This window comes from Bubalus kerabau, chromosome 13 (assembly GCF_029407905.1).
Source record: "Bubalus kerabau isolate K-KA32 ecotype Philippines breed swamp buffalo chromosome 13, PCC_UOA_SB_1v2, whole genome shotgun sequence".
Taxonomy (NCBI): Eukaryota; Metazoa; Chordata; class Mammalia; order Artiodactyla; family Bovidae; genus Bubalus; species Bubalus kerabau.
Genome location: NC_073636.1, coordinates 61722384 through 61834270, shown reverse-complemented (window position 1 = coordinate 61834270; position 111887 = coordinate 61722384). Strand labels below are relative to the sequence as shown.

General features: G+C 50.2%; 3 protein-coding genes and 2 long non-coding RNA genes across 14 annotated transcripts; 1 reads left to right on the top strand and 4 right to left on the bottom strand.

Annotated features, from left to right (window-relative positions):
* Window positions 1-13958: 13958 nt before the first annotated feature.
* On the bottom strand, window positions 13959-19728 carry LOC129625822 (cytochrome c oxidase subunit 4 isoform 2, mitochondrial). 2 transcript variants are annotated; one of them, XM_055544694.1, is made up of 6 exons: window positions 19572-19728; window positions 19357-19392; window positions 18180-18261; window positions 16397-16561; window positions 15441-15572; window positions 13959-14194 (listed from the first exon to the last, which is right to left on the bottom strand). In XM_055544694.1, exons 3-6 carry the CDS (start codon window positions 18259-18261, stop codon window positions 14058-14060), a joined length of 516 nt encoding a protein of 171 aa, XP_055400669.1. In that variant the 5' UTR covers window positions 19357-19392; window positions 19572-19728; the 3' UTR covers window positions 13959-14057. The 2 variants fall into 2 exon arrangements, with proteins under 2 accessions (XP_055400669.1, XP_055400670.1); XM_055544695.1 differs by lacking the exon at window positions 19572-19728 and having other exon boundaries at window positions 15441-15470; window positions 19357-19456.
* An 8703-nt stretch (window positions 19729-28431) lies between these two features.
* LOC129625056 (uncharacterized) lies at window positions 28432-30114 on the top strand. The gene is made up of 3 exons (XR_008701243.1): window positions 28432-28629; window positions 28813-28951; window positions 29413-30114. It is a non-coding gene; the product is annotated as an uncharacterized LOC129625056 (long non-coding RNA).
* A 7479-nt stretch (window positions 30115-37593) lies between these two features.
* ID1 (inhibitor of DNA binding 1) lies at window positions 37594-38771 on the bottom strand. Its single transcript, XM_055543212.1, has 2 exons — window positions 38253-38771; window positions 37594-38072 (listed from the first exon to the last, which is right to left on the bottom strand). The coding sequence occupies exons 1-2, from the start codon at window positions 38673-38675 to the stop codon at window positions 38031-38033; spliced, it is 465 nt and encodes a 154-aa protein (XP_055399187.1). The 5' UTR covers window positions 38676-38771; the 3' UTR covers window positions 37594-38030.
* A 23690-nt stretch (window positions 38772-62461) lies between these two features.
* LOC129625053 (uncharacterized) lies at window positions 62462-69690 on the bottom strand. The gene is made up of 3 exons (XR_008701242.1): window positions 69554-69690; window positions 66536-66596; window positions 62462-63484 (listed from the first exon to the last, which is right to left on the bottom strand). It is a non-coding gene; the product is annotated as an uncharacterized LOC129625053 (long non-coding RNA).
* A 3014-nt stretch (window positions 69691-72704) lies between these two features.
* Window positions 72705-111606, bottom strand: HM13 (histocompatibility minor 13). 9 transcript variants are annotated; one of them, XR_008701621.1, is made up of 13 exons: window positions 111257-111601; window positions 103077-103175; window positions 98054-98136; window positions 91704-91792; window positions 89825-89964; window positions 89602-89727; window positions 88848-88905; window positions 85894-85977; window positions 82929-82965; window positions 80566-80668; window positions 76419-76504; window positions 74004-74206; window positions 72705-73149 (listed from the first exon to the last, which is right to left on the bottom strand). XR_008701621.1 is itself a non-coding variant. In XM_055544688.1 (13 exons), exons 1-13 carry the CDS (start codon window positions 111437-111439, stop codon window positions 73050-73052), a joined length of 1335 nt encoding a protein of 444 aa, XP_055400663.1. In that variant the 5' UTR covers window positions 111440-111601; the 3' UTR covers window positions 72705-73049. The 9 variants fall into 9 exon arrangements, 7 of the variants coding, with proteins under 7 accessions (XP_055400663.1, XP_055400665.1, XP_055400666.1 ...); XR_008701622.1 differs by having other exon boundaries at window positions 89825-89910; window positions 111257-111598; XM_055544688.1 differs by having other exon boundaries at window positions 74060-74206.
* Between the last annotated feature and the right edge of the window lie 281 nt (window positions 111607-111887).

Genomic DNA, 111887 nt, shown 5'->3' with positions numbered 1-111887 from the left:
CTCTCTGGTCCTGAATTTCTCCACCTGTGCACTGGGTTTTTTTGAGCACCTGCTATGTGCTGGGCACTGACTATGTGTGAACATGACAGACACAGTTCCTGCCCTCAAGAGTTGATATTCTAGTGAGAGGAACAGTCAAGTGGCCACCTGGCAAGTGTTTACTGGGCCCTGCTCTGTGTAGGCACAGTCCTGAACGAAAGTGAAAGTGTTAGTCTCACTCAGTTTTGTCCAACTCTTTACAACTTCATGGACTGTAGACTGCCAGGCTTCTTGTCCATGGAATTCTTCAGGCAAGAATACTGGAGTGGGTTGCCATTCTCTTCTCCAGGGGATCTTCCTGACCCAGGGATTGAACCCAGGTCTCCTGCATTGTAGGCAGATTCTCTGTCTCAGGCACCAGGCAATCCCAGCCCTGCTGCTGCTGCTGCTTCTGCTGCTAAGTCGCGTCAGTCGTGTCCAACTCTGTGCGACCCCATAGATGGCAGCCCACCAGGCTCCTCTGTCCCTGGGATTCTCCAGGCAAGAATACTGGAGTGGGTTGCCATTTCCTTCTCCAATGCATGAAAGAGAAAAGTGAAAGTGAAGTTGCTCAGTCGTGCCCGACTCTTAGCGACCCCATGGCTGCAGCCTACCAGGCTCGTCCGTCCATGGGATTCTCCAGGCGAGAGTACTGGAGTGGGGTGCCATCGCCTTCTCCGATCCCAGCCCTAGGCACCGGGAATTCTGCAGAGAAGCCTTTTCCTTTATGGACCTTCCATTCTGGTCTGAGAGACAGGGAGATGCATATAAGGATGGCTCTGACTGTTGCAGGGCAAAGGTGGAAACAGAATGACTCTGAGGAAGCATGGCAAGACATGAAAGACCTAGTCGGGAAGGAGATAAGAAGGGGTCGGATAACATTTTAAAGATAATCCCAGAAGATCAGCCGATGGATTGGAGAGAGCTCTAGAGAGAAAGAGGAACCATGGGTGATTCAAGGTTTTGAAATAGTGACACCATTATAATCCCAAAGTGAAGCACCCATCTGAGGCCAAGAAGTTCACAGTGAATGCTCTAACAGCATGTAATGTGGAACCTGAGCTTGTCTGGGAGTCAGGGAGGGCTCCCTGGAGGAAATGATAACAGAACCAGAGCCTTCAAGTCTGTAAGAGTTCTCCAAAAGAAATGGGGAGGCAGGAAGAATGGTCCTGCTGAAGAAGCAAATGCAAGGACAAACAAGAATTCTCTTCAGGCTGAAGGAAAGTTGGTGTGTCTGGGGGCTTCTGGGTCAATATGACGCTAGAGAGGTGGGATGGGGGTACTGGATTTGATCCTGAGGGCAGTGAGAGCCAGAGGAAGGTTGTTAGGGGGTGATATACCACTTAGACCCCAAAGCGCCCTCTGGCTGCTATGTGAAGAAGGCTCTGGAGGGAGAGCAGAGTGGAGAAACCATGGCTCAGTTAACGCTCCAGTTCTGAGGGTGGTCAGCCAGGTGTGTATCCTGGGTTGCCATTCCTGGTCTTTCGTCAAGTAACCTAGCCTATGTCCTAGCTTTCCCATCTGTGAAATGGGTAGGATTGCAGTACCCATCTCAAGCGATAGTGGTCAAAAGTGAATGAGAGAGGACCCAACAAAGCTTGGGTGAACTGGAAGTTGAGGGGGTATGCAGCGATGACCCTGCCATCAGGAAGACCCTCAAAAGGAAGAAGGAGGTTCTCCTCAGGGTGTTCAACTGGCTGTGGCCGGAGATCCCGGAAGGGTCTGAGAAAAGGAGCAGGACTCCAGAGGCAGGCCCTCCAGATAGGGAGGCAGGCTCTCCAGCTGGGGGGTGGGGGGGCGCTCCTCCCCGTCTGCTTTCAGGAGCGAGCTTGACTGCCCCCTGGTGGCCAGGGGTTTCCACCTGACAGCCACTCCCACCCCAGATGCCTCCCAGTGCTTCAGAGGATCTGTCATCTGACTGGCCAGCTTTCCACTGTGTCCCCATCTTCTGCCCTGTTCACCAGAAGGATGTCTACACTTCCAGCCTTTAGGTACCGAATTCATAGCTTTTCACGGCTCCTGGCTCAGTGTCACCATTCTCCAAAGCCTCCAGGCTTCTATATCTTTAGGCCCAGGATATGCCCGTGGCCGGTAACCTAACCACTCAAGTCCCCTCTCCAGATTCTTGAGATTCTTCCAGAAACTTCTTTTTACATAATTTTGTTGTAAAGCTGCTAAGTCGTATTCAACTCTTTGCAACTCCAGGAACTGTAACATGCCAGGGTCCTCTGTCCTCCACTATCTCCCAGAGTTTGCTCAAATTCATGCCCCTTGAGTCAGTGATGCTATCTAACCATCTCATCCTCTGCTGCCCTCTTCTCGTTTTGCCTTCAATCTTCCCCAGCATCTTTTCCAGTGAGTCACCTCTTCACATCAGGTGGCCAAAATATTGGAGCTTCAGCTTCAGCAACAGTCCTTCCGATGAATATTCAGGGTTGATTTCCTTTAGGATTGACTGATCTCCTTGCAGTCCTAGGGACTCTCAAAAGAGCCTTCTCCAGCACCACAATTTGAAAGCATCACTTCTTTCACATAATACATAACTATATTCTGATCTGTTTTTTTACACAAAGAGTAACAGACACACTGTGCCTGTTTTTTTTCTGCCTACATAGTTTATCTTATAGAAGTTTCCATGTTCATACATGAATCCCTGATTGTTATACAGCTTCATCAATTAACTCATGGCAGATTAATTCTTTTTTTTAGCTGTATAATATTCTACAAATGTTTTAACCAGACCCTGAACTCAGTGATTCCAACCTTAAACATGGCGTGAAAAGTGAAAGTGAAGTCACTCAGTCCTATCTGACTCTTTGCGACCCTATGGACTGTAGCCCGCCAGGCTCCTTGGTCCATGGAATTTTCCAGGCAAGAATTACTGGAGTGGGTTGCCATTTTCTTCTCCAGGGGGTCTTCCTGACCCAGGGATCGAATTCAGGTCTCCTGCATTTCAGGCAGACTCTTTACCCTCTGAGCCACCAGGGAATCCCAAACATGGCATGGCACACACATAAAATATTGGAATTGCACACTGAGGAAAAGCTGGAAGGGATTTTGGACGTCTATGTGGGTCCTGGGGAAAAATTCATTTCCATATATTTTTATGATGAGAAAAATATAGCAATATGACATGTCCTAGGATATGAAAAATTAATTTTGACTACTAATCTAAATATATTATTTAAAATATATTCCTTAAAAAACTTGATCTTATTCCTGTGAATACAACTTTTTTTTTGTCTAATTCATTTTTTTAAATTTTTTGCAACTTTTATATACAAGAGGTTTTATGATCAAAATGGTTTACACAATTCCTGATCAAGATTAATGATAATCTCTTCAAATTCTTGTTAGTCAGCACTACCAGACTTTGTCACCTCTGGTAAGTGATAAAAGAAAATGTTAAACTATTCCAGAACAATTGAAATTATGTTTTTAATGTTCCAATTGTTCTTCCCTTTTTAAAATTGACAAATACAATGTTGTAATCAAGTGAATTTCAAATCCAAATGAACTTTTTCATTCTGGGTATTTAAGAAAATAACTGCGTTCTAGAACACAGGAAATGACCTAAAGCTTTCAAGGTCTTTTTTTTTAATTATATAACTTATTAAAACTGAGCAAGGCTGTACAGCACAAAGGAAGAGAAGGAAGAAAGGGAAAGAAGGAAAGGAAAGCAAATTCTAAACCAATTCACTCATGAACATGCAAGCCAAAGGTCTAAGTATAATATTAACAAATGGAATCCAAAAAAATATAAAAAGAATACCTCATGACCTACTAGGGTTTATTCCAGGTAAATAAGATTGCCTCAGTATAAGAAATCTTTCAGTGTAATTGTACTGAAGCATTAATAAAGAAAATCGTTATGGTATTTCAGAAGATATCAAAATAGTATTTTGTAAAATTCAGCACCTATTTATTGCTTTAAAAAATCTTTTATCAAGCTAAGAGTTGAAAGTTAGCTTTCACTTTTTTATACCCTTCTGAATTTCTTAAAGTTTAAGATAATGATTGTGTGCTTTGCTTGTGTAATTCTTTAAAGTTAACAAATCTTAGAAAAATCATCAACTTATGATCAAATTCATTACATAATATCCAGCTCTCCATTTTTCTGTCTCCACCATCACAGCCTTTGTCATGAATCAGGGGGGGGGAAAAACCAAGAATTTTTTCTTAATCTATAATAAATAATAGAAATGAACATATATGATCCCTACTAATTTGTCTTCTTTGATTTTTAATAGATATCCATGTACTAATGTTAGAATTCAGGGCATATGGAGTATTAATTTCCTCCTAAATTATTTAAAGCATCCCATTTCAGTAGGTTCACACATGAATAATTAACTTAGTAATTTCATGATAAAGAGTCTTGTGAATTCTTATCAACTTAAATGGTCTTATCACAGACTTTTAACAACTCCGTCTTGAAGTTGGAGGGAGTCAATCTTGAAACACTAAGGTACCGAGAATACGGACATAAAGTTAAGAAAACAGTCTTCTATGAGTAAAATTTTAAAGTATAACAATGTAGTGGCCTAGTCCACCACATTTGTCTTACATGTTTTTCATGGTTTGTAAATTTGATGCCGAGTGGGAAATGACCAGTGCCCATATCAGCTTGGCTTAAATTGTGCTGATGTGAAAATGCTGCCCTCAAACTTCAACCCCTGCACTCACTGAAGGAAAAGAAAACAGCTGTGCCCCCATCCAGTTGCACTGTAAAAATAATAACAATAAACAACAACAATAATAAGGCCCTTATCTGCAAACCATTGATAAAGTGGAACATTCCCCTACAGCTAGCTGGCCATCACTTTTATGAACAACAATCTCCCCCAGGCTTCATGCCAAGTTCCCTGCGCACCTGGAAAGCAAACTCCTCCAGTGGCTCCATGACCTTTGTGAAGGGTCCTTGTGGAGGTTAGGCGGTCCTCCCAGATGGGTGGTTGTGTGCTGTGCAGGTGACCACTGCAGTCAGATGTCCAAGAAAGAAGAGCCCAACCTTGGCCAGGCTCATCTCATTCTGGTGGAGCAGCAGGGGCCGGAGGAGAGACAGGCTGTATAGCAGTATACAGCAGCAAGACTATAGGAGAAGGCAGTGGCACCCCACTCCAGTACTCTTGCCTGGAAAATCCCATGGATGGAGGAGCCTGGTAGGCTGCAGTCCATGGGGTCGCTAAGAGTCAGACACGACTGAGCGACTTCACTTTCACTTTTCACTTTCATGCATTGGAGAAGGAAATGGCAACCCACTCCAGTGTTCTTGCCTGGAGAATCCCAGGGATGGAGGAGCCTGGTGGGCTGCCGTCTATGGGGTCGCACAGAGTCGGACATGACCAAAGCAACTTAGCAGCAGCAGCAGCAAGACTATAAAACCAGACTGCCAGGGCTAGCTGGGAGCCCTGGGACAAGTGACTTAACCTCTCTGTGCCTGAGTTTCCTCATCTGTAAAATTATAATTATACCTATCTGATGGGTAGTTATGCAGATTTCATGCAAATTTTTATGCTTGTAAAGTGCTTAAGAAGGGTTTCTGGCACCGTAAATATTATATAAACTTTATCAGGCTATGTTGTCAGACCTCCCACCCCTTACCACCAGTGCTCTAGGGACTGGTGAGAGGACTAGTTTTGGGGCTAAGCTCTAACCTTATCATGGATACCTCCCAAAGGCAAAGCCTAAAATAAGGATTCAGATAGGCTTGGTGGTAAAGGCTCCGCCTGCCAGTACAGGAGGCAAAAGAGGCATGGGTTCGATCCCTGGGTCAGGAAATCCCCTGAAGTAGGAAATGGCAACCCACTTCAATATTCTTGCCGAGATAATCTCGTGGACTTTTAGTCCATGGGATCGCAAAAAGTCGGACATGACTGAGCATGCAGACTAAGTTAAGTCTAAGTGGTTTAAATGGTGATCCCAGGGCAGTGGGGACAGTGAATCAGGGGTTGATCAGGGAGGGACTTTGGAAATGAACAGAAGATGCAATGATGAGTAACCTGCCACTTCAGGCAATGGGGCTCCTTCTCAGAGGATCCACTGATAGACCCATGGAGCATTCTAGAGGCAAGAACACAAGGTATTTATACACTAACTCCCATCCCTCATCTGCCTAGGGCAGCTCCTAGGTCATTTCTCCTCGGTACTTGGCACTTCCTACCTGTCAAGCATACACCTATGATCAAGAAGACCCAGGTACCTGTTTCTTAAATGAAAACTGTCCACCAAAGCTGCACATGACCTTTCAGGCTGGTCTGAAGACACATGGTGGGACACCATCACATCTACCACAACTTATGAAAAACTTGGTAGCACGTCAATTGGAAAATTCAGCTTGAGGGAGGCACCACTGGTGCTTCTCCACTTTTGCTAATCCAAACCATACTGCAGTGAACAACGGGTCCATCATTTTATACATGTACATGCCCAGTAGTAGTAGTAGTAGTAGCTAGTCACTCAGTTGTGTCTGACTCTTTGTGACCCCATGGACTGTAGCCCCCCAGGCTCCTCTGTCCATGGGATTCTCCAGGCAAGAATACTGGAGTGGGTTGCCATGCCCTCCTCCAGGGAATATTCCTGACCCAGGGATCGAATTCAGGTCTCCTGCATTGCAGGCAGATTCTTTACTGTCTGAGCTACCTCACGGATCCATCGTTTTGCACACATGCATGTGTATCCACAGGCTATTTATAGAAGTGGTATTACCAGGCCTTTTGTCACTTTGATGGAGACACCCAAAACGCATCCTGTGACTGCCTGTCTTCTGAACCCTTGCCAGTATCCTTGTTAACACTCCTTGATCTTTGTCAATCTGGCCGATGGAAAAATAGTATCCCATACTTTAAAATTTCATTTTCAAGCCTCTAATTGAGGTTGACATCTTTTGATAATGTGGAAGCCATCTGTACCCCTAATGAGTTAATGAATCTACACAATGACCAATGAAGGCTGCAAATGGCACACAAAGACGGCAAGGCATCTTGTGCCTCCTGGCAAAAGAACATTCACGGAATACTCTTGCCAAAAAGTTAAATCTGAATCTGGCCAAAGCCTCTAATTGTGACCACCCCTGAATGGAAGATATAGGGGACAGAGGAGCACAGTGAGTGATACATGGGCGAGCAATCAGTACAATGCAACCTGGAGGACACTCCTCAGGACAGACAACGTCTCTTCTGTACTTCCACTTCCAGGAAGATGGAGAGGCTGTGCTTCCCTCTATTTCTCCTGAGAAGTAAAACTAAAATCCCTGGAAGTTGTATATGCAACAAGCATAAGAAAGCCCTGAAAGGTAAAAAGAAGGCAGGTTGGATGGGGAACAACACAGTGGTGAGTTCTCTGGGTTTTCTGTCTCAGAGATCCCAGACTTAGGGTTGAAGAAGTTGTAGCAGGCTACTCAAAAAAGCCAGTGGGCACAGAAAAGAAAAAACAGCCCCAACTGCAGCCAGCTCGGTCTATTCAAAGGATTAGGAGAGGAACATCCTAGCAAGATAGATGTTTTAGATGATTGCAGCTCTACTCCAGCCAAATACCACTGGGAAAAGAAAAAAACTATGAAAATTATGGCCAACTAGATCAACAAAGGGTGAGTGGGGACCCTAGGCTTCCTCCCTGATTCAAGGTGCCCCGACTACCCACTATCAATGTGGGGTGTTATGAGATAAGGCCAAGGGAGCAGGACTTTTCATCTCTGCTGGCCAGTTAATGAGCCCTCTCCTACCACCCCTTCTCCCCGCAGTGTCAGTGGAGACCACATTGGGAGCCTGGAATTCCACACCTACCTGGCAATAAGGAAAGTTTTGCAACCCCATGGACTGTAGCCTGCCAGTCTCTCTGTTCATGGGATTCTCCAAGCAAGTATACTAGAGTGAGTTGCCATGCCCTCCTCCAAGGGATCTTCCCAACCCAGGGATCAAACCTGTGTCTCCTGTATTGCAGGATTTTTTACCCACTGAGCCACCTGGGAAGCCCAGTTTCCAGTGTGCCCTGCCTAAACTCCTAACCTACAGAATTGGTGAGCCTAAGGAAATGGTTGTTTCATGCTTTTGAGTTTTAAGGGGGTTTGGAATGTAGCAGTTGTAACAGATGCACCACAGGACTTGCTTTAGCCACTGGAATTCGGTGCTCGCTCTTTGTGTGTGGTTCTGAGCCTGGGCTTTCAGAGTACCATGAGTCCCCACTGTATCTCTGCCCCCTCAGGAGTCTCTGAGTTCTGTCATGAGAAGAACACGTGCTGGGAGCCTGCTGGTGTCAGAACAATAAGACACATGAAAAACGCTAAACCTAAGTGTTATGGGCTGGCTTGTGTTTCCTGCAAATTCATATGTCAAAGCTCTAACTCCCAATACATCCAATGTAGCAGTATTGAGATGAAAGTGAAAGTCGCTCAGTCATGTCCGACTCTTTGCAATCCCACGAACCGTACAGTCCATGGAATTCTCCAAGCCAGAATACTAGAATGGGTAGCCTTTCCCTTCTCTAGGGGATCTTCCCAACCCAGGGATTGAACCCAGGTCCCCTGCATTGCAGGCAGATTCTTTACCAGCTGAGCCTTTAAAAAGGTGATAAACTTAAATGATGTCATTGGGGAAGGCCTTCAACTGATCTCCCTGGTGTCCTTATAAGAAAAGGAAATCTGGGGACTTCCCTAGTGGTCTGCTGGCTCAGGCTCTGCAATCCCAATGCAGGGGGCTCAGGTTTGATCCGTGGTCAGGAAACTAGATCCCACATGCCTCAGCTAAGAGTTTGCATGCTACAACTAAAAGGTCCCACGTGCAACAATGAAGATCAAAGATCCTACATGCTGCAACTAACACCTGGTGCAGCCAAATAAGTAAATAGTTTCAAAAGAAGGAGAGGAAACCTGGACACACGTGGAGACGCCATGGATATGCACACAGAGGAATGACCACGTGAGGACACCATGAGAAGGAACCCATCTGCACGCCAAGAAGTCAGTTCAGTTTGGTCGCTCAGTTGTGTCCCATTCTTTGAGACCCCATGAACCACAGCACGCCAGGCCTCCCTGTCCATCACCAACTCCTGGAGTTTACCCAAACTCATGTCCATTGAGTTGGTGATGCCATCCACCCATCTCATCCTCTGTCATCCCTTTCCCCTCCTGCCCTCAATCTTTTCCAGCATCAGGGTCTTTTCAAACAAGTCAGCTCTTCGCATCAGGTGGCCAAAGTATTGGAGTTTCAGCTTCAACGTCAGTCCTTCCAATGAACACCCAGGACTGATCTCCTTTAGAATGGACTGGTTGGATCTCCTTGCAGTCCAAGGGACTCTCAAGAGTCTTCTCCAACACCACAGTTCAAAAGCATCAATTCTTCTGCGTTCAGCTTTCTTTATAGTCCAACTCTCACATCCAACATGACTACTGGAAAAACCAAGGAGAGAGGCATCCAAAGAAGCCAGTCCTACCAACGCTTCAATCTTGGACTTCTTTTCCTTTTTATTTATTTTCATTTTTGACCACCCTGCGTGGCATGTAGGATCTTAGTTCCCCAACCAGGGATTGAACCTGCGTGCCCTGTGTTGCGGTCTTAACCACTGGACCACCAGAGAATTCCTCAGTCTTGGACTTCTGTCCTCCAGAATCATGAGAAAGTACACTTTTGTTGCTTAAGCCACCCAGTCTGTGGTTGTGTTATGGCAGCCCTAGGAAGCTAAAATACCAACGGAGAGCCTGGAACTAAACCTGGCAGATCCCAGCAGAGCTTCTGCCAACCCACAAGCCCAGGAAAGACAGAAATAAATGCTCAAAGTTATAAGCCACCAAGTTTTGGGGGTGTTTGTTACACAGTATTATTGTAGAGGAAAAATGACTAGGAAAAAAAATTAAAATTTTCCCCTAGGCCCATTTTGACAATTTTATTTATTACCCATGACATAATTCCTTAGCAATTTATTAATCTAAACAAAGTTTACCACCTGCCTAGTTCAACACCTTCAGTTATGTCCAAACCACTCCTGCTGCTAGCAAAAGGACAAAACAATGGGTTCAAAACATTCCATCAGAAATTCCTATAGCTCTTATTCCCTTAGTCTCTGATTGGCCAAGTTTATGCCAGTCCTGCCCACAGGCCAGGAGACCAGAAGGCCAGGGCTCCTGTCTGCTCCATGTCTGCATCCCCAGCATCTTTCATGATAAGTGACTAAAAGATGAATCCCTCATGCCAGACAGAAACTGGTGGGAAGGCAGATGCCTTTCTCAGATAAAAATTTAATGGATGGGGACTTTCCTGGTGGTTCAGTAGCTAGGACTCTAGTGTTCCCAATGTGAGGGGTGGCGGGGCTGGGGAGAGCATTCAATCCCTGGTCAGGAACTAGATCCCACATGCTGCAGCTGAAGATCCCACATGTTGCAGTAAAGACTGGCACAGTCAAATAGAATAAATAAATAAAAATAAATATCAAAAAAATCATATGGTACTTCCCTGGTGGTTCAGTGGCAAAGAATCTGCCTGCCAATGCAGGAGACATGGGATCGAGCCCTGATCAGAAAGATCCCACATGCCGAGGAGCAACAAAGCCTGTGCATGACAACTACTGAGCCTGTGCTCTAGAGCTCAGGAGCCGAAACTACTGAAGCCCACACACCTTAGAGCCTGTGCTCTGCAACAAGAGAAGCCGCCAACAGTGAGAAACCCACTCACTGCAACTAGAAAGTAGCCCCCGCTTGCCGCAACTAGAGAGAAGCTCCCGTAGCAACTAAGACCCAACACAGTCAAAAATAAATAAATAAGATCATTTTAAAAGATAGATGTTCAAGGCTCCCCATACTCTAGCCCCTTCCTGCTTTCCCCCAGATTTGTCTCTTCAGAAGAGGAAGCAGAGACTCCAGGGCTCCAGGTGAGTCTTCTCCTTCCCTGTCTCCCCTTGTCCATCTCTTCCTTCTCTTCCAACTGGCTTCTTTTATTTCTTCTTCCAAGCCGTGGTCCTCACTAGCACAGGGCATTTGCACATGCTTTTCTCTGCCTAAAATGCTGATCCACCACCCCTTTCACCTAGTTTATACCTAGTCATCTTTCATATTGTAACCAAACAGGATCCCATGAGGCCCTCCCAGAACAGACGCCTGCCTGTGTCCTCCACCTGCCTTTTTTCTGTGGAAAAACTTTAGTCAAAGAATAAATTTAATCAGAGAAGTGAGAAAATGCAGAAAGAAAAGTCAAGCAAGACAAAATAATAATACTTTATCCATTAAACAAAGTCAAGGACTTTTAGTCCTTCCTCAAGGACTTTAGGGAGAAGGCAATGGCACCCCACTCCAGTACTCTTGCCTGGAAAATCCCATGGATGGAGGAGCCTGGTAGGCTGTAGTCCATTGGGTCACTAAGAGTCGGACACGACTGAGCGACTTCCCTTTCACTTTTCACTTTCATGCATTGGAAAAGGAAATGGCAACCCACTCCAGTGTTCTTGCCTGGAGAATCCCAGGGACGGGGGAGCCTGGTGGGCTGCCGTCTATGGGGTCGCACAGAGTTGGACACGACTGAAGCGATTTAGCAGCAGCAGCAGCAAGGACTTTAGGTAATATTCTGATCCATGTCCTTTGAGCTGTTTTGCAGACACTGAACCACCCATCAGGTGGAAGAAGTTAACTCTGTGCTATGCATAAGCATGTAGACCCCAGACGGGTTGGCACTGGAAGGTTGATGATGCTGCCTCCCAATTACCTCACCACCAACCAATCAGAACAATGTCCACGAGCACTCCTCACCATCCCCTTCAGGGCAGGTCACAGTCTTGAGAGCATTAGTCCACTGTGGCCCCCCTTTGCCTGGAAAAGCAATAAAGCTATTTCTTCCTACTTCTCTCAAAACTCTGTCTCTGAGGCTTAATCCGGCACCAGTGTACAGGGGCTGAATTTTGGCAACAATATCTCAACATGAAGACATTTCTTCAGGGACGCCCACCCTGACTTCTGTAGATTAGGTCAGTCCAAGTATCAGTACCACATACCTCCCCTCTTAGCATTCATTTGTTCTGTAATTGATTAGGGTGACAATTACAGACTTCCAGATTCATGAGGACCGGAACTCATAACACTGGAATGAGGTCTCATTCACTCAGTCCCCCAGAGTCTGCATGTGGTGGATGCACAGTAAGTATTCGTTGATTGAATGAATATTGTCCCAGCTGCTCTGCTGAGTCCCTCCATCCACATCCAGGGTGTCCGCGGAGGTGTGCTGCTCAGATGTCTCTCAAGAGAACCTGCTGTGAGGAGGGTAGGTGTATGACCATCTCTGGCTGCTACCCTTTCAGAGCTCCTGAGTGTTCCTGCCAAGCCGGAGTCCCCTGGGCTGCTCCTAGCCAAAGACTGAGCACAAGGGGGCTCTAGGGATGGGTCCATTTTTCCCAATACAAGACTCCTCCTTTTTTGGTCTAAAGCTCCCTAATGGCCTGGTCAAGACTTTCTCAAAGATGCTGTGCCAGTTATCAATGTATTGTCTCTCCACCCCAAACTCACCCCTCAGTGCCTGCTCTAAGACAATGCGCCCGACTCAGCGTTGTCCCCTGTACAGTGAGATGCTGAACTTTGCCAGCAGAGGGTGCTGGAGGGGACAAACCAAGAAGAAAGGAGTCTTCTTGGTTCTGGGAGGGGGTGTGTGTGTGTGTGTGTGTGTGTATTCCTATATAATCTGCTTTTTGCCCCAAGACCAGCCCTCTCCCTCAGCACACACCTTCTTGCTGCTGCTGCTGCTGCTGCTGCTAAGTTGCTTCAGTCGTGTCCGACTCTGTGCGACCCTATAGACAGCAGCCCACCAGGCTCCCCCGTCCCTGGGATTCTCCAGGCAAGAACACTGGAGTGGGTTGCCATTTCCTTCTCCAATGCATGAAAGTGAAAAGTGAAAGTGAAGTCGCTCAGTCGTGTCTGACTCTTAGCGACCTCATGGACTGCAGCCCACCAGGCTCCTCCATCCATGGGATTTTCCAGGCAAGAGTACTGGAGTGGGGTGCCATTGCCTTCTCCGACACACCTTCTTACAATATTCCAAATCATTCCGCTCCAATCACTGTGGCCTCCTTGATGTTCCGCAGACAAACTAAAATCCTATCTCAAGATCTTTTCACTTGCTGTTTTGTTTTCTCATTTGCCACCTCGTCTAAGAAGCTTCACCTGCTGCTGCTAAGTCACTTCAGTCATGTCCGACTCTGTGCGACCCCATAGACAGAAGCCCACCAGGCTCCCCCATCCCTGGGATTCTCCAGGCAAGAACACTGGAGTGGGTTGCCATTTCCTTCTCCAGTGCATGAAAGTGAAAAGTGAAAGGGAAGTCGCTCAGTCATGTCCGACTCTTAGTGACCCAATGGACTACAGCCTACCAGGCTCCTCCATCCATGGGATTTTCCAGGCAAGAGTACTGGAGTGGGGTGCCATTGCCTTCTCCGAGAAGCTTCACCTACCACCCTCCAAACCCTTTTTTAGCTCTGTCCTTTATCCTGCTGTTTTGTTCCTTCATAGCACTGCCTATAGTGTAACACGCTGTGTACTGTAATGACTTATTCCCTTTTCTGTCTCCCCCACCACGCACGTGCACACACACACACACACACACACATAAAGAAACGCCTCCTCCAGGAGGCCAGACACTGTGATGTGTTCACTGCTGCATCCCCAGGGCCTGGATTAGTACCTGGGACACAGCAGATACCCAGTAAGTATTTGCTAATTGACAGAATAAAGGAATGTCTTTACCTCTGCTCAAGCCATTCCCTCCACCTGGAATGCCTTCCCTCTCCCTCCTGCCATTCCGAATCCCACCTATCACTAAAGGCTCAACCCCAACCCCTTCTCCTCCAGGAAGCCCTCATTGATAAGTGGGGTCCTGGCAAGTGGCTTATTGCCCCTCACTTACTGTTCTGCCTAATCTTAGGTATAATGTAGGCTTTATGGCAGGTAGAGACTGTGGTGGAGACTAAAGGCAGATGAGAGCCACCAGCTTTATTGGGGTTAAGGGAGGGGAGGGGCCTCCACAGGCTCTGGACGAAGGTGGAGCTGCAGGGGGAGCCACCGGGATTCCATGTCACTTCTTCCACTGCTTCCTCTCATAGTCCCACCGGGAGGCCAGGCCTTGCACGGGGTTGCCCTTCATGTCCAGGATGCGCTGGAGCTGCTGGGCCTTCCACTCATCCGTCAGGGTGATGGGCTTCTTACGGAACACTGCAGGGAAGGAACCAGGTAGGACCCAGGGCATATGGGACCCTGCCAACCCCCTTCCACTGAGTCAGGGTGTCCAGGCATGGGGTCGAGATGCCCTGCACTGAGGACCCCTCTCCACTCTCTCCATCCCCCACTAGACTCCCCACTAAAGCTGCACTCCAGGTTCTGTCCCAAGCTTTGCCTTGGACTCACTGGGGGAACTGGGCGATGTCCTTCCTCTTTCTCAGGTTCAGTTTCCTCATCTACTCTGGGACCCAAGGATAGGAGGAGCACTGGCTTGAAGTCTTTTTGGGTCCAAATCTCAGTTCCACCATTCCCTTGCTGCGTTACCTTGAATAAGTCACTTCATCTCTGAGCCCCAGTTTCCTAACCTGTCAAAAACAAATCCTGTCCACTAGGCTTGTGGAGACTGAATTTGTTAATATTTATAATGCAATTAGCAGAATGCGGGACAGATATTAAGCTCCTAATACATGATAGCTACCATAGCTTCCCTGGTAGCTCAGTTGGTAAAGAATCTGCCTGTAGTGCAGGAGACCTGGGTTCGATCCCTGGGTCATGAAGATCTCCTGGAGAAGGAAATGGCAACCCACTCCAGTATTCTTGCCTGGAGAATCCCACGGACAGAGGAACCTGGCAGGCTACAGTCCATGGGGTCGCAAGAATCTGACACAACATAGCGACTAAACCACCACCACCGTAGTTATAATTACTGAGTTTGTTCCAACTTATTGGGAAGCGTCCAGCATGAAATAGTTTCTTATGCTTCCTCTCAGGAAGAAGAAGATGAGAGCGGCCAGTTTTATTGGGGTTAAGTAAGAGGGAAGCATAAGAAACCATCTTCTATATTGTTTAAGCTCTTGAATATTGGAGACTCTTTGTTACAGCAGCTGAAACAATATGTTGAAAAGTTCATGACTAATAACAACAATTAGTAACAACACCATTCATAACTGTGTGCCTGGCACTAGCCAACAGCTCTCTCATTAAATCCTCACAAGAACCCTGAGATGTAGGCACTATTATTCCCATTTTATGGATGAGGGAGTTAAGACCCAGAGAGGCAGAGTCCCTACATTCCAACCCAGGCAGCCATGCTCTGCCCTTCACCCTACATCACTCTGGAGGACTTTTCAAAAACTCTTCAGATGAGTACTAGCTTAGTTCACTTATCAAAACTTGGCTGATAGCTATGACCACAAGGGCATGGCTGAAGACTGTGGCTGGGTGAGGCACTGCCACTCACCGTAGACCCGCTGCCACCAAATCAGTAGACCTGTGAATCCACAGAAGAAAAAGACACAGCCCATCACTGTCTTCCACTCGTTGGAGCGTCTGTTCATCTCCGCGAAGGTCTCATGGAACTGGAGCCGGTACACTGGAGGCAGGTGGGCCGGGGGTGGGGGGAGGGGGAGTGGGGGCGGCGCCTCAGATACATCCAATTCTTGGGCCAACTCTTGGCCTCGGGGACCTCCAGCCACCCTCTCCCTGCAGCAGAAGCTATCCATTCAGCAAATTCCTACTGAGCATCTACTGTGTGCAAAGCATGGCTAGGAGCTGATGATGAGGCTTGAGGCTCCCGGGGGCACTTCTGGTGGGCAGCACTTGGTGTCACACATCTTTCCTGCTTCTGAAAGCCAGACCCCTGCTCTTCCATCCAATTCACCTGCCTCTTTCTGCTCCATACCCCGACACCACTCAGTGAAGCCCAGGACTCCCCATGCTCTCCAGCTCCCATATCCTTCCCCATGCTGTTTCCACTGCCTAGCAGCCCCTCCCCCTCACCATCCAAGGCCAGCTGGAACAACCCTTCTTGGGCAAGCCTACCAGGATGCATCTCACTCTCTCCTTTGGGTTCTCACAGCCCCATGAACACACCTCACCCAGCAGCATATCCTCTATTACAGCTTTCTAGGTTTGCATTGGTTCCCCCACTGGACCGGGAGCACCCTAGGGGCAGGAACCCTCCCCGTGATTCACTTCTGTGTCCCCAGCATCACCTAGCATCAGGCTGTGCTCAAACAGTTGTGTGAATTAAAAAATGAATGAACAAAAGAATGAATTTCACCACTCAGGTATGCATTTGAGTATTTGGGTGAGTGGGTTCTAGCTGTCTTGGCCAGGGTTTCTCCCTGCTGGCTGCTCCCTAACAGGCCAGGCCCTTCTTTGCAAAATCACCCCCATCCCCACCCTGAGACCTACAGGCCACCTTCTCGGCGTGGCTCAGCTGGGTCCAGCTGCCCTTCTCCTTCTCCTTGAGGGCCCGCTGCTCAGCGTTGAGTTCCATGCAGAAGGGCTCCTCGGGCATGGGGTAGGAGCGCTGGGCATGGTAGTTAGTGTAGGGGGGCATCTTCTCCTTGCCGTGGGCTGTGGGCACAGGGAGGAGCTGAGATGAGGCTGCCCCTGAGACATCCCAGCACCAACCATAAGATTAACAAAGAGGGTAGCACTTATTGCCAGAGAAGGCAATGGCAACCCACTCCAGTACTCTTGCCTGGAAAATCCCATGGGCTGAGGAGCCTGGTGGGCTGCAGTCCATGGGGTCGTTGAGGGTCAGACATGACTGAGCGACTTCACTTTCACTTTTCACTTTCATGCATTGGAGAAGGAAATGGCAACCCACTCCAGTGTTCTTGCCTGGAGAATCCCAGGGACGGGGGAGCCTGGGGGGCTGCCATCTATAGGGTCACACAGAGTCGGACACGACTGAAGTGACTTAGCAGCAGCAGCACTTATTGATCACTTAAACTGTGTGCCAGGAACCATGCTAAGGCCTTTGGGCGGGTTGACTCATTGGCTTGGCATGGCTCTGAGACAGTGATATTAGTCTCATCTTACAGAGGAAGAAACTGAGTAGCTAAGGGACTTACTGAAGTTCGCAGAGCAAGAGGGAGCTTGGCCAGGGCGGCAGTTCAGCCCCTCTGGCTCCAGACCCTGTGTCCTCTGGGAAGATCTGGGGTGGGGATGGCACATCAGGCGAAGGCAATGGGCGGGGAAAGGCTTGAAGAGATGAACCTGGGATGGCAGTTGGGAAACTGCTCCACAAACTGGAAAGCACTAGACCTGTGCCCTTAATGAGTGGTCACGGGCATGGCTTTGGAGTCGTGAGACCCCAGGTCCAGCCCGCCCCAGCTCCGACAAGCCCTCTTTACCTCACTGTGTTCCACGTCCTCACTTGGAAAGTGGGGATAGTAAGTAATCCTATCTCACACTGTTGTGGAAGCTTCAAGATCATGCCCGGGGCCCGACACACATAAGTTACACAGATAGAGGTTGGTTTCACGTCTCACTTCCGTGCCTGGAAGCTCTCCCTGATAGCCTAGCCCTCAAGGGCTCCGTGTGAGTGTCCAGAACAAGGCTGGGCCTAGAAGAGTCTAGTAAAGCTTCTTCTGTTTACTGTCACCTGGGATGCCCTCCAGGAGGGCACTGGAACCACCTTGCCCGGAGAGCGTGGGAACTGCTTTGGGAAAAAGAGTCCCGGCTCTGGGACCATTTGTTCATCTGAGAAAGGGAGATAATGGCACAGTGTCCACTTCACGTGGCTGCTATGAAATCCAAATGTGTTAATCTGTGCAAAACATCGATCCCAGCTCAGGGCACACAGTAAGGGCTCAATAAATGTTATCTGTTATTCTCCAGAGGATCAAGAAGGCCCGTCTATCTGGCTCAAGTCTCCCCTTCTTTAGGCCTCTTTCTTCCAACTGGCTTGGACACAAAGGTCTGGAAGGTTCTGTCAGCACCCTCTGCCTCTGGACACAAAGGCCTTAGGAACCTGAGGTACAGGCGTCAGGCCCTGAGAACACTTCGGGGGAGGGGGCTGCTGTCTATTTCCTGGATGAATGTGGCCCCCCACCAAGGACCAGGATCATGGGAAATGGTTCAGGACAGGCCCAGAGCAGCATGGAAGGGAGCGGGAGCAGCATGCAGACAGGACCCCTGCCCCAAGCCTCGGAGCTGGGCAAGGGAGGGCATGTCCACGTCTTACCGGTGCTTCCTGGGCTGTGGATCCCTCGAGTTCCAAGGCCCCCTTGCCTCAGGGTCAAGCTCCAGGCAGCTCTGAAGGTCATCTGGGGCATGGTTTGGGGTGAGTCTTGCCCTCACATTGCCCTCTGCCCTTCCCCTCAGGACCAGACCGAGACACAGGGTTTACACAGGTGTGGTGACTGGGAAGGGCATGGTCTCCAGGATATCAAGGTCATCTCCAGCTCCTGCCCCCTTCTAAGTTTGTATGATGGAGGGTAGATGGGGCTTCTAGACATTGGGAGCCCCCTCCTGGGGCCTCAGTTTGCCATCTGAGAAGTGGGACGAGGCCTAACTCCTAAGTCAGGGCCTGAACAGTTTGGATCTGGGAGCCTCAGTTCTAGTTCCAGCCTCAGCTCACAGTGGGTGGCTAGCTTAGACAAGCTTTCTCAGCTGTTTACCCCCCAGAGGAAACAGGGTGGGAGTCCAGGTCGGGAGGGAGCAGTTCCTGGGATAACTGTCTTGCTACAGGGCCATCTGCCAAGGTCTCCTGCAGATGGCTTGCCCTCCCCCTCTCCTCCCGCTGTAATTGGTTGCCTACGTGCCTGGAAAGCCTGCTCTGCTGGACCTGGTGGGAGAGAGGGACAGGCGAACCCAACCCCCCCATCCCCAGGGAAAATCAGGATTTGGCAACCTGGGGCGGCGGGGGGCGAGGGGGCTGTGAGGAGGAGATTCAGAGGGGGATAAAGACCAACTTGGTCAGAGGTAGGAAGGGGGGCACACATTTGGGGAGAAGAAGAGGGTACCCCACTTCTGGAAACTGAAAGGACCCCTACATCTAGAGAGAGAGAGAAGGGCACCCAATAATTAGATAGAGGGTAGGATGTACCATAAGTGGAAAGTGGACAGACACCCCACATCTGGAAAGGAAAGGGTCCCCATCAGTGATAAGTGGGTGACAGAGCCCCACCTGTGGGGAGAGGGAAGGAATAATCTACATTTGAGGAAAGAGATAGTGTCCCATATGTGGACAGAGGAAAATTCCCCTCACCCTTGAGCTGCCAGTAGCCCTCAGCCCCCAGACCCTCCTCCACAGCAGTGACCCCACAGGTCCTGACGGGGTGATGAAAGCCAGAGTCCCAGCCGCATCCCCCACTGGCCCGTGTTTGGACAGCTGAGGCTCTCCCCAGCCACTCACTCACCTTGCGGCTTGGAGGGAGCCAGAACACGACCCAGGTCTGCAGAGCAAGCAACAGAGAAGAGGCTGCAGAGGGACTGGATCGCTGGCGCCTGCCCGGGGCCCGCCCCACAGCCTTCCCCAGGGCCGCCCCTGCGTGGGAACGTCCTGCCTGTGAGCGCCCAGCCCGCGTCCCTGGGGGCTCCCACCCACAGCCTGGGGAGAGGGATTGACACTGACACCATGCCTCAATTTCCCTGCCCATCCGGGTCTGGCCTCTGGAGACCACCAGCTGATAGAGCCCTGGGTCCAGGCAGCTGTGTGTTCTGGACTGGCCCAGCCCTCTGAGCCTGGTTGTCCCAGGAGCTGGATCTTCTTGCCTTCACACTTCTGCTCACTGCTGTTTCTTCTACCTGGAATACTCTCAGAGGGCTTTTGAGGACCCAAGTCTTGCCAGCTTTCGAGCGCAGACCCAATGCTTCCTGCTGCAGGAAGCTACAAGGATAGAATTTGGGGATGGCCTGTGGTATACCACCTGGCATTCATGCCCCCAATCACAATGACAGGTGAAAACGCCTCCCTCTGGGGTTCAGCTCTTAGCTGTGTGACCTTTAACAAATGGCTAAACCTCCCTGAGTCTCTTTGTGTAAAGATTAAATATGTCAATAGAAAAGCATCAGGCACATTTATTCCAGGACTGTTTATTAAGACCTGTTAGAGCTGGCATTATTGTCTATTGTTTAAACGTGTGAGGATTTAGAGATAAACAAAAGTCAACACAGTCCTTGCCATTATAGGGCTTACAATCTAGTTCCAAGTAGAGAGAGGCCTGGACAAAGACCCAAAGGCAGAAAAACACAGATGTGTTCATAGAATAGAGAGAGAACATCTTGGTCAGATTGTAATGGGCAAAGGAGAAAGTTGGAGAGAGACTGGAACACCAAGCAGGGCTTTGGAAGTCATGGTGTGGATCTCAGATTTTATTTTAAAGACGGGAGGCCAACAAAGGTAAAAGGGGGAATGATGTGGTTACTGGAGCAGAACATGAGTTCAGTAAATGTGGCTTGGGATTGTTAGAATACTGATGCTGGACTGATGGATGAAGGCTGTGAGTCCCTTCTGTGGCCTGGGGCCAAAGCTTTCTAGGTGTCCAAGCTCTGGTCCAGTGACGTGTGCGGAGGACCCACCCATCCCTCAGGGTTCCTGTAGCCCAGTGAGGCCATAGAGACCCACTCTATCCACTGCCTGGAAGAAGGGGCTTACTGCTCCGGAGGCAGATGAGCCTTGAAGAGAGAGATCCTCCAGTGGGCAGGATGCAGGCCCCCTCCATTCTGGGAGATGAAAAGGCAGTGTGGGAGTCTCCTGGATGTCTGAGACCCCAGCGCCCAGGATTGGCCCTGCTTATTCCTGGAGACTGCTGCTCCCCCTTCCCCGTGATCAAGGGGATTCCAGAGTTGAGACAACCCCAAGAGGATCACCTCATCTCTTGGATGCTGTCCAGGATGTCCTGAAGAGTAAGCCTAAGGACAGAAGCAGAGGGAAGACCCGCCTTCAGGCAGCCTGGGGAGGATACACTTGGTGTCTCATCAGAACTTTCGAGGCTGGTTGCACTGGAGTGAGTGGCTGATGTGTGAGTGGCAGCTCTATTGCTGCCTCAATGGCGACCAAGCAGCACCATTTCTGAGCCTGTTTTCCGAGCTCACAAGCCTCCCAAGAGAAGTCATCTAGAGAACTTGACCCTCTGTTCTCCTCTACCATCTCCCATTCCTGCCTCTATGGGAACTCCAGTCTCCAGATGTGGGGTAATGTTGTGACAAAGAACATCTGTTTGGGAAGCTGGCCCCAGGGCTGAGGGTGATGGAGTGATGGCAGGCTCCAGGCGGCTCAAGGTTGACATAGGGCAGCAGGACCTTCTGGGGGATGATGCCCAGCAGTGTCTCAAGGCCTGGAACCTGGGAATAGTCAGACTTTTCTGTAAAACAGATCTCTCAGAGGTGTCAGGGCCAGGGAGTAGGAGTCTTCCCTGGGAACCTTGGTGGGCACAAGGCGGGCTTCAGGTAGAGTATTACAGCCCACTCAGGGCAAGGGGTACTCTATGTAAATGCAGGCTGAGATTTCGGAAACAGCTGGAATGGGAGGTGAGAGGCCCTGCGGCTCCAACCCTCCCGGGGGGAGCCCATATTACAGAAAGGAACAGCTCTCATTCGATCAGATTCAGGGAGCCCCTGAGATTCTGCCCAGACACAAAGACCTGAGCCACGACCTCAGTATCCCATTGGTACGACCTTCTCCCCTCGCCCAATTCAGACTTCATGCACGACCACCTTCATTCTCCCAGCCTGGAGGAGATACAGAGAAAGCACCCGAAGGCGAAAATAAGGAGGGCTGTTGTGTTGGACAAGGCGTCGCGGACTCGTATTCCCAGCCCCATGGGGAGCTCCTGGAGCCGATTGAACATGGGGAGCCTGAGACGGGGAAGGGCGCGGGATGAGGCCAAGGACTGTGGATATGGCGGGTAGCCGGAGCCTGAGAGTAGGAGTGGACGGGGTTTATCCTTAGGGGCGGGGACTGCGAATTAGAGGGGGGCCAGGGAAGAGCAGGGGCGGAGGCACTAGGTGGGTGGGGCCAGCTGTGTGGGGGAGGGGCCAGTGGACAGAGAGGCGTGGTCACGACAAAGAGCCTATCCCTATCCTTCTCTCCAGCTGGAATGCCGGCTGACGCGCGAACTCCCAGCAGACACTGTAATTCAGGAACACTGAGGCCTTCAGGGCCCCGGGCGGCTCCGGGCAGCAGCTCAGGCCCGGAGATCGTCAATCGAAGACCCGGAGATACACCAGGAAGCAGTCTAGACAGCGCTTCTGCAGCTGTGGACAGGCGGGCCGGGTCTGAACCGACGCCGAACCAGGGCTACCACGGGGACAATCGCTAGTGGCGGGTTTCCTGGCCCTAGGAAAGACCCACGTGGTGCAATCGGAAGCAGGTGAACGCCCTTGGCTGGATTTCATTGGGACCGGTGGCCTGGAAGATCGAAACCTCCTTCCGGCAGGTCTGATGTCTCTGCACTACACCTGGTGCATTAAATACACGAAGCCCTATATGTTCAGCCGGAAGAGCAATTCCTCTCAGAGTTGCAGGGAAGATGTTTGAGGCCGACCCCAAGGGACCATGAGGTTGTCACTCATGGCCCCTTGGCCCCACCCACAAGCGGCCTGTATTCCAGGTCCCGCCATCTGTCTTGTCACTCACACTACTCACCTATGCCCGTCGTCTCCTCCCTCCTTCCTCGTCCTGGAGCTGCCAGTCATCCTTCCCTGGTCCCTCGAGCAGTCTTCGTGCCCGCTGTTCTGGACTCTACCTCGTAGGCTAGCATTCCACCATCTTCAGCCCTGTCCCAGCCGCGTCATTTATCCCTGGCGGTGCCCGGCTCGCCTAGCTTAGCCCGCCCGCCGACCCCACCCCTACCCTGAGGCTCGTCCTCAATCGCTCAGCCCGGGCCACCCCCTTGCCCAGTCCGTCATTCTGGCACTGCCTTCCCAAGACTCGATAAACCCTCGCCCTGGCTCCTGCCTTGTTCTTTCGGTCATTTGTGGTACCGCCCCCTCCCTATCCCTTCCCTCACTGCAGTCTCCGCAGCACGCGCCAGCCACGCCCCTACCCTGTCAGTCACTCAAACCCCGCCCCCAATGCCCCGCCTCCTTCCCCTAGATCCGCCCCCGAGGCCCTGCCAGGTCTGCCACTCCCCTCCAGTGCGCGCCCGCTCGCGCCTCGCGCTGACTGTCCCACCGGCTCACCCCGTTGATCCCCGGGGCCCCGCCCCCTCCAGCCTGCTCAGGTCCTTCCCCCAACCAGGTGGTCCTTGAGGTGCAAGCTGGAGATCCCACGTTGCAGGCGATCGCAGAAGCAGAGTAGGTGAAGGCGTTCCCCTATCCGGGCACCGAGGCCCTCACACTATGACCGCAGGAAGGGCACCCGAACTCGCCTCGGGCCAGGAGATGGGGCGCGGGGGTGGGGTTTGGTCAGAACTTGCTGCATTGGAATCCCGGGGCCTAGGGTCCTCATCACCACCACCTGTGAGCTGGGCAGGTGTATACAAACGACATGCAAAGGACCCTGTGGTTAATATTAGGGGCGGTGAAACTGAGCGCTTGGGAGGCCCACTTCTGGGCTTCTAGTCCCAGATCCATCCTCTGCTGGTTTCAGCCCCTGTTCCTGACTGCCTCCATGGCCTTGGTTTCCACACTTCTGTAATGCCAATCACACCCAAGCTCTGCTTGGGGACCAGGAGGGTGAATGCGATGGTCTAAGTGGGAGCTTCTCTGAGAGGCACCCATGGCAGTGACAAATATAAACAGCATACTAAAAAGCAGATATTACTTTGCCAACAAAGGTCTATATAGTCAAAGGTATGGTTTTCCAGTAGTCATGTATGGATGTGAGAGCTGGACCATAAAGAAAGCTGAGAGCCCAAGAATTGATGCTTTTGAACTGTGGTGTTGAAGAAGACTCTTGAGGGTCCTTTGGACTGCAAGGAGATCAAACCAGTCAATCCTAAAGGAAACCAGTCCTGAATATTCTTTGAAAGGACTGATGCTGAATCTGAAACACCAATAACTTAGGCCACTTGATGCGAAGAACTGACTCACTGGAAAAAATTCTGATGATGGGAAAGATTGAAGGCAGGAAGAGAAAGGGATGACAGAGGACGTGATGGTTGGATGGCATCACCGACTCGATGGACATGAGTTTGAGCAAGCTCTGGGAGTTGCTGATGGACAGGACAGCCTGGCAAGCTGCAGTCCATGGGGTCACAAACAGTCAGACATGATGGGTGGCTGAACTGAACTGAAAGCAGGGCTTCTCTGAGAGGCACCCATGGCTGTGACATATAAGCCAAGCTCTGGATGGAGCTATGGGCAGTGTGGACATTGCCTTGAGGTCCAGCCCAGTGCTCTGCTCTGACCACCAGAGAACAGTCCAACTTGGCAAAGGGCTGCAGCAGCGGGATCCTGGTGGTGCAGGGCGTCAAATCAATTCCAGGGTAGGCATTGGTCCCTTCAGATCCCAGTGGATCTGGGATCCACACTAACGTGGGCTCCACAATAACGTGAAATGGCCTTCAGCTTCTGCTCCTGATCTTCCAGGGCCAAAAGGAGGGTGCACAGATCAGGGCGTAAGGGCCCCTGGCCATGTCCTGACTCAAACTCACCAGTCTCATGGTCATGGGAATAAGTCTCACGTGGGCCGGACTTTGTGGGGACAGCCTCTTGGCATCCTTTAGCCTCCATTACCACCCACTGGCCTTCCAGTAATCTCCTTAACCTGATATTTAAGGTTCCCTCTGCCAAACTCCACAAATGGAGCCTCCTCATCAACTTCTCCTCCTCTCCCTTCACACTCCAGGCATGCTGGCCTTCAGTTCTTGGAACACACTCCACTCTTGCCCACGGCAGGGGCTTTGTAACTGTGCCTCCCTCTGCCGTAATGCTCCTCTCAAGAACAAGACTCATTTATTCCCACGTGCATGTTTCCACGCAAGAAGGCCTTACTGGAGCAACATACCTCACTTCTCACCCGCAGACTTAGACTATGGTCTACAAACAAGCATCTCGATTATTGTGGCTTTAACAGTATCTCCAATGCCACATGCTCTCTTTACAATGTGACCTGGACCCTCTTGCCATCAAATGGTGGCATCTGTGTCCCCATTCCCTGAAGCTGAATGCACCTTTTTGACAGCCTTAAACGTAGGACATGGTAAAAGTGATGCTGTGTGACTTCCAAAGCTGGATCATAAGATGCCATGGACTCTCTCAGGATACTCTGTCTTAAAACCTAGCCACCATGCCACGAGGAAGCCAAATTAACCCATGTGGAGAGAACATATGGAGAAGTCATATGTCGGTGCTGAGGTGCCAGCCTACAGCCTTCTAGCCATGTACATCTTCAGACAATCCCAGTCCCTAGCCACCAAGTCCCCTTCAGCCATTGCGTCTTCCCAGCTAAGGTCCCAGACATTATGGGACACTTCTGCTGTGACCTTTCTGAATTCCCGACCCACAGAATCCATTAACATCAGACAGCTGTTTTACACACTGTTTTCAGGTGGCTTGTCATGCAACAGTAGTAACTAGAACCATAACCAAGTGTTATTTGGAATCAGTATTTGCTGTTCAGTCTCTAAGTCGTGTCTGACTCTTTGCGACCCCATGGACTGTAGCGCACCAGGCTCCTCTGTCCATGGGATTTCCCAGGCAAGAATACTGGAGTAGATTGTCATTCCCTTCTCCAGGGGATCTTCCAGACCCAGGGATCGAACCCGGGTCTCGTGCATTGCAGGCAGATTCTTTAACTGTGTGAGCGACCACGGTTTCTTGAATCTGTAAATTTAAGTTTTTCACCAAATTTGAGAAATTTTAAGGCATCTTTAAAATTTTTTTTTTGCATCTTTAAGGGTACAGAAATGACATGCATATTAAATCTTTTGATATTTCCCCACATGTCTGTAAGTCTGTTCAGTTTTTAAAATATTCTCTCCTCTTTAGATTGAACCACTTCTGTTGATCTAGCTTCAGGTTTACTGAGTCTTTGCTCTGTCACCTCTCTTTACTATTGAGACTATCTTGTGCATTTTTACGATCTGAGATATTGTATTTCTTACATTCTAAAATTGTCATTTGGTCATTTGACCCTTTTGGGGTTTTTTAAGTACAATTCAGTGATTCTTCTGAAAATCATTTTGTTAAGGTATAACTGACATACAGAAAGCTACAGATATTTAATGTATTCGATTTGATGAGTTTGAAGGTAAGTATGCACCCCAGTAATCAAGGCCATAAATTTATCCATCACCTCCAAAAGTTTCCTCCTGCCCTCCCCCCCAAAAATATTGATTTCTTCATTGTGGTAAGAGCGATTAACATAAGATCTACCCTTTCAGCAAGTTTTTAAGTATACAAAACAATATTAATTACAGGTCCTGTGCTGTACAGCTCTCCAGAACTTGTTGGTCTTGTGTTATGGAGGCTTTGTACCTTTGACCAACACCGTCTGTTTTTTGGTCTTTTTTAATGCTTTTTATTTCTCTGCTGAGAACGTCTGTTTTCCCATTCATTCTAAAGTATCCATTTTCCCCTCACAGTGTACTCTTATAATAGCTGCTTTGAAGTCTCTGTCTGACAATCCCAACATCTGGGTCTTTTCATGGTTGGAATCTACTGATTGTCTTTTGCTTTGAGAATTGGTTGGACATTCCTTATTTTGTATTGTATCCTGGACATTTTCAATATTATGAGACTCTAGATACTGGTAAAAGGCTCTGGATTTTTTTTTTTTTTTTTTTTTTTTTTTTTTTTTTAGTAGTACGCAAAATCGGATAGGTTCGGACTACATGTTCTTTATCACCTTCTACTGGCAGTGATTCTAATATCAGTTTTACTTTCAAAGCTTTCCTATGCGGTTTGGTTCTGCCTGATGTAAAGGTTAGTCTGGGACTTGGGCAGTGGTTTACAGGGTGTCAATACTCAAAAGATTTTCTCACTCTTCTTAGGGTGTCTTCCACATAGGCTCAGCTTGGGGTTGAGCCCAGGACTTGTGCTGGTTCAACATAGAATTGGAGGATTTCCTTTATCCATTCTCTTGTCACCAGGATTACATGTATATTCTCTGGCTCCGCAGGCCTGGTTTTCTGGTCCTCTGGCCAGAAATATGAAGTTCTCCCAGAATTCTAACCACCTGCACTGTCATACAATTCCTCACCACTGGGCTTACCTTCGGAGCAAAGCACCAAAAACCAAAAGACAAAAAAATGAAGATTTGCCCCACACTATTTACACTCAGCGGTTCTTTTCCAAGTTCTTTTCTCCAGGGGGTGGGTTTTCTCAGACTTTTCTCTCAAAGGCATTGGGACTGTAAAGCAGACTGGGGCTGCCCTGCAGCAGGGCTAGTTGAGAGCAATGATTAAACAAAAGTAATAACAAGGAGTTTCATTACACCCTCCAGCTTCTGGAGGCCCATTTTTCCTCTTCTCTGACCAGAATGCTGGGCTTCTCTGTGGGAGTGTGTGCTGCCTGTATCAGATGTGCGGTTTCCTGATTTAAAGTATCCTGGGTCTAAGCAAGAAGATACAGGAAAAAAATTTACCAGGAAACTCACCTGGTAGTGAGTTTTCACTCACCTGCTTTGTGGGTTATTCTTCAGATTTTGACTTTTCACTCCAATCTGATTTTATTTACTTTACCATGTTCTCTTAAGTAGTTGCTTTTTTAAAAATTTGTCCAGAGTTTTTAGTTGTAACCAGTGGGAGAGATGGGCTGTAGGAGGCTTATTTTAGCTTAGCCTTCATTCTCCCTCTTTATTTTAAGGTGCTTTTTTCCCTCTTCCTTTTGAGGTAATTTTAGACTTACAGAAGTTGCAAAAATAGTACAGAGTTCCCGTATGTCCTTCTCCCAGCTTTCCCTTTTGTCAGCATCTTACATAATGATAGAACCCTTATCAGAACTAAGAAATTAACCTCGGTTCATTACTATTATAACAACAAAAGTCATTTAGGTTTCATCCGTTTGCCTGTTAATGTCCTTTTTCTTTCCTGGAATTCAGTGCAGGAAGAATCCCATTCAGTTGTCGTGTCTCCTTAGTGCCCTCTGTGATCTGTGACAGTTCCTCCTCCCTTCCAACTCTTTTATGGTCTTAACACATCTGAAGAGTACTAGCCAGCTCTTTTATAGAATGTCCATCAGCGTGGGCTTGTCTGAGGTTTTCTCATGATCATATTGAGGTTATGCATTTTGGGGGGGAAACACCAGAGAGCTGACGTATGCTTTCCTCTGTGCGCTGCCCTCCCCCAGGACTTCATGAGGTTGATATGTTTACCTGGTAATGTCACCTTGACCACTGTCTAGAGTAGTATCTGTTGGATTGATACTAAAATTAATATTTTACTCTTTGTAATTGTTAAATACATTAAGGGAGATACTCTGAAACTGTGAAAATATCCCATTTCTGCTTAAAGTTTGACCCATTAAATTTAGCGTCCTTCAGTGGATCATTAGGACTTCCCTGGTGGCTCAGATGGTAAAGAATCTGCTTACCTTTACAGTCAGTACTTTAAGAAATTATAGTCATGATGATGACGGTGATGAATTGGATCCCAGAAGAGTACTTGCCAGTCATGTACCTGGAACCCATTTTTCCTCTTGGAATCTCAGCTTTCTTCTTCATAAAGTGAGATGATTATGAATCTGACCTCACTGGATTGTGGAGGTGTTGAAATGAGATCCTGGCAGCAAAACAGCCAGCTGAGGTATCTTGGGATGGGGCTGACATCAGAGGACTGAACTGTGGGAGAGAGGGCTGTGAGTGCTCCTTGGGAGATGACAAGATGGAGCAAGGAGGTGCTAGGCAGGCACGGGGCGGGAATGATTCTAAGAGAAATTCCTGGAATTGTCTGTGATCAATAAGCAGTTGAGGGTACTTGTTTCTGTAGGTCAGGTAGACAGCCTGAGGAGAGTTCCCAAACTGGACCAATTTCGGGAGGAGGTGACTTCAGATGAAGGAGGCTTGGAAGATATATTGGAAGGAACTTACGCAAAGCCCAGAGGCTGGACCATAGAAGACAGGTCAAGGTGGATGAGCACTTAATGGAGAGGCCTTGATACCCTAGTGGGCTTTGGTGACCAAAGCAACTCTCAGTACCCCCTTCCAGAGCTAGGAAGTGGGCTGCCAGGGGATGGTAGGAGCTTGGGTACCCCTTTCCCAATGCCAAGATATCCGTAGGATTGTCCCCAAAACCTCAGCCAGCAGGATGAATGGAGCTTGAGCTGAGTGTACTGTGCATACATCTATTCATTCATGCTGTCATTTATTCAACAAGTATTTACTGAGCACCACTGTTTGCCAGGCTTTGTGCTGGACAATGGTCACACAGCAGAGAACAAAGCAGGCGTGGAACACCCATCCTAGAGAAAGGAGACACAATAAACAAGGAAACAAACACACAAGATTGCTTTGGTTTTATATTGTTTGGTAACAAATACTCCAAAACTTTGTGACTTAAAAACAATAACCATTTTCTTACCTCTCACAGATTCTGTGGATCAGGAATTAAGCCAGGACTTGGCTGGGCAACTGGGCAATTCTTCTGCTCCCTGTGGCATCATCAGTGGTCACTCAGTGGGACTCAGCTGAATGACAGATTAGTCCAGAGGATCCAAGACAGCTTCACACAGACCTGAATGACTGGATGGCTGAGCTCAGCTAGAAGTGTCTTCAGGAGTACCTGCGCATGGCCTTGCCAGCTGGCCAGTCTCATGGCAGGCTTACCTGGCGGCTGCTCCCTCCAGAGTGAGCACTCCAGGAGACCCAGACAGAAGCTGGCCTTTCGTGATACAGCCACTGAAGTCATGTAGCATTACTTCCTATAAAATGTTGGTCGAAACAGCCACAGAATCCCATCTGGAGTCACAGGGAGGGGACAAAGACCCACCTTTTGATGGAAGGAATAACAGTGACCATTAAAAAAAAAAAAATGCCACAAGGATAAGTTGTTCTCAGTGCAACAAGTCCAGAGAGGTTCAGGAACTTTCCCCAAGGACAGTTACGGATATGAACGGTGCTAGGAAGGAAACAAAAAACAGGGTGAAAGGCAGAGAATGAAAGGAGATGGTGGGAAACCAGCACCTGCTGTATAGCAGAGGGAACTATATTCAGTATCCTGTGATAAACCATATGGAAAAGGATATTAAAAAATGAATGTATATATGTGTGTGACTCAGTCACTTTGCTGTACAACCGATATTGGCACAACTTTGTAAATCAACTGTACTTCAATTAAAAAAAAAAAAGGGGAGATGGTGGAAATCCCCTGGCAGTCAGATGATTAGGGCGCTGTACTTCCACTGCCAAGGGCCCAGCGGGTTCAGTCTCTGGTCAGGGAACAAAGATCCTGTAAGTGGAGCGGCCAAAAAACAGAAAGAAAGGAAGGAGGTGGTATGGTCAGGGAAGAAACGTCCTCTGAGGGGACGTTTGGGCTGAGCCCTGAGTAACAAGAAGGCTTATTTGCAGGGCACAGAATTACAGGCAGCAGGCAAGCACATGCAAAGGCCTCCAAGATGGGGAAGAGTAACTGGAAGGTTACCAAGGTGACAAAAGTGACAGGGCGACCGTGAGGCGAGTGCTGGTGAGTAGCAGGGTGGACGCAGACAGGAGCCAGGCCTCACTGTGCCTTACGAGCCGTGGTACCAGGTTAGGATCTTATTTTAAGAGCAACTGGAAGGCACAGGAGACTTTTAAGCAGGGAAGTAATGTGTTCTGCCTACATTTTAGAACGATGTCTCTGCCTGCCATGTGGAGAATGGGTTTGGAGTCGGGGGCACAATGCTAGAAGCAGGGAAACCAATGAAGAGGTTACTGCAATGTCCAGGTGAGAGATGATGGAAACCAGGGGGATAGGCAGAAGTGCAGGGATTGGGGATACATTCAGGAGTTAGAATTGGCAGTGCTTGGACATGGAGTAAATGTGTATGAGTGTGTGTGTATCTGTGGAACAGTTTTCAAGGAGTATCCTTGTCTCTACTTTGTCCAGAATTCTAAAACCAGGCCAGAGGACAATTTTAAAGGTAAATGAGTTTTGCTAATCCTCAAAATGGGAAGGAAATATGTTCTCCTCGTCCACGCCCAAAATTACTTCCTAAGTTGTAATCTTAGCCTGAGAGACCAAGGTCGGGGACTCTGGGCAAGTCACTTAAGGTCTCTGGGTTTTCCTTTTCTTATCTCTTACAGTGAGTGTGTTGGGTTAAGTGGTAAGGGACCTCCAGGTCTGGACTCCTCTATTTAATCAGAATAGACTCCAGTCCAACCTAGTAGCATTTAAACTACACGCCCCGTGATGCAGCCATCTCACTGCTCCACACACAGCTTCCCTGGGAGACATGCACAAGGGCACTCAGAACAGTCCTGCTGATAACAGCAAAACCATGAACCAACCCACAGGTCCATCAGTAGGGGACTGGGTACATAAGTCACATTACAGAGCACTATATGCAACGAGAAATGAGTGACCTCAGACCACACATCGCTATGGATGGCGCTAATGAAATTTACGTTACCTGCGAAAAGCAAGTGCAGAAAACTGCACACAGTATGATCCCATGCATTTATTTTTTAGTATGATTCTATTTATATAAAATACAAATGATCAAATAACACAAAGTTCTGAATAGTGATAACATCTTACAAGGAGAGTGGGGATTCTACTCAGAAGGGCACGGAAATATTTAATATTCTATTTCTTAAGCAGGGTGGCTGGTATCTAAGTGTTTACTATTGTCTTTAAACTGTATGCATTCGTGATATGTACCCTTTTGTGTGTAAAATACATTTTGCAATTTTTTTAAAGGTCAAAAATTTGCCTAAAATCTCCTCCTCTTGTGGACGAGGTCACGAGGCTTGGAGGGAGCTGTCATACAGCAAACGAAGATGAGACAATAGGGGAAAGAGTAGCTAAGGCCCTGATCAGAGCAGAAGCTGAGGGTGGTGATTTTTTTTGATTCGTTGCTGTATACACATATACAGACATACAGTCAAGTACCAGATACAGAAATAACTCTTCCAAGACACTCAGGGTCTTCCCTGGTGGCTCAGAAAGTAAAGAATCTGCCTGTAATACAGGAGAACCACGTTGAATCCCTGGGTCTGGAAGATTCCCTGAAGAAGGAAATGGCAACCCACTCCAGTATTCTTTCCTGGAGAATCCCATGGACAGAGGAGCCTGGTGGGTTACAGCCCATGGGATCTGAGTCGGACACAGCTGAGAGACTTTTAAGACACTCACAGCCCTGGGTGCAGTTCCCAGATAATCCACTAGAGGTCGCAAAGGCACCAGCCTTCGCCTCCCTCAGGACTAAGACCTGATTTCTCGCGGGCGCTAGCGGAGTTCCAAATCTCCCGGAAGGGGGCGCCAGTGGTCCGAGGAAGGCTGGAGATGGGCAGGGCGCCCAGGTTTGCTGTGCACAGAGTGGACTCAGCTGCACTGGAGCGCACTGATCCACAAAGCTCTTCCCTGCCGCTCAGAGCTGGGGCGTCTTACGTTGAAAAAACGAACAGCTGAGTAGATATGATTCTGCACCCCTTCCAGCAGCCCTATCTTCAAGCTTGAATCTTATACAGGGGAGACTAAGTGTCACGGGGCCTAGATTTTTGCAATCTAGGCACATCTTGCACATTTTACAAAAATAGTGGCTCAGACCATAAAAAGTCTACCAGCTATGCAGGAGACCTGGGTTCAATCCCTGGGTCAGGAAGATCCCTAGAGAAGGGAATGGCTACCCACTCCAGTATTCTTACCTGGAGAACTCCATGACCAGAGAAGCCTGGACAGAGAAGTCCATGGGGTGTCAAGAGTCTGAAACAATTGAGCAACTAATACTTACACTTTTTCACACACACACACACGAAACCACCTCATTGCTGGAGCTCTTTGGCTTGAAGTTTAAGCTTCAATTTTTTCAGGGTAAATCCACCTCCGATTATGCTTATGCATATTTATTTACTGTCTGTCTTCTTCTACTAGGAATGTATGTTTCAAGAGGGCACGGCTTTTTATTTAAATTCTTAGCTTCTGCAACCCGCTCCTAGCATATGTAGAAATTTTGTAACTACAGTTGACCCTTTGAACAATGCATAGGTTAGGGACACTGACCCTATGCAGTGAAAACTTGCATAAAATTTATAGTCAGGCCATCTTATCTTGGGTTCTGATCCATGCTTCTGCATCAGTGGTTTCAGCCAACCCCACATCTGTGTGGTCCTATGCATTTGTGTGTGTGTGTGCTCAGTTGGGTCCGACTCTTCGCGACCCCATGCGCTGTAGCCCACCAGGCTCCTCTGTCCATGGGGTTTCTCAGGCAAGAATACTGGAGTGGGTTGCCATGCTCTCCTCCAGGGAATCTTCCAGACCCAGGGATCAAACCTTCCTCTCCTGCACTGGCAGGCATGATTCTTTACCACTAGCGCCACCTGGGAAACCCAGTCCTATAGTATTTACTATTGAAAAACATCCACTTATAAGTGAACCCCAGTGCAGTTCAAACCCATGTTGTTCAAGAGCCAATTGTGTTTGCTGAATAAACTAGTTAGGGCTGGTACAGTTTTCCAGGTAGGGATGACTGAGGCCTGGCCTGGGTGGGGCTTGAGGAGTGGATGGGCCAAGGATGATGTCACTGAAACCTCAGAACAGTGGCTGTGACGACCCATTTTAAAGCTAAAGATGCTGAGGTCCAGGGAGGTGGCAAGTGTCCGTGAGATGTGGCACTGGGCCTAGAATCTGAGTCTGCCTTCCCTTGCCCGCTCTTGGCCTGCAGCCACCACCCTCCCCGTCAGCTAGCCCTTGCACAAGGCTCTGATGCAACCCTGTAAGGCCCATGGCGCCTCTCTTGGGGGCATCGCTGGGAAACCGATTTTGCAAGAGTTGGGTCAGGAAGCACCAGCCAGGGTGGGTCCCGGGAAGATAAGAACAGCCCACCCCCTTGTGTGCCTCCAGGCCTTTTGATTTCCTCTCTTCCCTTCCCTTCCCTTTCCCGGAAAGCAGAGCCCGGACCCTGGCCCGGCCATGACTCACCTCCTTTCCCTCTGGCAGCCAGGCTGGGCTCCCAGGCCCGCCTGTCATTGGAAAGCCTTGCAGCCTGTGACCTGGACAGTGGGGAGCCCTCCCTGGGCGCAGTCCCTGGGCCTCAATAAGAGTAGCTGGTATGAAGAAAGGTTTCACCCTTGAGTCTTAGTCTCAGGAGGCAATGGGGTGGGGGAAAGGGGCTCCAGGAGCACTCTGAGGTCTGGGTGACTCAGATCGGCAGGTGTAAGGTTGGTGTTTGCCCATCAAGTCCCCTTGCCCCTTGTGGAGAGGGGCTTGTGCACCCAGAGGTCAGAGCCTAGTGATCCCTCAGCCACAGGCGTCCCTCAAGCAGATGGAGCCACAGTTCAGTTGGTCTCTACCTGCTTCAAGACCTGTGCCCGCTGTGCCACCTGACCTCTTAGAGCCAGGTCACATGGGACCTGGCCTAGGACCTCTTAGAGGACAAGAAAGCCTGGGCGAGTTCTATCTTTCTAGGCTCTTGCTAAGATTTTTTAAAATTAAGAAAAATGTAAATTGCAAAAATTGGGATATACATCATACCTTGCATTTTTCCAGTTTACACATTTAAAACAAGCATACATAATGACCTGGTGTGATTTAAATTGGAAATAAGATGAAAAAGCTAGATTGGACCTCTTGTGGGAAGGTGCAGCCCCTCAGAAGCTTAGTTTCCAGAAAGTTTAAGTCAGAGTTCCCACGTGGCCTTGTGTGGGTCACTTCACCTCTCCAAGGTCTCCCTTTTCTCATCTGAAAAGTAGGACTAGCAGTGGGTTTACACACCGAACGGGCTCATGAGCCAGTCCCCTTGGTGAGGGCTCAAACACTTTGCACCAACACGTAACCTAGAGTCTACACGGAGCCAGTCCTGGTGCCAAGCTTCCCATTTGCAGCCCTTCAATGGATCCCTGAGGCTGAGCTTCTGGAGCCCATTTCCCAGATGAGAAAGTGGAGGCTAAGACAGGCGAAGCCTCCAGGGAAGGGCCTCCCTTCCCAGCCTTCTCCTTCCCAGCCTGGGAAACCTCCAGGCTGCTTCAGAGGCTGTGTTCTACCAGCCTGCCTACTAAAACGTTTATCTTCCCATTACTATTGTGCTGCTGTCGTTGCTATTATTAAAATGAGCATTTGATAGCACTGCCCCCATACAGCTGTGAGTAGGCTTAACCAAATTAATTTTAAGAGTTTAGTATAGTACCCGGCACATAATAAGCGCTCTAGAAGTGTCTGTTAAAGAAAAAAGAAAAAAAATCCTTTAGGTCTTGGGGCCCACAGTCTTGGAGAGGCAAGGTCCAGTGTGCAAGGAACTTTGTCCCGGTTTTTCTCTGCGGCCTTCCCCCCACCCAGCTCCTGCCGCGCCCGGTCCAACACAGTTAAGGAGTTAATGATTTCCCAAGCGGCGGCCCAAAAGGAGCAGGGTCTTGTGTGCAGCACACACGCACGCACACACGTGCACACACACCCTCTAGCTCTCACAACCCCCCACCCCGCGGCGGCCCCGTTCCCCCCTCGCCCCCTCCCTGCGCGGGGCCCGAGCCTCTTATGCAAGCCGCCGGCGCCCGCCCGTTCCCAGGCCCGGCTGCAGCTGCGGGCGGAGGGGCAGGGCGGGGGCGGCGCGCTGTTTGTCTAGCGCGGCCGTGCCAAAGGCGGCGGGCCCCAGACAGCCAGGCGCCTCCGTACACCTGGGGATGCTCAGGTTAAATAGCTCCGCATTCCTCGGGCCCAGCTGATGGAAACGCTCCCAGGCCGCCGCCGAGCCGGCCTCCAGATGGGCTGGGCCTGGGCCAAAGGGGAAAAGAGGGAAACGTGGAAGCCAAAGTGTGCCTGCACGGGGGAGGAGGTGGCCCGCCTACCCCCGGCTCGGCACAGCCCCTTCCTCCCCTGGAAAAGGGCCCTGCCGTGAGGGGGTCCTCGCGGGGACACGCCCACGGCCCGGTGGGTGGGCGGCTGGGAGGGGGGCACGAGGGAGGGAGTGCACACGTGTGACTCTGAGGACACTCCAAGGACGTACAGGCGACAATTAATAATGATAATTTATAGCTATCAAACACTGAGTGCTAAGTGCTCTATTTCATTTATTCTCTACAGCAGTTCTGTGAAGTTGATGCTGTCAAACAGCAGCCTGTGGTGAGCTGGGGACGCAGTAGCAAAGCACAAGATTTACCTCCAAATACTGTTCCCTTTGATAAAGTCTAAAATGTGCTCGGGGAGGAGGTGGTACCTGGCTTAGTGTTAGTGCTCAATAGGCAGTCTTCATTGTTATTGTTATTCGCAATCCTGCTGTTAGCTCCACAAGGATCCACAAAATCCTTTATGTAAACGGCTGAGCGTACAGTCAGGCTCATGGTGCTAGGTGCTATTTATTTTATTGACAAAACATATTAACAGTCCTTGCCCTCTCTGGGACAGGTTCTTTGCCCTTTCTGGGGCTCAGTTTCTCCCTGTGTAATGCCTGGCAGCTGCCTGGTAGGGGTACTGACTGTTGGTGTCCCCACGGGTCTAAAAATTGCCCAGAAAGTTGGTACTTAAACTTCTGAGGAAGCATTTGCCTATGAAAAGCTCCCCCTCACCGCTATCCCCAGATCAGCAGAGACCCAGGAATGCCAGCCGATCTACAGAACACATTTAGACACCCAGTGCGGTTCTGCAGTCCCCAGACACTCACACCCAACCATCAAGCCGGATCCAGGCAGAGGTGCCACCATGCATTTCAGCAGAGCCCACAAGCCCAAACAGCTGGAGTTGGCTCACTTATCTGCAGAACACATGCGCTCACATTTGCCCTTCTGCACACATCCCCACGTGTATCTTCATCCACACCCCCAGGCCTGCACACCAACAGATGACCCAGCCCGACAGGGTAACTACCAGTTCACTCATGTCACACAGGCCCAGACACTCATGTGCACTCCCCCATGAGTACAAACCCACACACATGTCCAGGCAGATAGGTCCTTGCCAACGACACCATTTTCTGGCTCAGGAGCTGCGGACTTACTCGCCCACTCCTCCTCATAGCCCACACAGGAGCCCTGGGCTGCTGGCACAGCCTGGCCAGGGTGAGGGGGCAGAGTCCAGACCCGAGAGCAGGTGGCCCAGCAGCTGTGACTGGTCTGGTTCTGCCAACTTGCTCACCCACTTGGACAAAGCTGAAGCCCTGGGGCAGCCTGCTGGGATCCAGGGTTTGGTGGCCCAGGGGGGAGGCGCCTCCTCCTGGGGAATGGGGCAAGTTGGAAGTCTTGTCCCCGACAAGCTGAGGTTCTCACTATCTCCATTTAAGCCAACATGCAGGTCCAGTGACCTGGTTCTCCCAAGTAACCAACTTGTTGATACTCTTCAACCCAGAGGAGGCCTTGGCAGGTTGATCTGCATTTGACAACCTCCCCAGGTGACCCAGATGGCCCCAGGACCACTTTGAGAAACCCTAAAAGTCTGAAGGATTTAATTTTATGACACTGGGGAGAGGGGAAATAGCCAGGGATGGGGCGGGGTAGGGGGGGAGAATAGATTTTAAAGACACCGGAAACACTCATTTCAGGTCGGTAAAAGCGACCGTCCAGATGTGGCCTTCCCGTCCCCTCCCCCAGCAGCAGCTGTGAAAAGGGTCAGGGGTCACTGCCAGCCCAGGTCCCTCCCATCAATCCAAGAAGTCACTGCAGCTTTATCACCGTCTAAAGTATTTGTTTAATAACAACAACCAAAAAAGAAAACAACACCCCACAGAACTATTGTAAAACAATATTCTCAGTCGGTGATCATTGTAATATACAATACAAAGCAATTAATTTCCTCAGAAATCTGAGAAGCACCAAACGTGACCATTTTTTAAATGTCCGCTTTTCAAAAAATAGAAACACACGAGGGGGGACTCCCCCAAGTCTCTGGTGGCTGGTGGGTGAGGAGGGAGGGTCAGCCTGCCCTGTCAGTCCCCCAGACCCGGGCTGGATCCTGCAAGCGCCCCGGTGGCCGCCGATCGGTCTTGTTCCTCTCCAGCTCCGGCGAGGCGCCTGGATGGACCAGAGAGCACTTATTCCTCTCGCCCCCTGGAGGGCTGGGGTCTGCCGGCTCCCAAGGGCGGCGCTTCAGCGACACAAGATACGATCGTCCGCTGGAACACACGCCGCCTGTGAAAAAAGAGAGAAGAGTTGTTGTAGTTTTTTAAACGATCTATTTGGGCATCTTTGAGCACCTAGGTGCCCGAAAAGATGGGATGAATATAAGGTCAAGCATTCCCTCCCGCTCTGAGCCTCAAGCGTCCCCTTCCGTAGAAGAAAAGAGATCTCCTTCTCCAACTCGGACCTCACCTCTGCCGCCAGGGCGCCGATTTCGCCGTTGAGAGTGCTGAGCGGAGCCCGGGCGGGGAGCCCCCGGCCCCCGGGGGTCCCGACGTGGGATTCCGAGTTGAGCTCCAACTCCAGATCCCAGATGTAGTCGATGACGTGCTGGAGGATCTCCACCCTGCTCACCTTGCGGTTCTGGGGCAGGGTGGGCACCAGCTCCTTGAGGCGCGAGTAGCAGCCGTTCATGTCGTAGAGTAGCACGTTCACCGGCTGCTCCTCCAGCAGGGCCGGCAGGCGCGCCCCGGGGCCGCCCGCGCAGCGCGAGATGGCCACGCTCTGCTCGGACAAGCAGCGCACCACCTCGCCCGCGCCGCCCGCCGCCTTGCCGGCCTTCAGCGCGCAGCTGGGGCCCGCGGCGGCCGCGGCGCTGCCACTGGCGACCTTCATGATGCCGGCGTCGGGAGAAAACGAAGCGGACGGAGGAGGAAGAGGACGCCGGTAGTGGGGAAAAAAGTTGTGGACGCGAAAAAGACGGCAGTGCAAAAGCGCAACTCGAGTTCCCCAACCCGACTTTTATAAAGATACCGCGCGCCTCCCCGCCCCTTGCCGGGGGGGCGGGCTCAGATGTTCAAAAACAGCCAATGGAAGGCTTAAGGGCGTGGCCTGGAGGACTTCTGGGTCCCGCCTCCTGCTCCCCTAGAGCACCCTCACCCGCGTGGAAAAGCAAATTGAGTCGCAAGAACAGAGAGTGGGAGGCGGGGGACAAGACGGCTAGTGGAGGCGAGGGCTGCCCAGAAGGCGAAATCGGTTATTACTGTTCACGAAAAGATTCCAAGAATCAGTTTTCTCAGGGATATGTTCTCATTTCTCCAGCCCCATTTTACAGATGAGGGAAACTGAGGTCCCGATGGAGAAGCAGCCTGGGCTTCTGGACCCTATTGGAAGATTACCTCTGGGACTCTGATCTTCCCAGTATTTGAGCTGATATTTAAAGCTGGCCGTCTACACTCTGCCCACCCCCGGGAGGGGTGGGGGGCGTTCTCCTTTCCCAATTCCCAGAGAACGCTGCTGGTGACTGTTCCTGGGACCGGGCAGGCTTACCCAGACACCTCAGGATGGAAGCAATTAATTCTGGAAAATCTTCCTCCACTACTGGAAGCTTGGGCCCCTGGGACCTGAGCAAGAAAAAGGCACCCAGAGCGGGCTGTCTTCCCTGATTTCTCCCCTGAATTTGCAGCCCCAAATCTGCATCATTAAGTAATTAAATTTTTTCCCCCCCTTTTGGCTTTTTTCCCCCAAAGACCGCTGGGATCAGGGTCTCCCTCCCACGGCGCGGCAGCTGCGGAGCTCTCGTCGTCCCCCTCCCACTCTCCCCCAACCCCCTACTCCCGGGGCTGCTCTGTGTCAGCGTCTGAACAAGCTGCTCAGACCGTTAGACGCCAGCCCCGTGACGTCACCCATTCATAAAACCCGGACGGGCTGTCAGGCTGGCGCCGTGAGGGCGGTCGCCATGGAGACGGCAAACCGGGCCTCAGCGCTCCCTAGCTACCCCCAGCCCGGCCAGTCACCTGCAGACCTCGGGTGGGAAGCCTGGGAATGCGCTCCTCGCGGGCGCGGTCGCTGAGCAAGGGTCACCTTACCTCCCGGCCCCACACCTGGGAATCTCTCCACCAGGCCCACAGCTCGGGCCGCTTGAGAGTTTTCTTCACCACCCCTCTTCCCACCTCTCTAGTTCCCCGCTCCCGCCTGGGGAAAGACTTCGGATTCCAACTTTGCTGCTGGATGAATTTAGCTGAGTAACCCTCTCCGGCCCTCTCTGAGCCCTAATGTCTGCCTGGTATTTCGGTAATGATAAAGATGATGAATTATTCCATTCGCAAGAATACTATTCCCTTCCAGCCGGGCACTGGGTGAAGAGTTTGCTTTATCAAACTTACCCTATCCCGGCATCTTTATGTTGTTGTTGCTAAGTCGTGTCGGACTCTTTGTGACCCCATGAGCTGTAGCCCGCCAGGCTCCTCTGCCCATGGGGTTTCTCAGGCAAGAATACTGGAGTGGATTGCCATTTCCTTCTCCAGGGGATCTTCCCCATCCAGGGATGGAACTGGGGTCTCCTGCATGGCAGGCGGATTCTTTATGGCTAAGCTACCAGAGACACCTTTGGTTTCTTTACACAAAGAAGGAAACTGAGGCTCAAAAAGCTTCCCAGGACCCTGAGCTGTTGTAATGGCTGCATTATGATAACAAGGGCACTTGATTGCCATGCAGTGCCTTCCTGCCAGGGTAGGCAGTCGGCCTCAAGAACCGTGAGTAGGCTAGAGGAGGAGAAACTGAGGCTTAGAATAGCCCTCCTAAGTCACACAGCATTAGCCAGGCTAAAATTCTGTGCTCACAAAGGAGAGGATGATGTTATGGCCCTTTCTCCCCCTGCAATTAATTCACTAAGTATCAGCAAGTTTCCTCTTCCCACTGTTTTGGGGGGAGGGGCCGATAAACCAGCTCCCTGCCTCCACATCTGGAAACCAGGAAAACTGATCCCCGAGACCAGCTTCAAAGGAGAGAGATCACCAATTAATTAACTGGACCCCTCCATCCATCCCCTTAACACCCCACCACCACCACCACCACCAAACTCTCCCAACTCCCTAGGTCTTGTTTGTGTGTGTGCACTGTGATTCAGACCTACCTGACAGTTTGTGACCCCATGGACTGTAGCCCACCAGGCTACTCTGTCCATGGGGTTTTCCGGGCAAGAATACTGGACCTGGTTGCCATTTCCTACTCTAGGGCACCTTCCCGACCCAGGGATCAAACTGTGTCTCCTGCATTGGCAGGCAGATTCTTTATCACTGTGCCACCTGGAACCCCCTCTAATGATTCGAGAGAATTTTGCTATGCAAAAGAATTGCTAAAGAATTGGAAGGACCAACCAGAGGAAATTAGAATATTTATTCATTCAGTTCAGGTCAGTCGTTCAGTCGTGTCCGACTCTTTGCGACCCCATGAATTGCAGCACGCCAGGCCTCCCTGTCCACCACCAAGTCCCGGAGTTTACCCAAACTCATGTGCATCGAGTCGGTGATGCCATCCCACCATCTCATCCTCTGTCGTCCCCTTCTCCTCCTGCCCCCAATCCCTTGAAACATCAGGGTGTTTCCCAATGAGTCAGCTCTTCACATGAGGTGGGCAAAGTACTGGAGTTTCAGCTTCAGCATCAGTCCTTCCATTGAACACCCAGGACTGATCTCCTTTAGGATGGACTGGTTGGATCTCCTTGCTACCCAAGGGACTCTCACGAGTCTTCTCCAACACCACAGTTCAAAAGCATCAATTCTTTAGCGCTAAGCTTTCTTCACAGTCTAACTCTCACATCCATATATGACTACTGGAAAAACCATAGCCTTGACTAGATGGACTTTTGTTGGCAAAGTAATGTCTCTGCTTTTTAATATGCTGTCTAGGTTGGTCATAACTTTCCTTCCAAGGAGTAAGTGTCTTTTAATTTCATGGCTGCAATCACCATCTGCAGTGATTTTGGAGCCCCCCAAAATAAAGTCTGACACTGTTTCCACTGTTTCCCCATCTATTTACCATGAAGTGATGGGACCAGATGCCATGATCTTCGTTTTCTGAATGTTGAGCTTTAAGCCAACTTTTTCACTCCCCTCTTTCACTTTCATCAAGAGGCTTTTGAGTTCCTCTTCACTTTCTGCCATAAGGGTGGTGTCATCTGCATATCTGAGGTTATTGACATTTCTCCCAGCAATCTTGATTCTAGCTTGTGCTTCTTCCAGCCCAGCGTTTCTCATGAAGTACTCTGCATATAAGTTAAGTAGGGTGACAATATACAGCCTTGATGTACTCCTTTTCCTATTTGGAACTAGTCTGTTGTTCCATGTCCAGTTCTAACTGTTGCTTCCTGACCTGCATATAGGTTTCTCAAGAGGCAGGTCAGGTGGTCTGGTATTTCTATCTCTTTCAGAATTTCCCACAGTTTATTGTGATCCACACAGTCAAAGGCTTTGGCATAGTCAATAAAGCAGAAATAGATGTTTTTCTGGAACTCTCTTGCTTTTTTGATGACCCAGTGGATGCTGGCAATTTGATCTCTGGTTCCTCTGCCTTTTCTAAAACCAGCTTGAACATCTGGAAGTTCACGGTTCACGTATTGCTGAAGCCTGGCTTGGAGAATTTTGAGCATCACTTTACTAGCGTGTGAGATGAGTGCAATTGTGCGGTAGTTTGAGCATTCTTTGGCATTGCCTTTCTTTGGGATTGGAATGAAAACCGACCTTTTCCAGTCCTGTGGCCACTGCTGAGTTTTCCAAATTTGCTGGCATATTGAGTGCAGCACTTTCACAGCATCATCTTTCAGGATTTGAAAGAGCTCAACTGGAATTCCATCACCTCCACTAGCTTTGTTCGTAGTGATGCTTTCTAAGGCCCACTTGACTTCACATTCCAGGATGTCTGGCTCTATGTGAGTGATCACACTATCGTGATTATCTGGATCGTGAAGATCTGTTTTGTACAGTTCTTCTGTATATTCTTGCTACCTCTTCTTAATATCTTCTGCTTCTGTTAGATCCATACCATTTCTGTCCTTTATCGAGCCCATCTTTGCATGAAATGTTCCCTTGGTATCTCTGATTTTCTTGAAGAGATCTCTAGTCTTTCCCATTCTGTTGTTTTCCTCTATTTCTTTGCATTGATCTCTGAGGGAGGCTTTCTTATCTCTCCTTGTTATTCTTTGGAACTCTGCATTCAGATGCTTATATCTTTCCTTTTTTCCTTTGCTTTTTGCTTCCCTTCTTTTCACAGCTATTTGTAAGGCCTCCGCTCATAGCCATTTTGCTTTTTTTTGCATTTATTTTTCATGGGGATGGTCTTGATCCCTGTCTCCTGTACAATGTCATGAACCTCCATCCATAGTTCATCAGGCACTCTGTCTATCAGATCTAGTCCCTTAAATCTATTTCTCACTTCTACTGTATAATCATAAAGGATTTGATTTAGGTCATACCGGTTTCATGGTTTTCCCTACTTTCTTCAATTTAAGTCTGAATTTGGCAATAAGGAGTTCATGATCTGAGCCACAGTCAGCTCCTGGTTTTGTTTTTGCTGACTGTGTAGAGCTTCTCCATCTTTGGCTGCAAAGAATTTATTCATTACCTAGTGTTTATTAATTGATCCAGCAATTCCACTTGCTGGAATCAATTCCAGAGCAACCTACACACAGGGGCACAAAGGATGTCTGTTCAACATGTTTCACTGAGGTGCTACTTGCAAGGGGGGAAGTTGAAACAATGTAAATGTCCATCAACATGATATAAATTATGAATGAGACATCAAAGTAGTGACCTGGCTGTGCAGCAGGTGGGAAGCATCTAGAAATGTCTGAGACATTTCTAGATCCTACTGTTGGTGGAGAAAGCAAGTTTTAGACCAGGGGTCAAGGCAGGACCTCTTACTGATCCCAAGTACATGTGGATCTGAAAATGAATTTAAAACAAGAGAAAATTATGCTATAGAAAAAAAATTCAAACACAACATTGTGTGATTTCTTTTACATGAAGAATAGAATAGAATTGGCACAGTTAATCTAGAGGAAAGAAATCAGAACGGTGGTTGCCTCTGGGAGTGGAAAGTGAGAGATGCCAGGAACTTAGGGAATCTTTCTAGAGGAATGGAAATGGTCCATGTCATGCCAGTTACAGGTATAGGTTACACAGTGTATGAATTAGTCAAAATACTTTAAATTATATACTTCTGTGCATTTCATTCAATCCACCTCAATTAAAAAAAATAAGAAAGTTAAAAATATATATACTAGGGTAGACACTAAATTATTAAGATTACCTGAGAAGGGAAGGGAAGCAATATGAAATCAAAATTTCACTGTAACCTTCACAGAGATATTTCATCCTTTTTTGAATAAAAAAACAACAACAACAACAATGTTTTTTGCTTGTTGTTTGTTTGTGGTGTAGCACTCGGTTCATGGGATCTTAGTTCCCCAACCAGGGCTTGATCCTGTGCCCTTGGCAGTGAAAGCGCCAGTCTTGACCACTGGACCTTCAAGAAATTCCCTAAAACAGTGTTGTTGAAGTATAACTGACATACCCAAACTGCAAATATTTAAAGTATCCAATCTGATAAAGTCTGACATACACATAAACCCATGCATCATCACCACGTTTAGGAAAATTATATGCTTCATCACCTCTAAAAGTTTTAATCTGCCACTTGAAATCCCTCCCTCCTGCCTCTTCCACCCAGTGCCCAAGCACTCTATAGATCAGTTTGCATTTTCTAAATTTTATATACCCAAGTACAGTATATAATGTACACAGTATATACTCTAATTTCTTAAAGTGTTTTCAGCCTAGTTTCTTTAACTTGGCATAATTACTTTGAGAATGTTTATTACTTCTTATTGCTGAGTAGTAAGTAGGCTGTGGATATACCAAATGCTCCCCTGTTGATGAGCATTTGAGTTGTTTACAATTTTTTGGGTTTGGCTGCTTCTAGTCTTAGTTACGGCAGGCGGGAATCTTCGATGGATTTTTGTTGTATTAACGCGGTTGTGGACTCTCTAATTGTGCGAAGGTTCAGTCCCTGTGGGGAGCTGCTGGCCTAGTTTCTCTGAAGCATGTAGGATCTTAGTTCCCTAAACAGGGATCCAACTTGTGTCCCCTGCATTGCAAGGTGGGTTCTTAACCACTGGACCACCAGGGAAGTCTCTGTTTACAGTTTTTGGTTAGTACAAATAAAGTGGCAATGAACTCTTATATACATGTATTTCTATGAATCTATGCTTTCATTTCTTCTAGGTAGACACTTAGTAGTGAAATGAATGGGTTACATAGTAGATATTTATTTAATTTCATAAGAAACTGCTGGGAATTCCTTGGCAGTCCAGTGTTAGGACTCCGAAGTTTTACTGCTGAGGGCATGAGTTCAGTCCCTGGTCCAGGAACTAATATCCTGCAAGCCTTGCAGCCAAAAAAAGAAAAGCAAAGATACTACTAAACTCCATAGTGGTTGCATCATTTTACATTCCCATCAGTATCCCATTCCATTCATTTTCCTCCACATCTTCTCTAACAGTTGTATGCTTGTCCATGAGAATGGTTAATAAAAGCTAAAAGCCATTCCAAAAGATGAGTTGTGGTGTTTCACTGTGGTATTAATTTGTATTTTCCTAATGACCAAAGATATTGAGCATCTTTTCATATGCCTATATGCTACCCATATATCTCCTTTGATTAAGATATTCATTTCTTTTGCTCATATAAGTTATTTTTAGGTAATTGTAGATTCACATGCAGTTGTAAGAAAGAACAGAGACACCTTATATCCTTTACCCAGTTTCCCTAATGGGAAACTTGCCTACCTACAGTGCAATATCACAACAAGATTTCACCTTATTTCTGATGAGATTCAGATTTTACCTGATTTATATGCGCTGCGGCCATGAAATTAAAAGATGCTTGTTCCTTGGAAGAAACGTTATGACCAACCTAGATAGCATATTAAAAGCGGAGACATTCAGTTCAGTTCAGTCGCTCAGTCATGTCCGACTCTTTTCGACCCCATGAATTGAAGCACGCCTCCCTGACCATCACCAACTCCTGGAGTTTGCTCAAACTCACGTCCATCGAGTCAGTGATGCCATCCAGCCATCTCATCCTCTGTCGTCCCCTTTTCCTCCTGCCCCCAATCCCTCCTAGAATCAGAGTATTTTCTAATGAGTCAACTCTTCACATGAGGTGGCCAAAGTACTGGAGTTTCAGCTTTAGCATCATTCCTTTCAAAGAACACCCAGGACTGATCTCCTTTAGAATGGACTGGTTGGATCTCCTTGCAGTCCATGGTACTCTCAAGAGTCTTCACTTTGCCAACAAAAGTCCATCTAGTCAAAGATACGGTTTTTCCAGTAGTCATGTATGGATGTGAGAGTTGGACCATAAAGAAAGCCTAGCACTGAAGAGTTAATGCTTTTGAGCTGTGGTGCTGGAGAAGACTCTTGAGAGTCCCTTGAACTGCAAGGAGATCCAACCAGTCAGTCCTGAATATTCATTGGAAAGACTGATGCTGAAGCTGAAACTCCAGTACTTTGGCCACCTGATGCAAAGAACTGACATAGTGAAAAGACCCTGATGAAAAGATTGAAGGCCAGAGGAGAAGGGGATGATAGAGGATAAGATTGTTGGATGGCATCACTGACTCAATGGACATGAGTTTGAGTAAGCTCTGGGAGTTGGTGATGGACAGGGAAGCCTGGGGTGCTGCAGTCCATGGGGTCGCAAAGAGTCAAACATGACTGAGTGACTGGACTGAACATGCACTAATGTGTGTGTATTTAGTTCTGTGCATTTTTATTACATGTGTAGACTTGTGTGACCATCACCAGAGTGAATACACAGAGCAGTTCCATCATAAGGCTCCCTCATGCCACCCTTTCATCTTTTGTCCATTTCTTTTAATTTGGTTGGTTGTTTTCATATTGTAGACTTTTGAGACTTCTTCATAAATTTTGAACACAGATTGTCAGATAAATGATTTATGAATGTTTTCTCCAGTGTGTGTCTAGGTTTTTCTATCCTCTTAATAATGTTTTTGGAAGAGCAGAAGTTTTAAATTTGATGTTCAATTTATCAATTTTTAATTTTATGAGTCATGCATTTTTGTCTATTTTTTTAAAAAATCTCTGCCTAACCGAAGATCACAAAGCTTTTCTCTTTTGTTTTCCCAGAAGTTTTATAGCTTTAGGTCTATGTATCCATTACACCAGGTATTTCTTATATTGGCTTCCCTGGGGGCACAGATGGTAAAGAAACTGCCTGCAATGTGAGAGACCCGGGTCGGATCCCTGGGTCGGGAAGATCCCCTGGAGAAGGAAATGCTAACCCACTTCAGTCTTCTTGCCTGGAGAATTCCACGGACAGAGGAGCCTGTCAGCCTACAGTCCACAGGGTCGCAAAGAGTTGGACATGACTAAGTGACTATCACTTTCACATATATGATTTTTTTTGGCTGGGGTGGGTCTTCCTTGTGGCATGTGGGCTTAGTTGCCTCATGGCTTATAGGACCTTAGTTCCTTGACCAGGGATTGAACCCACATCCCCTGCATTGGAAGGTGGATTCTAAACCACTGGACCACCGGGGAAGTCCCCTTGAATATATTTTTAAACAGAAGTGTATTCATGTACTACTTTATGTAAGAAAAAAGCCAACTCCAAATGTTTAGTATATCTCCCTCTGACCTGACTGCTGATTAGGACGAGGGAGAATCTCAAAGATCCTTTGCAGACAAACAGAGGAGAGAAAGTCAAGAGACCATTAGGACTCCCAGTAGTTAAGTGTACCTCACATTGATGAGCGTCCACCTCCTGCCAGGTCCTGTGTTAGCTGTATGGAGACTATATTATGCAAATTTCCTGCTATGTGCATTAGCCACACAAAGAAAGGATGAGTCCTATTTTGGAGGAAATCAGGGAGGCTTCCTAAAGGAGGTGACTTATCCTCTAGGCACTTTATGAGGGAAAAGCACAAGGAGATAAGGCCTGAATGAAGACGTGTAAGGGGCCTGTAAAGGTCTGATCATTTGAGGAGAGACAGTTGGCTACAGAATAGTGTAAAGGGCTAGGGCTTGGGGTCCAGCAGTTCAAGATTTAAAACCTTGTTATACTGTGTGACCCGGACCAAGACATTTCACCTCTCTGAGCCTTTGCTTCCTCATTGGCAAAATGATAGAAGTTCCTAACTCCTTAGGCTATTTCTAGGAATCACTGAGATTAAGCTTTGCAAAGCTCCTACTGTGGTCTTGGCACAGAGCAGATGCTCACTACACAGTAGACAGTAATAGCATATTTTCAAGTCTAGGCCTGGCCTTCGGAACCGTTTGGCTGCAATTATGCTCCCGATTTTTTTATTTTTATTTTTTAATGTTTTGGCCATGCTAAAGGGCATGTGGGATCTTAGTTCCCTGACCAGGGATTGAACCCATGCCTCCTGCATTAGAAGCAAGGAATCTTAACTGCTGGACCACCAGGGAAGTCCTAGCTCTCAGCAGTTTTTAGTGAACTCTGGAAGGTGGGCTTTCAGATCCCCCGAAATGTTCCCTTCACTGTGCTCCCTTCAGACTTGCCAGTTGAAATAATGACACTTCCCTATACACACACTCCAGAAAATTTTCAGTACTTCCAGACTTTGGTTTTTATCTCCAGCATTTTTAAGGTCTGACAAGGAGTTGGAATAAAGGCTGCTTGTTTATATTTTTGCCAAGTGGGCATTTTTTTGTCCCTCTCCTTGGTAGTGTGAATTAAGGGAGTATTTGCCTCCCAACCCCACTACCAAGCCAGCTCAGGAAAACAGACCCAGACCACTCTTTTGGCCAGAAAGTTTGGAGGACTCATCAAATGACCCCCCAACAGTCCCACCCCAGGGTTCCGCTACTAGTCCTTCAGTTCATTTCAGTTGCTCTGTGTGTCTGACTCTTTGAGACTCCATGGACTGCAGCACACCAGGCTTCCCTGTCTATCACCAGTTACTGAAGCTTGCTCAAACTCATGTCCATCAAGTCAATGATGCCATCCAACCATCTCATCCTCTGTTATCCCCTTCTCCTCCTGACTTCAATCTTTCCCAGAATCGGGGTCTTTTCAAAGAAGTCAGTTCTTAGCATCAAGTGGCCAAAGTATTGGAGCTTCAGCTTCAACAACAGTCCTTCCAATGAATATTCAGGACTGATTTCCTTTAAGATTGACTGGTTTGATCTCCTTGCAGTCCAAGAGACTCTCAAGAGTTTTCTCCAGCACCACAGTTCAAAAGCATCAATTCTTCAGTGCTAGGCTTTCTTTTGGAGAAGGCAATGGCACCCCACTCCACTACTCTTGCCTGGAAAATCCCATGGACGGAGGAGCCTGGTAGGCTGCAGTCCATGGGGTCGCTAAGAGTCGGACACGACTGAGAGACTTCATTTTCACTTTTCACTTTCATGCATTGGAGAAGGAAATGGCAACCCACTCGTGTTTTTGCCTGGAGAATCCCAGGGATGGTGGAGCCTGGTGGGCTGCCGTCTATGGAGTCGCACAGAGTTGGACATGACTAAAGCGACTTAGCAGCAGCAGCAGCAGTCTTTCTTTATGGTCCAACTCTCACATCCATACATGACTACTGGAAAAACCATAGATTAGACTAGATGGACTTTCGTTGGCAAAGTAATGTCTCTGCTTTTTAATATGCTGTCTAGGTTGATCATGGCTTTTCTTCCAAAGAGCAAGTGTCTTTTAATTTCATGGCTGCAGTCATGATCTGCAGTGCTTTTGGAGCCCCCCCAAATAAAGTCTGTCACTAGTCCCTCAGAAAGCCTTTACACACACCTCTGAGTTTCACAGCTGCTCTCTGGGACTGGCAGCAGCTGTGTGAATATAGTACTCCATTTCACAGATGGGCATACTGGGGCCCAGAGAGGAGACGGGCCCAGCCCTTCACACCTTCAAATCTTGGCTCTTCCATTGATAAGCTGTGCCTCAGTTTCCCCAAGTGTAAACTGGATCTAACCCTTGTCTCTGTGGAGCGATTATGAGAATGAAACAAGCTATTCCAGGAAGTGATGAATGGCGAGGTCTTTTGTTATTATGTCTCTGTCACCACGGCTCCTTTTGTGCCTTTACTGTCCTTCCTCTGGGTTCCAGGGCTCAAGGCAAATGGCTCCCATTTCTTTAGTGCTCACTCTGGGTCAGGACTGGTTCCAAGTGTAACCTAAGAGAGCGAGCTCAGGAGGGCGGGGACCGTAGCTGTCGCTGTCACTGCTCAACCCAAAGCAGAGCGCAGCGCCTGGCACACAGGGCGCACTCAATGACTATTTGTTGATGAGAGAAAAACAACTCATGATTTAGGTGGTAATACTATGTCCCCTTTATAGCTGAGGTCACTGGGGCCCAGAGAAGTTGAGTGCTTTGGATCACACAGCTGGGATGTGGCATTGAACCTAAGTTTGGTCTGGTTCCTAAAAGAGTGGCTGTGAGGGACTGAGGGACTTGTGTGCGTGTGTGTCTACGCTGCCTGCGTGTCTACACTGCAGGGTAACTCCTCAGGGATTTGTGTACATGTCCGGCACATTCCCCACTGCCCCTCCCAGGAGTCTTGGCCTTGTAGGCTCCAGGGCGGGCCTGCCTGGGCCACGTGATCTGCTCTGGCCCTGGCCCGGCAGCTGTTCCCCAGATGTGCCCGCAGCGCAGTCTTCCAGCCGCCAGGCCGGCGCCTCTGGGCTGGGGCTGCCGGAGCTGCGGGGGAGAGACCTTTGGCTCTGGTTGTCCCCGCCCCCCCGTAATGGGAGACTACAACCGTCCCCTGCACACTCTACCCCCAGAACCGTGTGCTCAGCCCACACTTCTCTCTGCCCATCATGCTGAGAAGAGAATCCAAGCCCCTCCCGGCCCGCAGCCCCTGACAGCACCACCAGCCTTGCCCCTCCCTTTGTCTCACCAGCCCCAGGGCTGCCTTTACTACCTAGTGTGGTCCTGCCTCAGGGCCTTTGCCTTTGCTCTTCCCTCTCACTAGAAGGCCCATCTAGATCTTTATAAGACTGCTCATTCGTCAAGTCTCAGGTCAGAAGTCTCCTCTTGAGAGACCTTCTTAAAACCTCCCTGGGCTATTCAGTTTCTTTCTTGTTCGCCCGGTCTTCATCATTCTTAGAACTTATTACCATCTGAAATGATCATTCTTTTCTTGGTAATTGTCCATCTTCTCCACACCCTTTCCAGGCTGTGAGCTCCTTCAGTCACGGCTGTGTCCCTAGAGCTGAGCACAGGGCCTGACCCAGAGAGGGCAAGCGACTTGCTCAAGGTCACACAGCATAGTACTTAGAATAGCGTAATATTTAGAGTAATATCTGCCGAATGAATGGTTACCTTATGGTCCTCAGTTACCTTCTGTGCTAAATGGAGACAAAAGTTGAACTTAGTCCACAAGGTTATGACATGTCAGTTGGAAAGCATTCAGAAATGGGAGCCAGAACACAGTTTTGTGTCTTTCCAGGGTCCTCAAGTTTTCAGCCCTCCAAGCCAGCAGGAGGCTGTGGATGGGTGCATGAGGGTGTGGGGACTTCGAGCTATCTGTCCTTAATAGCTGTGGAAGCCTCTGCCAGGTCCCGGTCCCACTCTGGACCTCAGTTTCCACATCTATAAAATGAGGCCTGTTGCCACCCCTCCATCCTAGAGGTTTTGTGCTGGACTCCTGGGTCATGTTGGAGAGGACAACCAGGCTTGAGTCCACCTTTTGCTTTTCATCCTGTTTTCCAAAGAGGCCCCAGAACAATGAACAGGCGGCTGGAGCCTTTCAGTCTGGGCACCTCCCTGGGTCCCCTGCAGTTGAGGAGTGAGGTGGGGCCTTCCTGTGGCCTGACAAAGGACCACTGCTGCTCTGGAGCCTTAGGACCAAAGGGAGGGGCAGAATCAGGTCCCAAGGACCTCCCATCTTAGGTCACTTAGCACAGGCCAAACCTGCAGAGCTGCACAAGTACACTGCTAACACACACTGAATGACATACGACAAGCACAGCACATGTGTGCAAACTGACACCATGACTGACACATTGACTGACAGCAACACCTCAACACACAACCAACAGAGCAACCTGCCAAATGCATAACACAGTACCACATGATAAGAACAATCAGCACGCTGGCCTCAGAGCACACAACCAAAACCCAAATCTGTACAACCAACACATCAGTAAACACACAGAGACCAAGGAGGCAACACACTGAAACACCCAATTGTCACACCTAACAGAACCACATCAAAGCAACACACTACAACAGCACCCTCAACAGCACAACCCAGAAACACACCCTACACTGCAACACACATTCACCAAACACAACAGACATTTACACCCAGATCAATATTGCTCACATCAAGATGCTGACACACAGCTCCCACAGTGCCCACATCTTACAGAAAACAATCCAATGCAAATCCACAAGCCAGCTTCCCCAGGCACTGATTCCCCGCAGGGTACATGCCCGACCAGCGCCACCTTCACCAGTTCAAAGGCCCCATATTGCCTCCCACCACTCCTAAAGTCTTTTTTTTTTTTAATTTGGCTGCACCAGGTCTCAGTTGAGGCACGTGGCATCTTTAGCTGCAGCATGCAGGATCTTTTTAGTCGTGCATGTGAACTCTCAGTTGTGGCGGCTCGTGGGACCTAGTTCCCTGATTGAAACTGGGCCCCCTGCCTTGGGAGCATGGAGTCTTAACTGCTGGACCACCAGGGAAGTCCCCCAAAGCCTTGTAAATTGTATTTATTTATTTATTTGGCTGCACCGGGTGGCTTGAGGGATCTTAATTCCCCGAACAAGGGTTGAACCTGCATCCTTGGCAGTGAAAGCGTGGAGTCCTAAACACTGGAAAGAAGGTGTTAATCGCTCAGTCGTGTCCAACTCTTTGCAACCCCATGGGCTGTAGTCTGCCAGGCTGCTCTGTCCATGGACTTCTCCAGGCAAGAATACTGGAGTGGGTTGCCATTTCCTTCACCAGAGCATCTTTCTGACCCAGGGATCGAACCCAGGTCTCTTGCATTGCAGGCAGATTCTTTACCGTCTGAGCCAACAAGAAGTGAAGTGGACTGCCAGGGGAATTCCCCCATAGTCTTTGTAGATGTAGATACCTCCCCCAACAGGACTTGCCAGGTAGCTCAGTGGGTAAAGAAACTGCCTGCAATGCAGGAGACACAGATTCAATCTCTGGGTTGGGAAGATCCCTTGGAGCAAAGCATGGCAGCCCACTCCAGTATTCTTGCCTGGAGAATCCCATCGACAGAGGAGCCTGATGGGTTTCGGTTCATTGGGTTGCAAAGAGTCAGACACGACTGAAGCCACCGAGCATGGAGGCATCTCCTGCAACACACACATATACACACAGACACTTCAGTATTGTGCATAAGCCCTGAGGACACACAAGCACTCAACCATGCCCACCCAGTGCCCAGGAATTCATGCCTCAGAATGTAGAACTGGGCTCTGCCAAGGGCAGATGCATGGGAACTGATCTGATCCTGTCAGCCATAGAAGCTGATGCCACCCGCCAGGGATACCCCAAGTCAGGCACCGTCTGCAGAACTTGCAGATACCACCCCTCCTGCTGCAAGGCCCAGGCCCATGGAGGTGGAAGGAGGGAGACTGGGCAAGGACCTTCTGGTGCCGGGCTTTAGTAAGTTCCCCCTGTGCCACTGGGGCTCCACTGGTGGCCCCAGAGCTCCCCTTCCCGGAAACAGAAATCCCCGCTCCTGCCTGGTGCTTAGCAGAGGGCCCTCCCTTGACTCACCTGCCCGGTACACCTGGTGCCCCCTCCTACCCTGGGGCCCGGAACCCGGAAACGGCTGAGGGTGTGTCTCTCAGGGCCTGCCCAGGTGCCTCCCCACCCCAAAAGCCTAAGGCAGTTCCACCCTCTCCACTCACCCCAACCCTAAGTACCCTCCAACTGCACCCTTGCCTCAGGTCATGGGTGGGGCTATACACCTCAAACATTGTGACTCAGGTCAATCTCTCAGGTCTTTTAAAAAGTCTCATTAGTTTTTGCTGATGCAAAAGCAGAACTGTTCTGGTTAAAAAGAAGTTGACATCTCAGAAACACTTAAGGGAGAAAGGGGCCCTTTTCCTAGGTGAAAAGAGGTCTGGATTCACATCTTTGTTTACTGCTTATAAGCTATGAGTCTGTACGTCACTTCATTTTTTCTGTGTCTCAGTTTCCCCATCTGTGAAACTGGGGACAGGAGGAGTTCCCCTCTCTGAGGATTCAGTGAGTTAAGTCACATAAAGAGCTTAGAACAGTGCCTAGCAAAGTTGGCATTCAGTAGACACTAGTTATTATTATTATCACCAACTCAATGGACATGAATTTGAGCAAACTCCAGGAGACAGTGGAAGATAGAGGAGCTTGGTGTGCTGCAGTCCTTCGGGTCGCATGAAATGCCAACCACTCATTCTGTAATTGGCACACACCAACTCTAGGCACAGCATTGAAAGAACAAGGTGCGAGTTGATGCCATCAGGGAGCCAGGTGGTTGGTTCCTGGCTGCTGTGTCCACATGCTGGGGACCCAGATGCCACCAATAAGTTAACTACTGCCCTTCCAAAGGGGGCACTTTGGAGAGGAATGAACCTTCCAGGAGTGCTCTCGGTAGCACTTGCAGGGTCCTCGCAGCCTGCTCAATGGCCCTGCAAACCTGATCCCTGCCTGGGGATCAGGCAGACACCCCCCAGTTCCCAGGGCTATGATGGGGAAGCACAAGCTGCTGTAGAAGGCGTGGCCTGGGAAATACCCCAGTCAACTAAGGGAGATCAGAGAGGACTTCTTGTAGGAAGAGGTAATATGCCAGCTGAGATGGAAAAAAGTGAGGAAGAGTGAGGCAGAGGCTCCTGAGCCTGAACATCTGTACATCTGGGATGTACACAGGAGACAACTGCCACATCAAATTGCAAAAACTTCAAAGTCTGATAATGTAAATTCGTGAGGGTGTGGGAAAACAAAAATCCTCAACCGCCGCTGGTATGTAAACTGGTACGATCACTTGAGAGCTCAGTTTGGCAATATTGAGTAAAAGTGAACATGGGAACTCCCTATGACCCAGCAGTTCACTCCCACGGACATACCCTGAAAATCCTGCCCTCAAGATGCCAAAGGCATGGGGCAGGAACACGGCAGCTATGCTGACAACAGAGCAGATTGAAAACTACCCATCCGTTCAACAACAGGAGAACAGGGAAATGAAATAATGGTGGCGTGGTGGTTGTTCAATTGCTAAGTTGTGTCAGACTGTTTGCAGCCCTATGGACTGCAGCACATCAGGCTCCTCTGTCCTCCACTATCTCCTGGAGTTTGCTCAAATTCATCCCCATTGAGTGGAGTGGTGAAAGTGAAGTGAAGTCGATCAGTCGTGTCCGACTCTTTGCGACCCCATGGACTGTAGCCTATTAGGCTCCTCCGTCCATGGGACTTTTCAGGCACGAGTGCTGGAGTGGATTGCCATTTCCTTCTCCAGGGGATCTTCCTGACCCAGGAATCGAACCCGGGTCTCCTGCATTGCAGGCAGACACTTTACCGTCAGCTAGACCTTTATGTATTCTGCTGGATACCTGCAAAAACATGATGCTGCTTAGGGGGAAATACAGAAGGATTTGTTTTTTTAAGTGTAAATTTAAAAAGCCACAAACAACGTTAATAAATTTCTGTGTATTAAAAGTATAAGAGGGCTCCCCTGGTGGTCGAGTGGTTAAGAATCCACCTGCCAATGCAGGGGACATGGGTTTGATCCCTGGTTCAGGAAGATCCCACAGGCCCTGGAGAAACTGAACTCTGTGCACTGCGATTACTGAAGCCCCCACGCCTAAAGCCTGTGCCCCACAACGAGAGAAGCCATTGGAATGGGCAGCCCGGCAGGGCAAGGAAAGAGTAGCCCCCACTTGTGGCAACTAGAGAAAGCCCAGGTACAGGACAGCCAGAAGACCCAGAGCAGCCAAAAATAATAAATCTTAAAAAAATATATACATGGCCTGGAAGAAACATGGCCACTTTGTGATGTTACCTGGGAAGCGGAGAGGGTGGCAAGTAGTCTTGGAGAAAAGGGCAGAGGCACTGACTACAGGGGAAAGCTAGCAGCATCTGTAAAGTTTTATTCTTTAAAGACTACGGGAGGGGGAATTCCCTGGCGTCCAGTCGTTAGGACTCCACGTGTTCACTGGAGGGGACGCGGGTTCCATCCCAGGTCAGATCTTGCAAGCTGTGGAATGGAGAGGGGGAAAAAACCTAAAAGATGTGAGGGGAACAATGATAGCAAACTGCTGGGTTGTTATCTCCGGGTGGTGGGAACACAAATCGCTGTATTTCTCCGTCATTTCTACACCGCATTAAGTAAAACGTGAGGCAAGCAAGAATGGCAAAAGCCATTTCCAGGCAGAAGGGCCAGTCTAGTTAAAGGCTGGGGGCTGGAGGTGGAGAGTTGCGCGGAGGACCCCGGGCGTCCAGGGTTAGCGGGAGGTCAGCAAGGGAGCGCTTTGCAAAGAGGCGGGGTGCCCGAGCGCCCTTCATCTCCGCAGCCCAGGCAATGACTTCGGGGTGAGCGGGAGGGGAGAGGCGCCACACCCCAGCTTTTGTTGGGGCGCGCACCTGCCTGAAAGAGGGCGATCCGCCCCTCAGGGCCGCCTGGCGGCAGGACCCGCTGCGCCGGGCAGATGGGCCGCCCGCTTCCTGCGCTCGCCCCGTGGGAACCGACCGGGCGGGCGGGGGCGGGGGCGCCGGGAGCCGCGCACAGATGGGCGGGGGCCGCGGGCGGCGGCAGATGGGTGCGAGGCCGGCCTGGGCCCGGAGACAAAGGCTAAGGGCAGATGTTTGCGGCCAGATGTTCGCGGGAGAGGGGGGCTACTCTGGGAAAAACCGACTTGCCTTCCCGCCGCCCTCCCCACAAAGTGGCTCCGGGCGGGCGGTGGGCGAAGTGAAGCTGGTGTAGCCACCGGCAGGGGCAGCTGGGAAGCGGGGAGCCCACGACAGGGTCTAAGGGGCTCTCTGGTGGAAGCATTTTACCCCTAGCTTCCCCCAACCCCCACCCCGAAAGTTCCATCTTCTTTCTGCAAAGTACCAGTAAAACAGCTCAGGAATCTGGGCTGAACTTCCCTCCCCTATGTGACCTCCTTCCCCAGGCCTCCGGTATTAGGGGGCGAGGTGTCAGCACACACCCCTGTCTGCATCACCACACCTCCACCGTCATCATCATGAAGAAGGGAAGTGAAAGTCGCTTAGTCGCAGACGGATTCTTCACCAACTGAGCTATCAGGGAAGCCTAACGAAAACACCCCATGGACTATACAGTCCATGGAATTCTCCAGGCCAGACTACTGGAGTGGGTAGCGGTTCCCTTCTTCAGGGGATCTTCCCAACCCAGGGACCAAACCCAGGTCTTGGGCATTGCAGGTGGATTGTTTACCAGCTGAGCCATAAGGGAAGCCCAAGAATACGGGAGTGGGTAGCCTATCTCTTCTCCAGCGGATCTTCCCGGCCCATGGATCCAACCGGGTCTCCTGCATTGCAGGCGGATTCGTTACCAACTGAGCTATCAGGGAAGCCTCGTCATCATCCTAGCAGCAGCAATGCTGGCTGACATTTATTAAACACTTATCAGGGCTTTAAACCATTTAGTTCAGTTCAGTTCAGTTGCTCAGTCATGTCCGACTCTTTTTGACCCCATGGACTGCAGCACGCCAGGCTTCTCTGTCCATCACCAACTCCTGGAGCTTGCTCATGTCCATCGAGTCGGTGATGCCATCCAACCATCTCATCCTCTGTCATTCCCTTCTCCTCCCGCCTTCAATCTTTCCTAGCATCAGGGCCTTTTCAAATGAGTCAGTTCTTCTCATCACGTGGCCAAAGTATTGAAGTTTCAGTTTCAGCATCAGTCCTTCCAGTGAATATTTAGGACTGATTTCCTTTAGGATGGACTGGTTGGATCTTCTTGCAGTCCAAGGGACTCTCAAGAGTCTTCTCCAACATCACAGTTCAAAAGCATCAATTCTTCGGTGCTCAGCTTTCTTTATAGTCCAACTCTCACATCCATTCATGACTACTGGAAAAACCATAGCCTTGACTAGACGGACCTTTGTTGGCAAAGTAATGTCTCTGCTTTTTAATATGCTGTCTAGGTTAGTCATAGCTTTTCTTCCAAGGAGCAAGTGTCTTTTAATTTCATAGCGTCAGTTACCATCTGCAGTGATTTTGGAGCCCCCCAAAATAAAGTCTCTCACTGTTTTAATTGTTTCCCCATCTATTTGCCCTGAAGTGATGGGACTGTTTGCCATGATCTTAGTTTTCTGAATGTTGAGTTTTAAGCCAACTTTTTCACTCTCCTCTTTCATTTTCATCAAGAGGCTCTTAAGTTCTTCGCTTTCTGCCATAACAGTGGTGTCGTCTGTGTATCTGAGGTTGTTGATATTTGTCCCAGCAATCGTGATTCCAGCTTGTGCTTCATCCAGCCTGGCATTTCGCATGAAGTACTCTGTATATAAGTTTAATAAGCAGGGTGACAATATACAGCCTTGATGTACTCCTTTCCTGATTTGGAACCAATATGTTGTTCCATGTCCAGTTCTAACTGTTGCTTCTTGACGTGCATACAGATTTCTCAGGAGCTCATTAATTCTCACAGCCACTCTGAGTAGAGATGCTCTAACCATCAACTCCAGTTGAGGGATGATGAACACAGAGGTCCTGAATGACTGGTGACTTAGTGAAGGTCAAAGAAGAATTTAGCAAGGCTAGGGTTGAAGTCTGGGTTTCTCAAAGCCTATGGGTTCCCAGGTATCATGCCTCCTTTACCCTCCTGTGTGCTAAGTGCTTTACCAACCTCATTTCTTCATTTAATCAACAGTATTGGTGAAGCGCCTACTGCACCTCTGGCTCTGGGCCCACACTGGGATGTTAAAGTGAACAGAACAGAGGGGAGTCCCTCTCCCGCGGAGTTTATATCTAGGGGAGAAGGGCACACAAAGAGCAGGGTAAGTGCAGTATATATTATCTCTTCTGATGATAAATATTATGGAGGAAATAAGTCAGGAAAGGGGGGGTTAGGGAGGGCTGGGGTTAGGATAGGTTGCAATCTCAGGGGCTGGCAAAAGTCTTCTCTGGGAAGGTGGGTAGCTCAGTAAAGAACTTGTTTTCGCACTTCCTTCAGCTCCTGGGGACAAAACATTCCAGGCAGAAGTCAAAATCAGTGCAAAGGTCCTGAGGCAGAAAGGTGCCTGGTATGTTCAAGAGGCTAATGTGACTCTGGTCGAGTGAGCAAGGAGAAGGCTGCTAGAAGGTTAAAGTCATGAAGATATGGGGGCAGAGACATAGCTGGATCTCAGAGGCCACAGTGAGGAGTTTGGTGAGGCAAGATCCTGGGATGGTTTTAAGCAGAGGAGGATGGTGGTCTGACTCCTTGAGCAGAATCTCAACGACTCTGATCCAGCTGCTGTAAGGTTCCTATCCCTGTACTGCAGGGTGGCCCCTGCTCATCTCCACCCCTGTGTTTCTCTGCTTGGATGACAGCAGTTGGTTTAGATCAGAGTGTCTTAATTTGAGGCGCCTAGATGGGTTTCATTGTTGGGTAAATTTACTGTATTTTTTTGTGGGGAAAAGATCCACAGCTTTTAACACATTGCCAAAGGGGTCTGTGAGGAATATAAAGTGTTCATAGATGTCTTGCTCATAAGAGCACCCAATTGGAAACAGTTTAAATATCCATCAAAAGGAGAATAGCTAAATGCACTGTGAAATACTATGGGGCTCTGGGAAATTATGAGACAGCACTTCCACTTTCAGGAATGTATACTAAGGAAAAACTCAATGTGTTCAACAAGGTATGTCCAGGAAGAAGAGTCAACTGGAAAAAAACCCATTTGTCCATCACTAGGGGATTGAATCGGAGAAGGCAATGGCAACCCACTCCAGTACTCTTGCTGGAAAATCCCATGGGTGGAAGAGCCTGGTATGCTGCAGTCCATGGGGTCGCTAAGAGTTGGACACGACTGAGAGACTTCACTTTCACTTTTCACTTTCATGCATTGGAGAAGGAAATGGCAACCCACTCCAGTGTTCTTGCCTGGAGAATCTCAGGGACGGGGGAGCCTGGTGGGCAGCCGTCTATGGGGTCGCACAGAGTCGGACATGACTGAAGCAACTTAGCAGCAGCAGCAGCAGCAGCAGCGGATTGAATAAAGACCATTCTCTCCATATAACAGAATACATACATGCAGCTGTGAAAAAACAAGAAAGCTGCCTTTATCCTGAAATACTAAGGTTTCCTAGTACTTTGTTAAGTGGAAAAACAAAACAAGTTGTAAGGTAGTATGCAAAGACTGCCATCACTTTTGTTTAAAAAGAAAGAAAAACAAAATATTCATATTTGCATGTAACTCACTAGGAAACTGCCTCTGGGGTGAAAAGAGAGATGTTTCTACTTTTTATGAATTTTTTTTTAAGTTTTGTTGATTCAGCTAGTTGTTTTTTTTTTGTTTGTTTGTTTTGTTTTTTTTTTGCCATGCAGCATACAGGATCTTAGTGAGGGATCTTAGTTTCCTCACCAGGGATTGAACTCATGTTCTCTGCATTGGGAGTGCAGAGTCTTAACCACTGGACCACCAGGGAAGTCCTTGTTTCTACTTTTTAAACTGTGTACCGTGAGGATGCATTACCTATTTAAAAATGAAATAAAATTAAAATGTAAAAGGGGGGGACTTTCCTGGCAGTCCAGTGGTTAAGACTGTGCTTCCACTGCAGGGGGCATGGGTTTGATTCCTAGTCAGGGAACTAAGATCCAACATTCTGAACAGTGTGTCCAAAAAAAAACACAAAAAATGTAAAAGGGAAAGATTTGGACCCAGAAAAGATTAAGGGAGAGTGCTTTGCCTCTGGGGCTTCCTCCCCGTCTGAGATTGTGTATTATGTGGTTAGGAGACATCTGTGAACAACCTGAGAAACTCAGCTGGACCTGTGACGGGACCTGAGACTCGCTCAGAGTCACGGCCACCTGGAGGTGGGACCCAGGGCTTGGAGGTGGGAAATACCCTGTCAGTGGGCTGAGGGCTCCAAGATAGGAGCATTTATAGAATTTACTTTTTTTTTTTAAACAACTGTGGAAGTGTTGATCACTCAGTCATGGCTGACTCTTTGTGACCCCATGGACTGTAACTGGTAGCCCACCAGGCTCCTCTGTCCGTGGAATTCTCCAGGCAAGAATATTGGAGTGGATTGGCATTCCCTTCTCCAGGGGATCTTCCCAACCCAGGGATTGAACTGGTGTCTCCTGCATTACAGGCAGACTCTTCACCATCTGAGCCATCAAGAAAGCTTTATTTAACAGCTTTATTGAGATATAATTCATATATCATACAATTCACCCATTTAAAGTATATAACTTGGGGGTTCCCTTGTGGATCAGTGGTAAAGAATCTGCCTGCCAAGGCAGGAGACAAGGATTCGATCCCTGATCTGGGAAGATCCCAGATGGTGTGGAGCAACTAAGCCCGTGTGCCACAACTATTGACCCCGTGCTTTCGAGTCTGGGAGCCACAATTACTGAGCCCACGTGCCTCAGCTACTGAAATCTGGGTGCCCTAGAGCCCATGCTCTGCAACAAGAGAAGCCAGGGCAATGAGAAGGCCAAGCGAGCACCACAACTACATAGTAGACCCCACTCTCCACGACTAGAGAAAAGCAATGAAGATGCAGCAATGAAGACCCATCGCAGCCTAAAATAAATAAAGTAAAATTACAGTAACTCCATGGTTTTTAATATATCATAGAGTTGTGCAGTGATTACCACAATTAATTTTATAACATCTTCATTATCCCCAAAGAAATCTATTGGCAAGTCACTTCCCATTCCCCCTGCTACCTCTCAGACCCTGGCAGCCACTAATCCACCTTCTGTCTCTATAGATTTACCTTCCTGGTTATTTCCTATCAATGGAATCATACGTATGTGGTCTTTTGTGACTGGTCTCTTTTATGCAGCATAATGTTTTCAGGGTTTCCCTAGAGTATACTTTTAAATGCCCAGAGAGGGACTTTCCTGATGGTCCAGTGGTTAAGACTCCAAGCTTCCACTGCAGGGGCCATGGGTTCGATCCCAGGTTCCCTCATGTTGCTCAGTGCAGCCAAAGATAAATAAATAAAATAAAATGCCCAGTTACTCCAGCAGACTGTGTAGGGGTTGTCTCTGGGGTTGGGATGTGGGATCAGGTCTCTGACTCAGGTTGAAAGTGGACCTTCCTCTTTCTCTGACCTGTACTTCTACATGATTTGTTTTTTCATAATAATGTATTTCATGTATTAAGGCTGGTTAAAATGATAGTTCATTGGAAGGACTGATGCTGAAGCTGAAGCTTCAGTACTTTGGCAAGCTGAAGCTTCAATACTTTGGTTGGGATGTGAAGAGTCGACTCATTGGATGCTGGTAAAGACTAAAGGCAAAAAGAGAAGGGGTTGGCAGGGGATGAGATGGTTAGATAGCATCACTGACTTGAATGTGAGCAAACTGTAGGAGAGTGGATGATGGGAGAGCCTGGCATACTGCAGTCAGTGAGGTCGCAAAGAGTTGGACACAACTTAGGGACTGAACAACAAAAATGATGTTTAGGTGGTGCAAAAGTAATTGCAGTTATGGACAACGAATTTTAAATCATTATAACTAGGCTCAAACACATCTTTATTAATCAAAACAGGAACCTTTACAATCAACACATTTTTGCCAACTAGAAAGAAGTTTGCTTACTCCTGTAGCATAAAAATCAATGCTTCAGAATTCAACGAACTCTTGGAAAGCATTTTCTGTATCCTGCTGGTTGTGGAACTTTTCCTGCAAAAAGTTGTCAAGATGATTGAAGAAGTAGTAGTCCATTGGCCAAGGTCAGGTGAATATGGCGGATGAGGCAAAACATCGTAGCCCAATTCCTTCAACTTTTGGTTGTGCGACCTTTGGTCAGGTGTTGTCATGGAGAAGAACTGGGCCCTTTCTGTTGACTGATACCGGCTGCAGTTTTTGGTGATTTCACTGATTTGCTGAGCATACTTCTCAGATATAATGGTTTCACCAGGATTCAGAAAGCTGCAGTGGATCAGACCAGCAGCAGGCCACCAAACAGTGACCATGACCTTTTTTTGGCGCAAGTTTGGCTTTGGTAAGTGCTTTGGAGCTTCTTCTCAGTCCAACCACTGAGCTGGTCATTGCTGGTTGCTGTATGCAGTTCACTTTTCATTGCAGGTCACAATCCCAATTGAGAAATGGTTGGTTGTTGTTGCATAGAATAAGAAACGATGACACTTCAAAATGATGATTTTTTTGATTTGCAGTCAGCTCATGAGGCACCCACTTACCAAGCCTTTTCACCTTTCCAATTTACTTTAAATGCTGAACAACCGTAGAATAGCTGACACTGAGTTCTTTGGCAACTTTTGGTGTAGTTGTAAGAGGATCAGCCTCAGTGACTGCTCTCAATTGGTTGTTGTCACCTCCCGACGGCCAGCCACTGCACTCCTCATCTTCAAGCCTCTCATCTCCTTTGCAAAACTTCTTGAATCACCATTTCACTGTGCATTCCTGGGCCAGATGTGTTGTTGATGTTGCCAATTGTCTCTGCTGCTTTACGACCCATTTTGTACTCAAATAAGAAAATTGCTCGAATTTGCTTTTTGTCTAACATCATTTCCATAGTCTAAAATAAATAAAAACAAACAGTAATAAGTTATTAGCAAAAAAACAAAGTGAGAAATGTGTATTAAGATGATGTATAACATAACCACGTTTATTGAAAATGTATTCCAATATCAAGTGGAAAATTTCAATAATGCAAAAACTGCAATTTTGTTTGCACCAACCTAAATAATACATATTCATTATAGAGAAGTTGGACAGACATATAGTTCAACTTAAGCAAAATAAAGTCATCCTTAATTCTGTCCTTCTACCTGTAAACACATAGAGACATTCCTTCTGAATGTTTAAGGAAGTGGGGATGGGATCCGGGCAGGGTACAGGAGAGGCAGTTTCTGCACTGGGGAACGTAACTGGGGGGTGGGAAGGAGGTGCTGTGGTCCAGGGATTTCTAGGATTCTGCTTACAGAGGCAGTGATTTTTATTTTCTGTTACTTGCTCTGAATGCCCTCCTCCTCTTTGCCCTAGCCTCTATTACCGCAAGGTGGAATTATGCATTTATTTGAGGAAATCATTTATTCATGAGCATTTTGTAGTAGATGCTCAAGAGAAAGTAAAAGATAATGAAACCGACTCCATGACCCAGAATATAAAGCTGTGTGTTTTGTTTCTCAGTTATGTCACTCATGCAGGCCTCAGTTATTAATCACCTACTGTGTGCCAGGCTCTGGCCAAGTCCTGGGGAGACATAGATGAGTAATATTTAGGTTTCCCACCCTTCCTAGCTTCCCTAGGGACTTTCAGGTGGCCTTTGCCAGGATTACCACCTAAGTCAATAACTGTGATGATAATGATGATGGTGATGATCCAAAGTAGTGGTTAGTATTTTAGGCTCTGGGGTGAGGCAAACTCGATACATGGCTCTGTGGCTTTGGGAACTGTGGTGCTCCTGGCATGAAGCCCATCTTCCTGGGCCTCAGTGTCCTCTTCTATAAGTGGTCTTAGCTGTTCTACCCACAGGATTGCGATGCTCTGTGACAGTACTGCAATATGCTTCATCCCGCCTGGTCCCACGTAAAGTGGTAGTGATCACTGAGCGTTTATCACTGACCCCACTCCCCACTTGTCTGCATTTCACGTCACACCGTTCCCAACGGAATCCTTCCAGCCACACTGTGACTTGAGTACCACCACCTCCATTTTGCAGATGAGGTAACTGAGGATGCAGTTAGCTCAGGGGGTGACGAGGACGTGAGTTCTCTCACTGTCTGACTCCCAGGTCCAGGGGGCCAGTAGACTGGGGGCTGGGAGCAAGAGGCTCTTCTCCTCCACTCTCTCCCACACTTCCCTGGGAAAATCCAACAGGTGGTGGGGCCTCTGCACTGGGGACCATTGTGCAGGGGCCTGGGAGGGTCGGAGGGCCCAGTGTGTGTCTGGGAGAAGATGGATGCCTTCATTACCATGTGAATCCTGGGAAACTGCTTCCCTGGCTGGGTGGTGGGTGGGCGTGGGCCGCGGGGGGTGGGTGGGGGAGCTGGGTGTTCTCAGGCCTGGACCACACAGTGACTGGGAAGGGAGTCCTTATGGAATCCTGAGGGACCGATTAAGAAGACAGATAATGGGATTTCCCTTCTTGTTTAATTTCTTATTTTAGGACATCTCCATCTTGTGAGGCTTAAAAGAGACACAGATTGAACACAAAATGTTGTTTTTAAGGAAGGAAAAAAAACCTCCCCCACCCCGCCAGTTGCAACTTTCCCACTGACTGTGCTGCATGTTTGGGTCTCAACACTTAGAGCTGGAGGCTTTTACAGAGTGCGCAGGGGTCAGCATCTCATGGGGGCATTTCCCCGCGCCAGTCCCTGAATAGCTCTTTCATTCATGGAAAATATGTCCTGTTGGAATCCAGGGTGATTAGCAAATATTAATAGCTGCTGAGCAAATTAGGAGAAGCAGGTTTTAGACTTAAAAATCAAGGTGTTGTCAATTTTTTAAAAAACATTTTAAATTGAAGGATAATTACAATATTGTGTTGGTGTGTCTGCCATGCATCAATATGGACCAGCCATAGGTATACATATGTTCCCCAGGGTGTTGTCAGATTGATTGGAGCAGAAAGGACTGGCCAGTGTTTGGACAGAAGGTCAGTAGTAGAGAGGGAATAAGGTAATCAGAATCACAATGGTACCCAGTGACCTGGTGTCCCCATTTTACAGATGAGGAAGCGAAGGCTTCAGAGGGACCCAGGCAGAGGGGTGCACAGACCATAGCAGGAAACCTGGAGCACACGCCGACTCACATGCACGCGCAGAGAGCAAGTGGAGCGGCACAGGCTCACTAGCTTGAAACAGCAGAGCCTTTCCCTGAGCCCTTCCCACTGCAGACACTGCCACAGTTGCATGGAATCGCTCTTTCTTTCTCTCACACACACACCAGTGCAGGCACTAGCTCACAAGTGTTCTCACAAACACACACTCTTGAAAATGGGCAAGATACATCCAGATGTGTGAGCACGACTTCACCACCGCCACGCAGAAATACATCTGCAGCCCTGCCCTATGTAAGGTTTCCGTGCCCTCACATTTATACAAACCCCAAACTCATACAGATTCCACAAGAAAACACATTCTTTCTCTTTCTCACACGTGTAATTGCACAGAGAACCTCTAAGGCAGGAAGGGGCCCGGACCCTCCCCTGGACTCTGCACCATGGCAGCTAGCTCTATAGCCTTGAGCTCAGGTTTTTTCTACTTCCCCCCACCACCTACCACCTTTGACACATATGTCTCCACCTCCTCTCCCCTCCCCCCTTCAGGGCCCCCAGGGTATTAGGGGGCAACTCAGGTCTTAGCAGCAAGAGAGGTGCCTACTTTCGGGGCACAAACATGTGGAGAGGCCTTGAATGCAGCGCCCAGGGGCTCAGCCTTCTCTGTGTCCCCTCTGCCATCACCCTCCCCCAAGGCTTAGTCCCAGGAGGGCAAGGGGCCAGGCCCCACCACCGCTTTGTAGAGGGCAGGGTGCCCTGGGGAGGAAGGGCCCATTACAGACCCCGGAGGGGCGCATCCGCCTCACAGGGATCTGCCTTCACATGCAGATGGCCTGTTTGTCTCACCTGGTCTGCCTTAAAATGACAAAGAGGTTGGAGGCTGTCTGGGTATTACAGGAGATGACACCTGACCAAAATGAGAAGAGGAAGGTTGTTAACTATAGTAACACAATAGATATCAAAATTGTTTGCACTGTATATATGATTTGTGTTAAAAAATACATAATACAAAAAAAAAATCTGAAATTTACGTCTAGCTGTTAACAGTAATCTCTGGGTGGCAGGAAAATGCTGGTTTATTTTCTCATTTTTTAACATATATGCTAATTTTCTACAAAGCATGGATGTAACTTCTGGATAATAAAAGTTTTTTAAATTAAATTGATGTTTTTGAATTGTGGCATTGGAGAAGACTCTTGAGGGTCCCTTGGACAGCAAGGAGATTCAACCAGTCCATCCTAAAGGAAATCAGTTCTGAATATTCATTGGAAGGAGTGATGCTGAAGCTGAAACTCCAATACTTTGGCCACCTGATGCAAAGAACTGACTCATTGGAAAAGACCCTGATGCTAGGAAAGATTGAAGGCGGGAGGAGGAGGGGACGACAGAGGATGAGATGGTTGGATGGCATCACCAACTTGACGGACACGAGTTTGAGTAAGCTCTGGGAGTTGGTGATGGACAGAGAAGCCTGATGTGCTGCAGTCCATGGGGTCCCATAGAGCCAGATACGACTGAGTGACTGAACTGAACTGATCTATTTGTTTCATTTATTTTTGGTCGTGCTGGATCTTCATTGTTGTGCGTTGGCTGTTCTCTAGTTGAGGCGAGTGGAGGCTCTTCTCCAGTTGCAGTGTGCGGGCTTCTCATTACAATGGCTTCCTTGTTGCCGAGCATAGTCTCCGCAGTGTGTGGGCTTCAGTGGTTGTGAGCACAGCTTCAGTAGTTGCAGCACACGGGCTTAGTTGCTCCACGGCATGTGGATCTTCCTAAATTAGGTAATGTCTCCTGCACTGGCTGGTGGATTCTTTATCATGGAGCCACCAGGGAAGCCCAATAAAAGGTTTTTAAAAATGAATACTGAATGACATGAAAAATTACAAGGGAGTGGTGTCCTCACGTGAGTTCAGGGGTCTTTTTTTTTGTTAATTGTGTATTTATTTGTCTGTGCTGGGTCTTAGTTGCAGAATGTGGAATCTTTACTTGCAGTTTGCAAACTCTTAGTTGCAGCATATGGGATCTAGTTCCCTGACCAGGGATCAAACCCAAGTCCCCTGCATTGGAAGCTTGGAGTCTTAGCCACTGGTCCACCAGGGAAGTCCCGAGTTCAGGGCTATTGATTGCTGTGTGGGCAGCTTCCTTCTCTGTGCCTTTATTTCCTCATCCCTACGATGGAGACTCAGCACATGGAGGATGTGAACACTTGGGATGGTGCTTGGCACACAAGAAGTGCTCAATAATGGCAGCTGCTGTTCTTCTTCCAGGAGGGTTTCTGTTAACACTTCCCAGTACAGATTGGATGCCACCTGGCTGCCTGCAAGGATGGGTGTGCACAAGTTCCCTAGGCTGGGTCATGTACAGGTTCACCTGCATATAGTAAGTGCCCATGCACTTACGTGGTCCCTCGAGCATTGAAGTCCATACATTGTGCGAGGAGTCCATACATGTTCACCCATGGGGTATCAGGGACAAGCACTGTGCTTGCAAACAAGATCATAGGTCCTTTGCTTCTGATCGCTGGCGTGGAGGAAACGCTGTTTCAGTTTTCTACCTCAGCACACTCATCCCTTGTTTCCTTTCAGCTCAAAGCTGCTGGGAATTTAGGCTTCTTCCTGGCATTGGCCTAGACTCAGAGCTCTTTTAGGGGTCTTAGGACATTTGTAAGGTTGGGAGTAGTATGGGCTGAACAACCTCCAAGGAAGAGGAAGTTGGTAAGAAGTGTTGGGACATGTGGATTCACGGTCCTGCCATGGTGCTGAGGAATATCTGTATGACCGTTCACCTTCTGGATTGCTTCGAGTTCTTAAATCTTTCTTATTCATCTGTCCCCGTGGCCCTTGCCCTTTCATCACTCATAGCATTATCATTACCGTCCTGGAGCCCCACCCCTGGCTTCCAGGCCTTCCCCAATCTAATGTTTAGAAAGGACTATGTCACCCCCCTGCTCAGAAACCTTCCTTGGCTCCCACTGCCTCCAGGATAAGGCCTAAGCTCCATGGCCTGGCCTTGTGGGATCTGCTCACCTTTCCTTATACCTCAGTCTTTCCCACTCTGCTAGCCTCTTCCTTCTCCTCGGACTGGGATCTCTCCTGGAAAGAGCAATGAAAGCTAAATGATCTTCCTTTCCTCCTTTTTGTTTCTAATGTGGAGTCTAAGAGATTTGCGTTCAAATCTCATCTTGCCATTTCCCAGCTCCCTTGTGACTAAGAAAGTTTTCAGATCCTTTCTGAGTTTTAGGGGCTTCCTTTGCCAGATGGAGATAATAGCTGATATTTCTTTTTTTGCTGGGGAAGGATTTAGTTTTACTTTCAGTTCTATTTGGTTTTGAAAAACTCAAGATTTGGAAAATACAAAGTATACAAGAGATTACAAGCCACCCAGATCTTCACATCTTTCTTGCCCTCAAATTTCCTCAAATTACTATCTTTTTACACATCTTAAAGACTCTTCCATAAATATCATCTATTGAAGATGTGCTGTGTGTTTTCCATGGATTATTTCACTTAAATCCTCACAGCCACCGGTGGGCAGACTGAGGCTCAGAGACCAGAGCCTCACACGGTTGGTAAGCAGTAGATCCGAGACAACGTGTCCATTTATGAAGTGCTTTCTATGTGCCCTAGGATTGTCCCAGAGCTGGGACATTCAACACATACTGAGTGCCACTCTAGGTCACTGGGCCGGGGGCTAGGTTACTCTGGTGGGGAGGAGGGCAGAGGCTCAGCCTTCCCACAGTTTATCAGTGGAGATGGCCTGTCGCTGTTGCCCCCTTTCTCTGAGTAAGAAAACCAAGGAACAAAACGCTAAAGAAACAGACCTGAGGTCATACAGTGGTAAGAAAAGAGCTGGGATAAGCAGACTTACTATTGGGGAAGCTGGGGCACGGAGAGGGAAACAGACTTGCCTAAGGAAACACGGCAGGCGGCAGAGCCGGGATTCCCAGGCTCACAAGGTCTCGGCCTTCCCGGCCCTCCCCTCGGGGGGCGGGCCCACTGTGGGCCCCGCCCCGCCGCTCGCGCCCGCCTTCCTGGCAGCCTTGGCGGCTGTTTCCTGCCCGCGTAGCTGGGCGGGCGGGCGGCCGGCCCATCTGGCGGCCCCCACGGGGAGGCGGCCCAGACTCGCTGGAGCCAGGCGCCGGCCTGGGCCCCCATGCCCGCCTGGAGAGCCCAGGTGTGGCCGCGGCGGGGGTGGGGGTGGTGCCTTCCTTCCCGCTCGGCCCTTCCTGACGCACCCGGGCAGGATGCTGCCTCCTCCCCAACCTCCGCCTCCCACGACCTGGCCTGGAACGGGGAGGGAACGCTAGCGGTGGGAGAGCGGGCTGGGCAGGGAGCAGCAGGCCCCGCCTCTGGTCTCCACTCCTTAGGAGACCTCGGGCAAGTCTGGCCCTTTTTTTGGCGTGGGTGAGACGGGAGTAGAGAGCACTCCGTTTTCCCATTTGTGCGAGAACGGCTGAACTCTGACCGGATCGCCCAGGATCCTACCTTCCCACTCAGGGTCCGAGCCCAGACCGGATTGTGGGAGCGGGAGGCACCTCTTCTGCCTGAGGATCGTGACATGATCATTGACTTGACATTATCCATTCGTTCAGCCATTTAAAGTCTGTCTGCCTGATCACAACGTCAGCCGGGAAGCCCGCGCTTGACCTGTGTTTGCTGCCGTGCCCAGCGGCTTGACCTGTGCCCAACTCATACCTGGTGCTGAAACCCCAAAAGGGCATGTCAAGGCTTTACCCCCTCCCCCGCAAACTGGAGCAACCCCTCCAAATTGGAGCTTACTCATTTTACAGCTGAGCAAACAGGACAGAGTGGACAGCCAGCCCTGCTGTCGATGCTGACCCTCTTCTCCAGCGCCACTCCAAGACGGAACCCAGAATTGAGCATCTTGATTTACGTCAGCAGCAACTGCGGTGAAGATCCCCCAAACCAGGCATCCTAGGTTCAAATCCCTCTGGGGCCCTTAATGTCTCTCTACTTCAGTTTCCTTTATCTGTAAAAACGATGGCACCTCCCTCACAGGGGTGTTATAACCATTACATGAATATTTCTAAAATAGGTTATCATAATGCTGGACACGTTAAATACAGATGAAATAGTGTACTGGAGCTCTCCGCAGAGCTGGCCTCCCTCTTCTCCTACAGTAGCCCCCTCCCACTCAACCGTAGTCAGGGGAGAGGGAGGCCACTGAAAGGGACACCTAACACATCAGGGGCGAACTTGGGGGTTTTGGAGCCATTTCCCAAGAATCCACTCCCACCCCAGGGTGAGGCTGGCAGTAGGCCCACCGGGGGCCCTGCCCAGCCACCCACCCCCGCCTCTCCGGCGTGCAGACCCGATCCGTGCCCGGCCTGGTGCCATTTTTCCATGGGACTCCGGCTGTGGTGGTTCACATCTGGAGTCTAGACTCAGAGGCTCTGCAGGCCGGGCCTACCGCCTGGGCTGGGCCACCACTGCCCGCTGTTTGCTCAGCTGAAGCTGGTTAATTGGAATTAGAGTGGCCTCTGCGGTGCCGGCTGGCCGGGCGGGCCCTGGACGGCCGCTGCCGAGGTCTGTGGAGCATCTGGCGGGGCCAGGACGGTCATTAGGTGGCAGGCGCCCGGCGCCACTGCCACCTCAGCCTCTGCCGGGGGCCGGCGGTGACTCAATGAGGGCTTTGTAGGCTATGGACCGCAGAACCAACTGTGCTGTGTGCCTGGGCTGCCTGCCCCATCTGCCGCCCTCAGAGAGGCCTTGTTCCAGGACCACACGGCCTCCCCTCTGGAGGTGGCTGGAGTCGGCAGAGATCCGAGAAGCCCCTGAAAGGAACCCTCTTGGCTGGGGGAAGCTTTTGAGATTTCCCATCCTTCCTTTCCAGAAAGCCAGAGAAGTCGGTAGTGACTCAGGCCCAGGGGTCTGCAGAGGAGTTGCAAAGTCCTTAGGAACTCTGGAATTTGATTCAGATTGCTCAAGGTCAAATCCCTGTCTAGGGGTAGCTAAGCTGCCTCAATTCTCTCACTTGTACATGGGGCTAATATTACAGAAGGAGAGTATGAGAATTAAGTAAATCCTGTATTGAGGTGCTTGGTACTTGCAGCAGCTCCCATTATCTGCTCCCACTTGTTCTTTAGCTCCAAAGTGGAAGCACTGTCATTTTCAGCCTTTAAACCTGGAAGCTTAGGCAGAGACTTCTGGGCTGTTGAAAGTCTGAGTCTCAGGCCAGTGGCCACCCTCCCTGACCTTAGTTTCTCCATCCAGTGACCCCATACCAGGCAGGTAAATGAAGGCTGTGCCCACCCCTTGCCTGGTCCACTGGGGGTTCTCCTTCAGGCCAGGGATGCTGTCTTTGGCAAACTGTGGAGAAACCCTGGCTCTGGGATCTCCAGTTCTTGGGCCTGGATGGCCTCTCCAGGGGCGCTGGGGATGGCTCCGAGAATCAGGATCCTTCTGGCTTTGCAGCAGTAGTTTTGGGAAGAACCCCAGGAACGGGCAGAAGGGGAGTGGTGGGTCCTCCATGTCTAGGGTGATCTAGAGTCCCAGTGCTCCCCAGCTGAAGCCATGTGGATGCTGAAACCATGGAGGATGGGTTCTGCCAGCCTGGGAATAAAATCCACTTTCCTGGGGCCCACGTGGCCCTGCTGCTTCCCTGGTTTCACAGATAATGGCCCTCTTGCTGAGTCAGGCCAGACTTTTGGTACCACAGCCTCTTCCCCACAGACCTTTCCTCCAGAATGTGATGTAGCCAGTACCTGTCCAACACCCTCGCTGCCCCCAAGTACTGGGAGGAGTGTGGCAGGAGAACTGGATGGCTGGGGACAGGGCTCGAGGGCCCCCTCTGCTGGTCAGAGGGTATCCGGGGGTGCTAAGCTGGCACACTGGCCACTCGCTGGGTGGGCAACCAGGATGGAGGGGCCAGAAGGTCAGGGTCTCACCGCAGGTTGCAACGGTCCACCATCCCCAGGACGGGGCTTACATGAAAGTCTCTGGGTGGGAGGGTGAGTATTAAACCCACTCTAAGGTTTTGGGTGAGAACGTTCTCAAAGTGCAGTGGCCTGCCCAGGCAACGGGATGAGTTTTTAATGTGAGGCAAAGTCAGTCCACAATACAAAAGTCTAAAAATCAGACCCACTTTTCCCACCTGGCACCCAGGGATTGGGGGGGTGGGGACAGTTGGGGGCTTCCTTTGCAGGCAGGAGATGGGGAGGAGCAGAGGAAGGCCAGAGAAGGGGGAGAGGGAACCAGGCCCTGGAGGCCCCGCTGGAGGGAGCTTGCTGCCCCTGCCCCTCTCTGGGAGCTGCCTGCCCCAGCGGCAGGACTGCACTGTGTGGCCCGGTGTGCGGCCAGCCCGCCCGGGTGTCTGGCCCTTGCAGGGTCAGGCACCAGCTCCATCACTTCTCCTTCTTCTCCAGCCCCTTCGATGCGGCCGCCTCTGTTCCCTCTCTGGTTTCTGTCACTGCTGCTGGATCCTTAGGATTTGACTCCTCATAACTGACCGGAAAAACAAGACAGAACAAGGACGACACACTTAGAGGAGGGAAGGGCAGAATCTTTGTGCCCACCTCCCACCATCGCAGGAAAACCCTGCGTACACATATCCTTGGCCCAGCACCTTCCAGGACTTGGCCCGGCCCCGCCGTGCGCCCTCCTCAGACCGGCTGCTGGTTCCACTTTTTCTGTGCCTGGTGGTGCCAAGAGGTGGCAGGGCAGCGGCAAATGGAGGAGAGGCTGGGCTTGTGCAGACCCATTTTAAGCTTCCTGGACCTCCCACTGGGGAAAGAGAGTGGGGAAAAATAGGGGCAGCCAGGATGAGGCTACAGGACAATGGCTGCCTCCCAGGGCACATAACAGGAGTGGGAAAACTCAGCCCCAGGGGCGCGGGCGGGCGGGCAGGGGGGCTGCTCTACTGACAAGTGGCAAGGTGCCGCTCTCGCAGGCAGACACCCTGGCTTAGCTCTTCCTTTGGGCTCCATTCACTGAGCAAGTGAGTTAATGCCAAAGATAATGCTCACATTTCCTCACCACATCAACCCTGTGAGGCAGGTATGTGCCCACTTCTATATGAACAAAGAGAGGTTCCGAAAGGGGAAAGTGAAGGTTATACACTTGCCCCAGGTTATGTATATACAGAGTGGTAACAGTGTCCACAGCTGTGTGACCAGGGCTGCTGACCCCACTCTCAGGTGAGCCCCACAGTACTGGTGAGGCCGCTGGGGTTCTGGGGCCCAGCTCCCCCGCCCCTCGACTGGGCACTGTGGCTGCCTGGTGGTGGTGGAGCTGCCTCTTGCCGCCTGCCCCGGCAATGCTCCCTGCCCCGTACACTGGAGCGGGGTTGTCTGCCCTACCTTGGGCCCCGGGGCAGTAGGGGGAAGTGGGCAGGTGGGCACCCGCTGGGTATTACATGGCGCTGGGATTCTGCGGGCGCCGGCGGCGAGGGCCAGCTAGCTTCTGCTGCATGGAGTCCGCCAGGCTGGCTGGGGAGCCCGAGACTGTGGGGAAGTGGGTGAGCCTCGGGGTGTGAGGCAGGATTTCCGCTGAGGACTCGTAGCTGTGTGAGAGACAGACAGAGACAGAAAAAAAGAGATGGAGAGGAAAAGACTAACGAGGACAGAGATTTCTCTTCCAGGGAGCAGAAGTGGGTCTTACTTTTATCTATCTCTGCATTTTCGAACTCTGTGCAAAGAAGCCAGTGTTACTTGGAGGATAAAAAAGAAAAGATGCACCTATACAGGAACACACTCTGCAGAAGAACAGGGATGCCCTAGATGTATACGTATGTGTCCCAGGTGGCGCTGTGGTAAAGAACCTGCCTGCCAATGCAGGAGACATAAGCGACGTGGGTTCCATCTCTGGGTTGGGAAGATCCCTGGAGAAGGGAATGGCAACCCACTCCAGTATTCTTGCCTGGAGAATCCCATGGTCAGAGGAGCCTGGCGGGCTACAGTCCATGGGGTCACAAAGAGCCGGACACGACTGAGCGACTGAGCACACACGCAGATGTTCTGCTGCTGTGGAAACATCTCTCAGACACACCCTTGTGTGAAGAATCAGGACGCAGAATGCCCCAAGAACGCCACCGCCTGCGTGAGGACGTGTACACACATACACGCTTTCAGGTGCAGACACCTCTGGATGTCCAGGGACGGGGCTGGCTGCGTGGGCGGCTGGGCTGTGAGGGGGTTGGTTGTCCCTCTCCTGCTATGGAATTTGGAACCACGTGAATGTGTTATCATTTAAAAAGTAAATGAATAAAAAAAGGAGAGTGCCACTAAAGGGAAAAGTAAAACCAAAGATAAGGTGGAGAATTAGGGAGAGAGATGGGCAGAAGAGAAGAGAGACTATTTGCTTTTTCACCTCAATCTAAAAACCTCCTGGGGGGGTGGGGGGCAGAAAGGTGGGGCACCCATGTGGGCAAACTTTTACAGAAACCAAGCACCAAGTGGGTGAAGGCGGGCACCCTCTGTCCTGGCTAGGGAGGTCACCCCAAGTAGGTGCTGGGGGCTGAGGCTGGCTGAGAGCCGAGGGTGAGGGTAGGGACTGAGCTCAGGGCCCAGGTCCCATTCCTGCCCCCAGATCTGCCCCCTGGTTCACCCCCAGCCTTGCCTCAGAGTCCACAGAGCTTTGCCAGGTCAGGAGCCCTGGGCAGGCAGGTTGGGAGCCTAGGGCTCTGAGGCAGGGCAGGGAGGGCAGGGGCAGGCATGGGGGAAGGGTGAGTCACAGGCTCCCCTACAGGCAGCCAGGTGCACAGAAAGCTCTGGCAGGCACTCGAGGGACAACCTGGAGGCTAGGCAGGTGGAGCTGGTGGAAGGCCCCAGAGTGGGCAGCTTCAGCTGCAGCTGGCAGCTATTTCTGGGTCCCTGGCGGGTGGGGCTGGTGCTGCTGGGGTGTAGACACCTGTCAGAGTCACGCAGGCCTGGGGGTCAGGGTGGGGCTGATCACGGGTGTGGCAGGTGTGTGGACGGCCACAGAGAAGGGGGTATGTGTGTGACTAAGATGGAGAGAAAGCAGCCGGCTCTGGGTTACAGCCACAGCGGCAACTGGACATAGACTGACGCTGGAGTTCTAACTGAGCATTTCCATCACACTAGCGTCCCCCTGCGGAGAAGGCAATGGCACCCCACTCCAGTACTCTTGCTTGGAAAATCCCATGGACGGAGGAGCCTGTTAGGCTGCAATCCATGGGGTCGCTAAGAGTCGGACATGACTGAGCAACTTCACCTTCACTTTTCACTTTCATGCACTGGAGAAGGAAATGGCAGCCCACTCCAGTGTTCTTGCCTGGAGAATCCCAGGGACGGGGGAGCTTGGTGGGCTGCCGTCTATGGGGTCGCACAGAGTCGGACACGACTTAAGTGACTTAGCATAGCATAGAGTCCCCTGTGTCACTCACGTGTGGCCACTGAGGCCGGGAGTGGGGAAAGACCTGCCTGAAGTCATATGGTGACAGGGTCGGGATGGGAACCCAGGGCTCCCGACAGTGGGGCAGCCTGCGGTGAGGAGTCTACACCAGCCAGTCCCCTTTCATGACTCAGCTGGCATCTGGTGTGGGGGCTGCTTTGAAAGCCCCAAGGCCGTTCCCACCCCTGGCTACTGGCCCACGGAAGGGTTCTGCTGGTGCCCACAGGCACCCACGTGCTGATACAAAGGGCAAGGCTGGTGGCGTGAACAGTGTTCCCCCGGAGGCACGTACCCACAGCCCTCACAGGCTCCGCCAGCTGCCTGCAGTGCTAGGCAGACCCCTGCTCCCTGCCCCCTCTTACCTGAACATTTCGGTCACTTCTCCCTTGGCCAGTGCCACCAGGACAGGAAAGCCGATACATGCAGGGACCAGGTACAGGAGGGCAGGCTGTGAGAGGACAAAGGCTGGTGAGGCAATGCTGGGCAGGGCACCCACTCAGGGCCGGGCCCATCACCCCAACTCTCTTCTGGGTGTGACTGAGGGACAGGTTCACGAAGCAAGTCAGTGGCTGTGCCTGCACTGGGGCTCCTGACTTCCCTGGGAGAAGCAGCAAGAAGCCCAAAGAAACTCAAGTACGCAGGGCTTTCAGGGTGCCTTGGAGTCTGGCTGGCAGCATCCCAACTGCCCAGGACACCAGGTTCCTGGTGAGTTGGTCCTACTCCCAGAGACTCTGACTGCCTAGGTCTGGGGCTGAAAGTCTGCACTTTTAAAGACACTCCAGGAGATGCTGTTATAATGACAACGATGATGACATAGCTGCTATGCATGGAGCACCTGCTGTGTCCTGGGATCAAGGTCACCCAGCTGGTCAGGGCCCAGAGCCTGTGAGGAGACTCCTGGTGAAGCTGGGTTTGGAAGACAGGACAATTACACCGGCCGGCACTGTTCCCGGAGAACCTACTATGTGCCCTGAACACAGGCTCTGGCGAGTACTTCAGTCCACCTCCATACCCCCATGACCCTCCTCCTTCTGTACAAGCGGAAGGCTCATGCTTTGGGAGTAGGGAGTGGACAGCTCAGGCCTTGGAGAGCCTAAGTGGTAAACTGGGGGTTGAACTCGGGTACCCCTAGACTCCAAAGCCATTCTTCTGCTCACAGTGTCTGAAAGCTGGACCTCACGCTACTGCTCAGCCTTCCAAGGCCCCTACTGCTCCCAGTGGCCTGACGTCCTCAGGAGATGTGACCCTTGTTTCCCTCTCCAACCTCACCCGCCCTGCCCTGCTCTGGCCACATTGGTCTCGTTTCGGTCCTCTTTGTCACCTGCAGCCACAGGATCTCGGCACGTGCCATTTCTAGGATGTTCTTCCCATCTGTGCCTACTTTCCTTCTCCTTCAGACTTCAGCTCAGCAGTCACTTCTGTGGGGAAGCCTTCGCTCACACTGAGTCAGGCCCTCTTGCTGCATACTCAGGGCCCCTGCAATTCTTCACGGCATTCTCCAGCAACTTGGAATGAAACATCCCTGGGCCGTTACAGGCTGGAGATTCTCTCCTGTTAGGCTGTTAACTCTGCGAGGGCAGGCTCCACAGCTGTCTTGTTCACTGCTGTCTTCCTACTACTCGGAAGAGGGCCTGGTGAATACTAAGCCAATGGCTCCCTCACAAAATTCAGAGGGTGCCCTGGAGATGACTTGGGTGAGAGTGAAGGAGACATTGTTCCTAAAGCCAAGCCAGCCCCTGGCTAGAGGATAGGGCTCCACAGTCCCCGAAAGCTGACCATTTTCAGACTCTTGCCATGGATGCCACTTCAGACAGATTAACCTTGAGCCTAATTACACCCTGAGCATTTGGATCTGAGTTTTACAGATGATGCTACTGAGGTTCAGACAGAAGGAAATGACCTGCCTGCAGTCACACAGGGTGTGTAAGTGGCTGAGTTGGGATTTAAACTCAGGCAGCTGAGCTTCTTCCCCTGCATCAAGTCTTTGCTATGAGACCGGCTTTGGGCCAGGAATGACAGAAATCACGATAAAAGCCTGCATCAGGACTCAAGATGGGCAGCCAAAGCAGTACTCAGGGAAAAGTTTATAACTCTAAGTGCATTTATGAGAAGACGAGAAATAAACAATGCAAGTTTTCAAATCAGGAAGCCCCAAAGGAGGAGGAAAAGAATGAAGGCAAAACAAAAATTAATGAAATAAAACAAATACAAACTTAATACAATTTAATTTCTGAAAAGCAGAACACTTAAGAGATGATGAAATTGAGGTAAGAGGAGGAAAAAGGATCTTCCCTAAATCACATAGTTGGTCAGGATACAGACACGGATTCCTTGTCACTTAAGTCCAGTGTCTTCTTCATCAAGGCCAGGCTGGGCAAAATAGAGGGCTTCCTGGGGGAAGGTGGGTAGATATTTGGCCCCACCAAGGTCTTCCTCACCTAAGAGCCAACAGCAATTGAGGTGCTCCTTTGGGAAGAAGTGTTTGCTTAGTATCAGAGGGATACAAACCTGTTCTTTTCTTTCCTCTCAAGGCACCAGGGAACCTCTCCAAAGAAATTCAGTGCTAAGGAGAGGATGGGGTGTACAGCTTAGGGCAGTGAGCTGGGGGTCAGGACTCCTGGGTCTCCATCAGGCCTCAGCTTGCTCTGTGACCATAGATACGCCGTTTTCCTGTCTGGGCTTCCCTCTCCGCCTGTACAGTGAGGGCACCTGATGATCATTAAGGACCTTTCTTTGGAGGTTGCTAGTCCTGGCTTGGGGTATATTTTTGATAGAGGTTAAAAGACACATAGGCAGGGGTCACACCCTCCCTAGGGAACTGCTGGCATAGGGACTGCCTATGTCTTGGTGAGGGAGGAGGAGCTCAAAGAACAGGTTCCCCTTGTGTCCAGATCCCACCTCAATGAAGATTTTCAGGGAGATACCCATGTGGATGATCAGAGAGAACAGGTGGGCTGCTGCTAGGCAGTAGGGTCGGCTTGTGGTCAGGAGTCTAGGGCTCCAGCCAGGGCCAAGCTTGACTTGCTGTGTCACATAGGGAAGGCTCCTTTTCTCTCATGTAGAGGACCACCTCTCTTACCTCTGCCCCCAGCCTGTGTGAGAGCTCCCAATGGAGCCTTCTCTGAGTCTAAGGCAGAAGGCAAGCCTGCCACCTGGTGGCCACCTAGGTGATAGCTCTGGGCTTGGAATCTGCTGGGGCTGACAGCTGGAGAAGACACCTCCCAAGACAAGGCCCAAATACTCCTTCCTTGCCAAGTGCATGTCCCTCTCAGCTTGCACAGCTCCTGAGGTCATCTGGAGCAGATGTGAAAGAAAGGGGCTTCCTCACTGGTTCTTGGTTTCTCTACTGATGAGGACCTTGAACTTTCTGTATAGTGTTAGTATCAATTTCACAGTGTCTGTAAGGACTCAATGAGTTAATGAGCGAAAGGGTTTAGCACAGTGCCTGGCAAACTAACAGACTGACTGGGTCAGCAGCCTTTGTGATTAACTCAAAGGTGGCTTCTCTGTGGCCGGTGCCCAAGGAAGGGAGAAAGGAGGAGGAGGGGGGAGGATGGAGGGAGCACAGCAATACCAATTGGGTCAGACGTGGATCTGAGCACTTCACTTACATTAACTTATTTCACTCTCAAATAACCCCAAGGTGGCTACTACTATTTATCCTCATTTTCTGTTTTCATGAATCAATAAGGAGTCCTAAGTGTAACTTCAGACAGTAGAGCCTGGATGGCCACCAGGGCTCTCTTAGACTCCACTCCACACGGCCTTTCCCATGGCGGGGGGTTCATAACCTGGGCTTGGTCTTCGTGTGACACAGGTTTGAATTCTGGGTCCATCACACTTTCCACGGAGCACCTGAACTGCAGCTCCTCATCTGTTCACAGAACCCTCACGAAGCACCGAGCAGAGCCTGGCACAAAGGAAGTACTCTGATTCCCAGCAGAGAGCAACCCTGTCTGCTGGCTTTCCCCTCCCCGACTCCTCCTCTCCAGGCCACACTGACAGCTCCTGGCCTGGTCCACCTGGCAGCTCAGCACCCATCTAGGAGAAGGCAGAGCCTGGCTGGCCTGGGGGGTGATGGGAGGGAGATCCTGACATCCTATCACTTGCCTGGGGGGCAGGCAATGGGCTGAGACCACAACAAACACCCACCCGATTCCGTTCTTCTGTCTGCCACCGCTACCGAGGCTGAGAAGCCACAGCTGGGGCCACGCAACACTGATCTGGCCCAGATGTGGGCAAAAATCTGCTGAGAGGGCTCAGGGAAAGGTTTTGCCTTCCTTGAACGTCACAGGCTCGGCTGGCAGCCTTCCTCCTCCCACTTCTCACCACTAGCGTGCATGTACTACCTGAAGCCAGGCTGTCATCTTGCACCAACTATGGGTGAAAGCCCGAGAGAATCACAGACACGGCCGCTCTGCACCCCTGGGTCGCCTGCACGTGTGACACGGGAGTCCTGGTCACCTGCAGTGAAAGCACGCCCTGTACACCGAGGACAGTCATGCTCACCTGGGCGTGCTTGAAGATGTGCATGATGAAAATGGTAAGGCCCAGGCCGAAGATGTAGGCTGCAAAGCTGGTGTAGAAGTAGGTGTGGGTGTTCTTCTTCAAGCTTCAGCGATGGCATGGGGTAGAGAGAGAGAGTGAGACACAAGCACTGCAGAGCCACATGCCCTCTCAGGAGAGGAGCTGGGGAGACCCTGGAAGCTGTGTGGGGCTAAGGTTATGGGCTGTGGGGTGTGGAGACGGGCGTGCACTCTGGTTCTGCCCCATCTAAGCGTCTCTGGACCAATCCCTTTCCTTCTCTCAGCCTCAGTTTAATCATCTGCAAAACAGGAATGCCACGCGCCATCTCCCTGATGGTTGCTGAATATCAAATGCTATAATCGAGAACAGTGGCTATGAAGCTCAGGTCAGCATAAAAATCACCCGGACAGCATATTAAAAAATAAAGAACTGTGTGGGAGTTCCGTGGTGGCCTAGTGGTTAGGATTCCAGGCTTTCAATGCCATGGCCTGGGTTCAACCCCTGGTCAAGGAACTGATATCCCACAAGCTGAGCAGCGTGGTCCAAAAAAAAAACCAAAACAAAAAACAAAACCACAGAACCAAAAACCCCTCAAAACAGAACAGAGTGCCAGGTCTAGTTCCCAGGGAGTCTAATCTAATGAGTATGGGGATCTGCATTTTGGTATTTGTGTGTTTTATAACTTTATTTTTGGCTTTTTAAAAATGTGTAGCTGATTTATAATATCATATTAGTTTCAGGTGTATAATGCTGTGATTCAGATATACATATATTCTTCAGATTCTCTTCCCTTATAGGTGATTACAAAGTATTAAGTACAGTTCCTTGTGCTAAAGAATAGGTCCTTGCTGGTTTGGGGCTCATGTTTTGAGGAACTAAGATGGAGAAACTGTAAAGTTAAGTTCTTACTTTTAAGTGCAGTGGAGCTAATAGTTCAGTAACCCATCATGGATACTAAAAAGATGTTGATTACGAGGATAAAAGGCCAGTGGCGTCCTGGGGAATTCGCCTAAAATCAGCTTCAGAAGAGCTGACCCACAAGCATCCTGGCATTGCCATCACTTGCTGCCCTTTCACGAAGCCAGCTCAGGACCTTTGTGTGTGTCTAGCAACATCTGTGGAACGAAGGGGGGCCGACTCCTTTCCCTTTGCCCTGGCGGCTTCTGAGCTGGGAGCCGCAGTCCACTGAAAACAGTCCTGCTGTGCAGCCTGGAGTACAAGAGACTCCCTTTGGGAATGGTGCAGATTCTGGAACAAGCTCCCAAGGACCTGCAGGACAAGGATTCTTCCTTGGAGGGTGCAGCCAGCTGAACCTGGTTCTCTAGCAAATGGCCTGGAGACTCCTATAGGTTTCTCTTTGCATGACCTCTGAAAACCTAGCAGTAGAGCAGCCAGCACAGCACAGACATGTTTCTACTTAGAGGCCGGCCAGGTCTCTTCCAAAGGCTCCACAGTGGCCCTGTGCAAACAACCCAGAGTGATGTGAGCAGGGGAAAAGTTCAGTTCTGCATGCAGCCTGGACTTCCATGATGCTGGCAATGGGTTTCTCACTACCACTTTCAACATTATTACTGTTTTTGCAACTACCGGACATAAGGAGATGAAGAAATAGTCTATAAACCAGCTCAAAATTAAGCATATACATGCAGAAAGCTCTCCTCTAGGAAGACTGGGCGCCACCTGCTGGTGGCAGGCCCCGCTTTGCCCAGGTGCATTCACCCACCTGAAAAGGCGCAACCTTTTCTGAGTTTCAAGTGGTGGCTCAGCTTGGCCCCCTTCCCTCTCCCTTGTGCTCACTTTCTACAAGGGACTGGAGAATGTCTGAGTAAGGAGAGGGTGGGTAACAGCGAGAGCAGCTGGGATACGGAGACCTGACCCATGGCTGATAAAAGTTGGTGGCAATGAGGGCTGCACCTGCTGCTGGATGCCCTGGGAGCCACCGAGGCCAGCCGGTCTCAGCGCTCCCTCCACATCGTCCCCGTCAGCCCCAGGCAGGAGCGACCACTAACTTCAGGATGAGAAACCTTGCCTGGAAAGGTCAGTTTCCTTGCCAAGACCACTCAGTGAGAAAGCACTATGGGTGCCACCAGGACCTTCTGGGATTCCTTCTCAGCCTATGAGTCCCACCTTCCCCACCCTCTCCAGGCTCTCTGGGCACTTAGAATCTCAGAATGTACAATGCAGATAAAATCAGAATTGTTCAGGCTGCTGTTGGGTGGAGGGTCTGTGACCTGAGTTACCCTCTTTGGGCTCCTCCAAATGGAGGAACCCCAGAGAATCTCCTGCCTGGGTCGGGGAAGGCCTCACTTGTAGAACCTGAGGACTAGGGTTCCTAAGTGGCTTACCTGATGTCAAAACGCAGCAGCAAGGCAATGAAGATTCCTGCGGGGAGAAAACCAGGGTTGGATGGAGATAGGGAAGAAGCATACAACTGACAGCTGGGTCCCCAGCCTGCCGTTCTCAGCCACAGAGCAATCATCAGGGAACAAAGTGTGGCTGAGACTGCCAACTGCCAGCAGAAATCCTGTTTCTCTACCTTCAGTCCACCTGGAACAATGGGGGAGCCTCACTGGAAGAGGGAGTAAGTGGCAGAACTGTTCCAGGTAGACTGTTTTGGCCTGGGACCACACTGACCGGCACCTCACAGCACCGTTTGCTGTACCACCCGGGGCGCAACCAAACATTTACAGGATGCCTAGGCACTAGGTGCTGTAGGCAACACAGTGGGAGGCAAAACCTGGGGCGGGGCATGCTGACCAAATGTGAACAAAGACCAGTGTGAGACTGGAACTGTGAAAGGGTGCTCCTGTGTCATGGCAAGGTCTATCATGGGATGAGACCCAGGCTGGGGGTGCTGGGTGGGGAGGAAAGAGGGATTTTTTGAGGAAGTGACACTTGCCAGGGAGAGGGAAGACCATGTGCAAAGGTCTTGAGGAAACAGAGCTCAGGAAGTGTGGCAGGACAGGCTGCAGCCCAGAGTAGGAGATGCTGGGGACCGGATCTGCCAGGCAGGACCCCGTGGGGGCGAGAAGAGTTGGGTCTTTATTCTAGGAGTAAGGGGACACTTCTGGAAGTGTTCTAAGTGGGAGAATAACACAAAAGATTTTGAAAAAGACCCATGTGGCAGCTGCTTGGTGGGTGGGAGAGCGCAGAAGCAGACACTAGGAGGCTCTGCATGAGCTCAGGTGGAGACAGTGAACTCTGTCCACCCACTGCACTCCTATTTGCACTTTGAAATCTGGCCTGGTCATCCCCAGAAACCTGAGTCCCTGAGACACAGCCACCCAGTCCAGCCTCGGTATGTTGCACACACATGGCCATCCCTGTGTATCTCCCTGACTTGTCTTTGGGCTCAGACACAGCAGGGCTGAACCTCATTTGGTTGGTTGACAGCAAGCTCTTAGGAACCAAACATCCTATGCTGATGAGAAGCACCGACGGGCAACATGTGATTCATTTCAAAGAAGAAAATTATTTAGTCCCCAGCGAAGACTACAGCTGGGAGCTGGTGGGTGGTGAGAACAGACAAATGCTGCCTTTCTGGAAACAAAACTAGGAATTCAGTGGCCCCTGGCAGCTGAATTCTACAACTGCTCTTCAACTAATCCACGGGTCAGAGCTCACAAGAGCTTCTTCTACTCATAATACTGCATTTGATCCTTAAAATAACACCCCGCAACCTTTTCTTCCTTCAAGATTATCCCTGAGGCTCTGAGAGGATGCAATAAGTCACACCAACTGTGACTGTTGGAAGACTTCCGATACATACAGGGATTTGTGGATATGCAGAGATGTCCCGTGCAGGCCTGGAGCCCAGAACCACCCAACAAGGACACTTGGGGAAGTCTGTGGGTGCCTGGGACAGACCCTGCTCTGCAGGGCAAACCAAACGCATTTCTTCATCCCTGATGGGGCTTCCTCCCTGCCTCCCAGCACCACAAGCTATGGGAACACCTGGATTCAAGACCATGCATGACCTCTTAGGCAAGTCTCTCTTAACCTCAGTTTCTTCATCAGCAAAATGGAAATACTCTCTACCTCATTGGGCTGCTAAAAGTAGCAAAGATAATATATAAAAAAACACTGAGCATACTGCTTGGCAAACAACAGGTGCTTGACAAATGATGGCTCCAGGATCATGATCTTACTATTGTTGTTTCTGTCATAAAAGCAGTTTTGACAATATCACCTTTCTTTGCAGTCAGATAGACCTGGTCTGAGTCCTGGACCTCTTGCCGGCTAGTGTGTGAATTTACGTTAAGTCCCTTCACCTCTGAGCCTCAGGTTGCTCACTGCTATGAGAGAGAAAGCCTCTGCTTCACCACCATACGTACCATAAAAGGGAAGTGTCACACAGAAGTGCCTGTACACTCCCGCTCACTAGCAGGATGGCTATTACTTCCTACACTGGAAAACAAACTGGCTTTTAATTTGTTCCAAGCTTTCTTCTAAGCAAACACCAGGGGTGCTTCTAACCCTCTGACCCCGAGCCTCTGTGACTAGGGAATGAGATTGTGCAGCATCTCTGTCACCGGGCCTAGGTCTTGCAGGCACACAGCATCCAAGTCTCAGCCATTTCAGCTGCCCTGAGAGAGGCAGCTCAGCTTTGCTCAGAGTTTCTTGACCGGCAGTTTGGGCTGCAGGCCCCCAGGATGTGTGCCCATGCTCAGGCCCATACACAGGCGTACCTGTGCCCATATCCACAGGCGTGCTGACTAGCATCCACACACATAAAATGGACCCGAAGGCCAGGTCATGTGGTCAGGCAGGTGTAGGCCACTGGTCCCTCTGCTAAAACTGCAGACACAGGAGCACAGCTGTGTGCCCTGTGTCCACGCACAGTGCGTGCCCTCCCTGGTGCCCTCCCAGCACTGGGGAGGGGGGCCAAGGAGACTGCGGCAGTTCTAGCACACCCGTGTCACCTGTAAACGCTGGGAAGGGTGTGTGTACGTGCAAGTGTGAGGGCTCAGATGCCTTTAAGACTGCCATTGGATGTGCTTATATTTCAATCTGTCATATACATTTATTTCTGCAGCTCTCAAGTAATGTCTGTTCACCCAGCCAAGCTCCATGAGGGCAGTCTTGCTCACCACCATTCCTCCCGAGGGTCCAGCCCACGTTGGTGCTCCATGTGTGCTGAGGTGGATCCCCTTCACCAAACCCTGGGCAGGTGGTGATGGGGGAATCACACAGCCTAACCCTTCCTTCTTCCCTCTCCTGGTGAGTGAGGCTGTGTTTCACAGGACGACTCCTTCTCCATGGAATCCCCTTCCACCCCCTGCACTTTGGCCCCTGCCCTGGCCCCGTCACCTGGAATGACGATGTCTCCGAGTCCCAGCATGGCAAAGTTGTCCGCTTCCAGGCCCTTCTCCAGCAGGTCCTGGGGAAACACCACTGGAGGGGGAGGCAGGGATGTGAGGAGCTGGTGAGAGCCAGCTCATGCACTCCTAGCCTCCACCTCTGGTGTATGGAACTTACACACTTGCATTGCTGGGTGGGAGGATGGGAATGGGGAGTCAAGAGGATGCTGATGGGCTGAAGGGGGGTGTGTCCATCTGGAATCACAGCTAGTTAGAGCAGGAAGAATCTAGAATCATCTAGGCTAAAGGTTTAATGCCTTTACTGAGCTGTAACTCACATGTCATACAATTTCAATGCCTTTTAATAGCCAGAACTCTTTGGTTAAATGGGACTGACCCCAAAGCCTAGCATATAAAAGATGAAAGAGCCCACACAGTGCTGGCATCTAATAGGCTTTCCATCTCACCACAGGACATGTGGACAGACCCTTGTTCTGAAGAAGGAAGAGCTTGGGCTACAGGCTTTCTGTATCTGTTGATGAGGAGGAGGCTGCTGTTGCTAAGTCGCTTCAGTCGAGGAGGAGGCTACATACCTACAAATCCCTTGCTTATAGCCCCTTACTCAGAAATCCTGCTGGCCAACTTGTTTGGATAAATACAGACTGAGGAAAATGCCTCCCTGTATGTCCAGTTATGGCAAGGGGCAGCTGTAACTGGATTTCACCCAGACAGCCTTGGAGCACAAGTTCACCAGTTATGTGTGGGCTTCAGGGTCAGACTGTGTGGGTCTGAATCCTGGCTCTGCTGTGTGACTTTGCACAGTTTACTTAACTACTCTGGGCCTTAACTGTCTCACCTGTAAAATGGGTATAACAACCGAACTGACCCTATAGCGCTGTGATGAAGATTAGGTTATTTGAACACACTGTTAACTTTAACTGTTACATCTTTACTAACCCAATCCTGCTTCTGTGTGAGGCTGCCCTCCCAGGTGATGAATCAAGTGTGGTATAAGGCTAAGACAGTCAGGACAATCTGGTCTCCGAATTCCTGACTTCCCTTCAGCTAGGGGTGGTCATGTGACCCAGCTCTGGCCAATGGCATATAAACAGAGGTAAAACGGGTGGGTTCTGGGCCAAGATTGTGCTTCCCTAATGAATCATACAGAGTCCTTCCCTGTCCACTTCTTCCTGCCTTGAATACACAGTCACAGCGATTTACAGCTCTCCTTGTCTGAGCCTCCTAAACCTGCTATCATTCAATCCTGAGTGGCAGATCTGGAAACCAGGGCCTACAGAGGTGAAGTCTCCCCACTGAGGCCACACAGCCAGCACGTATCAGATATGGGATTCATATCCAGACTTTCTGACTTCACTAACTGTCCACTTAACCACTCTGCTAGACTACTCCTAGCAGTAGAGGGCAACAAGCTTTCTCCCTAAGACAAAATCCCCAATTCCAAACACCAGAAACCAGAGGGGACTGTCATTTCCCTGTCCAGAGTCTTCCAATGGCTCATTCACTGCCCACTGGGCAGCAGCCGGGCTCCCTGACACGCCATCCTCAGCTTCCTCAAATCTGGCCTCTTTTCCGCTGCTCCCTTAAAGTCACCATGCTCCCTCTCCGGTTCTCTGCTCCTTCCATGCATTCTTCGCTTGCAGCGCTGGCCTGAAGCTGTTCTCTCTTTCAAATGCCCCTACTGCCCCTTCACGCTTGCTAAACGCATATGCATTCTTTGGGACCCAGGAAAGCTTTCCTGACCTGTTGGCTGGGTTCATCCATCACAGCATGTGAGGCACAGTTGCTCTTCTGGCTTGGCCAGCATCTGTTCTCTTGCTGTGCTCGACTGCCCTCACCTTACATCCTTGGTTCTGGGAGGCTGCCAACTCAAAACACTGCCCCCAAGCACTGGAGAAGGCGGTGACCCTGTCCTCTGCACCACTCCCAATGGGAGAACCTAGTTCCTGGGCCCGGAGAGGCCCCATGGGTTCATCCAAGCCAAAGCTGGGAGGAACTTTCCTCTGGGGTCACTGAGCCGCGACCCTGTGCAGCATCTAGGAGCAGCTGTGTGACCGTGAGCCTCTCTCCGGCTCACGGAGAGGACCCATGTGCAGCTGTGGAGTCAGACATGAGGAGCGCAGCTGTTGCTTGGCTCTCGGGGCCGGCTCCACCCTGGCTGCCCAACAGGATCCCCATTCCTCCTTCCATCATGTCTGATGGATTCCGTCCTCCTCTTTGGGTCTCGCGATGCCAGGGAGTGATTCTTGATAGTCTAAGGCTTAAACCCCAAGCTCATCATGCTTTTCTCATCCCCCTCTGATGAGGAACAATGAACTTGGGCCTGTGACCCGATTCTGGCCTGTGAAATATGAGAGAGGCTGCAGGGAGAATTCAGGAAAACACATCCCTCTGTGATGAAAGGGAGACATAAAGTTCCCCTTTTCTGCCCCTGAACATGCTGAGAATGGTGGGGTGGAGGGCAGAGGTGACCCTGGCTCTTGGCGATGCCACTGATGGTCATAAACCCAACTCTAGATGCTCCGCCACAGGGCTTGTTGCTGAGTGAAATGACAACATTTCCACATTACAGAGGTCTGTAGGTGAGGTTTCTAATATTTCTAACAATGGATACGCTGAAGAACACAACCAGGGAAGTGTGAGAGGAGTGGGGCAGACAACACCTGCTGGTTATGTGTTACAGGGATCCAGGGAGGGGGCTCCAGGCCTTGATGTGGGGGTGTCCTCCTCTGGAGGCCCCGCCTGCCTTGCCACAGGCTGTTTTAGACACCGCTCTCTATGACCAGGTGGCCAGAGGATGGCTGTGTGGGAACACAGCTGACAAATCAAAGAGGAGAAGGAAACCAGGCCCTAGACAGCAGGGAACTTGGAGAAGGAACGGCTGAGGGAGGGTTTAGCTGACTCAGGGACCACGCGGGGACGGGCCGCCAGGTGGGCGTCACTTACATTTTATTGGCGCCTCAAAGGACTTGGCCACTGTCACCATCACATTGGTGCCAAACACCTAAAAGGAGAAGAGAGGAGTCTGGCGGGAAGTGCGTGCAGATGGGAAGGAATGGCTGTGCGTGGCTTTTCAATGAGGGGCTGCCTGCGATGGGCGGGAGAGAGACAGGGAGCCAAGAAGGGTTCCAGAGCAGATGTAAAGTTGAGATGAGGCAGCCACTGACATGGCTAAACGGACACTTCCTAGGGTTCCTTGTCTGGACAGCAATGAGGGGCAATTCCAAGGAGTTAGGAAAGGATCTCTGATGCCCTGGCTGGGCATCCTGTCAGGTCAGGGCTCTGTCCTTCCCAAGAGAGGAAGTCCTCCAGCACCACTCATTCAGGGGTGCCTCTCAGCAAGGGTGGCAGGTCCCTTAGCCCAGCGCACAGTCTCCGTCCTCACGGTCAGTGTCTTGCTCAATAGTGTCCACTCATCTGCTTTCACCACCCCTGCCTCAGCTGTTCTGAGCCTCAACTTGCTTGCTGGAGAGACATGGGATAAGCAATCCCCTGCCGGGCTCACTGTGCGGGAGAGAGGACGGCTGGCAGGCACAGGGCAAAGAAAGGTGAGCTCTCGGCGAGCGGGGGTGGGACTCTGCTCTGTCATCTACTTCACAGCCGAGGGCACTGCCCCAGAAAGGACCTGATCCGGGGCCTTACCTGCAGGTCAAGGTGGCTGCCCTCCACCGGACCTCCTGAGCATCCCTGCCCGACTCACCCAGAAGATGTCGTAGATGAAGAGTCCGCCCAGCAGGATGCAGCCGGTGCTGACGTTGTTCAGGTGCAGGAGCTCCACCCCGTTAAGGGAGAAGGCCAGGCCAAAGAGGTTGTTGGCAATCCAGTGCTGGGGGAAGGCGAGAGTTAGGCCACCTCACCGGTCACCACCTTGCCCCTCCAGCACTCCACCACCCCCCGCAACTGCCTAGGCCCTGGCTACTCACTTTCCTCAGCAGGTACCAGACGCCAACGATGCTGCTCAGGCCCAGGCACACCAGGTCCTTGGTGTCAAACTCATAATTGATGATCTCTGGGCAGAGAGGCCGGGTAAGTCCACTCCCCGGGGCGGGGCTGCCCCTCCCACCTGTCAGCCCCTGGACGGAGGAGGGCATGGCTGTGGGCTCCGTCAGAGACCCACAGGCTGGGGGTGCTCACTGGAGCCCTCCCCAACCCCAGACCCTCCAATTTCCTAGAGGAGGGAATGGAGGCCCAGAGGGAACCCAGGCCTGACGCAGGGTCAGTGGGAGGTGGTCCACGGTGCTGGAAGCCCACGCTCTGCACTAGCAGCTGGACAGCCAGCTGGGGAGGCAGCTCCCTCTTCGAGTTTTAGTTTCCTCATCTGTAACAAGGGGATCACAGGGCTTCCCTGGTGGTCCAGGGGTTAAGACTCCACCTTTCCACTGCAGGGGGCGTGGGTTTGATCCCTCGTTGGGGAAGGTTCACACGCCAAGAGGTGTGACCAAAGAAATAAACACAAAACAAAAAAATGGGGGTCACAGCACCTCCCTGATAAGACTGCCACGGGGAGCAAGTGAGGTGGTCCTTACAAAGCACTCAGCACAGAGCCTGCATACAGTGGGTGCTCAACCAATGCTGACTGCACTGAGCCCAAGGCCCTTCCAAGGTCCTAGTTCATTCAGGAATCTTTCTACTCTGCCGCCAAAGGAGTCAAGAAGGTTGCTGGTAGCCCTGTGTCACCAGCAGGGGAGGAAGCAGGTGAGAGAGAGAGGCCTGGAGAGGCGGCAGGCGGGAGGCCCCGAGCCTGCTCTGTTGGGGAGCCTGTGGCAGACATCCTGACATTAGACCCCTTCTCCATCATCTCCGAGTGTCCTACTGAGGAGGCCCAGAGAGGTAGTGGAGCCTGCCCAGGGTCACAGAGCGCAGGCTTTCCTTTCAGATTCCAGACTGTAGTGGACTGCTGGTTGGCCCCAACCGTTGTTCTCCCCTCTGTGGTGACAATACCCTGATGGAAACGAGGCCAACTAGCTCTCAGCCACATTTTCCAGCTTCCCCTGCAGCTAAATGGGCCTGCAGAACAGCTGCCTCTCCGTCCTTTGGGACAGCCTGCGAAGCAATGGTGTGCTACCCTGGACCCGGTGACCCGAGTGCGGCAGAGCACAAGACAGGTGAAAACCCCCACGGTCACTGACTGGGCACAGATGCCTACAGATGTACAAAGGAATCACATAAAATCGCTGCTCTCCAGGGACAAGGCAGCGTGTGCTGGGCACATCCCCAACAAATGTGACATTCACAAACTCAGACTTGTACACCAAAGAGAAATACCTTCCACCTGTCCAAGCTGTTGATAATCCTGTTACAGCAGTAGAACCCACACCCTAACTCACTCACAGGTCCCAGGCTTTCCCCAGTTCCCTGTGGCTTTCATTTTTTTCAAAAGCCATGGAACCTCCTTTTCAAATCATAGCTAGGGAAGTAATCACACTAAAAACAGACATGATAAAAATAGCTTCAGGAGCCAACTGTTTACTGTTTACTGAGCCAGGCGCTGTGCTGAACGCTTTCCACTCATCACTTACTCACAGTCCTAACAACTTGCTTATAAGGGAGGCACTACATTATGATGCTCATTTTACAGATGAAAAAAAACAAAACAAAACCGAAAAAGCCCAACAAAACCCCCCAAAGCTCAGAGAGGTAACTGTGTGCACCCAGCGGCAGAGTGGGGATGTCATCCCAGAGCCCACCTTGCCCATCACTCGCTGTACCGGGGAGTCCCGGTATCGGAGAGACAAAGGGGAGGGGAGGGAGTGGGAAGAAACCCAAGGTATGGCCAAGGCAGGGCGTGGCGGCAGCACTGACCTTCCTTGTTCTCCCCAGAGCCCTGTGTGAACAGCAGCTGGTACTGTCGGTTTGGGAAGCTGGCTGGAAAAAACTTATTCATGAAAGGGCTGAAAGGAAAGACAAAGCAGGTTGGCAAACAGAGCCCTTGTGGGGGTCCCACAAGCCCAGACATCTGTTTACAAGCTGTTATCTCCCAACAACCTCACAGCTGCCCTGAGAGGTAGGTGTTATTGTGCCCATTGTAGAGATGTGAAAACAGAGGCCCTCAGAGGGCAAGTGACTGCCCAGGGTTACATGGGAAGTCAGTATCTTGAGCTGAGACCTGAACCTAGCCTCTTAGTTATTACCCAAGAAACACAAAAGAGGCAGACTTTCACATAAAACAGTTTTTAGGAGAGCAATGGATTCCAAAATCTGGTTTATCCACAATCTGTATGAGAGTCCCATCAAGAATGCATATTCTGGCTTAAGCCTGCATAGGGTAAGTCCTGACTCTTCAAGGAGACCCGCTGAGTCTAGGCAGACAGCAGAGCTGAAATAAGGGGCCGACCAGTAGCCCGGTGAGATCTGACTCTTTAGAGTGAGAATGCCTGGGCCCATATTGCTGAGGCGGCTGGAAGGCCAGCAGCTGAGAGGGGCCCATTAACCACAAAACCACAAAACCCAGATAAACCACATCCTTGCCAGCTCCCTGCCCAGCCAGAGGCAGTGGACCTACCCTGGTCCACAGTAAAGCCATGATGCACAAACTGTGGGCAGACTCATAAGGGAAATGAGATGCATAGCCCTTTCTCCTGGGCTCAAGGCAGAGAGGTAGATGGTGAGGCGGCGTGAGTTTTGCTGTTGACTCTAGAAGCAAAAAGGTAAACCCTCTGCCCCAATTTCTCAGAAGTCTGTTTATTTCAAGCGCGATCCAGGTGTGCGCAGTGTGACAAATCAAAGCTGCAGTGTTCCTTTGCGTTCTGAGGCTACTGGAGACTTCCCATTAAAATGGCTATCTAATCACTCTTTCACAGGTAGCCTCTTGTGTGTGTGCTTGGAACTCAGTGACTCTTTGTGACCCTTTGGACTGTTGCCCCAGGCTCCTCTGTCCACGGGATTTTTCAGGCAAGAATACTGGAGTGGGTTGCCACTTCCTTCCCCAGGGGATCTTCGTGACTCAGGGATCAAACCCCCCCCAAAAAAACCCTTTTAAGTGTCTGAAACTACTTTAATGTGTTTTTTAAACCCTGCAAAAATATAGCACACTTTAGCAGTTAGCAGACCTGAAGCAAGCCTGAGTTGACTAGTATTCTTCTTGAGGGGATTTGTTTTGACCATTTCCTTTAATTATCAGTTTCCCAGAACACTTAGAGATGCTGGCAAGCAGCAATTCCTTCTAGATGATTCCTTAACTATTATATAAACTGTGCCAACACAGATAAAGCGCAAACAGTATAAGCTGAATTATTGTCACCTCTAATCTGAGTAATAACCATGCTGTCAGTTTTGTAATACAAATAAAAGGAATTAAACATGGGAAGAAAAAAGAACGCATATTCCTGGATTCCCTTCCAGATCTATTAAGTCAGATGACCTGATGGTCACCCCACTCCATGATTTGCCAGGCCTGGGATTTTTACAAATTCGGCTGGACTTGATAAGTGAGATGAATCACAGCCCCTTGGGCGAGAGCGGGCTCACATTCACTCCTTCCATGGGGCCTGTTTGTGGCTCAGGATGGGCTTGGCCTCGTCTCTGGAAGCATTCTGATTACTCAGCATGGTCTACTTCCTGGCCTGGCAGGGAGCAGAGACTTTCTTTTCTGGATTGCCTTCAGAGCAGGAACAGAAAACCAGGGCTTTTGGCTCAGTCTGTGTCTGGATACTAAGCAGTATCGTGGAGCAGACACAAACCGGGGTGGCCCAGCCCTGATGCCTGCTCTGCCACATGAGGCCCTGGGCTCACTTCAGTGGGTCAGTCTCTGCTGAATGTGGGGATAATACCACCTGATTCAAAGAGCTGCTGTGAAAGTAGGGGAGAGGGAGAAGTTTAGCCCAGCGTTAGATCCTCAACAGGGGTCATTAGTACTCAATGTCTATCATCGCAGGTGGCTGAACTTGAAAGCATTCAGCAACACCAGATGAGACTGATGACTGATGAGGCAAGCAAATCCACAATGGTGCTCCCAGCTAAAGGAAAATGGACCCAGGCCAAGGGGTACCCAGGGCACAGAGGTAAAGGCAGGGAAAAGGGAGCTCTCTAAGACCCTGGAGCTTGGAAGAAAATGTGGATTAAGAACTATCTCTGGGCCTTAAGTTTCCATTCGACACACAGCCAATCCCTTCCCGTCTACAGAGCTATGACATGAATGACGACAAGGCTTCGTGATTATGTAGACACGACTGATACAAGACGCAACTGGGAGTGGGTTTCCACAAACAGGCTCTGAGCAGGTGGGAGGCAGCAGCTGGGAGGGATGAGGCTGGAAGCCAGTTTCAGCTCAGTTCACTGAATCACGTTTCAGGAGCATGAAGCCAGAGGGTGTGTGTAGAAGCAGAGAGAAGGCCTGAGGCGCTAAGCTTAGGAGCCCTACAAGCAGAGGGAAAGGGGTTGAGAGCATGGACTCTGGAGCCAGGTTTCCTGGATTCAAATCCTGGCTCTGCCATTGAGCTGTGTGACCTTGGCAAAGTTACTTAACTGTTCCCTGCAACTGTCTCCTCATTTGGAACACTGTAACAATACCTTTCTCACTGGATCATTAAGAGGATTACATGAATGTTTGGCACCCTATAAGCTTAACTGCAGCTTCAACTCCAAGTATGAAGTCTCTAGACAGATGTCTTTGTTATCCCAAGAAGAGGGGCTGCTGGATAATACAGGGCAAGAGACAAGCAACTGGCTGGTGTGAGCCTGCCTTAAGGGCAAGGGTCCCGAGAGGCAGCTGGTAAGCGCTCGCTGAACACCTCTGAATGCAGGTTTTTGTAGCAGGCAGAGACTCACTCGTTCCAGCCCTTGATGGCTCACGTCAAGCCTAAAGGTCACTGCTTTCTGCTGGGAAACCACATCCTGCTGCCCTTCTCCCCTGGGGGTGAAGGCAAAGGGCAAACTGGTGTGTGGCCTCTCCCTCCTGGGGTTGCAGATCGTGGTCTTAGGGACCTTATCCTCTAAAGGTCAGCAAGGTGGGATATGAGCTCAGAGGTGGTAAAAATAAGCTGCACGGTTCCCTTGGCAGGAAGGGTATTGGCACAGGCTTGAGACTTGGTGGCTGTAGAGGGTGAAGGCAGGCTGTGGGCCCTCACTTTGCTGTAACACTCCAGGCTGTGGTTTCTTCCCTGGGAGGCTCACGGCAGCTGGGGAAGTGGAAGGAATCCCACAAACACCGCGGCCTGGACTCCCTGGCTTGGGGCTCAGCCCCCACAGCCTCTCAGCAGACAGACCCCTGCTCTGGCTGTCCTCAGGAGACTACAGGCCCATAGGAGAGTGCGTGCCCAGGCCCCATCTTTAAGCTCTCTCTTCTTCATTTTTGCCAAAACTACAAAAAATACGTGGCTGCACAGTTAGACCCATGCTCAAAACCACTCTGCTCCTGAAGGCTGTGACGCTCTCTGAGCCTCAGTTTTCCTGTCTTGAACCTGCAGTCCTTATTTGGATCCTGAGGAATGTCTATGTTTGGGGATACATACAAACAACTAACCAAAATTTTAACAATATTGTAGACTTCTAGGAGAAAATACTTAAGAAAACTCCATTCGATCAAAGGAAGGTAAACTTAATTCTTAGATCAACTATCTAAATAGCACAATTAAATTATGCCCTCCCCCTTTTCTGCTAAAATTATTTTTATCTGATTCAGTTCTTTTCCCTGTACATTTTATAGTAAGGCTTTCTTTAATTCCATTCATCCCAGTTTTTCAGTCTGTATCAATTTCTGTTTCAGAGGATAGCTTGGACCCTGAATGGTGAGTACCCCTTATGCCCACAGCCAGTCATCATTTTCACAAGGTCTTACCTTCCCAAGCCACACTGTGTGCTCTAAATCGTCTCAAGAAAATGACAGTCATTGACAAATTTTACCATGTGCAGTTTTAGTGGCTTCGGTTCTATTTTCTGCTGATAATTTCTATCAATAAAAATTATGAACTAGTTAAAACACAGACAACTCTTTCTTGGTTAATCCATGAGAAATTTTGGACAATGTTTCTCAGTTACTGTCCTAAAAGAAAAAAAGAAAGATCTGGGGTGTCAAAATGACACAGGTTCAAAACACCCTGCTGGGCAGTGGCTGGTGATCTCTCTTGCAGAACTGTCGAAATAAAGTGAAATAATCAACTCCTCAGCACCTGGTCAAACAAAATATATTTTTTCATGCTAAGGCAGTGGTTGGGCTGTGGTAAGGACTCTTGCAGATGCTGAGGAGGGTGGGATGTGCTAGAACTGGGGGCTCCTAACCAGCATGGGATTCCCTGGTAGGTCAGCTGGTAAAGAATCCACCTGCAATGCAGCAGACCCTGGTTCGATTCCTGGGTTGGGAAGATCTACTGGAGAAGGGATAGGGTACCCACTCCAGTATTCTTGGGCTTCCCTGGTGCTCAGACGGTAAAGAATCCACCTGCAACGTGGGATCAAACCCAGGTCAGGAAGATGCCCTGGAGGAGGGCACAGCAACCCACTCCAGCATTCTGTCCTGGAGAATCCCCATGGACAGAGGAACCCGGTGGGCTACATTTCAGGGGTCGCAGAGCTGGACACAACTGAGTTACTGGAACAACCAGCATGGGAAATGACCTCCCTCACTTGGTCCACCAGGAGAGAAGAGGTCTGTTCACTGGGGAAGGGTGACTAGGTCTGCCACTATCTTGCTGGGCTCGTCAGTCTGGATCTCCAGAAGGACTGGGGGGCTGGGGTGTGGCCCTAGAACATGGCCTTGAGGGTGAAGGTGGGTGAAGTTGAAGACAACACTGACCTCGGTCCCACATGTCTGTGTGAACTCGAGCCAGTTGCTCTCACTCTCGGTGGAATCCGGACATACCCCCTTGCTCTGGGCATGTCACAGACATGCTCACTTGAACCTTCCCACGCCCTCCAAGGAGGTACTCCCCGTATCTCCATTTTACAGGCGAAGAAACTGATGCTCAGAGAGCTTGAGTAACTTGAGCCTTGGTTCCAGGTCTGACTGTCTCTTGGGCCCACATTCTTGACTCCCAGATCCTGCCTCGAGGAACCAGGCCAACTCCGCCCACTCCCAGGGCTTCCCTGAGGATCCCGCTCTTCCTCTCGGACAGCACCTACAATGTGCACAGACCTGGCTCCCGGCCCGGCCTCTCCCTCCTACGCCCTCTTCCAGGTTTCCTGCCCTTCGGAGCCGAGTTCAAGTTGCGTTCCTGCCTTCCCGGAACTTTTCCTGGTCTGCTGACCACGTCCGTGGTTGTCAGCCTGAGGCTGTACCTCTTCAAGGGGCCAGATGGAAGCAGGCTGGGGCTTGTGCAGTCACAGCCAGGGGATGGGCTGGGGACACCACTCCCATTGGGTAAGCAGCCCCACCTGAGGACTCCTGGTTTAGTTCCTTCAACCCCACTGAACTGACACAGCACGTGACGCTCTGAACAGGGTGGCAGTGAAAAGAGGATGGGCTCTGCGGCCACAGAAACTTAGATTTGAATCTTTGTTCTGCTGCTTATCAGCTGTATCATCCTAGCAAATTTCTTAACCTCTCTGAGCTTCAATTTCTGAATGTGTCATAAGATTAAAAGCAACAGATTACAATGACAACAACAATGGCTAACAGCTACTGAACACACCGAGCGTCAGATACTGTCCTAAAAGCTCTACGTGACCAATGAGAAAGGTATCATCATTTTCCTTCACATTCAGGTAAGGAAATTGAGGACAGAGAGATTAAGTAACCTGCCCGAAGTCACAGGGCTATTAAGTGGCAGAGTCTGGATTCCAAGTCAGGTAGTCAAATTCCAGAGCCTGTGCTCCTAACTTCTCTCAATACTGCCTTGCTCTCTTACGAGCTGACGCCACAAGTGAGCAGCAGCTTAGCGCGTGCGCAGCAGCACCACACCCAGCAGGTGGCCGCGGCCACTCATCTCAGCACTGTGACAACTACCACGACACTACCGTTCAGACCATTTCCCTAACAGCTGTGGCGCCAACGCCCACCGGACCGTCTCACCCTTCCCTGGAAAGAAGCCGTGGCCCGGAGAGGCTCCGGCTCTTGTGCAGGGTCACCCACGGTATAACACAGGGGAAAAGTTCCCTTGGGTTTTTACAGCCAGGATTCAAACCTGGCTCTGAATGACGCCAAAGGTCATGTTCTCATCCGAGACCCTGTACTGGCTCTTGAGAAAGCTGCTTCAAAGGTCGCAGAGATGCCTTCTGACCTGATGGTGTGGGACAGGGCCAGGATTCCCAGCACGAAGAAATACATGGACAGCAAGAGGTTGATGTACTCCTGGGAGAATATCTGAGGCAGAGATACAAAGAGAAACAGGACGTCAGGGTTGTTGGAGGCTATGAGGAAACCAGACTCCCTGCTTTTCTTCTGGAGATGGTCTCCTCGCTCTGGAGATGGGGAACAGTGTCAGGAAGAATCTCAAATGGTACTGGGAAGGGGGGCTTCCAGTTTCTATGGCAACAGGAAAAAGGGAAGGGCCCTCAAGACCTCAGATATGCCTCCCCAAGTGGTCGCCAAGAGTCGGACACAACTGAGTGACTGAACTGAACTGACTAAAGGAGTCTGTAGGTTTGCCCTTGGTGGCTCCACTTGGAGACAGGCAATGGAGTGTGTGTGGGGGGCAGACACAGGGGAGGGGAGCCTGATGTTCAAAGTCCCAAGAGAGCTGTCTGAACCCCAGAACAAACTCTTCCAAGCTTCCTCCTCTCTGCTCAACGGCTGAGGGAGCCTGTGGGTGGCCACCCGGTTATGAGTCACCTGCACCCCGTCCCCTCTCCATCCTCTCCTGGGCCACCTCTCCCACAATGATGCCTGAAGCTCTGACGCAGGCCCTGACAGCTGCTTCAGGGTCTTATTTTGGGTGAACCTGAGGAACGTTCTCCCTCACAGGGCTCCAGAGCCAGTGGTCACGTGTTGTTAACTCTGGACTTTGGAAAGGCTGTGCTGTATGGCTCCACGGTCACAGTATCATATTGTCTTTTGTTATCGTAAGGCCCTCTTACTGGGGGGGAAATAATGTGCTGTGGAGTGGGACATGGGGCCACTGATGACTGTCAAACAAGGCTGTTCTTGGATCTGTTTAAATGCCTGTCTGATCACCTTGCTCCCCTGCTTAACAACTCTCAGCAGGTTGCCTGCTTGAGTGTCCCTGCTCAAGTCCACATCCTCTCCTTGGCTTCTCGTGCCCTCGTGGTGACCACCGCAGGTCTCTTTGGCTGCAGCTCGCGCCACACTGGCCTTGGTGTGCTACGTTCCCACCCGTGGGCGGCCCGCGCACATGCCCCTCTGTCTGGGAAGCTCTCTTCTCCTCACTTGGGCTTCTGAGAAGCTTTCCTCGACATGACCTTCATTATTTCAGCTCATGTTTACTGTCTGCTACGTGCCGTACGCTGTGCTCGGCACTGGAATAGGTAGAAAAGCCCCTGCTCTCACGGAGTTCAGGCGCCAGAGAGGGAGAATCTCAAGAGATGAACGTGCAATGCACTGTCAGGTGGAGATGGGTGCTAAGAAAAGCACACAGTGTAAGCAGAGTGGGGTGGGACTGTCATTCAGGTGGCCCAGGAAAGCCTCCGACATTTCACCTAGGAGAAGACCTGAAGGCAGAACGGGAGCGGCTGTGAGGAAGTCTGGGGGAAGAGCACTGGAGGCGGTGTGCAGGGAACAGTGAGGGTCTGCAGGCCTGGAGCGGAGGGAGGAAGCAGAGCGTCAGGAGACAAGGCTAGGACGGCAGGAGGGAGACGGAAGCTGCAGAGCTGTGAAAAAGGCTTTAGCTTCGTCTGGGTAAAACACGCTGGTGTTGCAGGGCTGAGGGCAAGGCTGTGACCTGGTCCGATGGCCTGAGAGGATCCCTCTGCAGTTGTGGGGAAGGCACACCCCACAGGGCAGAAGTCCAAGGTGACAGCCCAGCGAGGAGGGCACTGCGTGTGGGAGGATGGAGGACATGGTGAGAAGGGGGTCAGACTCCAGCTCTCTGAGCTAGAGAAGCAGGACGTGCCCAGGGCTGCGGGCTGTGGGGGGAGGGCGTGTCTAGGGTTCTCCACTGAGCAGCAAGGCAGGTAAGGGGTTGCTGTCTGAGGTGGGGGCTTGGGCAGGAGCAGGTCCTTCCATGCTGTCCTGGTGCTACAGGCCTCGACTCCACAGCGCTGCCTAGGACTCTCACTGCATGTTTATTTACTGATTGCGAGACTGGTGTCTGTCTCCACCACTTAACAAGCTCCTAGAGGGCAGGGGTGGGCCAGCTGTTTTCCCCACTGCAGTGCCAGCACCCAGCACAGCACCTGCGTGTGAGTTCTCAACAGAGACTTGTAGACTGACTGAATATCAGCGGCCACAGGACGAATGCTCCGACCCGCACAGGTGTGTGGACCGAGTTAACTCGCAAGGATGTGCTTCCCCCCCTACACAGTGCTCTTTCAACACAGGCCGGGGGAAGAAATTTCCCTCTGGCCATGTCTTTGAGCTTCTGGTCAGAAGCTTGACTGTGTGGCCTACGAATTGTGTGCCAATTCTGAACTTTTAGAAGTCAGGGCTATACCCGTGTCAGGGGCACTTCTGCCAAGAGCACAAGTCTACAGAGTCTAGAGCAACCCTACCCTTTGGGTAGGGTCCTCACCCAAATCTTCCTTGCTTTCTACTATTTTATTCTTTTTTCTCCTTTACCCCAATTTCTTCCTTTATTTTCCTTATGCTACTGGATTTAATTTTCATAAGCTGCCTCAAAGCAATCAGGTTTAAATGAGGTGAGATAAGGTAAATTTTATGATCTTGAGAAATGCAACAAACTCCAGTGCCCTAACCAGGAGGAGGAAAGGGGCCTAGTGAGAAAGTGAGAGCCACTGTTATGCAAACTATACCCAGTGGTCAGTCTGGAGTTTGGGAAGAAACTGGTGCCTGTGTTATCCAGGCAGCTGCCTTTCAGAAATCACAACATGACACTCTTGTGACTTGGTGGGGATGGACACTGTGTCCTCTGGCACAAGGCAGGCTGGGGCTTACCTGACTGGAGAGGAGGACAAGCTGAGCAACAGGTGTCCGGAGCCTTAAATAAAAATGTTCACACCCTCTGCTGCCAGAAATTCCTTTCTAGGGAATCTAGATATTAGATGGTCCTGAGGCAAAGGCCTGGGTGTGTATTCCTAGCACTTAGTACAGTAGAGACTTGAGAAATATCTGCCAAAAGCCAAGTTGGATGCACCGCGCTCATGTACATGGAGCCACGGAGAGATCGCAAGAGTACAGGGGAAAGGGAAAGGGACACAGTGCCACGTATGGAGACGAGACTCTCACCAAAGACACACAGATACACTCAGACCATATGCCTTTGAAAAAGACTCACATCCAACGACACAAACGCCTGAGGGCAGGTGCGTCTGGTGAAGGGAAATGAAGGTGGAAGATGGAGATGGGCGTCAGGGGTGAAGAAAACAAGCAGGGCAGCCCGGCGTGGCTGATGGCGCTGTGCTGCAAACCAAAGCATGTGAGAAATCCACCTCTTCTCCCGAGGTCCAGGAAAAAAGGAAAAGGAAAAACAGTGAACACCTAATGTGACCTGATGCCTTCTCACTGACAAGAGTAAAAATCAGAACTACGTTTTCTGTGTGAAGTGAGGTGGATGCTGTCAGTCAGCCATGGTGTATCTGCTTGGGAGGGATATTCTGAAATCATTAAAAGGGGTGGTTCTGATCCAATAACGAGGGAGCGATGGAACTGCAAACAGGCGTTGTTTTTGACTCATCCACAGACTGGTAAAAGTCAAGGATTTTGATGGTGCTGGTGTAGGTGGGAGTACGGGGAAGCCAGCACACCCGTAACTGCTGGGAGGGCACGTAAACTGGTAAAATCAGAAGGATGTGGCACAATCTGTTCCGATTACCACGTGGAGATGCTGTTTGAGTGGGTAGCCCTCCTGCAGATACACCTGACAACACGTGACTGTGCTGAGAGGTGCCCATGACGATGCTCACGGCTACAGTGCTGGGACTTCCCACCGCTGGATGCCCCCTCAGGGTGCATCCGTGAAACAGAACCACAGGCAGCTGTTACAGGGAATGAGGCAGAGCTGATGGTGCTCATACAAAAATATCTCCCTGGAAAGAACGGTATGTTTAATATATATATATCTGTTTGAAAATTTTTACATAAATGTGGATTTATGCATAACGGAATAACTCACAAGAAACTATGCTGGGGAGAGTATTATGGTTTATCTGCATCTCCTCTTAGATTGAAAAAAAAAATTTTTTTTAACTACATACGTGTATTTTTAAAATGTAAATGAAAAGTGATCCTTAAGGAAGGACTTTCCTTGTGGTCCAGTGGTTAGGACTTTGCACGTCCACTGCAGGGAGCACAGGTTCAATCCCTGGTCAGGGAACTGAGACCATGCACAGGCCATGAAGGGTGGCAAAGAAAAAAAAAAGTCCTTGAAAAGTTTTCAATGACCAGGAAAAAAGTGCTTGTACTGTGTTATTAAAAAAAAAAAGTTATAAAATGACTATAATTACGTTAAAAACATGCTTATGAAAAGTCTGAGAGGAGATATGCCAAGGTGCTAATGGTGATGACCTGCGTGTTTTTCTTCTCTGTTTTCTGCATAAATTACTTTTGTCATCAGAAAACACTACATGTTAGACTAAGATAAAAAGTTTGCGAGTCTGCAGTACATGAGAAAATGCTTATGATGCTATCAATGTGAAGTGAGGGAAGCGGCTACAGGACTGAACACGCAACGTGGTCACAGCTACGGAGGAACCATGCACGGGAGCAGCAGGGGAAGGACACACCTCCAAAGGGGCTCTGTGACTGTCTCTGGCAGGGGGGTTTTGGATGGCTGCTGTTTTCCCCTTTTTACTTTTCTGTGTTTTCCAGGTTTTCAACACTGAGCCTGTATAACTTTTATTGGGAAAATAAACCTCGATAAATTAAAAAAAAAAAGAAAAGCAATTAGTATGGTAGAGGTATGTCCGAGACACAGCTATACCCCACCCCAACACGGAGAGTACAAAAACAGAAACAAAACAGAACAGAAAGCTCCACGGAGAAGGGAAGTAAAGTCTGGTGGGAAGGAGCCCCCCGACATCACAGCAGGGAAGGGGGGCGAGGGGCGAGTTGTTATTACTTTTCCTGCTCTTTATTTTCTATAAATGAACATGCATGTCTCCTGTGATGGGAAAAACAGAACAAAATAAAATATTTAAGCCAAATGACACAACAGGTGACAAAGGACTTACTTTGAAAAAGAGGTAGAGTCCCAAGAGCGTGCAGCTGGCGATGATGGGGAACCGGGCGGCGTCCCGACTGGTGATGGTCTCAGGCATGTCCGAGGCGTTCTAGATGAAAAAAGGCCATGCTGAGAGAGGGGACTGGTTCTGGCCTGCACGGGTTGGACACTGGTGGGAACTTGGTGCCACGACAGCTCATTCATCTCCCTGCTTTATGCCTGGTCACTGAGATGCCTCAAGGGTGCCCATGTTTTCCTGACTCCAGGCTTTGCTAGTGCTGTTCCCTCTGCCAGGGCTACAGTCTATCCACCCGGGGGCAGGATGCTCTGATCCCACCAACTTGCTATTGACGAGACCGGGACCCCAACAGGGACAGTCCTGGGAGGACCCAGTGCATGTGCAGCAGAGGCACTGGGCACCTAACAACTGCAAGAGAAAACACTGGACACTGGCGACAGGAGAGCAGCCCTCGGCCTCATGAGGGCTACTTCCCGTTTCCTTACAGACTAGCTGAGGTGTCAAGACAGCCAGTCTTTTATCCGGTAGGTAGTGAATATTCTAAGTGGAAACAGACCAACCACAAAACAAAACTAACAATGGTTAAAACTGAGCATAGGGAAGACAACAACTGCAAGGAGAAGCAAATCTTGACAAAACTCAGACTCAAGTGACTGGGAAAATGAATCTGGTCAGAGTACAAGCCACAGTTAAACTCACAATGGCAGATACAATAGTTAGCAGGAATGGGATCTGGGTATAGAGCTGACGGAGGATAAATACTTACATGAAACAACTGAATGCAAGCAAAATCACTTCAGTACTATTAAAATGGAAAAAAAAAAAAAAAAAGGAAATGGAATTAACAGTACAACACAGAAAGTTAAATCAGCTCCATGGAATTCATGACAAAAAGATTTCCTAATGAAAATCTATATTGGTGTAATTCTGGTTGTTTAGTCGTTAAGGCGTGTTTGACTCTTTGCAGCCCCATGAACTGTAGCCCACCAGGCTCCTCTGACATGGGATTTTCCAGGCAAGAATACTGGAGTGGGTTGCCATTTTCTTCTCCAATAATTCGTTTAAATTTATATTTAAAAACATTTTAAATATAAATCTAAAGGTCAAAAGCTTTCAGGACCATGAGGCTCCCCACCCACTTCTGTGCCCACAGTCCACAAGGACGCAGCGACCGTCACTGCACGACGATGCCCCTAGAGTGACCGCCCTAACAATGGCTTGCTGGATGACTCAGGCAGATCGTGTGCTCTCTGAGCCTCAGTTCACTCGTGTCAAACAGAACGACACTGTCTATAGCTTTCCCTGGTGGCTCAGACGGTAAAGTGCCTGCCTGCAATGTGGGAGACCCGGGTTCGATCTCTGGGTTGGGGAGATCCCCTGGAGAAGGAAATGGCAACCCACTCCAGTACTCTTGCCTAGAAAATTCCATGGATGGAGGAGCCTGGTGGGCTACAGTCCATGGGGTCACAAAGAGTTGGACACGACTGAGCGACTTCACTTAAAAGGGCCAAGAGGCTTAAATCAAATGAGATGTCGAAGAGCCTGGCAAACTGTCAAGTACTGTGGCTGTCCAAGGAGCTGTGATTATCAGGGAGGGGCAGGTGGGAGGCCCTAAGCCAAATCCCAACATAGGCATGGCTACATTACAGCCCTGCAGCCCAGGCAGGGCTGAGGGAGATCCTCCCCCCTGGAAGGACCAGGTAGCTGTGTGAGTCACTCTCTGGCAGCTCCACTAGGAGCAGATGAGCAATAATGACATGGAGAGGTAGGCCCATCTTCCTTCCTTCCTCCCAGCCCTTGATTTCTGCATTTGGCAGCACTGTGTGGTAGGGTGTGGGCAAATTTATGGCCCTCTCAGTGGACCTCCACAGAGTCACTGTATTTCCTGTGTAGCAGCAGGGTGGGCACAAAACTAAATGAGCTCCCGACTTTAAAGTGTTCACAGGCAGGCAGGCCAAGACTTTGACATGTAAACAGAATATCCCCCATAGTGTGACCCGTGGTAGAACTGCCGCGATACGTGGCACGAGCACCCTGTGGTGGAGGGAGGGCTCTGATGTCAGCGGGCCCAGCCCCATTGCCAGCTCTGCTTCTTCCCAGTGGTGGGACCTTGGGCAAGTTATTTTCTTTCTCAGAGCCTCAATTTCCTCAGCTGTAAAACGGGTTGCCAGGATTCAATGATTTTTGCATTGGAAGTGCTTAAGTGTTGTGCTTTGAGCTTCCCACAAGTTGTACAAACTATCATTATTATGTACAAGGGAGTCATGTGAAAGTGGACAGGATACTACTTCTGCAAGGAAGCAGGGAGTGTCAGAGGTGGTTAGAGCAGGTATTACTTAAGCAAAGCTGTAAAGGCCAAGCACAGGGTCTGGTATGCAGCAGGAGCCAGATAAATGCTGACTGAGTTGAGGAGTCTGCTTTGTGTACAAGGAAGGGAAGCATTTACAGGCAGAGGGACTTGCAGATGCAGGGCACGTGGTGTGAAAGGACCCGCAGACTCTGGCATCACCTGCAAACCAGAGTGACTGCTCATTTCCACACATTCACTTCAATTCAGCCCAGGATCCTGGGTGGGAAGAGGCTCAGTATTATTTGATGGCAAGCCAGGTTGGACAGATGCTCCACCACACAGTTAAATCCGGTCTTCTGTGGGTGACTGTTAGAAAACACCCCACGTGCAATGTTAAGTCAGCATGGAAGACTTAAAATCTGACTGACCAGGACGGTAACACGGACAGCATTTACTGAGGGCTTTCTAGGTGCCAAGCATTCTAGGTATTTTACATGATTTCACCCTCACAATAACCCCAGGCAGCAGGGACTTTTAATACCTCCATTTTACAGATAAGGAAACTGAGGCTCAGAGAGGTGATGTAACTCGCTCTAAGGTCATACAGCTGGCCAAGTGGCAGAGCCAGGAGGCATGCTGAGGCAGTCTGGTTCCAGAGCCCAAACTCTTGGCTATCACCCCCTAGAAGTCCTCTTCCTTTCCTATCTGGAAATTTCTGCTGCAAAGTTATGTCAAAATGCTCAGGGGGCCTGTGACCTTTCTGAGGAACAGAATCCTGACAGCAACAGAATCTGTGTAGTTACAAAAATACTAGAAGTTGACCAGATTATCCACTGATTCAATTTAGATTTTTAAACTAGATGTTCGTATGCAAATGCAATGGCTCCTGGGGTGGGTATGAGTGGCTGGGAGCTGACAGAAAGAGCAGAAATAAATTTAGCTTCCAGTGACACTGTGGATGCTTAGTTATCAGGGCGGAAGCAAAAGCAGCAAAGGAAGAAGGACGCCAACTTCATTGAAGTCATTGGCTCTGCTGGAGCTCTGGGAGTTCTGCTTCCAGGCCATGCCCTACAAAGGATCTGGGATTCATGGACCATTCTGGCACCCCAGGTCTCCTCTCCTCACTGCACGTGCACTCACTCACCCAAGCATCTCCCAAACTACCCCCACCCCAGTCCTTCACCCTCCACTGCAGGCTCTGTGAGCACCACCTCACCAGCCCCGTTCCTGCCTGCCCCCTCCTCTATTAGGAGCTCTTTCTGAAGTACCTGATCGCATCACACAACAGCTCAGAAACCTCTGGAGAATGGACTACCAAGCAGCCATTAAATGAGAATCAAGGTCACTGCGGGTGGGAGTATCAACTGGTACAACCTCTGCACTAATTTGATGAAATCCATCTAAATTAAACACGCACAGAGACTCTGACCCAGCAAATCGATTTCAAGGAATCTATCCTACAAATACACAGAGAAGCGTGAAGTAACAAATGTATAATGAGATTAATTTCAGCATGGCTTATGATAGCAGAAGATTGACACAAACTAACTGACCAGCAGAGGACTCCAAATAAGGGGTCCTCACACTTGAGCACATGTCAGAATTGGCAGTAGGGCTTGTGAACAGATACGTGTTTCTAACAAGTTTCCAGGTGATGCTGATGTTGCTGGTACAGGGATTGCTGCTAAGTCACTTCAGTCGTGTCCAACTCTGTGTGACCCCATAGATGGCAGCCCACCAGGCTCCCCCGTCCCTGGGATTCTCCAGGGAAGAACACTGGAGTGGGTTGCCATTTCCTTCTCCAATGCATGAAAGTGAAAAGTGAAAGTAAAGTTGCTCAGTCGTGTCCGACCCTCAGCGACCCCACGGACTGCAGCCTTCCAGGCTCCTCCATCCATGGGATTTTCCAGGCAAGAGTACTGGAGTGGGGTGCCATTGCCTTCTCCTGGTACAGGGATTACACTTTGAGAATCAGGGCTGTGGGGTACAGGGGGACACCATGCAGCTATTAAAGAACAGAACTTCTCCATGGGTACTGGTGTGTTAGATTTGAAGCATATAAGTGGTGGAGACAGCAAGGTGCAAAAAAGAGTGTGTCTACAACAAAATGTGGGCTTCCCCAGTAACAAATCTGCTTGGAATGCAGGAGACACGTCAGGAGCCATGGGTTCAATCCCCGGGTTGGGAAGATTCCCTGGAAAAGGAAATGGCAACCCACTCCAATATTCTTGCCTGGAAAATCCCATGGAGAAGTCTGGTGGGCTACAGTCCATTGTGTCTCAAAGATTCGGACACCACTGAGCGACTAAACCACAGAAACAACAAAATCCAACAGTTATATAGCAAAGGTGGGGGAAGCAAGTGCTTATTTACTTGCAAAGGCACAGACACCTCTTGATGGATATCCAAGAAAGAGGCAGTAGGGGATACCCCTGGAGAGGGAAACTGGGCAGCTGGGGTGGGAGGGAGATTTTGCTCAGTCCTTCTGGAATTCTATACCATGGGTGTGCGTAACCTACCCTCCCCGCCGTAAAACAATAAGATAGGTCTACATGTACTGGCACACAGGAATGACCAAGACATACTGCTTTGGAAAAAAAAAAAAAAAGAAGAATCAGGTTTCAGAGCAGAATGTACTGCAAAATCTCGTTTTTATAAAAATAAATTTACATATGTACGCATACACGGGCACGTACATGTCTGTATACGCACAGAAAAAGGTGGGGAAGGATGCACACCAAACAGCTCACTGGGTTACTTCCAAGGAAGTGGTATGGGGCAGGGATTTCCTTCATGCTTCTGTGTTGCTTGAACTTTTACAAACACAAAACATGTAGTGGCTATGAAGACTGGCTGTGTATTACCTTCCGGATTCCCTACCTCAGAAAGGCTGCAGGTTCCTAGAGCATCTTCTTGTTACTTCACCCCAGCACCTGCACTGGACTCGCATCAAACTGCTCACCGCCTCCCAGAACACACCTGTGGTCCTACATCTCCCTCTCATGTCCTGCCCGCTGAGCTCTTGCCCACCCTGGCAAAGATCATGGCGGCCTCCTAGAGCAGTCGGCTGGTCACATGGCTATTTCTCGTTGGGGACTGAGCTCTGTGAGGGCAAGGCTTGGCCTCTTTGTCTGGCACTCCTGGTAGCCAGCCAGGGCCTGGCATAGAGCAGGAGCCCAGTCCAGCTGGCTGTGGGGCTCCTCTGAGTTACCAGCCAAAGGCCTTTGAATCAATCTGACGAGTACCTGTTCCTGGGACCTGCCCCCTTTTGGGAACACAGGTCTCAGACAGGGATAGGCACTGCTCTTGGATGGCTCCGCCCATGGCTACTTCCTCCCAACACACTCCAGGATGCTTCACCTTCTCCTCCCACGATTTCACAACTCACTCTGTCATGGACAACTTGGCTCCAGGGAGAATTCTGTCCTCACATGCTCTCTCTCAGCTGGCTGTGGGGGTCCAACACTAGTGTGAAATCAAAATTCCTGGGCCCCCAAGCTAACTTTTCTCCCCTTGCCAAATGATCATGGAAACATGACTCAGGGTAGAAAATGGGAGTCATTTAGCCTCTCCTCTCCCCAGGCCAAAATGCCACTTGTGTGATGCAGGCAACTGCATCCAGGAGAGAGCCCAGGACTAGGAATACCTGGTTCTGCCCCTAACTGGCAGAGAAATCCTTTCTTTGCCTTCCAGTTCCTCTATACAATTGTAATAATAAAACTGGCTCTGCCTGCCTCAGTCAGTAGCTGGGAGAATCAGAGAGCGAAGGCTTGTAAGCTTTAGGATACCCTGGTGATTGGAGGCTACTAATGGTCAAGCTGTTTGTAATTCCATACAGTCTTCCAGTCCCCCTGTCTCTCAGGAGATGCTGGGGAGAGGTATTTAGATGCTACAGTAGATCTAAAGCTCTCTTCTATTCTTACCCTCTGCTCCAGCCACTCCAGACCTTCCACCAACTCCTAAACTGTCGTGTGCAGCTACTTCGCTAGTTTCCTTTGCTTCGAATGTCTTCTGGCTGAAATTCAACCTCTACGTGAAGGCTGGAGTCCACCTCCAGCACAAAGCTGCCCTGCCCAGCCCCAGGCGTGCTCAATCTTCTCCCTAAACCCGGCAGCACTACTTGTATTACAATCTCAGATCTAGTTATTCCCTGCTCATCCACACACCCAAACTCCTTGGTGATAGGGCTCTGACCCACTCATCTTTGCAGCATTCCTCTGTCCTGGACAACAGTGGAGGTTCAGGAAATTCTGTTGTTTGGAAGATGTTTTCTAAAGAGATTAGTAACCCATGTGTAGAAGGTGCTGTGGAGAATTACTCAAGTTTGGGGAGCCCCTCACATCAAGTGCCTAGCTCATTCCATGCTGCCCTTCACCTCCTTTGTCCTGATCTATTTCAGAATTTCTCCCTGCACCAAGTGTTTGCGTGTATGGCACGAAAGGGAGGCTGAAAGCCACCTGAACTCTGCTTAGAACAGGCAGAACAATAAGGCAAATGGGGCCATCTAAGCCCTGCCTGACCAATCCCCTCTGCATCTGACCTAGAGGGAACCAGCAGCAAGTTCTCCGATCTTGGGAAAGAAAGGTGGCAGGCCCCAGTCACTGCTCAAGTTGGGTAATGTTTCGAGAACCTGGGTTTGAGCAGTTTCAAAAGCGGCAGCTGTTTTGTGGGTCTGCCCTCCTTGGGTAAGAGAGCTTCCGCTAAGGTTCAACTTCAGGTTTGGGTGGGGAGGAACAGCAGGGAGCCGCAGATCAGGAGTTGGAGGACGACTGACAGGAAGTGAGAAGCAATTGGCGCAAAAGGCTAGAGAGAGCTTCCTATAGAGAAGGAGGGTGAGAAGGAGGAAGTCTGGAGGTGGAAGGCCCTGGGATCCTCTTAGGTATACAACGGGACAGATGTTGAAGACCAGGGATGGAGTCTGGCCCAGTCTTACAAGAGAGGCCAATGGCAGCTCACTAACTCAGCTGAGTTACTCCAATTTGGTGGAAGGACTGACTATCTTAAGGGGCATGAAGAGAGGAGCTACTTTGAGGTAGGGTCAGGGTCTGGGGTGGGAACAGGGTTAGGAATAGCATCTGGACTCAGGCTAGGATAGGTCCAAGCTTGGGTGTTAGGCAGGGAAGAGGAAACCAGCAAGCTTGGGGTCTATGACTGGTTAAAAAAAAGAGGCACCAAAGTGCCAAGTTTTGAGGAGCTGGCTGACTGAAACTGGTTCCACAAAGTGATACAGAAAAACTGGGGCCTGAGCTAGGGGTTCTAGGAGTTAATATTTCTGTGTTACTTTTTTTTTTTTTTTTGAGGTGGGGCAAGACTCTATGGGTCACAGATTCCAGCCGGACAGGTGTGAGAACCTAGGGATGAGCCTGGGTTCCAGAACTTACCCGGGGAGGGGGGTAGGGTGAGGAATGACAAGAGACTGTACCATTCAGGAGGTGTTAGGACCAGCGCCCCAGCAGGTACAGAGGGATGCTGACCCAGAGCCTGGGATGCGGTGAGTGTCCCAGGTGGAATGGGCAGCGCGAGCCGAGGGTGAAGCTGGTCTGGCCGGGACCAGGAGGCTCGAAACAGTGCTCAATCATAGTGTGAGGGTCTGCCAACGGTGCTTCCAGCACGACGCACAGAGGGAGGGCGCAGTCCCTATTTGAGGAAGGGGTCAGTTCGGGAACCTGGTTCGCGGATGGGTGCCCACATCCTAAGGCACCTAAGGTCAGCCCCGGGATGTGAACCTGGCGTGGGGAAGCCGTGGTGGGCGATATTGGGAAGGGTCAGTGTCCGGACAGAAGAGGTGTCTGTCCCGTCTAGGGCGGGGGTAGGGGGAGGGTCCGTGTCAGCCGTGTCAGGGTGGGAGGTGGACAGCGCCCGGTTTTGCCGCGGACCCTACCTTGCCGCGGGCGCAGCGCACCGAACGCAGGGCGCCGAAGAAGATGGGCAGTAGCGCCATGAGCAGGAGGCTGCCGTAGGCCAGCGCGATGCCCTCTGGCGTGGAAGGTGGCCGCGTCGTGCCGTTGGTTGGGCCGCCTGCCTCGGCGCTGCCGTTATGCGGGTCGCTGACGGCCGAGTCCATGGCGAAGCTGCGCTCGGGGTCCGACTCCAGCTCCAGCCGCTGCAGCGGAGACGCACAGAGAAAGATCCGGCGCTCTGGGGAAAGCCACGTTCCCCTAAAGAAACAGGAAGTGACGTGCCTCCCTCGCCGGCCCGCGCCGCGCACGCGTGCGCGTTCATATCTCCACGCCCGCGCGCCCTCTAGCGGAGGCGGAGGGCCAGGAGGCCGGTTGCTAAGCAACACGCTGGTGGTAGGGAAAGGAGCGCTGGACCACTGCAGGGGGCATCCACTCCGAGGGTGACCCGAGGACCCCATTCCTCATTCCCAGTCAATCTCCTTAATCCCGGGATGCCCCACTCCCCGAAATTCCTAATAACTAACGATTTGTTTACACATGCATGCATTCATCCAATATTTAATCATCCCCTCATTCCTTAAATACTGAGTATCCCATTACATTACAGGCACT

What these genes read in the sequence shown, in the direction of transcription:
- HM13 (XM_055544686.1), bottom strand. Translation starts at nt 111,439, where the DNA reads ATGGACTCGGCCGTCAGCGACCCGCATAACGGCAGCGCCGAGGCAGGC. An exon ending in CTCTGGGGAGAACAAGGAAG is followed by an intron (nt 89,965 to 91,703) that starts GTCAGTGCTGCC and finishes AGGGGCTGACAG; the next exon opens with GTGGGAGGGGCAGCCCCGCC. An exon ending in GAAGTGACCGAAATGTTCAG is followed by an intron (nt 74,207 to 76,418) that starts GTAAGAGGGGGC and finishes TCTCTCACACAG; the next exon opens with CTACGAGTCCTCAGCGGAAA.
- ID1 (XM_055543212.1), bottom strand. Translation starts at nt 38,675, where the DNA reads ATGAAGGTCGCCAGTGGCAGCGCCGCGGCCGCCGCGGGCCCCAGCTGC. An exon ending in TCGGCGCCCTGGCGGCAGAG is followed by an intron (nt 38,073 to 38,252) that starts GTGAGGTCCGAG and finishes CTTTTTTCACAG; the next exon opens with GCGGCGTGTGTTCCAGCGGA.
- LOC129625822 (XM_055544694.1), bottom strand. Translation starts at nt 18,261, where the DNA reads ATGACCTTCAGAGCTGCCTGGAGCTTGACCCTGAGGCAAGGGGGCCTT. An exon ending in CCACAGCCCAGGAAGCACCG is followed by an intron (nt 16,562 to 18,179) that starts GTAAGACGTGGA and finishes CTGTGCCCACAG; the next exon opens with CCCACGGCAAGGAGAAGATG. An exon ending in TTGGTGGCAGCGGGTCTACG is followed by an intron (nt 14,195 to 15,440) that starts GTGAGTGGCAGT and finishes CCTTCCCTGCAG; the next exon opens with TGTTCCGTAAGAAGCCCATC.